At 36.5% G+C, this 115,793-nt stretch overlaps 5 protein-coding genes and 5 long non-coding RNA genes across 16 annotated transcripts; 7 read left to right on the top strand and 3 right to left on the bottom strand.

Moving 5' to 3' along the window:
- The first annotated feature begins 5,567 nt into the window (after positions 1-5,567).
- On the top strand, positions 5,568-15,381 carry LOC110858939. 3 transcript variants are annotated; one of them, XR_002548783.2, is made up of 5 exons: positions 5,568-5,914; positions 7,544-7,618; positions 7,718-7,791; positions 8,119-8,238; positions 10,318-15,381. XR_002548783.2 is itself a non-coding variant. In XM_035859073.1 (4 exons), exons 1-4 carry the CDS (start codon positions 7,419-7,421, stop codon positions 8,237-8,239), a joined length of 327 nt encoding a protein of 108 aa, XP_035714966.1. In that variant the 5' UTR covers positions 7,404-7,418; the 3' UTR covers positions 8,240-9,037. The 3 variants fall into 3 exon arrangements, 1 of the variants encoding a protein (XP_035714966.1); XR_002548782.2 differs by lacking the exon at positions 10,318-15,381 and having other exon boundaries at positions 5,569-5,914; positions 8,119-9,037; XM_035859073.1 differs by lacking the exons at positions 5,568-5,914; positions 10,318-15,381 and adding an exon at positions 7,404-7,475 and having other exon boundaries at positions 8,119-9,037.
- Positions 15,382-16,212: 831 nt separating this feature from the next.
- LOC110858945 lies at positions 16,213-18,158 on the top strand. The gene is made up of 5 exons (XR_002548787.2): positions 16,213-16,378; positions 16,455-16,545; positions 16,882-16,959; positions 17,039-17,109; positions 17,478-18,158. It is a non-coding gene; the product is annotated as an uncharacterized LOC110858945 (long non-coding RNA).
- Positions 18,159-22,896: 4,738 nt separating this feature from the next.
- LOC118438569 lies at positions 22,897-25,928 on the top strand. Of its 2 annotated transcripts, none has more exons than XM_035859051.1 (2): positions 22,897-24,161; positions 24,245-25,928. In XM_035859051.1, the coding sequence occupies exon 2, from the start codon at positions 24,694-24,696 to the stop codon at positions 25,522-25,524; it is 831 nt and encodes a 276-aa protein (XP_035714944.1). In that variant the 5' UTR covers positions 22,897-24,161; positions 24,245-24,693; the 3' UTR covers positions 25,525-25,928. The 2 variants fall into 2 exon arrangements, with proteins under 2 accessions (XP_035714944.1, XP_035714943.1); XM_035859050.1 differs by having other exon boundaries at positions 22,897-24,176.
- Positions 25,929-27,287: 1,359 nt separating this feature from the next.
- On the top strand, positions 27,288-30,937 carry LOC118438594. The gene is made up of 2 exons (XR_004836936.1): positions 27,288-29,694; positions 29,778-30,937. It is a non-coding gene; the product is annotated as an uncharacterized LOC118438594 (long non-coding RNA).
- A 1,132-nt stretch (positions 30,938-32,069) lies between these two features.
- Positions 32,070-36,022, top strand: LOC110858936. Of its 2 annotated transcripts, none has more exons than XR_004836923.1 (5): positions 32,070-32,251; positions 32,320-32,424; positions 32,766-32,825; positions 32,917-32,993; positions 34,039-36,022. It is a non-coding gene; the product is annotated as an uncharacterized LOC110858936 (long non-coding RNA). The 2 variants fall into 2 exon arrangements; XR_002548780.2 differs by having other exon boundaries at positions 32,074-32,251; positions 35,434-36,022.
- Positions 36,023-50,914: 14,892 nt separating this feature from the next.
- Positions 50,915-56,586, top strand: LOC118438640. Its single transcript, XR_004836962.1, has 3 exons — positions 50,915-51,432; positions 51,948-52,022; positions 52,121-56,586. It is a non-coding gene; the product is annotated as an uncharacterized LOC118438640 (long non-coding RNA).
- Positions 56,587-56,833: 247 nt separating this feature from the next.
- LOC118438576 lies at positions 56,834-61,120 on the top strand. Its single transcript, XR_004836921.1, has 4 exons — positions 56,834-57,855; positions 57,975-58,068; positions 58,206-58,274; positions 58,369-61,120. It is a non-coding gene; the product is annotated as an uncharacterized LOC118438576 (long non-coding RNA).
- Positions 61,121-70,480: 9,360 nt separating this feature from the next.
- LOC110858982 lies at positions 70,481-72,231 on the bottom strand. Its single transcript, XM_022107866.2, has 4 exons — positions 72,089-72,231; positions 71,942-72,013; positions 71,421-71,573; positions 70,481-70,984 (listed from the first exon to the last, which is right to left on the bottom strand). The coding sequence occupies exons 1-4, from the start codon at positions 72,120-72,122 to the stop codon at positions 70,551-70,553; spliced, it is 693 nt and encodes a 230-aa protein (XP_021963558.1). The 5' UTR covers positions 72,123-72,231; the 3' UTR covers positions 70,481-70,550.
- Positions 72,232-73,068: 837 nt separating this feature from the next.
- LOC118438643 lies at positions 73,069-78,272 on the bottom strand. The gene is made up of 3 exons (XM_035859185.1): positions 77,885-78,272; positions 76,879-77,806; positions 73,069-76,392 (listed from the first exon to the last, which is right to left on the bottom strand). The coding sequence occupies exons 2-3, from the start codon at positions 77,741-77,743 to the stop codon at positions 73,937-73,939; spliced, it is 3,321 nt and encodes a 1,106-aa protein (XP_035715078.1). The 5' UTR covers positions 77,744-77,806; positions 77,885-78,272; the 3' UTR covers positions 73,069-73,936.
- Positions 78,273-95,200: 16,928 nt separating this feature from the next.
- On the bottom strand, positions 95,201-104,741 carry LOC110858880. 3 transcript variants are annotated; one of them, XM_022107766.2, is made up of 4 exons: positions 104,381-104,734; positions 98,181-103,729; positions 96,407-96,743; positions 95,201-95,976 (listed from the first exon to the last, which is right to left on the bottom strand). In XM_022107766.2, the coding sequence occupies exons 2-4, from the start codon at positions 98,363-98,365 to the stop codon at positions 95,662-95,664; spliced, it is 837 nt and encodes a 278-aa protein (XP_021963458.1). In that variant the 5' UTR covers positions 98,366-103,729; positions 104,381-104,734; the 3' UTR covers positions 95,201-95,661. The 3 variants fall into 3 exon arrangements, with proteins under 3 accessions (XP_021963458.1, XP_035714945.1, XP_035714946.1); XM_035859052.1 differs by lacking the exons at positions 95,201-95,976; positions 96,407-96,743 and having other exon boundaries at positions 102,307-103,729; positions 104,381-104,741; XM_035859053.1 differs by lacking the exons at positions 95,201-95,976; positions 96,407-96,743 and having other exon boundaries at positions 102,307-103,725.
- Between the last annotated feature and the right edge of the window lie 11,052 nt (positions 104,742-115,793).

Below are 115,793 nucleotides of genomic sequence, written 5' to 3'. Positions count from 1 at the left end.
AAACTTGAGTTTCGTAATCAAGATTTGCATGATGCTTCGGCCTCCTCTGTCATGCCTACTGTCGCAACCTAATTGTCGAAGACTGCAACTGCTGGAATCCTCTACCTAGCTTCTTGACAGTCGTCCCATAAATCAATTGATTTTTTATATGCTTCTAAAATTTTAATTTCACTCATTTATACCTTTGTATCGAGTGAGTGCAGTTATGGCTTCTTTAATGACCTGATTACCAGTATCTTAATTAACACCATAGTGGAGCTAGTATTCTGATAAGATATTAAATATTCTTTTAATCAAAATAAATTTTCTCCAGCAGAAAACATTGCATTGATTGTATCTAAAAGTATTATGCTTAAAGTAATTACATTTAAAGGCATGTTCTAAGTGCCATAAGTAGGGTACGACGTGCTCGACTATTAGTGTATCCAAGGTATCCCCTTGTTTTTATATACCTGCATTAGTGCCCTGGCCCAGGAGGGCACAACTGCTAGTCGACGAGAGACACTTGTTCATCCCCCAGAAGTATTTATGGCCAGGATGGTTTTCTTCTCCGCCGGAAAATAGTTGATGCAGTCGATTCAGATTGCCTGTGCCAACCTGCAGTAATTCTGTAATGGATTATTATTAGACTTGACCTAATAATAAGTTAGCTGGTCAAGCACGACAATGGACTCATTGGAATGAATAATTAGGGATTCCAAAGTTCAGAACCACTCAAATAAAAATGCTAACAGTGAGACCGTTTAATATGAAGACGAACAGGAGCACTAATACTTGACACATATTTCATTATACATTCACGCAAAAAAACATCCGCACTATGGAAGCTCCTATATATTATTGTATACATATCTCAGGAGAAAAATATAAAATAGTAGGTATAAGAAATTAAGTACAACGTTCTCAACCCGAAAGGATGGCCATCGTTGACGACCAAAATTGTGACGTATGGAAAACCCTGTGTACGCGGCGTTGTTGCATATCTTTACTCTATCATCAGATTCAAATATTCCCTATCCAGATATTTCCATAATTTTGTCGAATCGGTCGTCCCCGTGTTCCATGTGAGAATCTTGCTTGTTTTCCAGAATCAATACTTCAAAAATAATAGGGATCGTAGTTTTGAACGCAATGAAATCGGAAGTATTAGTAAGCCAAGAGGAAGCACTGGGAACAGCAGTAAGGAGTGATAAGGTTGTAACCCATAATTATGCCTTGATATTTCCAACTGGTTAGACCCACAAATTTTATGTGACCCAGAAATTTACTATCCAAACAAAGCACGCAATCATTTAAATCCGGCTCCGACATAACTTTCCCCACTTCTCTCATATTAGCCCCCCCGCAAATGCCAGGCACCACGATTGGTGTAAGTAGAGGTAGTAAAATGCACTACTAACTACTACTACACTTGTAAAATGCATGGAATCAACTTCAGCGAGGGTTGGGGTCAGAATTTCTATTCGAGTGAATGTTAGATTGCATTTGCGTCGATCCGCATCAGTCAAGATATTTAGTTCTAAGGGGGGTCATTCGCCAAGATGAGGTCCAAGCTCTCCTATTTTCTAACAATTATAGCTTGTGCAATTCCGAACGTAGTCTGGAAGTAATTTAGGAGGTAGTTATTAAAAAGTAGGAAAGTAGCATAAGTAATATCAAATTAGTATATATGTACGTACTCGAAAAACCGTACCAAACAACTCGAACGGTTAAAGAATTTCTCGTCCGACTCCAAAATTATATGTCTTTAAGTAGTGAATTAATATAAGAAATTCATAAATGTAGTAATAACATGTAACACATACTTAAATGCCCTCATGTTAATATATATTACGCAAGGTTAAACTTTCTTCGGTTCATGCAGTTCCAACATTTGGCGATTTCACCCAACCCGAGGGTGGTGTAGCGTCTACATTCTTACGATAAGAAACGGGGATATGAAACAATATTATTAATATTATTGGTGCCAATATTATGTATTAAGTACTTAATATACTGTGGCAATACGACACAGAAACTGACCTCCCAAGAAGAAAAAGTGCGTAAGTTGCACATGAGAAAATTCGAGATCATTGCAAATTAATTGATATTCAACCACGACTTTACTGTGTACCACAGTATTTGCAGGTGGAAGGTCCGACGCATCGGTTACTGGTGGACTTGGTCCAGTACAGTTTCTTCATGCACAAGTAGGCGGGTTATTTGTGTCGCCGCACGTGGTTGGAGTTTGTTATAATCTTAAATAAGTGATGGTATTTACTTGAATTATGATCTTATCGCGTCGGTCGGGTATAGCATCGACATGAAAAATATACGATTTTTGGAAAAGGCATTCAATTGTACAATGCTTCCATAACGAATATTTAGTATGGCGCCGTGGTATGGTCGTCTTTGCTGCAGGGAAGAAGTCCCATTCTTCAACCACGATTGCTTAGGCCATTCGACAATAGGTCTGAAAAATTGTAAAATTTTAGCATTAAAACTTACACCTTCTGCATTGAATCACTAGTCAACTTTTAAAGAGATGAATCTGGGGCTAGTCGACAAAAACGGAAAGATGTCAATTAACTCACTCTAGTAATAGTAGGTTGTAACTTCATAGTCACCCGTGATTCCCTAGGGATGTTGGATATTCTCATTTGCGAAGCCAATGTTAAACTGCTCTGAACCGGTTGGGGACGGAAAAGTGGCTTCTTGAATAATCTGGGAAATCATCTTATTATTTCGGGCGTGTGTAATATCCACATTTACATTATTTACACAGTACAATTATTTATGACATACACATGTACATTTAGATATTCTTCGTAATTTTTTCTTTACGTTTATCTGTTCACACTCTTTTCTATGAGTTCTATGACTGTGTACTTCTAGGCGTCTAGTTTTGAGTATTGCTGGTGCAAAAATGTTTTGTCCCTTCGTTAGACTGATGGTGGATTTTGTATAGATTTGTTGTTGCTGAAATTGGACAAAAAACACGTTTTTGAGTTATCTTTCTCCCCTATAAAATGTGCAAAACAGTTATGATTTTACTTGTAATATTGGACCCATTAATGAATTCGTATTTTCCAAGTATACACTTGTCTCATTGATTGTTGGAATAGGGCAATTTCGAAATATGTAATCTGAAATCTATATTATATGCTGGAAATGTCTGTCGGCAACGGAAGTGTTCCGCAACGGAAGTGAACGTTGTATAACCACCGCGGATAACCGCGGTACCGTGGTGCCATAACGCTACCGTATCGCTACTAACAGTGCCACGACCGCGGGGTCGCGAATACGCGTATTTACTTTTCCGCGATGTCGTATTTGGAGCGTCGCGGTTATGGTTACGCATAACCACTCGTCGGCGTCCGATACTTGAAAGTGAAAGTGTTTCGAATGGCTCAAAGATTCAAATTTAATTTAAAAAAAAAAAAATATAAGTCTGATTATCTGTATATGTAGTGATCTTGGCATGATTGTTTTATGGTGGTTAGCAACTCCCAGATAACCACCATCAAATAAATATTCACAATATTCAGAATCTGGTGAACATCAAAACATAATTGTCTGTACTTTCCTTTCCTCTGCGGAACATTTGCTTCCACTTTCGTTGCTGACACCCTGAAAAACATTTCCAGCCTATAATGTACGCCCGGCGTTAGACGGGCTTATACGCTTGTGATAATATGAAATGCTAATATGAAATTCAAATTAAAGCATTTAATTTTGACTGTATAATTCATTCACCGGAAACAAACGTTTTCCTAGCGTCCAGAAATTTTTTGTGTTCGTAATTTTTTTAAGAAATCGGTTAGCTTATATTAGGATTCGAATCCTTGTATTAGTGTTTCCAAATTTTTTCAAGTTTTTGCATAAAGTTGACGGGAACATACAAAATTTGACATTGTAACTCATACATACATGCCGCACGACTCTTCATTAAATCTATGTAAAATATTTTCCTGGATTTATTTAGTCAGCCTAGATATTACACAAGTCAAAAAATTTGTTTTGATGTATGCATTATTAAGGTAATTCATGCAGTCATTTTCTACCCTTGTAAAATCGGTAAGTTTTGTAAAATAATTTTGCAAATTAAAAGCTACCCTCGATTTAAGTCAATTATTAAAAAAATGTAATATAATTTTCCTCCAAGATATTTGTAAAAGTTTAAAATACAAGTTCACTGATTTTACAAAGTTACCAAGGACTGCGTGAATTGAGTTAAGTATGAATTATTTATGTTACAAATACGCTAATAAATTAAGATGCCAATTTATACGTCAGATATGCTAATTTGTGCCCAGATGTCAATAATCACATGGACTCAAACCTTTATAATAAAGCTACTCAACAAATAAATTTTTTTATGTTGCCAATTATTGCATCGCCAATGACAATTTCCCATTACATGTATTTAAAGCTGTCATACTACTCAAGTCGATTTAGGCCGCAAATATTCAATAATTGATAAGTTATTAATAAATGAAATGAGTTATCAATGAACTCATTTCATTCACATGTAAAGATATTGCATATGTGTACCTCTCAAACTAAATGAAATACAGTACTAGAATATTTTTCAAACGTGTCAGCAATTTAAACCGTACTTATGAAATTGTCACGATTTAAGCTAAAATATTCTTTTCAGCTGAAAGGTTCCCTGATGTCTTATTTAGCGTCGGAATGGAGTTGTCAATCAGATATTTAACTCAACTGACATACATTCCCAAACTCTGCGATCTGAAGCCAGTGAAATAAGCAAATTTACAAATAAAGGTAAGTGACTGGTAATGGAGGTCTCCCAACATACAGACATACATATTCTCGGAGATTTTGGCTAAATTAGCGTCAATCGATCGCAAGTCTAAATTATGTGAAACTAAATTTGCGAAAGACATTTTCTGCCAATGCGCCAGATCGGCAGAGATACTTCTTTCCAAAGAGGAAAAAATCCACGGTAAGTTTGTCGTAGATTTAGCAGTTGTTGTACTAAATACATAGGTACATAGTAAATAGTAATAAGTATTCTAAAACTTGAATTAAATCATTGCTGGCCGGAATATACAAAATACCCTGTAGGGTAATTTATGTAGGGGCCTTCCATCAATTCTGTAACGCAAAATTCGCAATTTTCTAAATCCCCCCCCCCTTTAACATGTTTCACGTAAGCACGATATCATTGAAAATTTAAACCCCTCTCCCCCATCGCGAGTTATATAGTTTATGCACGAACTCCAACCCTCAATAAAAAGAATTTCCGGTAATTAAAAGTTTATCATTCAGCAACAACTCGCTGACCATTAAAGGGAAAAACTGACTATTTTACGCTACAACGACGGTATTAACAAGGCTGGGTGGTCGTGCATAAAACATTTTTGCAGGTTTGTGAGAATCCATACTTTTCTCACAATAATTAAACATGGAAATATGCGTACGCTTTGCTCCATGAAATAAAAAGTGTCGCAAAATTTATAACATCCTTAACACGCATCCCCCGATTGAGTATGATTTTAATCACTTGACGAAATATTCTTGAGTAGACTGTACAGGATTTCCTTAGTACATACGCAATTCACTCATGCACTTACAAAAAATTGCCAACAGGTTGTTGCTTCGCTACTAATACATAATTTCTAATAAGTTTTTAAAATGTGATCCCCATTGTTACTTTCTTTGTGGTAAATACCACCCAATTTAGTTAAATGTGGCGACAGTAATTCTTAATTCCTATAAAATTTTGCATATGAAAAGCGCAACATGGGGCTTTCGCTTTTAACGCGAAATAAATGTTGAATTAGCTAAATACTTCGTTTTCGACGTATACAATTCGTACAACTGAAAATTTGAATCACTAAAGAATGTATTAGAAATTGTACTCAAATGTATTCGTGGTAAATTTACTTAGATCTCTCGAATTTGAAGGGTGAGTAAATTTTGAAAATGTTAAAACATTTACATATACGGTCAAAATTTTGGTTGATTCACGTATGTATCTATGTATATACTCCGTCTTGGTACTGATTTGTTAATTTTTTCCTGCCGGATTAGTGCTAGTTTACTAATATTTTTGAGTAAGTAGTAATTTTTTTTATAATTACAACATTACCGAACCGCAATACGTCTTACTACTAATGCCGGTAAAGTATACATATGTACATAAAGGGTGTTAATAAAGTCCGATCCCATGAATTTTTTGGAGCGCGGTTGTTACAAATTCAGCTGGAACTTTTGAACCAGTGAAGTTATTTATTTCAAATTTTTACCATGGGAGGAACAACTAAACGTGTAAGTCATGAGCATCTTAGAGTTAAGATACAAACATTGCATCAGCAGGGGTTTAAACCTGCAGAAATTGTGCAAAAATTGGGCTGCAGCCGCAGAACTGTTTGGAAATGGAAGAACAAAAATTTTGTCCACGACAAAAAGCGACCCGGGCGACCCAGAAAGGTGTCACCTACCACAAAGAGAATGATTAAAAACAGACTTTACAAGAAAACCGGTAGTTCATTACGTAATTGTGCAAGGGAGTTAAATGACTCAAAACGCTATAAAGAGAAGAAGAAGCAAATTAACTATGTGACCGTGCAAAAATTTGTGAAATCTACGAGGTGGGGTCACACAGCTTACAAACTAACCAAAAAACCTCTCATGCCACAAAAAAATATCGATGACCGTCTGAAATTTGGAGAACTCCTTCAGAAAAGTGCCCATTTGAGTGAAAAAAGACTTGGTGAAGAATTGCGCAGTCACATCCTTTGGACTGACGAATCTATTATTGAGCTATATCCAAAATTGAACCAACAAAATGTTCGTTACAGGACAGAAAACAAATCGGATGTACCATCAAGAGTAGTCCCAAAATTCGGGCTTAAAGTTATGGTAGCGGGTGGATTTTGTGCACGTGGCGTGACTCCTCTACATATCATACCAAAAGGCCAAACAGTCAATGCAAAGTATTATATGGAAAAAATATTACCTATCTATTTCGATAGCATGGGGAACAAGGAAATATTTCCGAATGAAAGAAAAATAGTTTTCATGCAGGATGGTGCTACAGCCCATACAGCAAAAGCGAGTTTGAGTCTCATCAAGACGCAAGTTTCAACGGTCTGGAGCAAGGGGGTGTGGCCCGGAAACAGCCCAGATTTGAATCCCCTGGAGAACCTGTGGTCCATACTTAAGGAAAATGTATACAAAGAACCACAACCCCGGACGAGGGAAGAGCTAGTAAAAAAAGTTCAAGATGTATGGAATTCGATTCCCACAGACACATTGGAAAAATTAGCACAGAGCCTTAAACAAAGAGTTGAGGGCATGGTTAAAGTAAATGGTAACAAGACCAAATACTAAGGTAAATATGTCGAACATTTTTTGTAAGTATGACGGGTAGTTTTTTTTATACTAGCCTTCACTTTTTTATAGGAAAAATGGGATCGGACTTTATTAACACCCTTTACAATAATGGTTTAATATCAGGAGTGTATGTATGTATATACCACGCATAAATAAGTATTAATTTTTGGACTTTTTAATATTTTGCATGTCTTTTAAGGAATACCAGCACCAACATACATACATTAAGCACCTGAGAAGTGTATCTATACCTACAAAAACAAACCAATTAAACGTATGTATTTATAACATAATTCCAAATTTACTCAAAGTTTTCATGCCTTACTAAATTTTTAGACTTGTGTAATTCCATTTTTTGTCTATTTATTTTCAGACCGTTATGACGAATTATTGTCGTCTGCTTTGTACTTCCATTAAAGTTCAACACAACCGGGAAGCTATATTTACGTGAGTTATTTACATACATAGATTATTTACACTCTAAACAAAATTGTATAAAGTTTTCTCTAGTATGATACTCCACAATTGCGAATAAATTATACGCAATTTCGGATAAAATTTATTAAAGCTTGAGTAAAATATTTGACCAACCGTAGTACGTACTAAATTATATGGTGTAATTTAGTATGTATTTAATACGCTTGGTCAACTATTTTACTCAAGCTTTAATTAATTTTATGTACACAATTTTATTTACAGCGTACATATTTCATCGTTGTGCAAAACAAGACTTGATTTTTTTATATAAAAACGTTTTCTAAAATTCATAAACAGATTATCATCTGGGACATGTTCAATATCTATGAAAGTCATCTCACCAAACAAAATGCTCTTTGACTGGAAAACTTGGAAAAAAGGATACGTCGAAAATGGAGATCTTGTTCCGGTTAATTAGTTAAGCTACTTTCCTTCTCTGCAACTTATAGGCAATATACATATTTGTAGAATTATTGTCTGCAATTTAGTAAACCCTACTCAATACATGGTAAATACACTCTTAAAAATAAGCTTATCCCCTCGAAAGCTAAATGCACCATAAATTCTAAATTAACTAAACCCTACTCTGGATTTGGTACAGTTTACTTAAGGTGGATTTACTTTTCAATAGGGTCCATTTATTGTTAAGACTGTGGTGAAAGCTAAAATCAAAATCAAAATAACACAAAAATTGAATTAAATCTACCAATAATGTAAAATTAAGTAGGTAGGTATGTTCCCACAACGTTTTGCATATTCACTGGTTCTAATAATACTATTTACATGATGTTCAAACTTGACCACAAATCCAAATTTCATAATTACGTAGAGAGTGGAACGGAAATTAAAATGACTTAATGTGAATACTCAAAACCTAAAGTTAGAAACCATTTTGCTCATGTCTCTAAGTATCGAAAGCGGCTAAACATAAATCCGTAAATTAATAAGTATTGTGAATAATAATTACCAATTATTCACAAATGTAAGACCCCGTATCTAAAATATGTAAAGAGTGTTTTGGAATTGTGCTCTCACAGTCCGAACGAACCAATTCAAATATATCAAGTCAAATTTGTAGCACTTATTAAGACATACTGAAGCTAATAACATGTATAGGTAGAAAATTCCCCTGAAACAAATTGAACATTGTAGGAATCCGTTATTTATTGCTATCATTTCTTAACTGCTTAAAGTTTAAAACAAGTTTTAAAATGTCGTACTGTGGTGTCTAATGTATATCTGCACATTCATAATTCATACAGCAGGTTGAAACATTTTGCAGCCAGCATACCACTACATACATATAAAAACTTATGCATAAAGTCATACTGCGACCAAGCACGGACAGGTATTTAGAAAATTAATTGAAATGCGATAAACTCAAATGTGCCGATGCGATTCTTTAATTCTAGCTTTGTTAAAAAGTAGTCAAGTTGTAGCAAGGGACAAATGTTGTATGGTTCTGAGCTACATTCCAGATGGTAAAATCTAGCTGGGAACCATACATTTGAAAGGTATAACTGGATGATGGGTTTAATTGTAATACGAACTTGAATAATTAGGGATGTATAACCCACTCTGGATATTTTAACTTATTCAAGTATACCAGCCGGAATAACGTCGCTTAGTTAATTCTAAAAATTCCTTTATAAATGTAGTACTTGCAAAGCCGAGATAAGGTTAATTTACATGACTTCGCCGAAATGTTGGATGAAATGTGCACTTTTGTCCCTTCATAAACCGACAGAGACAAAATTACACTGTTTATGCAAGATTTTTACGTGTAATCCCGCCTGGTTTCTAATGAAATCAGTCAAGATGGCTCTGGCGTTTTTAAGTGTCCCGGGGGTTTCTTATTGTTTCCGTGTTGTGGTCCTAGATTAAATTCCGAACCGACAAATCGTTCGGATGGATAAACTGATCGCTGATTAACAGTCGTGATAAATCCGCAACTCGGCTTAGGGCCACGTACGAGTAATTGCTAAATACCGGTCGAATGATAACAAAAACTTGAACGTGAACTGAATCTTTTGCCTCTCTACCCAAAAAATTCACTACGAATTTATCAACCGTTGATCCTTGAACCCTATTAGACTCAACAGATTTGCTGAATATGTCGGCTAATAAATATTTTAAACCTTACTTCTGAATAGTTAGCGATATAGATTGCCGCAATGGAAAACGATGGATTGTATGCTTGAAGTGAGTGCGTGGACAATGAATCGTCTCTTTCCTAATTTCTATTGGAATTCCGCCACCGAGGAGTTGTTGATGTTTGTAATCGTCAATCTCAATAACGATAAATCTAAGATATTCAAGATAGCCTTCCTCTAATAAAATATTATTGAACTCAAGGCATATTTTACTCACTTTAAGTCGAACAACCCATTGTGGTCAAATTATAATAGAAACAATATAAGACCAAATAATTGTACACTGTGATGGTTATGCTTTTACTACTAATATATGAATTAATTCACGCATTATTACATATAGGTACCTGGCGAAGCTTGGTCCAGCTTAAACGAAACTAGGCTGTCCTGGTCCTGGTCCTGTTCTCGTCCCAATGAGTGTAGATTTGCTGGGTTAGAAATTATACCAACACCAGGAAACAAAACAAAATTACATAAAATGGAAATTTCATAAGATTGCAGTGTTGGTCATTAATTTATTATGATCATAAGAAATGAAAAGCTGCATTTTAATGCATAATAATGTATATATATTTTGAGAAACTGCATTATTGCGATTAATGCAACATCATTCATTAAAAAGAGTTGCAATCATATTGCAAAGTTTACTTTAGGAATACAAGTGCGAATTTTACTCCAAATGCCCCAAAATAATTTTTTTTCATTGCTTCAAACTCATGGCCAGTGTACCCTTGCAGATTCATAAATGCGTCTATATCGAATCCCTTTAAGGTGTGGGGAGAATTTTCTAGTCGTGTGCGAGGTCGCACACCAACACTCGCCAGGGAGGGGGAGGAAAGTTAGGCGATTGCGCAACCTCAATTTGTCCAACCTTTGCTCCTTCATCTGCTGTTTCGAAATTCCTGGTATTTAAAAACTGATTTAGTTGTGCAAATTCCTTCAAAGGGTATTCGCTAATGACGATTGATGCATCAAATTCCCTCTAAATGGCTTCAATCTCGTACTCAATTTCCGCCAGAAGAACAGACGTGTATTGGTCAAGTGGTTTAGGACATTGGCCCCCAGAAGACGGATGAGTGCTTACCCCTACAGAAAACTCTGCCTCGGGGTACTCTGTTGAATCAGTAAGGTAAACTGAGGTAATTGGACAGTCATGTACAGCGTAAGGAGTGGAGGCGCCTAGCTTGAAATTATTATATTGAAATGGACCATATTTTATGGTATTCAGAAATTCGTCTATAAAAACTCAAGTAAAAGTTTCTGTACAATCCGTATAGTTGCCAGTCAAATTAAAATTTGACAAAGCTCTAAACATTTATTTATTACGTACTAATTTTCCACCACATACAAATAACGTCTGGTTATGTTAAACAAAATTCTATCGGCTCCGTTTCCCCGCAAATTTTAAAAATCGGTCGTAATTTTTATGGAAATATTGAATCCATCGATGAAATATATTTTCAAAGTATATAATGTTTTTTCCATAATTAAATTTTACATACCCTAAAACACGCATTTCTTTTCATAATCAGGTATTTTGCACTGACTTTCTCATTGATTGTAGGGATGGGACTGTTTTTAAAAAAGTACTGATCAAATCAAACCATTTAATTTAGATCGAATAATTTATGTTTCGTATTTATTTTTCACGGCGTCCTTGTCTTGAATATTGATGTTTTCATAATTTTGTTAAGCCGTAAATCCGATTATCTTCGTACAATGCTGAGTGCAAACTTACCTATTCTTTCGGTTAGGTTAAATTTACATTTAGATCCTTGCATTAATTTTTTCCAATGTTGTTAAACAAGTTACGCAGAACGTTGATGGGAAGATACATAATTTGCATTGAATCTCGTGAAGTATGAAGCATACATATTAGTTCACCCAGTCACTGAAAATGTAAATACAAATGTTACTAAGCTCTTAAGTGAAACATAAATAGAAATACAAAACAACCAATTAATTATATTTAGCAATAAGAAATTAATCATTTCTGTATCTAAGTATGTGCATGTCCATCGGAATTACATTTAAAAATGTTTCTGTGGAATTTGTCAACTTATGTAACACCTTTATATTTTTTACATACATATTATGTATGTAAATGATGCATAAAAACGAAAAAAGTCACAGATCCATAAAAACTGTTAAGAAATTAGTTAAGTTAAATTAAAAACTATGGGAAATATTCTTCTATAAATTTAATAAACAGAATTATTTAAATAATTTGACACATAATTTTAAAACGTTTAATCAGCGTCTGTAGGTAACATCTGTATACTCCGTTTCGAATTTGGAATGTAAGAAAAATTATATTAAACGTTAAAATTCAAAAATACACATAAAAACACACAACGTTTTTGGCCATTCTTCTAGGGGCCCCCAAAATATAGTTACGCCACTATCTGCAATTGGTCCAAATGATTTTTGAAAACGAATCATGCTGACCAGAAAGCTTCACGGTGGTGTTGTAGTACGGTCCCATGAACAAATAATTTACTGATGCAATGGTTGAGGAATCAGCAGAAGAACTAACGGATTGATTTCGTACCCACATCTCTGTCCGGTTTTTCTATACGGTCGGTACAATATAGAGCTCTGAGGAGCTCCTTTCGGAACCATTAAGGTGTAGCGTATAGAGTAATAGCGGCCACTTGATGTTCCAAACTTACCCGTCAACGTGAACGTGCTAAAAACTATGACATAAATATATATGCACAATGTAAAAGTACGAATATACATATGATTACATATGAACACCTTCTATAATATATTGATAAAAATCGTAACGCAAAAGTGTCCAGTGTTATCGGAAGGCGAGTGACTGTGCCTGAAGGGTGCTTTGAAAGTTGCATAAGTTGCAACACGCATATTCATGTAAGCAAATGCATCATTAGCTTAGTTCACGTTAAACGTATATTATTGCAGTTTCTGCGAGAAGGTACGTCTTTACGACCATTGGCACCGGTCAGAATAATTATGATCACATAATGACAACAGGATTATGACCAAATTTGGTTTTATTACGTGCGATTAAATCCACCCGCTTGCAAAATAATTTATTCATATTCAACAAATAACTTTATCTTAGGGAAACACGCCCTTTCAAAATCTCCTAAGGCATCAGAGATTTTTAAACTCGCTTTGAACTGCAGATAAGCGTAATTTCAAATTAGATATCTACGAATATAGAGATAGGCAAACTAAGTCTACAATTGAATTTTTAATTGGCGAATGTGTGGAGATGATCTCCTCAATTATTGCTTTGTTTAATAGTACGAAGTCTAATAAGACGCTCAAATCCCCTGATGGTTCTTTGTAATTTTTCAACCATTCGACGAGCTTTTCTTGTGTCGCGTAACCATTTTCTTTGCCTTTGTAAGATGGTCACTTGCCATTTCGACCAGATTTCTGGTTCTATTTTTTTTAGTTATTACCAGATTCTCTGCAATCTTTGGTATTATATATGGATCTGATAACCTAGCCAAAATTTATCCATTTGGAGATCTGATTAGCTTCTTTAAATTCATTCACGAGAGGGCAAACCACACAAAAAAGGCTGTCAGAATTTAGAGTTTCATGTTATCGGTGCGCACGTAATGGGTATATCGCTAGTGTCCAGACAAATTTACGGTTGGTTGCCTTATTTTCCGCAAAATGAAACATAGTGTGGCGTCACCATGGTCTCACCATATTCAACTAACAAAAATTACAGAAACCAACCATACATTTGTCTGTACTTCTGGAATTCGTTGCGTACTCACCGAAATGGTGAAATCTAAAATTCCGACAGTCTTGGTTTTAAAACAATTCGACCTATGTAGTAAGGCGTTTCATTTTTGAATCCTATTTGTTAACCGTAGCGAGTTCTCTGGCTGAATACAATGAGCAATGGTGATCTTAGCTAATTAAGGACGGGTGTCTCAACTTAATTCATGAATTTATTGTTTATACGATCTGGTGCAGGTAAACCCCAGTCGATAACGATCTAGTACAAGCTCTTACGTGGATGAAGAATAAAAAGTTGAAAGTTAATTGTTGTTCGTGCCTGTAAATGCACTGCATCATTGATACACTAACATATGATATAGAAATTACAATTTTAGGGATATGTAATAAGTTGCTTTGCAATTATGGAAATATTACGATCAAATATCTCGAAACCATGATACCGGTTACAAACAGTAGAAACTCGAGGGGCATGAAGGATAATTGAGGGGGTCAAGCCAATTATTAGAAAACCAGCATCATGACAGCAGCTAGGAAGAGTAAAAAATCATTCAAACATGTATCATTCACTGCATCTATAATAAGCATAATACTCAATTTAATCTACTACACCACAAATTTTTTTCCATATTTACAACCGACAAAGTATGTATAAGATTGATGGGAACATACAAAATTTACCACGGAATTTCATACATGCAGCACGACTCGTTTATATTTCCTCGTTCACTAACTGAATATGAAAATTCAAGTGTCAAACAAACATACAAACTAAAATCAACCCAAGATTTGACTTGACAAGACTAAATTAAAACTTATGTAAGAGTGAGAATTATTCGATTCAACAACGAAATCCACCACTAATTTTAGAATTTGGTCATGTTACTATGGTCAGTGGCTGATGATTTAACTAAATTTTTGTCGGGGCAACACTGACCATAGTAACATCTTAAAATACTTGATTCCAAATTCTAAAATCAGTGGTGGATTTCGTTTCTGAATCGAATAATTGTTAACTTTTAAGTTAGAACTTAAAACTTATGCAACTAAAATAAAACCCATACAAACTAAAATAAAAATACACAAACATGCCTAAGTTAAGGAATTAATTATATTATAACATATTTACATATAAATTAGGTCAAATATGTTTCCGTGGATTTATATAGTAAGCTAAATAAATTTATTTTCAAATAGGTATAAAATATTGAGGTAATTCATGCAGCCCTTTGCTACCATTGTAAAATCTGAAAGTTTTGTAAAAGGATTTTGCAAAAAAGTCGATCAATTAAAAAAATACAAGCTAATTTTTCTCCGAAATGCCTGTAAAAGTTTGCAAGTTTACTGATTTCGCATAGTTGCCAAGGACTACGTTAATTGACTCGTTATTCATTTTTAAAATACCCAAATAAGTTATTATAAGTCGGAATGAATATGCAAATATGTGCACAGATATAAAAAAAATATATGTATGAATGTACACACTCGTACATACTTTAATAATAATGCTACTAAATAAATACGTACTTTTAGTGTCAATATTGTGTCAGTTTTTCCATCGGTAATTAAAATATGTCATTACCATGTCAGGCTAATCAAGTTGCTATAGGATGCAAGTATTCAATAATTTATAACTTATTTCATTCACATGTAAAAATAAATGAAATATGTACTGAAATATTTTTGGAAACATTTGAACTACGCTTCGCAAAATCGCATCATTTCCTGCATCTGGAACTAAAATATTTTTGCAGCTGAAAACCTGCCTCGTATTTCAGTTGGAGTTTCCAAACAGATATTTAACTTGGGTTAGCCAAACTCTGCATGATTTTGGAAGCAAATAAGTTATACATACATATTTGTACATAAACGTAAGTGGCAAAGGGTATAAAAGATTTTAAAAGGCTGAACAAAAAATTGTTAATCGTCCACTGAATAAGTAAATTTACTATTTTATCCGTAATCATTATTTCAAAAGTTGTGGCCGTATATGTAAAGTTGCCTGAATTTTAATAAATATGATTTTTCATTTTTTAACAGATTTTTAGTGCAAGTATGTATGTATGGGTATATAGCGAGTAAGTATGCATGTAAAAAGGTGTGGCCGTAGAGTTTCATGAATTTTAATGACTATAATTTTTTCATTTCTCATTTTTAACGGATTTTGAGTTCAAGTACGTAAGTATTTATATAACGAGAAGTTTCCTGAATTTTAATCAATATAATTTATTCATTTTTCGTTTTTTAACGGATTTTTTTTACTGCAAGTAGTAAGTATAACGAGTGAGTTATACAAACTTTAACCGAATAAAACCTGCGTTAAGTTGGAAGAGTGAAAATGCATCACTTATACACTGCATCGACTGTATTAATCGCTGTGGGTGGTCGTGCACCATGTGTTTCTGCGGGTCTACTAAAAATGATACTATTGTCATACTATGCTTATCGAGTGGATAAGGTTATATCACATCCTTAATACACGTCTCTTGCTGGAGTATGAGATTATACATTTTACGAAATGTTCTTGAGCAGACATTACTCTCATTGATTATCTGTATATTTCGTTACTACGCACTTCACTACGTGCTTATTTAAATATCAGTTTGTAAAATGTGATCCCATCTTTAATTTCTTTCTGGGCAAGATTTCCAATAAAAGAATACTTTAAACCCATTGTAAGGAGTGAAGCTTATTTACATAATTCCGATTTTTTAAACTGCAACCTGTAACGAAATATAATTATTTATTTAGTTCAATAATTTGATTTGTTCGTACTGGTGGAAATTCCAATCGTTACGAATTTTTAAGTTTTATTAAGAAATTTTCGTGTGGCTGAAATTGGGTATGCAAACTTTTTTGATGTTAAAATGTATGTATATATGTATATACACTGTTAAAAGTCTGGTAGTCACATAGTTACTCTGTGCTGGCCTTGGTTTGGTAATAACTAAATACCGGACTGGCAGTAATTTGTTCCTTGGTGGTAAATGTTTAATTGCCACAACATTGCTGAACGGTAATTCTCGTGCCGATAGATTCACATATTTACTTTATACTCCGGTCGGTAATGATTTAATACCAGTTTTCTAAAAGTGCACATACATACACATTTACCAAACAAAATATGTAAATGTATTCATTGTGGGACTTTTTTTAAACTTATTTCTTCTTATACCAGATGGAATATGTACCAATGAATAATTGAAAAATACGAGAAGGATGTTACCTTGCGCATCAACTTTAATAGCAATCAAAGGTTTGAAATAATTCCAAATTCACATTTGTCGCATCATACATAATTAATTTTTAGGTTTTCCACTCCTATATGGTTCCAGATTTTCAGAAGAATGATGTAATTCATATTTTCACTCGAGTTCAACCCACTCATGGAACCCGTCATGTTTTGGTGAGCTATTTTACTTATGTCCACTCTAAATAAAATTGTGTTCAATTTTGTCAAAGTTAAATAAGCGTGGGAACGTCCATGAATATATTACGTCATAATTTGGGTGGGTCGGTGGTTTAGGTGTTAATATCTTTCCGATGTTAAAATTCCATATCCAATACAATTAAAAAGATAAAATGTATCCAATGTTGCGTCTAAGTTTGTGCAACATTTGGTCAAAGGTTTTAGTCAACCTTTATTAAATTTTCCATAATTCCATTTAGAGCGTATGTACTGCGTTAATATTTTCAAGACGTCTTAATCAATAAAGGTATTTAATTAGTAATTCATATATTATGTAAACTTTGTTTTCTAAAATTCCTATTCAGATCACCTTGGACGTTTTCATCTGATGGAGATTCATCCCACCAGTCACAACGCTGTCGAATGGAAAACTCTAAAAAATGGAAAGCGGAGATCTTGTTCCGGTTAATTAGTTAAGCCAAGCCACCTTCCCATTATTATCCTTTCTTAACTGTATATAACTTATGTAGATTTATCGGGTATATATTTTAATCTAATATACCGTACACAATTATAAATGGCACACACTTAAAAATAATGTTACCCCGTTGAAAAGTAAATGCACTCTGAATTCGTTAAGTACACTGTATTGAATCCAGAATAACGCAAACTTTATAAGGAAAACATATAGCCTGGTCTGGATTTTGCATAGTTTACTTGATATATTCATACACTTTATAACAGAGTAGCATTAGTTTTAAGAGCGTGGCAAAAATTAGTAATAATCGATATTTGACGTAAATGAAAATTCCGCCTCATCAAATGCATATGTACGTCCAAATGCTAAATAATGCCATGACACAAATTTTGTATGTTCCCAAACAAATTTGAAAATTCATTTCTAGTGCAAAGTGCTTAGTAGCGTGATAAAAAAATTCGAAACTAACAATCATTCGGCACGAAAGATTAGGACTAGATTAAAACTGAGATAATATGAGTGCACAAAACTTAAAATTGGAAATTAAAATAATTGCTGTTGCGAAAAATTATTGTTCTTCACTTAAATACATATCTATCTAAACTAAATATATGTAAGCCTGATAATATTTCAGTTAATTACTCAATTGTTATGAGTAGTTGACAATTATTCACATTTTTAAAATAACGTGTAGTATCCAAGATATGTAGGGAATGTTTTACAAGTGCGTTGTCATGGCACACACATGACTGCATAGAATTCTAAGGGAGCGTAACACTAAATTCCTGAAAGCATATTGAATACATCGTTTTGTACTGAAATAATCCAGTGTAATCAATGCATGCCTGAAATTTTGTTTGGTTATACCACAACCTAGACTAAACTCTTTGGAGGAAGTTATCATGTATTTACCAAATCAATCCAAAAATGTTATCATTGATATTGGTTGACTTTTAGAGTTTTACGTTGTAAACATACATCTTCATAAAAAATGGTAATGGTGGAAAGCATGGTTAGTGCTTTGAATTAAGGCACAAATTCCCTTTCATAAATGTTTCTGATGCCCTAGTTGAGGATTGAATTGTAAGATTTTTGTCGGATTCATTCCAGTCGTCAGTAAGAGTAAAGGGCTGCACTGACGTGGGAATTTTGTCAATAATTTTTAATGGGGAGTCGATTTTTATGGGGTCCAAACTTAATTATTGATTGCGAATTTGGGTGCACATTGAAACTTTAGTTTTGTAACGGAGACTCGCATGATGCTTCGGCCATCCTCAGTCATGCATACTGCCGCAATATAATTATCAAACTCTGCAACCGCTGGAATCCCCAGCTACTTGAAAGTCGCTGTAGTCCCCTAAAACAATTTTGATTTTTTAATGCTCTTTTCCTAATTTTAATTTAACTGATTTAGAACTTTGTAACTAGTGAGTGGAGATTTTATTTTGACCCCTGTATCTATCTACCCGATCAACAAAAGCTATCACTTTTACGCAAAAGTCATACAGTTAAATTGCAGCAACTGATGGCCGGCAAAAATCCGTGAAAAGATACTAGATATTTAACGTAAAATAAACTGTCAATATTGCATAGAATTGGCAGTCATATTCATGCAATTTAGCCTCAAGAATATTGCGTAGAAATAACCGTCAAATTAATGCAATTTATAGCATAGAATATTGCGCAAAAGAAACGAATAATTTGATGCAAAACTTGCAGTTAAACTCTATGCAATTACTGCAGTCAAATAACACGAATTATTTATTTTTATCAAAATCATTTATTTCATAACAAAAATTATATTGTAACATTATACAAGGGAATGCAAATGTTTTCATCTATTTTATCCGACGGGAGTAACCAACATTTCTTATCAATATCATTAATACCTATTATGGTTACGCTATTTGATAATTTGCTAACTTTAATTATTCCTAAAATTTTACTTTCACACGGACAAGTGAACAAGTTGTCCGAGTGTTTGAATTTTCTACAATTTATATGTTTTTTTATCTTTACTTATACTACTTATAACAACTACTTTCCCATCCTTTAATATAAAACAATGATCCTTTCCGTTCGATTTTATAATACAGTGTCTATTTAAATTCACAGGGGACTGGTACTTATGATTTTCTCCCTCAGCAGTGCGATTCACAGTTTGCTCAAAAGGTTTATAGTGAGCTCGTAGCGAGCGCTTTATTACTTGCATTAAACATGCTTTAAAGCGTCATCACTAATATATATAAGAGAATGCATATTATATGATAAAAACTCTTCTTCATATAAATTGGGAACATTTTTAACAAACTTCAATAAAAGCTGTCGTGCATAATCGTTCCAATTATTTGCTTGCGCCTTGGTAGTTATAAGAATCGTGACTGCTACGCAAAGATTTAAAAAATGTGTATACTTTTTCGGCGACAATAATCCTTTTAAAGCGACGGGTCCTGTATAAAGAAGAAAAGTTCTAAACTCTGTCGCTTTCCACATATCTAACTCTTTTACTGACCTCTGCTTACGACAAAATTCTTTAGGGCAACTATGCGAAAATAATACTAGTTTACTTGATAAAGTTGAAATATCACGAGAAGATAATTTAAATGGCAATGGACCTTTTACCCAACTTCTTAATAGTTTTCTAACCACACCTAAGCAAATGAGGTGAAGAAATCATCAAAATTTTAAGCTCCGTAAACGGGGAAATGCCTACATGGTGGTGTTTATCTTTTTGAACATAAAAATCTTGATCTGTCCTAAGTGGACTATCGAATGTTCTGAAAATTACACGTCCCTTCCAGAAACCTGGATCTATACATTTCTCGCATCCATTGTATGCATTATGACTTTTACATTGCTTTAAAAAACTCCTGGCTGGCGCATCAGCTATTATTTTTGAAACCTTACAAAATATTTTCAAATTATTGTAACTAATCCCAACTCGCAAACTTTTTAACTCTGCTATCAAATCCATCAAGTATTCGTCAATACTTTCTGGTTTTGTCTTGCCATAAAATAAACCCACGACAAATACGCCGTACGTACTTTCTTCACACTTTGCTTGAATTGGCCAAAACTGGTTACTGTTACTCTTAGAAATGGGCAATCCATCAAAACTAAATATAAGGTTTAATTTAATTTCGCTACCAGAAGCAAGAATACAATTGGAATCTATTTGCCGTTTTATATTTTGAATAACATCAAAGTGTGCATATTGACCCTGACCGATAGTTTTCATAGAGTATTTAATTGAGTTTTTAAGCAATGTCCTACTATCCAATGGAAGAAATCTAAATTCTTGATAAAAGTTAAATATGCGTAGAAGATCGTTTAAAGCTACTCCCGTTATGTTATGTCGAAGCGACCAGTCCCTCAAGTCCCGTGTTAAATCTAAAATATTCCTATTATTTTCTACTACACCATTGTCGCTTAGTGAATCGGAAACTAATGGCTCGTCACTATTATGGATAACATTACTGCTTCTATCATTATTGCTAATATTACTACCTGAATCGCTATCCTCAACTACAGAATCACATATATCTAAATTTACAAGATTATTACTAATAGCAGATATGTTTTTTGCACGAGTGAGATTCTCTCTAACCCGTTTTGCAATTATTCGCCTAATGTTTCTCGGTGATTTTCCATCTCGATCCATGATTATGATGCAATTCCCGAGGGAGCGTCGTCGTTGCACCTACTTTTTGAAGAACGAAACCAATTCATTGCTGCAGTTTGAATTATATCATCGGTGGGAATACGGCCGCTGGGATTTTTGGGATCGGGAACGGACTCAACTGTAAAGACGTTTCGCACGGTTTCTGAAATTTGCAATCCAATTAAACATTAAATAGAGACCAACAATTAGAAAATTTTCTTCATTTTAGAATATATTTTAGCACCTTTTACGACTTCCAATAGTTTTAGGTTTTTCATCGATGTCTTGTTTCCTTTACCCGTAAAATTAATTCGCCTGCCAAATTCATTCGTAAATAATTTTTTAAAGATTTTTCTAGTGCTCGCCTCGATCTGTGTCGCAGTTGAAAATGCCAAATATTCAACCTAGTATCAAATATAAGAAAAAACATTAAGGTTTAATTATGCATGTAAAATATCTCGATTAAATCGTACCAGTAATTCGCGATTTGAATCCACCTCGAGCCAAGATTCAAACTCCGCCAGTGCTACCTCGTTGTCGAGGGGTAATTTTGGAATGGCACTGAAATTGGGAGCCTTCCTACCATCCGGCCTTTGTTTCACATTAATCAGTAAAGCCTTAATGTCTTCAGCCTGCTTTTCCAACAAAGTTAGCACACTTTGCGTTGTCCCTGCAACGTGATTACAAAGCGTTAACATAATACATCAATTTTAATAAAATTATTTTGCTTGTACTAACTTGAAATCAACAGCCGTAAATCATTTAACTCCTGCGAAGAGGTGTCTCCAGTTTCAACTTGATTTCCTACTTGTAGATTGCTTTGCTCTTCAGTTTCGGGAATTATTTCAGGAATGCTCAATGGTTGGTCTAAAAAGCATCACCATAATGATTAGTATAAAATATTTGTGGCAGTATTATAAGCCTACCCAGCTCCAAATTATCCAGAAGTGAGCCAGACGGAGGACTGTTTTTGTTCGCGTCGCTATCCTCCTCATCGGATGAAGACGTTACATCCCCTCGTGTGCTGCTGGGCTGAATATCGGGAATTATCTTCTTGCTCCTTAATCTGCTTTCTGGTTCTGTTTCACTTTCCAAGTTGGAAGTGTCCTCGGCTACTTGAAGTTTTTTTGTCGCAACTTCATAATCATCTAAAATAATGATATTTGTTAGTAAATGTAAAATAATTGGAATGACTTCTCATAATTTGAATTAAATAGCTATTTACCGTAATTCCCAATAATCCTGGCGTAGCTAACTCTTCCCCACTTGACATCAGGAATAGCAGTGCCCTTTTTTATCAAATTTCTAATACTTGGCCCAGAGTTTGGTGGCCAGAGACAAACTTTCTCTGCGGGGATAACCCAGTGACTTGGAACAAGCTCCACACTGAATTGTATTTATGAGGGGGGAATTCAATTATGTAATATTTTTTTGGCGACATTGAGACAACAGATAAATTAACAGGGAATTAAATTAACAGGGAATTTACGAGACTGCGAGGGTGGGAGAGAAAAGGAAATACCACGCTTCTCTTAGATTCAAACTCTCGCGCGTTGCCTGTCTCTTCGCACCCACCATTCATTGCGTATAAATTGCATGATTTTAACGCCTCATGTAATGTGGGTATTAACGAGATATTGGTGCGGTATTTTTACGCAATATCTCAGCACGTTTGGGTGCAATAATTTTTCAACCATAGGTTACAGTTTTTTAATGCAAATTTAGCGTGTCTCACGGTGCACACCAAACTTAGCACAAAATTTATGCAATAATCACGCCTTTTTTTGTTTGTTAAAAATTTTCACCATGGATGCGTTACTTTGACGCAAAAGTAATAATTTTTGTTGATCGGGTAGTGAATTAAGATTTTACTTCAGTGATGACCTGATCAGCAGTATCTTTATTAATATCATCTTGGGAGCAAGTATTTTGCAAGATGTTAAGCATTTTTGTTTAATCAAAACAAATTTTCAATCTTTTAATTTTCAGATTTTTGACTGATAATTGTAACAAAAAATTGCGCCTTTAAATTCGGGTGGAATGTGTTTCTTAAAATGATACATGAACGTGATGGGATGATGTGCGTGATTATTTTACTGCTGACCTCGGACAACTTAGCCATTGGATTAGGGAAGTCTTTTGTTCTGGCAAAACAAGGGTCGATAGTAAGGTCTGCTTATTCGCCAGGATGTGATCCATGCGCTCTCATTTTCCAACAATTATAGCTTGTGTAATTCTGCACGGATTTTGAAAGTAATTATAGAGGTAGTTATTTAAAAATATGACAGTAGCATAGTGCATCCAAAATCGGTTTTTCCGATTTTACAAAACCGGTTAAAAACCGGTTTTCGATTAAACCGAAAACCGGTTTTACTTTTTTCCAAAAAACCGGTTTTGCAAAAAACCGGTTTTAAGATTTTCATAGAAACCGGTTTTGTCGAAACACCGGTTTTATTACACGCGAAAACCGGTTTTAGATTTTTGATGGGGCAAAGTGGTAAATCGTTTTTTATTGGAGCGGGGAGTTTAGTATTGACCGTGCGAGGACTTATAAAAACTAATTTTTCATTTCTAAGTCTTTAAAATGGCAAATTCAGAGCCATCAACACAAATTCCGATTTATGTTAACTATCTTAAGAAAGGGGATGATGAATCTTCCGTTTGGTATTATTTTTTACGGGAAAAAGACGGTCAGTCCGGAAAATGTAAAAATGGTGACTGCCAACAAATTATCAAAACAAGTGGTGGTACAACGTCTAGTCTCAGGTAAAATATTATTAGAGTGACTTAAATTAAATTTAAAAAAATATCTGGATTTTATTGACTGGAATATTTTATAAAGAACCCATTTGAAGTCAAAGCACAAAATTATATTAAAAACTAAGGCGACGGAAGAACCACTTGCTCAAGGTAAACTTACTCAAGGTAAACTTACTCAATTAATGCAATCTAAAATTACATAAAGCAACACTACAAGACCAATTTATTTACAGATGTGCCTGCTAAGATTACGAAGAAAATAGACCAATGTTTTCCACATGTTGAGAAGATTTCGCGATTTCTAACAATTTCACGGATGGTCGCAAAGGACGGTTTGCCATTCTCGGTATTTTGTACTTCTGCCGATCTGAGGAGAGCAATATCGGCACTTCATTTGAAGGACGACCTCCCACGGTCACCATCAACTATTCGAAGCATTGTAATGAAGTTCTCACAATCACTCCGAGCACAACAGTGGAAAAAAATTCAAGAAAATGTGAAAGCTGGGACAAAGTTATGTGCAATATTTGACGAGTGGACCTCAAGAAAGAATAGGCGCTATATGTATATCATTGTTACTGGATCTTAGCAAATTTGGAATTTAGGTCTGGTACGAATACATGGTTCCCTTACAGCAGAAAAGGCTCTATCACTGGTTGAAGAAAAATTGAGACAAAATGGAATGGATTTGGAGACAACCATCGTTAGCATAATCACAGATGGGGCTTCAGTGATGACCAAAATCGGAAAGTTATCACCTACCCATCAGCAGTTATGCATCGCCTATGGCGTTCAGCTGGCAGTAACCGATGTGCTTTATGCAAAAAAGAAAAATGCACAAAATGTGGTTTCTGTTCCCAATCAGGCAGATGAGATTGATGTTATGAACGACAATGATGGCTATGCCGGAGGGAACGAAGAGTGCGACCAGGATGATGATGACGACCAAGACAATGATGGCGCTTTCGTTGTTGATATAAATGGCCCGCCCATGGATATTATGCATGATACCATTGCTCCCCTTATCTGCAAAGTTCGTAAAATCGTCAAATTGTATCGAAAATCGCCTCTCCGAAATGAAAACTTGCAAAAGTATGTGAAAATCGAATTTGAAAAAGAATTGTCACTCCTTTTAGATTCGAAAACTAGATGGAATAGTTTAATGGATATGATGGAAAGATTTTACAACTTACGAAGTTGTATAAGGAAATCCTTAATTGACTTGAAACCTGAAGTTAAAATCTATTTGGACGACGATGATGTCAATCAAATTCATCAACTAATCCAGGCACTCGGGCCGCTGAAGTTAACAGTAGAAGTTCTTTGTCGCCGCGATTCAAATCTTCTATCTGCAGATGCTGCGCTCAACTTCACGTTGTCAAAACCAGATGAATTGGAGACCAGAGTGGCTGAGGACCTTGCGGAAATGCTCAGGAAGCGAATTTTGGAAAGAAGAACTGAATACCCGGGAGTTTTGCAATATTTACACTCCGCCTCACACATGATGAGTTAAAAATACGATAAAGTATTTGAAATTCCATCTAAACATAAGATAACAATGGTCCTAAAAAATTTGCTATCCCCTTTGTGCCCAAGTGCAGAATCATGCCAAAATACACGGAATGAAGGAGATCGGGGGCCAGATGGAATTTTGATCAGCAACAAAAAATTACCACTTCAAGTTGAGTTGAACCAAGCTCTTCAAGAGATTGATACTGTTGAGCATGCCGAAAAACACACGTCGCCACAAACGTTGTTGTCAACTATCAAGAAAGAGATGTCGCTGTTTGAAGCCGGAGGGTCACGCGGTCATCATCTCCAAATTGCATATGAATATTTGAAGACAATTAAACCAACAAGTGATAAAGACCAAGTGTACTGTACAAATCCTTTTCGCGTCGATGTCACCGAATTTAATTTAAAAAATTGTAAATTGAATTCCTGGTGCAAGGATATATATATAACAACGATTTTTGAAATATGTGCATCTAACCCCCCTCCAAAAATGGGGGAATAAAATTTGAAAAAATGAGAAAGTCAATGTATACAGAGTACAGTAAGAATTAGACATCGAATTGTATTTGACATTCTAATTCCCCCTTGAATACGAACATTTTTATGCATCACGAGTTTCAAAATTTGAAAATTCGCGGTTTTTTACGTACATACAAATCCTCAAAAAACTCATGGTTCCCACACTTTGCAGTCTGACAACCTAATGCCCGATTTTTCTCCTTCGAAAGACGAACATTTTAAGCTTTTGTTGTCAGACTGCAAAGTGTGGGAACCATGAGTTTTTTTGGGTCAAGGTTTCTGGGGGAGGGACTTATTTTTGCAAGAGCCGTAACAAACTATTGTCACTCATGAGAAAATGAGACATATAATTGAAGTTATTAAAATTTGTGATGCTGAATTACCAATTCGCCCAAAATTTAAAACTTAAGCTTTTTTGAATTTATATTTCCGGTCAGAAAGTGACACATGAGACAGACCACCATACGGCACTGTCGAATCGACAGTCAGCGGTGGTGGTGGATACCCACCAGAGTCCGAGTCTCACTCTGCTTCTGCTAAATATGGAAAAGAGTTTTGTAGTACGCTTGGTCTGGTTCAGCTCAAGTGTTGAATCAGAGCGTGCATTCTCAGCAGCCGGATATATTTGTAGTAAAGTGCGCTCTAGCTTTAAGGATGAAACCTTAGATGAGTTGTGTTTCCTAAGATCATATTTCAATATGAACGATCATTGATCATAATCTATTTCTTATTTTGTAATACATAAGAAAATTAATTAAATATTGTTTGGAATTACCAGTATTTTTGGTGTCGGATTAATTTACTTTAAATTTAATTGTGCATTTAATTTTTAAGAAAACGGCAGATATAATTTTTCAACCCATTTTTAAAAGCCATTTTGAAACGATTTTAAAAGTGGTAAAAACCGGTTTTAAAACCGGTTTTATCAAGTTAAAAATCGAAAATCGGTTTTGGAAAAAAATCGAAAATCGGAAAAACCGAAAACCGGTTCTATAAAAATACATCAAAATCGGATTAATCGAAAACCGGTTTTAAAAAATATTCCGATTCAGGATGCCCTACAGTAGCATAAATACCTAATATAAAATTAGTGAGGCAATTCACGCCCTCCTTCGTAACTACGTAAACAGCGTAAAATCCGTAAACTTACAAACGTTTACAAACTTTTACAAAAATTGTCAAGGAAAATCAGTTTACAAACTTTTGTAAACTTACGCAGCTCACAGGCGTCTTTTAATTTTGTAAAGTATTTTGTAAACTCAATTTGCGGAAGAAAAAAATTTGTTCGATACAGAAATTTGGCATAGAGGTTGCTAATGGCTCCTAATGAAAGAATATGAAGTGAAATTGGAAAATTTTTCATCTGGAGGTACCCGAAGGGGTGACCTATACCGATTTTTCAAAATCATCCAATCGAGCTGAAATTTGGTATAGAGGCTGCTAAAGGCTCCTAATGGAAGAATATGAAGTGGAATTGGTAAAAAATCACATCCGGGACCCGTTGGGGTGACCCATACCGATTTTCATAACTTGTCTCAAAAAGCTAACTTGTCTCAAAAAGCTGACGGTGATAGCTTCTCATGAACGAATATGAAGTCAAAGATGAACAAAAAATAACCAGATGGGCAATAAGGGAGGGGCACCGATTCCGATTTCTAAGAAGTTATATATTCAGCTAAGATTTAGTGTGATTTAGGATTAGAATTTAGGAGGGTTGAATTTCGAAATTTTTATAGGAACAGCCTTCACTGTTCGTGGTATTTATTATATCAATAAATGCAGCTCCACAAATTTCTTCCATTAATTTCCGTTTTCTGGAAATGATCGGCATTTTGTTTCAATTATCAGATAAATTTTTACGAAAATAATTGCGAAAGTGAATTCACGGGAAGCTGTTTGTAAACGTTTGTAAGTTTACGGATTTTACGCTGTTTACGTAGTTACCAAGGGTGCGTGAATACCCTCAGTGTATATGTATGTACTCGAAAGACCGTATCAACGTCCCAACAACTGACACGGGGATAGAATTGCTGGTCCGAGTCCCAAATTACTGACGCGTTGTCTATAAGTAGTGAATTAAAGTAAAAAATTAATAAATGTAGCAATAACTTGCAACACATGCCTAATTACCCTCATATTTATATATATTACGCAAGATTAAACTTGCCTCGGTCCATGCAGTTGCCACATTTAGCGATTTCACCCAACCCGAGGCTGGTGTAGTGTTGTTCATTAGGGTTTTTAATTGATGAATGTCCTTGTTATCGTTGGTAAAATCGATACTTTGGACGATCACGTTATGAGTATATGTACATATATGCAAAAGCTTGATTAATTCGTGCAAATGCATAATCTTAGAACGTATCGTAGCCCATGGATTAGGTCTTTGGATTTGTTGTATGATCGAGACCTTATACCCTAGGGAACCGCTTTAAGAGGTAAAGCGGAGTATTTGCTTAATTAAGAAATATTGTGCATTCAGCTCCTTTTATGAAGAATAATAAAATCACCAGCAGGTTATAACTTCATAGTCACCCGTGATCCCCTAGGGATGTTGGATATTCTCATTTGCGAAGCCAATGTTAAACTGGTCTGAACCGGTTGGGGACGGAAAAGTGGCTTTTTATATAATTTCGGAAATCATCTTATTATGTCGGTCGTGTATAATATCGACATTTATATAATACAATCTTTTATGATACATATACACATCTACATACATGTAGATATTCTTCATAATTTTTTCTTTATATTAATCTTTTCACGCTATATTCTATGCTCCTTATGACAGTGCACTTCTACGCGTTTAGTTTTGAGTATTGGTACAAACATTTTTTGTCACTTCGTAAGACTGATGGTGGGGTTCGTTTAGATTTGTTGTTACTGAAATGGGACAAAAAAACACGTTCTTGAGTTATCTTTCTTCCCTATAAAATGTAAAAAAAATAAGTTATAATTTTACTTGTAATATTGGATCCACTAACGAACTATACATATTTTCTAAGTACACTCTAAGAAATTGGGTGATCGGTGTTATTACCGCGCGAGTGGAGATAGCGAGCATCACCGTAATGGTGATAAACCTATCACCGAAATTTGTCACCATTGCTGGTGATCGCCACTACCACCGCACCATGGTGGTAGCTTCGCTATACACGTGACTTGCAGAGGGGCAAGTTTGTCCTACTCCACATACCAGAAACAGCAGCGGAGTTGCAATGGTAAAATTACTTCGTATTTCAAAGTTTAAGAGGAAAAAAATAATGCCGTGCCCAAACAGTTATCGTGAATTTATTGACACAGGTAAAAAAAATTAAAAGTTAAAAGTTAGCTAATTTTGGCCAAGTTAATTTTGCTTGATTTCTAGTTGGAGAGAAATTTAACTTGGATGTGGATCTGGAGGACCAGAATGTGCAGAAATTGAAGGATTTTGACGAGGTAATATTTGCATAAAATTTAGTTGCTTATTTGTTGAATCTGTACATAATTAATTAATATATTTTTTTCTCATTGGTCGGCCAACTGTGATCAATCTGGAGTCTATGTACATATAACTCACGAATGTGGTCACTGGTTGCACTTAAAAAAATCTCGATAGTACAACGGAATCTCTGCAAATAAGTAAATATGTGGCAAAGTTGTTTTAACGGTAAGGATAAATCAATAAACTCTGATATTTTGACCAATCTAAATGAAAGTTAATTATGTATTTTAAACTTTAATTAATTTCAGTCAGTGTCCAATGTCGTGAGTCGTGACTGGAAACTATTCACAATTTCATTTGCTGGTGCAGTTCCACAATGGCGAGGGACATACATAGGTTTTACATATATAGATACATACAAAATATTAATTATCTTTTTAGATATTTAAATAAAGCAATAAATTGTGAAAAATGTGACATTTTTGTATGAAATACTGAAATTATTTGTATTTATCTATCACCAGACAGTGAAAAGGCGAGCTAATTATGGTGGTGGCATATCACCGAGCGGTGATAAAAAATGTACATCCTTCTACCACCACCCGGTAGATGTCTACCACCACGATGGTGATGGCACTTTCTATCACCGCGCGGTGGTTGGTGACCACCATTGCGGTAGAGTCACATATAGTCACCGCTCGGTGATAGTCCGGTGGTAAAATTTCTTAGAGTGTATGCACTTATCTCATTGATCGTAGGAATGGGGCAATTTCGAAATATGTAATCAGTACGCAGATTAAAGCATATAATTTTTACGGTATAATTTATTTGCTGCAAATTTTGACATTACTTCACCGTAAAGAAACGTTTTTCCCTATTCCATAAATTTTTTGTGTTCATATTTTTTTAAAGAAATCGGTTAGGTTATGTTAGAATTCCGATCCTTGTTTCCATATTTCTTGAAGAGGTTTTGTATAAAGATGACGGGAACATACAAAATTTGACATTGTATCTCATACATGAAGCACGACTCTATATTAACTCTGTAATACGTGTCCCTGAATTTATTTAGTCAGCCAATTACATAAGTCAACAAATTGGTTTTGATGTATGCAATATTATGGTAATTCACGCAGTCCTTTGCTAACTTTGTAAAATCAGTTAGTTTTGTAAAATAATTTTGCAAATTAAAACCTACCTTCGATTTAAGTAAATTATAAAAAATGTAATCTAATTTTCCTTCAAGATATTTGTAAAAGTTTACAAGTTTACTGATTTTACAAAGTTACCAAGGACTACGTGAATTAACTTAGGTATGTATTATTTATGTTACAAATACACTAATAAGTTTAGATTTCAATTCATACGTTGGACATATGCAAATATGTGCCCAGATGTCAATAATTAGATGTACTCAAACCCTCATAACAAAGCTAGTAAATAAATAAATTTATTCTTTGTGTGTCAATATGTTGCCAATTATTGCATCGCTAATTTAAATTTTCCATTACATCAATTAAATTTTTAATACAACTAAAGTCGATTTAAGCTACAAATATTCAATAATTGATAACTCATTTCATTCATAGGTAAAGATGACACCTCTGAAAATAAATGTAATGTTGAAATATTTTGCAAATATTTATGTGTGAACAATTTGCACACAACTAAAATCTCACGATTCAGGAATTTTAACCTAAAATATTCTTTTCAGCTGAAAACTTTCGTGGTGTCATATTTAGCGTCGGATTGGTTGTTACACCGTATATTTAACTCAATTTATGTACATGTGCAAACTATGTATTTGATCTGAAGCCAGTGAAATATGCAAATTCACACATAAGGGTAAGTGACTGGTACATAATGGAGATCTCCCAACGTACATTAATATGCTCGAAGACGATCGTAAGTTCAAATTACGTGATATTAACTTTGCGAAAGACATCTGCCAATGCGCAGATTCGGATTCAGATTCGGAGAGATATTTCTTCTCAAAGAGGAGAAAATCCACAGTAAGCTACTTGATTTAGCGTTGTTGTACTAAATAAATACATAGCACTAGTAGAGTGTATGTACATACACTCTTCTGAACCTGGAATTAAATCGGAATACACAAACTACCCTGTGGAATAATTTATGTAGGGGCCGTCCATTAATTCTGTGACGCAAAAATTCGCAATTTTCTAGATTCCACCCCTCTAAAACATGTGTGTCACGTAAGCACAATATCGTTAGAACCAGGTAACCCCTCTCCCCCACCCCGCGTTATAAATATATTTTACAGACGAACTCCAACCTGCAATAAAAAGCATTTCCGGTAAAGAAAACTTTATCATTCAGAAACAACTCGCTGACCATGAAGCGTGAAAAATGACTAATCTACGCTACAACGACGGTATTAACAAGGCTGGGTGGTCGTGCATAAAGCATTTCTGTGAAAATGCATAATATTCTCACAATAATTAAGCATGAGATGCATACGATTTTTCCCGTATTATGTGTATAAATTTTGCGAAAATTTATCACATCCTTAACACACAGCCCCCGATTGAGCATGATTTTAATCACTTGACGAAATATTCCTGAGCAGACTGTACAGGATTTCCTTAGTACATACGCAATTTACTCATGCACCTTCAAAAAATTGCCAACAGGTTGTTGCTTCGCTACAAATATGTACATAATTTCTGAAAAGTTTTTAAAATGTGACCCCCATTGTTAATTTCTACGTGGTAAATATTGCCTAGTTTAAATACAGTGTAGCGACTGAGGCTTAATTCGGGTAATATTTGGCGTATGCAAAGTGCACCCTGAGCTTTCACTTTTAATGCGAAATAATTGTTTAATTAGATCAATACTTCGTTTTCGACGTATACAATTCATACTCCTGGAAATTGAAATAATTGAGAATTGAATAGTATTCGTGGTAAATTTAGATCGCTAAAATTTACACGGGTGAGTAAATTTATTAAACTTTAAAACGCATTTACATAAAAGTTTGAAAATTTGGTTGATTCGCGTATGTATATACATACTCCGTCTTGGTATTGATTTGTTAATTTTTTCCTGCCGGATTAGTGTTAGTTTATTTCCAAATAAGTAGTAATTTTTCATAATTACAATATTATCGAACCGCAATAAGTACTTCTTACTACCAATGCCGGTAAAGTATATGTGCATACGAGTACATGCATACATACATACAACCATCAATAATGGTTTAATATCAGAAGCGTATGTACACCGTATAAGTATGAATTTTCGGACTTTTTAATTTTTTTCATATATATTTAAAGGAATACAAGCACTTAAATGTATACGAGGAGTACACCTATACTTACAAAAACAAAACAAACGTATGACATACATAATTTCAAATTTACCTAAAGTTATCATACCTTACTTAATTTTTAGACTTGTGTAATTCCATTTCTTGTCTTTTTTCAGGCCGTTACGACGAATTATCGTCCTCGGAATCGTACTTTAACTAAAGTTTAACTCCTTCAAGAAGGCGTCATATTTACGTGAGTTATTTACATACATATGTAGATGATTTAAACTCTAAACAAAATTGTGTAGCTTGAGTATGACAATTGTGTAAAATTTATTTGAGTACTAAAATTTCCGAAAGGGTGTTTAAGATAAAATGCACCGTTCAGATCGTTATGCTAAACTTCCAATCCGTACAAAGGATATTTATCTGAAATATTGTTACGACCCAAAATGCACCGGATCGTTCGCGGTTGAATTCGGGCCAGTGGGGAAGTGCTGAGGACAATTGCAGCTCCCACTTTTTAGGATCAGATTGATTTAGTACGGGCAGACAAATATCAGGTGCACGCTCCAACTCACGACTGGCCGGGTCATACGACCAACCGGCTCCATTAACGATTTAATGATCTAACTAAAGCTAAATTTACGTACATTCTTCATTATGTAATTGCACGAATCATCAGGTATTGATTGGCGCGAAATGTAATCACACCAATCAGAGAAACTGTAAATGGCAAACAATATGAATGCAACACTCAAATGTTGGACCGCATAAAATTATGTTGCGTCTTACACTGTCACCTCGTTACTTGAATCCACGTCCTTAATTGAAAGCTGCCGTAAATATGTAATCACTACCATTAGCCTTTTATTGACCGATCATGCGGAACCGCTGACTCATCCCTCATGTGTATGCAAATAATGAGGAGATATATAGAAGGAGACATCTCTGTTCTTATCGCTAATTGTAATCTATTGATTTCCTGGTTGTCACTCCTAATTCTCCGTCTGATCAAGCGGAACGAATGGGTGCAATCAATCTTTTTGCATATATACATGGACCGGAACCTGAACTAACGCACAACGGAGCACCTCCTTCTCACATTACACGATTTCTATAAACAACACAACGTAGATAACAATTAGTAATATTCGGCAAAACAAAAAAGTCGATATTTGGCATACCTAGGGTGTTGAGGAGACTGTGAACATCCACCGCTCGCACCAGGATTCGATCCTAGTGCGAGCCGTGGCTTAACAAACTTTGCCTCAATATCCATTGATTTTTGATTCCAGCACCGTTGTTCATATTGAACTTCTATCAGATCTCCTTCCCTGAAAAAGGCGTTCGCCGGCAAAAACCCGACCGCCATCTTTCCTCTTACGATTTTTCCAGACCTTTTGGATGCGCGTGGTTTCGTGGTAAGGGTCAGCACGGTTGCTCGGGTTTCAGGGAACACAACTTCATCGTCCTCCACATCGCATGCACCTGTTGCTGCTTGTATGACAGCTTGGACAGTCGCCGGCGGTGAGGTAGGAGTTGTTGCGCTGGCACGCTGGGCTGGGGTACTCCTGGTAGGGTTCTCGGCAGGTTTTTCAAATAATTCTTTAACAAGCGCGGACCTATTGGCGGCGCTTTGCTCTTTCTTCTTGGGTTTAGCCTTTTTGCGGGGTTCGGGGCTATTCGGTTGTGGAATAATGACAAGTGCATCGTTCACGTGTCGACAGAAATCCCATAAATCCTCACCATACAACAACTTGATGTAAGCTTTAATTTCCATATCTTGTGATTCCCATTTCTATTTATGGATGTTGATCTCCCTGGGGTCAGAGGACACTGTATGTCCAACGAGCGTAGAGGCGGCTTGGTCTTCACTGCTATCGAAAAATATAGCGGGGTCAAGGAATTTATGATTGTAGGTATGATGGGTTTATTCCGGGCATGGTTAAGCCAATTTGTAATTGAAACTCTGGTTCCTGTTTTCGTAATCGACTGGAATTTCGTAATCGACTGGAATTTCGTAATCGACTGGAATTTCGTAATCGAATTTAGTCTGGCCACGTGTAACGCAAATGCACATTCCTGGCGCTTCAATCGGATCCTGCTTTACATAAGCTTGATCAAAAAGTCCTTCGTATTCCCCATTAATGGTTTCATTGATGGTATGAATGAGACTATTTCTTTTCTTTCAAGTTAAAAATTTAATTTGGCTTATAAAATTTATTTGTTACGTACAAATTCTCATACAAAATTCTGTTGGCTTCATTCCCCCGAAAATATTAAAAATTGAGTAATATTTTTTTTGGAGTATTGGCTACGATGATAAACTATGTTTTCGAAGTATATAACGATTTTTTTTTCAAAATTAAATTCATCCTACACCCAAACACGCATTACTTTTCAATACCTTGTATTGTGTACCGGCTGTCTCGTCGTTTGAAAGAGTAGCACTATTTCTAAATAATCTGTCATCAAATTAAGACACGTAGTTTAGACAGGATAATTTATTAATTTTTCTCCGTGCCCAAACTAGCTCCAATGTCTTGAATATTTCAGTGTTAATAATTTTCTTAAGTAATCCATTCGAACCATTTCGTATTATTCTGTGTGCAAATTGACTTAGATATCCATTCGGTTACGTTATATTTGGATTTCAATCCTTATGTTAACCTTTCCATATTTTGAAATAGGTTTTTGCACAAAGTTGATGGGAATATACTAAATTTGCCGTGGTATTTCATTTACGCACGACGCGTAGATACGTATCAGCTCACCCACTCACTAAAAAAATAAACACACGCCTTAAATATGTATACCTCCATGACACATATGTAAGTAGAAATATAAATCTGAAAATTTGTTATGTTTAACATTAAGAAATTTTTATAGATTTACATAAATATACACAGAAATTACATATATGTAAGTTAAATACATATGTTTCTGTGAATTTCGTAAACTTAATGAGTCGAAAAATTGCATTTCATCTTTGCAATATTGTGGTAATTCACATAGTCCTTAATTACTGTAAAATACAAAAATTTTGTGAAATAATTTTGCAAACTTTCAAACGATCTTACTATTAGTAAGGTCACAAAAATGTGTAAGCTAATTTTGTTTTCAATTTTGTGAAAGTGTGCAATTTTACGGATTTTGCAATGTTACCTTGGCCTGTGTTAGTTGCCTGATTACGTTTGATACTACCTAGATTAATTAGTCTATAAACACGGAATATACGTTAATTAATGTATGTAAATAAAAAAAAGTATTAAAGAAATATATGCATATTAAACAAAATTATTATTAGAAATGCATAATAAACAAATTCCATATTCATACATACATACATCAAATATATAAACATTTATTGAGAGGTTGTGACAAAAATTTAAGTAATTACATGTACAGATTCATAATTATGCTACAAACATAAATAAATACTTTCTTTTTGTAACAAATGTGGCTTAGATTATTGTAAAAATACGGTATTCATAATTAAAATCAATGCTCACATTTCATTACGTTTCCTGCATCTTAAGCTAAGATACTCTTTTCAGCTGAATGATTTCTTCTTGAACGGCTCAACAGTTAATTAATCTATCTAACCCAAACTCTGTTTTTTGAAGATATTGATTAAAAGATAAAGGGTGTTAATTTAATTCGACCCGAATATTTTTTAGAATCACACCCAAACCTGCTTAAATTAGCACAAAAGAAAAGTGAAAAGAGTTAAAAGAAAGGTTTCATTAAAATAAATTAGCAATTTGTCTCTTATAAAAAATCTACTTCGAAGTAAACACCGTTTTTGAGGTTCAAGTTTTCATAAATTTAAAGGAGAAATCTGGATGAAACGAAAAGCGTAATTCTGTTCCGGATAAATAGCTAAGCTGCCTTACAATAAAAATTTTTCGCATAGCTGTGTGCCCATGCGTATAGCCTCTAGGGTAAATTAGTGTATATTTATGGAGTATATATTGTAATCTAGCAGATCGTATTCAATGCACGACACACTCTAAAAAATAATGTTACCCTCTGGAAAAGCAAGTGTATTCAGAATTCTATTATTGTTGAGAAAAATATGCTAAATCCAAAGTAACGTTGGCTTAATTAAGCTTAAAATGTACTCTTGAGATGCAAATTGTATATACATACTCCATTAAGCATTCAGAGTGGAATTATTTTTCGAAAGAATAACATTATTTTTAAGAAGGCTGTACAAAATATGCCATCAGCGTTATTTTTCACAAATGAAGATGATGGCCATAATTAAAAATTCTGTATGTTCCCACAACTTTTTGCATAATCCTTAGAACTGTATCGTTTAATTTGACAACAGAATTCATAATCATTTGTCACCAAACGGTACAGAAGTGTATAAGACAAGACTAAAATGTGTTAAAAATCTTGAAATTTAACGTTGAATTTGGAACTTGAAATAATTCAAATTCTAACCGACTCAAGAAATTCGGTTAGGTCTAAAAATTGGAACGAATCCTTAACGAACGAATTAAGTTAAATATCGGTACAAAATAATTTATGCATACTTTCAATTTGTTAAGAGGGGTGTGTCTTATAGCTGAGAATTGGATCCGTCTTAATAATTTACATATTCCTACATTTCCCTAATGCAGGGATCCCCTACTTGTCATAATTAGTGACAATTGATACATTTACGAATCTTCCGATGCGATATTTTCAATGGCAGCGTTATATTAAAGTATTCTTTGGTAGTGCATAACAAATGTATGGCTCTGCACTATATTACGAACTGGAAGTAGATCGGTGTTTTAGTTAGGTAGCCCAAACAATCTCACATGAATTTATACACTCCTTTCTCGGTGTAGAATGCTGGCAGTGCTTGTGTTCTGCGGATATTTTTGAACCATCTACATTAGAACAGAAAAATCTAGATCTCTTGTCAACTATCCTATTCATTTTTATAAGTTCTTAAAAAACAAAATCTTTACTTATCTTTTGCAAAGTCAAAAAATTAAAGTCCTAAGGACCCTTGATCCATCGTCGTGATGGTCAGGTGTGCATTGCAGGTGTTAAATTATTCCCAGTTCTCCAAGTTTGAAGATAAAGAATGAACTCCTTCTTGCTCGTCCGATGAGTCAAGGTAATCAAACTTCTGACCAAAGGTTCTTCAGATTCATGTAGAATGAAGGGGTTATCGTCGAGCCATGTTGAATACTTATGGAAAGCAGTGTGCAGATGTGGAGGAAGTTCTGGGACGCGACTACGATAATTCTTGATGCGGTGTGAGCGTCTTATATACCTATGTTCCAGGAAAAGTTGCAATAACCGGTTAACTATGTTCCAGGAAAAGTTGCAGTAACCGGTTAACGAACTTCGATCTCCGAAAAATCAAAAATTCTCCACATTGCAAACACCGAATCCGAATGGATGGAAACGTCATATAAATGTGTGCACAGGGTGCATAAATTTTTTTTTAATGCACCTTGATGTGCGCATATAAGTGTGTAATAGTGATTAATCCACTTCTTCAAATTCTTAGGCCATATCATATTTCGTGACATGTTGAAGAGAATGTAAATTTTTCCTTGTGAAGCGATTATGATGATCTCGACAGTATTAAAACTAATAATATTGTTGAAAATTGCGAAAATAATTTTATTCACGATAATAACATTAATAATTATCATTTCGTCGAAGATGATGATGATAGTCTCGGTAAGACTACAATTGTCAGTGTTGTTGGAAATTTTGGAAGTAGTACGACTCAAACAACAGCTAAACTAAGTAATTGATGTGAAATGTACAAGTTTCCCATTATGGGCAAGCCATAATGAGATGGGCCATAAACCTCTCGCATCCAACCACTCTACCCGAACACACCCGCCGTCGACTCCAAACCATCTCCAGTACTCCCATCCTCCAGTCCTGTGCCACCTACCAGCCAACCGGAACCCCCCCAAACTTCTCCGCCATGCTCTTCTCCCCTGCAATATCAGTCAGCCGATCCGCCTCAACCATGCAAGCACTTATGGACTCTTCGCGTCGTTCATCGTCATATGTCGCCACGCCATCATATGCCGCTCACATTGGCTTCCAACAAGGACATAAACCACAATACAAAATGAACAGAACAACCTCGAATTTTTTTTTCGATCACATTTTATTCCCTCCACACATTTCCCCACACAATACAAAAACCAACCACAAAGAAATGAAAATTATATCAAATATTCCACCCAGAATTCCTATTCCCTACCTCTGGGATTTCCCCAACAGCCCATCAAATGGCACATTCCATATGCACATTGATAGTCTCCACGACAATTCCGCTGATGATGTCTCAACCTCTCCATCGAACGAAATCTGTGTCCACAGGGACACGTTGCTGGATGTTCACTCCCCTAGAACACAAATACAACATGTAGCTCACACTCAATCTTCACTCAACTACCCACTCATTTTCTGACAGCTACACAATATTAACTCTCCGGTTACCTGGTACGGAATTATCCTCCTACGTCGTCTTCTCTGTACTACGGACCGCACTGGAACAACGGGCACACACTCCAAACCCTCATCTGACGAATTTTCAGTCGCCTCATCGGACGACCCCTATAAATTCACAAACCATCATGATCTTCAAATTTGGTATCATTCCCTTCACCTCGACTCTCAACACGCCCTCCTCCATCCACATTTTTTTGAAAACAAAAAAACAAAAAAAAGAGACACTTATCTTCTTACCGCCATATACTCTCGCGGTCGACTTGGACCCGCCGCTTCCTGCGCCCGGCTAGGCACAACCGCTCGTACACCCATGTCCACGCTCACCTTCTAGACCACAAAAACAACCATTTTGCAAACGTCACATCTCCATTCACCCACCATATCCTCAGGACTTGCTCTCTCTCATTCTCCCACTTCTCACCATTGACATCCTCGCGCGTGCGACAGCCTGAGGTACTACTCTGACCTTCGTCCTGATCGGTCCTACCACACCCCCGGCTGCCTGCGATACAGGGGCATAACCTGCCCCCGACCCCGTTCGCCTCGTCGTCTCTGCGGTGATGCCCCCCTGCAAACCATATGCCCCTTACTTGTCACATCATTCCAACTGTTGTCACACCGTGCCAAACAAATAAGGATGCGTACCACAGCTGGATCACACCCTGTCTCCAAGTCTTCCTCCTCCGTAGTAGAATCCCGCTCCGAATCCACTTCCATCGAACCCCCCTCCCCAATCCCAACGGCCGTGGCGTCATCATCTATCACCACGGATGAACGAACCAAACAATAACTAAATAAGCCTTCACTACAATTTCACAACTTCTCCACAAATACCCAATCTCGCCTTACCTGACGTCAAATCAATGACCTCGCTGGCCGAGGCCACGCCGCCTCCAGCCGCCGCGTCACCATCTGGCCAACAAAATACAAATGAGCATCAACAACGTACTCCCACATACCCCTTCACCAATCCAAAATCACTACTCACCCTCTGACGTCAAATCCACAACCTCGACTTCTGGCTCCAGAACTCTACCCGGTACTCCCTCGGAACAAGGAAGGCGAGCAAGAACGACCCGACACTCCGGAAAATTGGAAGCATGCCCCAACACATACCCATGATCCATGTCTCTGCGATGAGGAAGTGGGCGTAGATTTCTACGCGCTTCTTCAGGGTTCACCTCCATCAAGGAATCAGGAGGCTGGTAGTCCTTGTCCTCGTCGTCATCATCTTCCGAAGAGGTCCTTAGCACCTCCTCTCGCGCAAACTCCTCCAGGATCCCGTTCCACACGGTATCTGGAACCATCCTCGCCGTCACACTATTCAGTAAATCCGTCATGTACGGCATTCCCCCTACCAAGGGGGGGACGCCCGCCTAAACAACAGGAGCAAACTTCACATCAAATTCCCCCCTTCCTTCTTCCCGCCAGCCAACTTACCAGAATCGTTGCCCTATGGTCCATTATGAACTGTAGGGTCACCACGTCCACATATTGCGGCCCGAAAATCCACCCGTATGGATCCTCTCGAACCGCCCTCCTCAGCCGGACGCGAAACTGTAAACATATCAATAAATCCCACGACAACGACCAACAACTCCTAAGCTCTCTCACCCTCTCGGCTTCCTGTCCTCCTCGGTTTTGGAGGCCGATACCCCGATCCACCCATAGGCAGCGGCTTCATGTCAGACCTCCTAAGAGGCAGGATGACATCCCACCTTGGGTATCCTTGCAGCTGGACGACCCCGTGCGAAGCACCCTCATCTATGGGGAGACGCGTGGACAGAAACTCCAGTTTCGTCCACGAAGGGTCTGGTACCAATGGAGCGCAAGACACCCACACCGCCACCAGGGCCTCCCGCTCATTGATTCCCACCGCCCACTTTGGAACGACCAGATGTCCATAGTCCCCCCAGACCAAACGAAGCAGATAGTTGTCAGCCGATACCAACCTTGATTACAACCCAACCTCCATCATTTCAGGAACAAAATCCCGCCCTTACAACAAAGACTGTCTTACCTCCAACCGGCTATCTCTTCTCGTCCTGGCACCCTTCCCAGCCTTTGTTGCGTAAAAAACGACGCCGCGGGAATACGGACCCTTACGCCCCGATAACTTCCCACGGTGGATTCCATCGTATTCACGGCCAGACGCCTCCCATCCTCCACCGGGTCAGAGTCACGCGCAAACTCCCCCAACTCGAATGAAAGTTTCGGAATCCATCGAGTTTGATAGATGCCTTCCCTATCCTGGCGATCCGTCACCAAGAACCTCATATGAGGTCCTACCACAACCCTGTAAAAACAAACAAATGATTCCTCGTACATCCCCGCACCCACCTACTCCAACAGCTTTTCCTAAACCCCCCTCCCCGAACGAATAAAAAAAAAACCTCTCGGCTTACTCAAACTCCGGGTCCCTAGGCGACTGGCCCACCTTCATCTCCTCCGGTAGATACTCCCGGTAAAGATTCAAGTTATCCCGGGGTGGAAACAGGGCTATTTCTCCCGACCAACTAGGATGACGGAGGATGACCCCGCATCCATCCTTCAGACACAGCTCCCCGGGATTATGTTCCTCCGAGGGCCCATATTCCGAAATCCAGCACGCGAACCGGACACCACGAATCCTCTCAGTCAAGAAAAACCGCCGCCCCCTTCCCCACGACACACTACAAAACCATACAACCCTACTTAGGACTACCCCCCATAATTGGCTCTCGTAATAAAAGATACACGAGTACATAAATACATAAACACATCCAAAACGTACATTTTTCCACCGGTGGATCCGCCCCCCACACCTCCAGGCCGACCAGACATGACTCCCCGCCCTTCCGACCCCAAGCACGAATCCTCGACTTCCATCATCATCTTACAGGCTTAAAAAACAATATCTTCTAATTTTACTAATTAAAACTTTTTCCCACGTTGCATTGTTTTTAACAAACATTTAATATATATTTATCCTCCTTTGTTATTTTTAGATTTACCTCGCCTACGCAAATTTTTTAAGTATAAGTTACTGTAGTGTATGTTTAAATGTACGTAATTGTAAGTTTAAAGATAAGCTTAAGTATACGTATTAGTTAGAATCCACATATTTCACTGTGGCATATTCTTTATATAATAGCACACCTAAGTTAAGCTAATTTTTTTGTTACTTTTGATTTTATTTAGAAGTATACCCCACGTAAATTTTATTAATTATTTTCCTAATTTGATCTATTGTTGGTCCAACCTTTGTTAAGTTTTATTTCAAATTCATATTTCCCTCTTTGACGCTATTTTAATTTTTTTCCTCACCTAAGGGCTGGTATTTTTCCAATCATCAATAATTGTTAATTCTATTTTTTTAAGTTTCCCTCACTTCAGTCCGCTGTTTTTATTGTTGTGCATTTGTCATATTATTCTTATACTACCTCACCTAAGTTTAAACTGCCATTAGCTAAGATTATTCTAATTCACCAATCATTGTTAACTCTAAATTTTTCCTCTCAGGACTTTTCCTCGCCTGAGATTAACTTTTCGATAATTATTAATTTTATTTTGACCTCACCTAGGTTCATAGATTTTATCATTGTTGATTTAAATTTTAATTTTCACCGCCCCTAAAATTTAGGCTTTTTTTTCATGCTAATTTTTAATTCGTGCTCACCTACGATAAGCAATAGTTCACGACATTAATAATTATATTCCACCTAAGCATAATTAGGCTTACCAATATTTGTTACTTTTCCCTTTTTATTGTCTTTTTTTTAATTTTTTCTAGCCTAAGATTAGCTATTGTTAAGATTTATTTTCAATTTAATTTTAATTATTTTTTTTTCTAGCCTAAGATTCACTATTTTTATTTTTAAATTTAACTTTAATTTTCCTCACCTAAGTTTCCATGACAGTTTGTAATCTACACTTTTAATAATTTTTCCAACCTAAGCTATCAATTTTTGACAATCGTTAATTTTATCTTTCCGCAATAAGGCCTCACCTAAGTTTGTCGATTTTCCATTTTGATTAATTTCCACCAATTGTTATGTAATTTTGTCATACATACTTTCCAGAATTGTCTAACCATTTTCCAACCCTATGCACTTTGTATATTTTACACATTTTACCATGTCATTTAGTGCCCCTCGGCATGGCACAACTCTGTTTCATGCACTTACACTAATACGTACGGAATTTTCTTACCTTACGTTACGATTGCGGGATCCACCACTGAAAAAAAACTGGACAGTTGGAAACTTGCAGAAACCACGCACAAGCACTGCCACCACTGAAATTTGGACAACTGCAAAATAGACGCACGATCACTCACACCACTGACAATTGGAAACTTGCAGGAACAACGCACAAGCTCTTCCTCCACTGAAAATTGGCAAATTACAGAACCAAGACGCTCGACCACTCTCACACAGGAACGGATGCAGTCGAATCTTTCATTTATATCCCTATTTTTCCCATCGTTTAACTTCCTGGACGAAGGCCCTCGTCCTAGATCGCATGGAGTTGAAAAGCGCAGCTTTTAAGAATGCAACCCATCCCTCCTTCCTCTTATTAATCGTGATTGCCTCAGGACATTGATAGATTAATGTCGCAATCATCATCGCGAATCTTCTCTCTCAAGATACAAGTTCTTAGACACAGGAATGGAAACCCACTTTCCATTCCTGTCTATCTGACCGACGGACCAATGACGATATAGCATATAGGTATACTCATTAGGTACCAGTTTACTATATAAACTGGCAGCAGCCACAGCACAGGGGTCGTCAATTGTAGAACGAGTCCTGACTGCTGCTGGCCTGATCCAACCTCTTTGCTATTGTGTGTGTGCAAGAAATAAAGAGAATAAAAGTTGATCTGCTGAATCTCAACCTGTCTCAAGTCGAGCCATTTATTTCCTCATCTCCTCACCTCATCTCATCTCCAAGTGACCCAGCTTCCTAGCCCCAGCGGGGTCATTGAAAGGGGCTAAATCACATTTAGCACATTTCAGCTCAGAACCTCTTCTCGCGATAAATCTTCCGTGAGCGCGTCCCTCTCGCCCTCTCGGGCACCATCCTAGGAGTCACGCTATTCAACAAGTCCGTAATGTACGGTATTCCACGCAACCAAGGGGAGATACCCGACTACCAACACCCCTAAGCAACAATACCAAGCCACCCCTCCTTCCTATTTTGACGACGGTCACTTACCAAAATCGTTGCCCTATGGTCCATGATGAACTGATGGGTCATATAATCCACATACTCCGGATGGAAAATCCACCCGCTGGGATCCTTTTGGACAGCCTTCCTCAGCCCCACGCGAAACGGAAAAACGAATAAATAAATACCGGGGTGGAGTGGAGTTTATGTATGAAATCGAGTCCCCGTGCAATTATAGTAGGACGAGATAGTGAGACGCAATGCTTCTTCCTCCTGTATGCAACTAGCAGGAATGTATTGCACCAAGTTCTGGAAAGATACTTGCGCCCGCTTCAGAAATATTACTATATGTTCCCCAAAACTAGGCTCGAGGTCATTGAAATGTCGAATAATGACACCAACAATAACCATCTTCATTTTGAACAAATGTCACTAGAATTGTCCTACAAGTTGTAGGACAATTCGTAGGTTGCAGGCTACAGGTTGAAGGCTACAACTATAGGTTGTAGGCTACAACCAGAGACATCCTTGAGAGGTTTCATACAGAATATGAAATGGATTTAATTCCAAGCAGTCCAGGTTTGGAATGGGCTTCCGTCGTTCAAAAGGAACACATTTTTTCCATTCGGGCCCATACTGGTCCACGAATTCTACGGGGATCCATGTTAAGCATCTGCTCTAATATAAAAAAGCACTACGAAAAACAAGGGAAATTAGGAAATGGATTTTTTACCCTAGTAGATATACACGTACCCCAAACTGTTCGTGTTTGAGTCCACTTCGTGAGAACCATAGGGGTCTGCCACCTCCGAAGCCTAAATTTCACGAACCAGTCCACGTAATAATATGGAGGACAATCCTCGCGCTGTTAATCATGAAAAATAATTTAATATTACCGGTCAGAATAATCAGCAAAATTGCCACCGGTCATTTTAAACGCGCTATGTGCTTTAAGTATGGAAGTTTCAACCCAAATGTAATAGGTTTACTTTTTCTGTTCGGCATAACTGGTCTGGCATTGATTATTTGAATATTTTTGTAATGTAAAGCATAGATATAGGAACAATTCCACCATTTTCATAATTACAATATCACATATAGATTTGGTTATGTTTTATAGGTTCGGCATCGCAACGAACGTAATTTTTTCGCAGGTTGAAGTTATTTTGTATAATTTTGTCAAACATTTGATGATGACGTATTAAGTATTGACGATGTTGTATTAATATTAGCATGTAAATTTAGTCCGTCACCTTCACCGGAGAGGCATTTCATTATCTTCTAATGACAAACAATTTCTAAAAGACATTAGACTCGAAACTGTTAACACCAAATGTATGTGTGTATCAGGATAATTTAATTTTTGTTTTTCACATATGGTAATTTGTGGGATTTATGAAATAGCCCGGAGTCTCACATTCCTAGCTTCATCTATTTAGTTTATTAATAAGGAAAGAAAGATGGTTATAGTTGAACCTCGACGGCAAAAGGGTAACTTGTTGAAGAGGTTACATGCCAAGCTGAATCGTCTGTCTAAATGTATCTTGCTCCAGCGGATAGTCGAAGTTTTTGGTAACTAAGGTCCCGTGGTAAATGAAGATTTACCGTGACAAATTAATATTCATCAAACTTACTTTTATTGACAACTGAAAATTTAGCCTTCTCATGACATTTGTCGATAATATCCTGCAAGTACGAAAATAAATCTATAACAATACGATATAACAATGCAAAGGCTTTTTAAAGGCTTACTTGTTTATCTATTTTGAATTTTTCGAGGAGTGGACCTTTCTTTGAGCTTTCATAGTTTCAGCACCGCCTTGCTTGTCGTCTATGGTAGCTGTTCTTTAGATTTGACAAACAGAAATTACTCATGTCGGCCATACCACTAACCCAAAGTCCTGGGCAAACTTAAGAATCCCACATGGAACGTACAGTATAGGCAGAAAGTCATTATACCCTCATACTTTATGTACATAAAGCCTCATATTGTTCGAGAAGCTTAAGAGGATGAACTGCAATTTTTGCACAATTACTTACTATGATGCAAGGTTTCCGGAACCATACTTTGGATAACGGCGTGGCACAAGCAACGACAGGGTGGAATTATATCCAAAATTCCGACAGGAAAAAAATCTTTATACTCCGGTTAAAATTTCATGAAACATACGTTCAAAGTCTTCTGTGCTAAATAACAGTCAAACTAGTCATCTGGGATGTCGACCTCGATCCTTAAGGAAGGCAAGGACACAACTTCGAAACTACCCAAGAAATGATATTGTGAAAAAAGTGTCGAAATTCTCCAATTCAACCTATTTGGCGTCGACCAGTCTTTCAAGTTTGATGGCGTGTGTTGGAAAATTTTTGACTTCGCCGTTGACCAGAAATGCACATTAACATGGTGTCCGATGATTATGGATGTCAATTCAACCATTCAAACTCCTTTGTTGTAAACCAAATCTTCAATAATTTTGATATGTGCTTAGAATTGCCTTACTATATTACTATATGAAAATATTTTGACTTCCTAACGGTTATTTCCTCCCGTTGCCATCAAATTCCAACCCACAACGTCGCACTAGTAGTTGGAGTACATGAATACGTCGCTTGTATTAAAGTTTCGGACCGCCATCAACAACGTAACGCCCAAACAATTCGATTTCCACCCCCATCCTTAATGCTTAGCGTACGGTAGTTGGTCTTATCAGCGTCTCTTTGCTGAATCCATATTCCACTGGTCCCAATTTGAACCAAACAGGTTGATATTGACATCGGCGAACAATATCAGGAGTTTCTAACCTTTAGCCATCCAATTATCATGAGTTTTAGCCCATTTAGAACTGTCTGCAATATAGGCCTCGCGGAGAAGTAGAATTCTCCATGTTGCTCGCTATTCCAATCCATCTTAAGCGATCCTACTCTTTGTAATTCGCACAGAAACTCGAAGATTATATTCTTCCTTCGTTTCTAAGTTGATTTTTGGTGAAGATAACCGTGAAATCTTTGGCTTTTGGAGAAGTTGCCGTGATCCGTGCATGGGCGTGTGCTCCATGCCCATGAAAAAGATGTTAAATTACATACCATCCGGAGTTTTTTGCAGTTCTGGACTATACTGGCAACTGTACCATTCTTAGTGAGTATTTAGTCGGAAATTCTTTGGTGTCGAAGCCTTTCATCATCAAAATCTATGACTTTTTGAAGCAGGACGGGCTTAGGGTGTTTTTGAGTGATTATGAGTTAATAGTAGTAACAGACAACTAGTTCAGCATTAGACAAATGTTATTTTTCAATTAATGATGAATCATTTGGTGCGTGAAGAGCGATTTAAGAGTATGTTTTCAAAAATTACATTAAAAATACCAAAACGTCAAAAGGTATAAAGACTTTTTGCCTGTCGGAATTTTGGATATAATTCCACCCTGTCGTTGCTTGTGCCACGCCGTCATCCAAAGTATGGTTCCGGAAACCTTGCATCATAGTAAGTAACTGTGCAAAATTGCAGTTCATCCTCTCAAGCTTCTCGAACAATGAAGGGCTTTATGTACAAAAAGTATGAGGGTATAATGACTTTTTGCCTATACTGTATGTAATATTTATCAAACGTAATTTAACTTTAAATTAAAGTACGTAATTAAATAATTAACAAATCTTGATACTTGAGCTCCAAGTTTTAGACTACGCTCTCAGCTTTCTTTTGTTTAACGGATCAAACCTGGAGTCATACTTGATGCAAGTCATATCCAAATTTAGTTGAACAAAAGAGATATATTTTCTGAAGGCTGCAACCACCAGAAAATGTTTTCTAGGCAAAAAAATTTCCAGGTTTAATATTTTAATATACATTTTTGTCCACTACCGTGTGCTGTGGGCTGACCGTTTCATTGATTGTAGTAATGGGAATATTTGTATTTAGTGTTTAAATTAGAACATTTAAATTAGACTGTACAGCATCACTTATTAATTATGTACTGAGGGAATTAATGTTCCACCATATACATAAAAACTAGCCTTGAATATTTGTGTGTTTGTCATTATGTTACGACTTGTTTGATGAATATCTGGATCTGGAGTGATTTATTACATCGGTTAGGTTGTATGTTAGGTGTTACGGCTCTAGCATTAATCGTTACGAATTTATCCAAATTATTTAAATTTAAGTAATCAAATTTATCAAAATTTTATTAGTACATATTCTTGTTAATTTACTTAAATTGAAGTTTAAATTTGTGCAAAAAGTTGATAGGAACCTACACAATCTGATCTACTTCCTCATAATGCATTTTTATACATGCGGAAATTTGATATATCCGAACTCATGTATGCATATGTAACTGTTAAACAGTTGAGCAATCTTAAAATTACAAAAATGAAACTCGTAAGGAAATTGAGAAATTATTTAAATTCCAATATATTTACATATAAATTTAGTTATGCATGTTTAAATGCATACATGAATTGATAATGTGGACGAGTGACTGTTAATTTAAACGATACGAAGGCAACTCAAACAGTCCCTGGTAAATTTGTAAAATATGTAAATTCTGTAAAATAATTTTACAAACCTTACAAAATACTTTAAAGACACCTTAGGGCTGCGTACACTTACAGAAATTTGCAAATAAGCTCAGAAATGACGGCAAAAGTTTAAATTTGTGCGTATTCTACGGATTTTACAAAAGTGCTTAATTATTTTGTTAATAATTCCTAATATTTAGGCCGTAAATAATTTAATTTATAATTACGCAAAGCTAATGTGAATATGTAGGTCATTCGTAATTACTCATTACATTAATGTATTTCTTATTAGTCAAATTAATGTAATTAAGTTGTAATTGGACAATACTGCCTTATTCACTCATTCATATGCTACCTCTGACAATAAACGATGTTTGGAAATAAATTTATTTTTGCAAACAGGTTATCAATTTGAACTAAACTTATCAAGGACTCACATTCCTTGTGTCTTACATAAGCACAAATATTCTTCTCAGATTGCATACATTTTTAGATGTAAATTATATCACGGCTCGAGGAGATAAAAGGGTAAACGTTTTACTCCACAGGTTAAAGCGGGGTGTGATCGTGTCAGGGGGAAGGGGGTGGGGTAGACTACGCAAATTTGCATTTTCGCGTCACATATCTAATTACAGACGCCAGAAGCTTTAAGGTGAGGAGGACTAGAATTACATTTTAAGAATGAGGTTCATGCCAGAGGTCGACGCCGACAAATTTTTCGGCGGCGGCGGCGCCAGTTTTTGGTGTTTTTTCGGCGGCGTCGGCGGCACGGCGCGGCGTCGTAATGTTGAAGGAATAGGAAATCAAATTTTTCGGCGGCGGCGGCGCGTAAAATTCTACCGGCGTTCGACGGCGCGGCGGCGTACGATCGGCGGCGTCGACCTCTGGTTCATGCACACTCTTAGAAAACTGGTAATATGTAAATCATAATTAAAGTGCATACATACATATGCACCCACATAACGAGAATCCCCGTTTAGTAATGTTGCGGTACCGAAATATTTAACACTCAGAAAATCACCCACCACCAATCTGGTAGGAAATTGTTACTAAATCAGTACCATTACCAGTAAATGTTTGATGCTACGGGATTTTTTAGTGTGGATGGTAAGTTGCTACGGAACGAGAGTACTATTCCTTAAAGCTTTTACCGAAGGAGACACTGGCTCAGGTTGAAGGGTGAAAATTCCTGGAGTACACACTGCAAGGAGGGTATCGACAAGTGTAAGGTGTCGTGCATAAAGCACGTCTGAGAAAAATCATTTAAATACATATTTCCATGCTTAATTAATTATGTCACACCCTGTGTGATTTAGGGATCAATTGTGCGGTGTAATTTTTTTCAAAAATTGTCCCATCCTTAACACCGGGTCCCTCAATTGCGTAATCTTAGGAGGAGAGCTTCACCACCTGCCCTTCATAGATCTCGATGCCCTTTGGATATGTGGTAGGGTCCTATGAGTGTACTAAAACCCTGAAGTGGTTTGACTCCATGGCCACATTTGCGCCCGCCACACCCACTCAAAGGGATGAAAACCACAAAAGTTACCAACTTCAAAAATCCACCAAAAATCCAATTTTAGTCGGATTTTGATAAAATTTACATTTTTGTTATCCCAGATACTTGTTTGATCATATCCAGTAGCAACCTCAACTTTTTTGAAATTTTTGAAATTTTCGGGCATTTTTGGGCTGATGAATTATTCGAAAAAATTCAAAATTTCAAAAAAGTTGAGATTGCTACTGGATATGATCAAGCAAGTATCTGGGATTACAAAAATGTAAATTTTACCAAAATCCGAGCAAAATTGGATTTTTGGCGAGGGTTTGAACAAGTGAAAACAGGGCTTTTTTCGTGTTTTCGGCGCCTTTGAGTGGGTGTGGCGGGCGTAACTGTGGCCATGGAGTCAAACCACTTCAGGGGTTTAGTACACTCATGGGACCCTACCACATATCCAAAGGGCATCGAGATGTGAGAGGGGCAGGTGGTGAAGCTCCCCTCCTTAGTTACATACGCACTTGGCCAAATATCTTTACGCACAGTGTATCCTCCTCAAGTACCATCTTCCTTGGAAAGGTTGATGTTGTTTTTAAGATCATCATTTACAGAAAGCTTACAAAATGGAGCCCATTTGTAAGTTCCGTCATTTTTTCAGTTTGAGGATAATTTAGTGGCGAGTTAGGCTTAATTCTGATAACACGGGATGTATGTAAAGTGTACCCAGAGTTTTCATTTTTTACATAATTTAATTACTTGCTTAGCTGAATGTTTCGTCTTTGAGTTAAATCGTGCAAGTGGAGATGGATATCCCTAAAAAATATTTTCCTGTCTTTGGCTAACGGGTAGGCAGACTTTTCCATGTTAATATTTACATATGTATTTGTGCAATTTTTCGAATGACGCATGGATACACCAATTTATTTACTATGAAATTTAACGATTTTTTGCATTGATTTTTTACAATTTTATAGACACCGAATTTAAAACCTTGAGAAGGATGGTACCGTACCGTACACCAACCTGAAAACCTATTAAAGGTAAGATTGAATTCATACTTAACATTCGCTACGCTTTCTTAATCTTAATATTTATTGTATGAAATTCAACTGTTACACGGACAAAATTTTGGTAGGTACCCATAAATAAACAGCACTTTCTGGTATCAATTTAATGGCTTCCTACTGAAGTTCAGTAACTGAACTTGTAGTAGTTTTTTGTGAATGATAAATTCTTCACATGACTGCACCATAGCATTACTGGATAAGTCGACTTTTGTCGAAATGTTGACGTGTAACGACCTAATTTTGACCAATGTGACAAATGTATTAAAACTGTGGGCATACTATAGGAAATTTTCCCACAATTATTTATGATACATTCTACCTCTACCTACATACATTATTTAGTAGAAGTAATTAAACACATTATTTTCCATTATATTTTGGGGATGAATTAATCGCATACCTTATTTTAATTGGAGTCAAACTTGCACCCACAACAGTGATGATTTAATGCTTGTCAGTTTTTTAAGAGTGTATGTATCTATTTTCAGGTCCTTACGGAAAAATGTCGTCCCTTTATTGGATTCATGTTATCATTCGAATTCAACCCAACCCCTCGTATTTTCGTGAGTAACTTACTTTTATTGCATCACCATTATATAGAATTCAACTCTATTAAGCCCGGAATAATTAAGAAAGGCTGGTTTGTTTTCTAAAATTCCAGACCACCATCTTGGACAATTTGAGCCAAACTTGTCTTATCCATGCACACACAAGGCTATCGAATGAGATAATGAAAAAATAGATGCATCGAAAGCGGGGATCTTGTGCAGGTTAATCAGATACCTAAGCTACCTATGTATTTATTTATTTATAATGCATAATTCTTCGCTTTACAGCAGCTACATATATACGATTTTAGGGTTATATATTTTAAGGTTTATTGAGTATAAATTTATCTACATACATAAATATTGTAATGTAGTAAACCGTATCCTGTAGACGGTTGACTGTTTAAAGTAATGTTACCATTTTGAAAATTAAATGCACTCAGAATTCTTAATTCAGAATACTAAATCTAGAGTAACGTTAGATCTTTAAAAATCTTAAGGGTAAAGTTTACCCTGGATAGAGTTTACCTTATTTATACTTCAAAGTGCATTTACTTTTCAACAAGGTAACATTATTTTTTAGAGTGTGGTGAAAAATATTTATATGCGTGAGCGATATTTCTCATCAAAATTTCGTTTAACATACATCCAATGGTAATGGATACTTATGAATTATTATGAATAGTTAAGATTAGGACTATTTATGATACATACATACAAGATCCTTTATTGGGTGTTGATTTAATTCGACCCCAATTTCTCCTGTCAATATTTGTAAACTTGTACCTCAAATACGGGAAAAGTTCTACGCTAATTATTTTATTAGGGAGACATTATTGATTGTTTAGTCTCTCGGCAGATTATATTAATCATGCCCTTAACTTTAGTTTAAAAAACCCCGGAATAATAATATTATTCAAGCGAATATGATTCAAATGTGCTGTCCTATCGGAAATCGGTCAGTTTTGCGAAAAATATTCGTCATAAAAGAATTCTGCTTGGCGAAAAACAGATAATTAATCAAATGTTGCAGTGAACTATGAATATAGATAGACTTAAAAAAGAACAAATACTAATGTTTGTGTCATCCTAATTTGCTTTGTGACAGTAAGGAAGAGTTTAGGTACATCAAAACATATATAACTGTATTCATTCGTTCTTGCTTCATAGAAAATATTTTCACTCCGAACTTGGATGTCATGCAGGCCTCCAAAGTGTATAACACTATTTAATATAGACATCCAGACAATTACAAGACTGGTTGGTGCCATGCGTATTTATAACGACAGCAACCAGAAGTGTGATAGATGCAATTTTCAAGGGAAAAATAACGTCCAACTCAGACGATAAATATGTAAGTCACTTGATCTCGCTTTTGGGACTCAGTAAGCTCGTCAAAAGTTACTCTGGAGCACATATATCGACTAGATGGTGGGTGGCGCCTCTTGAGTAGACTAATTGGATTTGGTTATCTAGAAGAAGAACGGCGAGCTAATGAGCTCGACGTAAATTTTTGGGCTGTTTTCGTCGAAAGAAGAAGCAGACGTAAGTGCTGTTCGTTATACATGTAAACCGCTTCATAAATATATAAATACTAGCGAAACTTTTCGAGGCTCCGAAGGTCATTCCGTAGGTCATTAAATTGGGCTTTACACTCGTCCGTAAAGTTGAAAGGAACGCCAGTTTCCAAAAGTGGGAATAATCTATTTGCTCTCATTACAAGTGACGGTATGAAAAGACTCCAATAATTACGGCTTCCCAACAAACTACACAATTCAGTTTTGCTTGTTGGATATTTCATGGATAGGATTACTGAAACGTCCATTCAAGTCCATTCATTAATACGTGTCACTTTGACAAAGTTTTTTTTTAAATCGAATTATCAATAGTCATAGTTTATTTCCCCTGCAAAATCTCTGGCCGCTCCATCGTTGCCTGTATCCGATCTGTCGATTCTTCCGTATTTTTGACTTACTTACTTTCTCCTTTATTGTATGAATGTGACTAATTCTAAGCAGCTATCAACTTAAACTTTTAATTTGGATTGCATGATTGCAAGGCACATTTGCTCATTATGCTTTTTTGGCTTCTCATCTTTCCACCACAAAAGAAATAAAGTGGTTGACATGAATATTTTTGTGTTCGTTGCGTTATTAATACTAACTTGGAGATAATCTGCGTATGAATCGATTTATTAGCAGGTTTTATTAGGGCGACCGTTATAAGTGGTTTCAGTGTGACCTTACAATGGAAATTTTTTTTCAAGACAGAAAATTCGTAAATTGCCCTTGGTTACGAAAACAGTATCCATGAAATTCGACAGTTTAAGAATTTTGTCATTTGGGTTGCACCAGGTTGGTTATTGGCGTTTTTAATTTAAAAAAATCCCAAATCTTGTAACTAATGGACCTTTAAGGGCTTTCCTCATTGAAAAATTTTCTATTGTAGCGTGACTTTTAAACCACCCTGTTACCTGTATATGATTACAGGTTCTTTTGAGGTTTAACACTTACAATGAGGAGGTGTCATGTATGACCGCGTCAATCAACTGAGAGATGCGATTTTGAAAATTTAGGCGAAATGGGTGAAGCAGACTCTCCAATAGCTCGTAAGCCCCTTGAATCTCCGAGTTAATTAATTTATTTCAAAGCATAAGGACCCTTGAAGTAATTAAGGTCACTAGAAACATCAAATATTGCCTAGAAAAATAAACACAGATTTTTAATTTTAAAATATTGACGATCGCCTATCATTTTGCACCACCTATTTTTTAAGTTTTTCCAGCTAAGTAATTTTCCCGATGAAGCTGGTATGTCATACTTATGTTAGAAGTAAGTAATGCCATTATACAGAATTGTGTAAAGTTTGAAGTCATTCGGAAAACTGGTGTGGAAATTAAGTGGAAAATACCATTTCGCCTAACATTTTGCTCCTGACTGTAAATAAGAGATAGGAGCAACTAGTGTAGCGTTACCCCGTAAGACTGGATTTTGTCCATTACCGTGATCCTACTTTTCTTGCCATGTTCGCGTCGGAGAGGATCTAAGACTTCTGCAAAGGTTACGGCGAGTTAAGTTCAGAGATGTAATCTACCATATTTGTTTAGTTATTTAGAATATTTCCATGAGTTGAATGGGTGGGTACTTCCAATCAACTGGGTTTATCGATATCTGTGTATTCACAAGTGTGTTTCGTGAGCTAAGCGTTGGGGGAACTTATTTCGGAAATATGTCGGGAATATTCAAGAAGTGATGAATGGAAACTTTGTGTAAATTTAGACACAGACGTACAGTTTTATTAGCAAGGATTGTATGGTGACTCAACTGACTTAATCAAAGTATGTTCGAAAAAATGTTGAATATAAATTTAGGCATTAAAACAAAGTTTGTAGAAAGAGAGAGAAAGATCAGCAAACAGGGTAATAAACACGCCTTTTAACTACAAAGTTGCAGAATCTGCATCTTGCTCTTTTTGGTGATAAGGATTATTAAATCACGTCACATAAATTTAACAGCTTGCCACTAACTTCATCTAACTAGAAACATCGGTTATGTGTAACTCGGACCTAGCAATGGAAGTATGTGAATTTGATACACTTTTCAATTGTAGTCCGCGAATGTAGGAAAATTTCCGTGTGATAATTACATTTGGTCACGTTGTGACCATTTTGGTGATGCGCGGAGGCCAGCTCTGGTCAGGTGTGCTTTAAGATGTGCAGGGTCTCACACGTAATGCAGGCTGGTTGATTCTGGCAGTAAGAATGATTTGCGCTTGTTTCTTTAGTCTTGTGTAACGTTTGCACAATTTGGTGTCGTTTCGACCTTTTGCTACGCTTCGTTTGCAAAGGTTCATTCGACCTTGAGACCGGGTAGAATCCAGCATATGCAAAAGTGGACACACAGATCGTCTTCGTAGAAAATAGAAAAAGGAGTCCACTTGACCTGATTGACATTATTTCATTTCTTCTATACTCTATGACTGCGCCCCGGTTTTGAAACTTTGGAACTTTGGAACTTGACACCCATTTTTACTTAAAAGCAATTACATATACATATATGCAACTAGGGTTGCCGCGGGTAATGGGTCGGGTACCCGTTACCCACATACCCGCACTATTCTTGCGGTATCTGCGGGTCGGGTAGTGAGAACTACCCGCACGGGTAACGGGTAGTTCAGTTTTTATTTAATTATCAACAATGTTGATAATTTACCACAAAGTTACCCAATTTACCTGTGTTGATGTCGTTACCCACGGCAACGCTAGTATTTTAACTGGTCCGTTCCCTATTCTGAAGAACTACTTGGGTTACATCAATTCTTGACTGAACACGATTTAACAAATCAGCCATAAAATAGGTTTTACTCTTTAAATTTGTTTGTAAAAATTACTGTTAGTGTTTACAATATTACATATTATTAGTAACTAGTATTTAAATAATTTAGTCTAAACTATACGTTGTTATGTATATTTATGCATACATACATATTTAACATACTTTCGTGCTAATAATGTGCATATGCACACCGTCTTTGAAATGATTTGGTGATTTTTAATATTGTCTTTTTGAAATTATTTATGGTGGAATATTACAACCATTTAATTAAACTCATAACTTGAATAAGCAAAACCATTTTTGATAAAGATTTATTGCTTTGTAAATACATACGTTGCATTTTGATACACAATCATACTACATACACAAATTGTTGAGTAAATAGGTAGTAATTACTTGCGAATTACTTTTAAATTTTGTCTCTAAAATGCATAATGTTAAGAATTTTATTATAAGTGTTGTTTTTATAACCCACCAGTTTAGATGATAAAAATTAATAAAAATCTCAAATCCTGGTAACGACATAACAGAGATTTATGGGTTTTTCACCCACCAAAAGTTTCCATTGCTGTAAGACTTATTAGGTAACGTCCACATATTACGTCATCATTTTAGTGGGTGGTTGGTTTAGGGCTTCTTATGTTTCCCATGAAAATTAAAATTCCATACCCCTTAATGTTTACGTTGGGTGGGTGCTAAAATCGGGAATTTTTGATGATGTAATGTATGAATAAGCCTATATTTAACCCAGCTTATTTACATATAACGAGTGTCTTATTCCTTACCAGCTGCAAATAAACGATGTCACAAATGTTCGAGGGTCTTTGAACCTAATCCTAAATTTGTATGTTCACATGTTCTGATTAATACTGGAATACCCCTACCTCCGGTCAAATCAATCACACCATTTTTGCACAGTCCCTTAAAACGTGCACAGAATAAGGAATTCGGTCACCTTGAAGGTGGAAAAATGTATCCATTCCACATTGCACAGACAGTTTGGTTGGTTGTGCGTTAAGCAGGTCTAAAAGCAATCATATTAATTACTCCTCATCCAATATTCATCACAAGTGGCGCATAAATTTTCCTAAAACTAATCACATCCTTAATTTGCGGTCCTGCTTGAATGAACAAGATGATTATGTTTATCATACACCTGACGAAATATCCTTTGGCACACTGTATCTTCATTGAGTACACATTTCACTCAACAGGTTATTGCTTGTAAGAATATATTTTCGCAATCGATAAAAGTCTTCAAAATGTGATCCCGTTATTAATTTCGCTGTGGTAAATTTTACCAATTTAAAGCGAATTTGGAAATTAACCTTGTTTCTAGTCAGGGTAACAAAATTCGGATAAGATTTTGTGCAAAGCAAAGTGCACCCAGTTCTTCCATTTCTAAGGTGATTTAATTGCTTAATTAATTCGCTCAAGTGAAAATTTGCAGTCTTTAAGAGGGTTTAAGTTTTCTTAATTAACTTATGTAAATTACATGGCTGAAATTGCAACAGGTACGCAAAATTTTTATGTCAAAATATACATACTTATGTGTTTATGCTGCATACATATGAATGTATGTATGTATATGTACAGGTTCATTTTTATTTTGGGATTTTTTTAACATTTTTAGTGCTCATTTTCATACTTTAAGGAATATGTATGTACAAAAACCTGATTTAAAAACCTTACCAGGGATGTGACACGTACACACGCCAACATTAAAAGTAAGATCAAATTTCAAATTCATGTACATATTTATTTACTTATCAGTGATGCGCTAAATTATCAAAAGTTTATTACACACTTTGTAATTTCCATATTTATAAAATTATGCTATATATGTATACTTATCCATTTACAGGCCTTCACGGAAACTATTTTCCTCTGATACAATATTTCCATCAGAATTAATTCAGTCCATCAAATTTTCGTAAGCTATTTACATAGATTACTTTATACAAAATCCGACTTTCCCAATACCGCAAAAATTGATACAAACTTTGGCTCTTAAAATTCCTACGCAGATCACCATTTCTGACATTTTTAGTCTGAGGGGCGTCCCAACCATACAAACGTAATGCGTGGCTGCTGTCTAATGGAAAAATGGATACGATGAAATGAGTGATCTTCCGGTTCCAGTTAATTACATAGTTAAGCTGTATTACTTTAAGAATATTTCGTTTTAATTTGTATAACTATAGGTAAATATGTAACGTAACTAACAATGGAGGTCTCTCAGCGTATGTTCACGCGATTTTTTATCCAAACTAATGTCAATCGATCATAAAAATAATTAATACATGTGAAATTTACAAAACCCACAATTTGTAATTGCACCGATTTGGCAAAGATATTTGTTAAACTAAAAAGATGACAAAGTCTGCCCTAAAATTGTAAAAATCTTACACTTTCCAAATTTACTGTTCGCTTTTTCGGACGCAATTACTTATGTATGTATCCCCTCTGTAACCTGCGCATTGGCAGATACCTTTCGACATTTCAAACTAATTAAATTTATAATCCGTTGATACTAGTTTTGCTAAAATCTGTGAGAACACGTTGTGAGACCTTATTTAATTGTGACTAATACGGTAAAATATGTTTGGCCTTATTGATACATAATATATCTATTTTAATCTAGATATAAATCGTCATCTCATCGTTTTGAAAAGTATACATATGTACCCCAAATTTTATATTAGCAAAACTCTACTAAATTTAGATTAACCTGCTAATTTCACTTGGTTAATTAATCTCTCTCAGCCAATGTTGCTGATTGTGCTAGCTAATGGCGTTGTTATATTTCTAGTTATGGTAGAAGCTCCACTCTCAAAAATCTACATATACATAATTGAACAAGCTGAGAATTGTTATTTTACGTACATACAAATTCGAATGGTTACGCTAATTTTCACGCATAAGCCGTAAACCCTTCAGGTATAAAGGGTCCTGCAGGGAGGATTGTGGGCATCGGTTCATGAAATGTAGTTGTTTTTTTTCCTAAAAAAATTCAATAATTTTTCCTTTTATTAAGGTTAGATTATTTTGCCTTTTTTTGTGGAACTTTATGCATGGTGAATAATTATTCTACTCTGAGTCTGATGTATATGAAATGCTCCATTTTCATTCCTGTTTATGATAAATTAACCTGGTCGGTCGTAATGTCGAATAGAAAAATATAGGCCTCATAATTTGTATCCCATTTTAAGATCATCCTGGTGCACTGAATCGTAAAGCAGGGGGAATTTTACGCTAGTCTTTTTAGTTCCGTGTGGAATTTTCAAATAGCTCCAAAATTGTGCCCGGAAGGAAGTTTTGCGAGTCTATGAATTTGACCTTCGTCTCCAGAATGGTCAAGATCAGTCCCATAGTTTTTTTGATTGGCCCGACAATCTTTAATTTTCCAATATTGTCCCCCTCTAGACCAGAACGGACGACTTGGTGATCCCACTTACATAGGTGTTGGCAGAATCAAGTCTTCCATTCACTAAAATTGTGGGTTTAAAGAGGCTTCAAAATCTGACAGAAATCACATCTTTAGGTCATTATGAAGCACATACAAGAGACATTTTCTTTCATTTCTATGCTGCTGTAACATTGTTGTATGATGTTCACAAACATAAAAATAAGAGATAGGAGCAGCTAGTGTTCTGTTCCCCCGTAAGAGTGGATTTTTCAAAGTTTACAGGGAGTTAAGTTCAGAGATATCGTCTACCATATTTGTTTAGCTAGAATATTTCCATGAGTCGAATGGGTGGGTACTTCCAATCAACTGACTTGGCAGAACAAATGCAACAATGTGAGACCAAGCAGGTTTTCCTGGTGAATAGACATCCCTAGTGGCTCGGTAATTGTGTAGATCGTCATGATTTCATCCATTAAATGTTTCATGTACTCCAGGAATTTGTCAACACAATCAGAACCACGGTAAGCCTTTGGCTGTCCATTCAGTTTACTATATTCGTCAATAACTATATATGTATGAAACCCAGTGTTTTTACCAAATACATTTTTTGAATCAACTTTTGCTGTAAATACAGATAATATCGTGTGTGTAATCAGATTACTTCCGGGAATGTTTTCTATATTAAATCTTGTTTTTTTTAAATTGCGATTTTGATGCATGTATAATCAGAATATACAATTATGGACCACAGTTCATGTGAGTGGAATAGTTAGTTAGTACTTTTACATAAAATATACTTCAGTAGTAAATAATTCTAATTAAGCATAATGTTATACTTTTAGTTTCATGCTCATAATAAAACATATACATAAATGCAAATGTATACATTTATGCAGATATTATGTAAAAGGATAACATTATTTTTCAGTGAATGTACTCCTGTCATTTCCGCTATAAACCCTCAACCTCACCACTGCAATTCTGTAAGAAATGAGAGTGATGACGTCGAGGGCTTTATAGTCGAAAAAACAGGAATACATTCACTGAAAAATGATGTTACCCTTTTAAGTAATATTTTAATGCGATGTTAATTTTGTATGAAATAAGCTCTACTAAATCAAAGACAAATTTTCTCTTTATCAAGCCTTGCTCTGGGTTTAGTATGTACTCTTTTCTTAATTTAGAGTTCAGGGAGAATTTACTCTATCAAATGGGCAATGTAGTTGTTCAAAAATTGTGGTTTTATTGGCAATAATTGCATGTACATAGTTACAGCACTTGTATGTAATACGTTCTAAATGTGTCGTAAAATTAGTGAAAATTGATTAAAACATGTGCAAATAAAAATTAATGTACTTTTCGAAAGCGTGTATAGTTGTCTTAAAAAATCACAAGTAAGTCTCAAATTTCATAAAAATCATTTATATGTATACATATTTATTTCACTTCATTTGAGAGAAATTCTTCATTTCCTAATATGTAAAACATAACCATTTCATACAAATCAAAATTATAATCTGGATGACATACTCGACAGCAAGGAATATGTAAGCAAAACCGAATTTTTTGCTAAAATTAAAGTTTAGTTGTTTAATATTTTAACGTTTTACAAGTTTCAAGAACGCGTTGTACCTAAATTGCTAAATTTGATGATCAGTACATATGTAGCAGAAATTAAACTTCTTAACACGAGTGTTTCTTAACACGAGTGTTTAACTCAAGTGTTTTCCGCTAGTGGAGAAAATTATGCTGGCGGGCAAGTGAACATATTTAACCGCAAGGAATAAGCAAAAACGATTTTTTTGCTAAAATTACTAGAATTATTGTCTAGGATAACTTTTGTTTTTGCAAAAGTATGGGCAAGTGTGGATTATTCTGGTTAATCTACCAAAGTTGCAGAATTTTCATAGAAAAATATAAATTGATCGACAACACGCATACTTGTTAAATCATATGATGGAATTAATCAATGCTTAATTCTTAATTAAATTAATTTACTCATTACGCCATTAGTTGTTTACTACGTTTAAGTGTTTTGATTTTTCTAGTAAATTAATTAATTCTTACTTGCAATGACTCTGCAAGACTCTGATTCATTTTTAGTGACTGATTACTAATTTCATGATAGTTGCTAATTAGGAATAACTTTATTCGAAGAATAATCTTAGCTAATCTTATCTTATTATCTTCTTCCCTATTTTAAGCAACACTTTTCGTGACATGCAAAGCTATAGTTAAACATAACGTATATATCTACATTAGTGAATAAATCATAATTTAATTTTCGTTAAAAAAACTTGGCTAATGGAAAATTTCTTTATAATGTACTAAGCGAAACCACTTGAGCTAGATAACATATCTTACCGTAATATATGTTCATATCTATCCATTTTGGTAATAAAAACAAACTTGCTTCCATTGCCAGTACGGCAACAGAGAACAACAAACAAATTCGACAAATGTAAAATGCAGTCGATATCTTAGAATTGACATCAAGTTGTGAAACAGAATTAAATTTAGGGTGTGTCCAATTGCTATAAGTATGGAAGAGTTTTCTAGGTTTCCATAGATAGTACAAAGTTTCCCAATGAGAAAAGATTCCTGACGATATCATAACTTTAAGTCGGCCCAAAGCGTAGTTGTTACGAATGGGAAGCATTGACCAACCTCGGTATTCAGCAAACAATGTATCGTCGTTGCCCTTGAGGAATTTTATACCTTTCCGGTTGTCATTTAGGAACGGGAGTATGGCATCAATATTTCCTTTCATGTCCATGAACACAACTTTCTCACATGATGTGAGAGCTTTTAATGTCACATTGGGTTCTCGATATAATACTGGTTGCACCGGAATGTCTTTGAATTCACTTTTATTATACGGAGACTCTAGACCAAAGGATGATCTATTAAACGTCCCATTTCCATATGTTCTCCCATCTACTCCGAGCCCAAAGTGAGGGCCTATAATATTTAGCAAATGTTTTGACATATTACTATTGACGTCTAATCCGGAGTTGGCTTCTGCTAATCGGTATAATTCGATTAATCGTACTAAAACTGCACGAAAGAAGTAGTAGTGTTGAACTAGATCCGACATTTGACTTGAATCTACCTCCGTTTCTACGAGCAGATTGAATGGAATAAGAATGCGTAGCCCTTCAATGTCCGCTATGCTTTTCCATGAAGATTTGTACGACATTGGTATGATCATCTCCATTGTGAAAAAAGTTTTATATAAATTAGGCAAAATGATGCCTATCATAATGGCCCAAGTCACAATGAGGGTGTCTACCGCGGAAATATATTCACTCGAAATATGCTTCAACGAAAGCTCCGACTTTTCAAGAAACATTGCGATAGCAAAGAAGCTCCCGTTAGAAGCGATGGAAAGTAAAGAGCAAATGAGTATAAAAATTGAAACGCTGATCAAAATGCATGTCCATGTTTCCCAATCGAATGGAGCCATTATTGCAGCGAGAATACCCGAATTTGCCCGTTTTACACCATAGCAAGAAACAGGTGTAAACCGTCGCATCTCGAGGGCAACATAAGTATTGAAATTTCCCCCGGGATATGAAGGTGGCTTCGTAATTGATGGGAATACATGAGACCACACGACATATCCAGGTGAATGGCGGATAACATCTTGCAAAACCCAGTAGCTTACGAAAGTATTAAATGTTACTAGGTCTGCAATTTTTTGGTAGCCATGTCTGCTTTTTGTTTGCACCTTGGCGAAGTCTAATACACTTAGCAATTTATTAATGGTGGTGAACTGGGTGTCAAGTTTGACAAACGTAGTCCAAATGTATTTGTTGCTCATTGATACATTTGTGACCATCGATTCAATTAAGTTATAGCATTCATTTGGTAAACAATCTATTATTAACCAACTTGGGGCTGACTCCACATCAACAATGGCTGCATGCATGTAATACTGGTTTTTGTAGTATATTCGCATATCTGAACCATTAGAGCTTATCAATTCGTTTTTGTGCATCTTAACCGTAATAAGAATAACATCCCTAATCCCATCTTGATACATTTCTGCGTATTTCCATCTTTCGAAACATTTTTGGATGTCATTTTTGATAGTTGTGATCCAAATGAAGTATTGATTTGACCAATACGGACTGATAAAATTAGCCTCAGAAGGGGTATCCAAATATTTCTTGTCCAATATGAAGTTCTCATGCATTTCGGGAAGAATTAGAAACGATGTCCAGCAATGTGGAGATGGGTTACGTCTTGCCACGATTGAAAATTTGTGATCAATTATTTCACCTTGTGTAAAATCCAGCGCGAATAAAATTATTGGAGCGTGTTGCTCTTTTTGCTGGAGAAAACGAGTAGCCTTATTTGGGACGAAAGCAATCACAGTGCAGTTTCCGAAGGGAATGAAGTAGTCCGTTATTTCTAGCTTGTGATGAGTTTGGGAAACTATTGGGCTACAGTCGCCCTCAATTACTACGGCGGACTCCATAATCATCAACATAAGACCTATCATAATCGAGTTATGCTGATTTAATGCCTCCATCTTAATTGGGTTTTTGTTTCCAATTACACATGTTTAGCTTTTTATTCAACAATATTATTTCTTTGTATTACGAATAAATTGACTCACTGTGTTGAACTAATTAGTAGTAAATGTCAATGTGGAGCGACATGTTTTTGAATTTTTGAAGCATTAAAGTTCAAAAGTTTCTGCTTGTTGTCCAAATAATGAAACACATGGATACATATTTTCTATGATAACCAAAATATTATATGTATGTATATAGGTTCCACGTCAATCTGAGTTTAACAAGTGAAATTCTTGCATTATCCCTCCTCCCTGAGTCCAAAATTTCGCAAAATAGGATTAGATCGCCATCCCCAATGTACATATCTACACTAGCTAAACGTACAGATTGTACCCTGTCTTCGTGAATCGTTTCGCGAATGCATACATATATAAAGTTGGTAAACTTGCCCCGGCTATGTATAAATGTGTGTATCCAATATCTTGGCTTAAATAATAAAACTAATAAGAATTCAAACTTTTACAGCTAATGTTACGTTTCAAATATTGTCAAACTAAATTAATGGGACACGTACATACATAAATAACTTTTAGTGTCCAAATTTTACTTAGGGAGACAAAACGCGTAGATCTTGGATATGTGGGTGTACACTCTAAGAAATTTTATTGATTACCACGCGGTAAACATAGATGACTCTAACGTGCTGGTGGATACTACTATTACTGCACGATAATAACCCAATTTTGGCATGAGGCTAAATACTGCCTTGCCGCAGTGGTGGACGAATTGAGCCTCTACTTAACCAGGCTAGTAGCCTTTTCTACCACTTGGTGAAGAAATGGTAATAGGGCGTTAGCATACTACCGTTGATGGTAATATCTAATCTTACCACACAGGTGGTAATACGCACTATTAAGAATTTATTACCGGATTTTTTAGAGTGCACCCGTGGTGAATAGTCAGCGCAAATACGGAATGTTTTCCTGTAACTGACAAATAGCTGATCTTTTTAGCTGAATGTTTATTTTAATTGGAATGAATGCACATCACACATATTCACATATGCTGATCAGTCCTGCACACTTTTCGTTAGCTGTTTCGATTACATGGGCTGAAGAAAATTTGTGTAATACGAAAAGTAGGACAACATTGATTATTGTTTTGGGAAATATAATTTGAACGATTTACTGGGCTGGGGACGAACACATAGCTATATCACATTTAAGGATAATCGACACAAATTGTGGATAATTGCGTCTTTCAAATTGTCACTGTTGCGCGAAGAAATTATACCAATACCCATTGTCAAAGCAAATAAACACAAATTATTTATCCCTGTCGCAAATTTAACGAGAAATGTGCAAATGATACAAATATTTACATTCGAGAAAAATGTATTCCTTTAGCTACGTGGACAATTGTTGGTTCAATGCTTGAGCCCACGTCCCTAAATAAAAGCAAGCAAAACTTATTCAAGATTGAGTAAAAAAAACAGAGGACTTAACTAAACGGTAAAATTTATCCAACACTTGTGCAAAATTTGTTCATCCGTTGGACAAAATTTACACAATGTTGGATAAATTTTACACAGCGGTTTTGGTTGTGTCCATACCTGTTCAAAAAGCTTTTTTTCAATCAAAGTTAATTCATCCCGATTTATGAGTGAAGAGTGTCATTCACACTCATTTCTTATCCTTCAAACTCATTTCATTTCAATTCAATTCATCGGACTGCATTTCTTTGTCAAATGCATTAACAGCACAGGGTAAATAATGAAAGCAGTGCGAAATCGTTTCATTCACAGTCACTCATCTGAAATGACTGAATCTTTCACTCATTTTCATTCAAGTCAGAGGAAATTCATTTTTTTCATTCACTATCAAAATCAGTCACATGAATGAAGATCAACAGGTACATATGGTTGTGTCCTCCTCTCCTTTTTACTTAACCTTGAGTGAATACTCTTTTTTATTCAAAGTGTGCGCTACACGTGTGTCAATTTATGTACATATGTCAAATATTTATGTAAATACTTCCAACATACATATGTAAGTAGTTATCAACTCATCATTTTATCCATCAAAATAACCCAACATAATACATTTAGAGTTTACACATAACCCTGGATCACACGACAAGAGCTATACCTTCCCTTCACCATCACTTCATGATATACATACATATTTACATGAAATAAATCGCCGTCTCTTTTTGCAGTAATCTTCTTGTCATGCTACAAATTGATTTTCTCATCAATTATTTCTTTAAATGTACACGTGGTGGAGATAAAAAGGGGGAAAAGCTTAACAACCCACATATTTAGTTATGGCACACAGGGTATCGACATATTTATTTCTCGTAGGAATAGAGATAATTTCCACTATGTACATACATAAATATGAATGCACATGCGTACTGACGCCATTTCTCATTCAAAGGATGAGCATCGCAGTACATCGTGGGATCGTTGCTTCAATTTTAGGATATCTTCCAGCCGGACGAGAGTTGGATGAAATACATATTTTACGTTTAGGACGATGACAGTGGTAATTTTTTTAAAGAATTCTGACAGGGATATTTATATACAGCGCGGGTCGCTTAGTTTTTTCTTAATTAATTTTTGTAGCATGATAATAATATTCTGCGTATAATATATTTGCATGCACCTCAATTCTCTGCGAATACAATTCTATACCTAATTGAATAAAACATACATACATGAATGTATAATGCTTGGTAAAAAAATGCGCACTGTTGAGATCTGTCTAAAAATGAATTCCTCCGCAACGACCCGTCGCACTTGGTCTCAAGTAGGGCTGAAGTAATTAGTCATGAACAAATTCAACTCGCCAATGAATTACATTTATTCATATTTATTCATTCTCAATCAATTTACAAAATTATGCAAGCCACAAAAATTTTACTGGTTAACATAGTGTGCTCGTATTACCCTAAGGATAAGTACGTAAGGTAGGAGAGAGAAGCCAACATATTTACGGTCGAGTACACAGGGATTGGATGAGGTGTTGCACTCGGTTTGAAAAAAAAACATGTGGAAATTCTCTGAATCGAGTCTGCTCAACCTGCCAGCTGTGCCGGACTGCGTATATCCCTACGGCGAGTTTGTAAACGTCCCCCCATGGGGGGTGTGGTCGGCGAAAAATGAGATTTTTATTGATAGTGAATCTACATATACAAAAGGCGTTAGGACATGGTTTTGACGAATTCGCGGGTGAATATCTCTGGCGGGGAGTTGAATTTTGAACTGATTTTTGGTCAGTTGTAAGATAATACTCTCAAAAAGATATATTTAAAATTTTAGGCCGATAGCTTTATAAATGCCCCCTCCAGTGCCCCCAGAGTTGGAAGGAGCCAAAAAAACACTTTCCAAACTGAATTACTCATATAGCATGATAACCTAAGAGGTCAGAGGTGAATGATTGTTAATATTACAACCCTAGATAATCATTGCATGTAATAATAAAAGAATCTACATGAATTACATAATGTTGGGCCTCCATCATCGCTGATACTTTTTCATGAAAATTGATAAATTGGACCGTGCACAGGAAAATTGACCTGCTGACCTTGAACGCGGACCCACTCGGTCAAATGAAGATTGAGGGCAAAGCTCTAAGTGTCCCAAATAATATTAAACTAAACAGTGAAGATTTTGTGTAAACAGTTTTGGAGAACGACCCTAGCTAATCAGCTGTCGCGGAATCCTAAAAAACTCGTGAACTTATTTGGAAAATTAATGGTCAAATTTTTTAGAAAATAAATTTTACTAATCTTTTTGTGTCCCCCACTGCAGAACTATTTTATCTACAAGGTACAAGTGACAAAATAATAAAATTATTGCGTTTTGGTTAGTTAAATTATTTCTGAAGTTCGACATCCAAAACGACGGGAACTTTTCCAAAAAGTTTATAAGGTCTGATGAAAACTCAGTCCGTGGGGTGTAACCACTTATCAAAATTTTGTCAAAAGTACTTACAGTGCAATATACTATATGTACCTTGGATAAAAACCACGTTATGGATTTTTAGCATCAAAGTCGTAAAATGTGGGGGCCTTAAAAGTGGAAGAGTTGCGTTAAAGAGCGCATTCCATTAAGACAAGTATGAAATTAGACTGCAAAACGGACTTAAAAGATACGCATAAGGCAAACGTGGTTTTATATAGTGAAAAGCATGCTAAGTCCCTTAAAAATAGTCGCAAAGACGATTTTTGCATCAGGACCTAAGAAAAAAATATTTTGTTCAACGCCATTTTATAAGAACACTGGTTTGGAAAACTAAAAAAGGACACCTCTCCAAATTTGACCTTGCCTCATTTCGCAGAGTACACAAAATCGGAAGCCAGATATGCTTACCTATAGTTTGAGACATGGGCTTTCACATAAAACAAGTTAGAAATCTCTACGACTAAAAACCATCCCGCAATTAAAGTATGAATTCGTCAAAACCATGTCCTAACGCCTTTTGTACATGGAAATAAGTGAAATTACGTGTTCCTGCGACGTGTCGCACCCCCTCCCACCCAGTGGGTGTGGTCGGGGCAAAATGAAATTTTTGGTAAAATTGAATCTAAGTATGAAATTAAGTGTTCCCGCGCTATCGTGGGCGTGGCGGGGAAGAAGTAAGATTGCACTTATGTGCATTTGAAAAGGTTTATTTACACTTCATTTATTAATTATAAAAAAACATGACGAGACATTTCTGCGGTTTTGTTGATGACAAGATGATTTAGGGGGATTTTTAAAATAAATCATTGAGTCATTGAAAGTTTGCAATGTTTCAAATAAAATCAAGTATCATCCCCGAAAACCGCGGAAATGTTTCGTCATGATTTTTGTATAATTAATAAATGAAGTATAAATAAACCTTGTCAAATGCACATAAAGAATTAGCTGCAGTCTTACTTCTCCCCCGCCACGCCCACGATAGCGCGGGAACACTTAATTTCATACTTAGATTCAATTTTAGAAAAAATCTCATTTTGCCCCGACCACACCCCCTGGGTGGGAGGGGGTGCGACACATCGCAGGAACACGTAATTTCACTTATTTCCATTTATATGTAGATTCAATATCAATAAAAATTTCATTTTGCCCCGACCACACCCCCCATGGGGGTTACGTTTTCAAACTCACCGTAGGGATATACGCAGTCCGGCACAGTGACAGGTTGACCAGACTCCATTCAGAGAAGTTCCACAAGTTTTTTTTTCAAACCGAGTGCAACACCTCATCCAATCCCCGTGTACTCGACCGTAAATATGTTGGCTTCTCTCTACTAACTTACGTACTTAGGGTAATATGCAAGCAAACTTGTTCTCTTTATACTAACAAGGGAACATATCGAGGTGTCCAACGAGTTAAGGGTCGACACCTATACCAAAATGACCAGAATGCATGACTTATTAAACAAACTGAACGAATTTCCGTGTAAAATTCACTTTTCGTCACGATGTGACGATATTTGTGACGAGCGCATGACCGTCGGGTTACCAGAGAGGGAGAGGTCGGCCGCTGAACGATCAGGTCGAACACATGTTGTCTTACGAGATTTCAAATTTCAATGAAATTTTGAAGAAATTTTGAAATAATTAGAGATGCATAAGTTATTTGAAACTTGAAATCTCGTAAGACAACATGTGTTCGACCTGATCGTTCAGCGGCCGACCTCTCCCTCTCTGGCCATCCGATGTTCATGCGCTCGTCACAAATATCGTCACATCGTGACGAAAAGTGAATTTTACACGGAAATTCCTTCAGTTTGTTTAATAAGTCATGTGTTACGGTCATTTTGGTACAGGTGTCGCCCTTAACTCGTTGGACACCTCGGTATGTTCCCTTGTAAGAGCAAAACGATGTGGATCATTTAAACTAAACAGACGAGTAAAGAATACTTAAATGTTAATGCTTCATAATGGCTTCACGTACACCTGTGCTATTTTACCTATGGGACGGTCCATAAATTAATTCACGGGAGAGGGAGGAGGGAGGGTCCAAGGCTCCAATGATATCGTGCCTATGTGACAAATTTTAAAGGGGGGGTCTAGAAATTCTAGAGTTTTGCGTGACATAATTTATGGAACTGCCCTATGGTGTGAACATTAAAAGGGGGCCTTTTCACATACAATACATACGGTGGAGATGAGTCTCCTCTTAATGTTCACAGCATAGCGTTAACTCGGAGGAAATATTTTATGCATGATTTCTATGTATTTCTAGTTTTTAATAGTTCGTGTTTCCGACAATTACCGTATCCTCCTAAATAACTACATTTCTCCCAATAACCAAAATATATGAATTGATTCCCCTATGTTCCTGTGACAAATGGGTCACCGTTATAGCATCCCCGGGTCCACTTTTAACAATGCACTTCGCCCCGGTGCCATTATTATCGTGCGCCAGAGCAACCAAACCTGTTAATTTGAATCCCTGTGGAACACCGCACGCTAAAGTGACATTAATTACGGGCGGGTCCTTTTGCCACATTCGGCGAATATGAATTTTTTGCAAAACTTTATCCAAGCCCTTGTTTTCCACGCCATCATCAACTTTGCAGATGGGTCTGGCAGGCGTGTCCTTTGCGGTGGACCAGGCCGTCCACGCGTCGCCGGTGATGACATCGTTTTCTTCAAGTTTTTCTAATACAGCGCCGGGATCCGGAGAGCCAACGTCCAGTCCGTCGCGTGACGATTCTAGAGGGTAAGTTGAAACCAATTAATTACACCTCTAAATAGTTTGATTTTGCCCCATAAAACATTTTCTAATCAGTAGACTTTGCTCTCACGCAATTAGTTTCGTCTCCCAATTGAACTGAAAAGTTGGGAAAATTTCTACACACAGGATTTACAAAGAATTAACCAGAGAAGAGAACTGGAAACGTTCCTAAAAATTTTCCAATTTTATGTCAAATAGGTGACATTTACTGACATGTACTGATTTGATTTATGTGTTTTGAAAATAAATATGTTGTGTATAAATAAGTGGCAGCTTAATTTGGGAGTATGTTGTTACATCAGACAAAGTCATATGTATGGTAATCTAAAATTATTTAACGGGTAAAATAAAACCGTTCTTGGGGCTCAGAAAAATTATTTTTACAATTTGTGTCCAAATAAAGACCCGGGTTACCTGCATGGTCCGAAAACTTCTCAAACTCCTCACGACTCGGGTATCGGACACCACAGTCCTTCTGATTCCTTAACGATAGCGAAAATTGGGTCATGCACATGACCCATGCAAAGGCGAGGGTTACACACAACGCAAGGATTAGCCACAGAAACCCTGCAAAGAATTACACTCGATTGATAAATTGTTCATGATAAGTTGAATCGGCAAACAATTTATTAGCGTTACTAAAGAATCTGCACACAAGTACTTCTTAATAATAATATTTGAAGTACATATATGTAATAGGTCCAGAAAAATGGACAAAAATGCAGAAAAATAATTAAGCACAAATAATTCTGTAATCATTACACTATAAAATTGTTTACTGGAACATCTTCGTTTCGTATATTCGCATTATGGCATCTCTTCATTATTTGGATTTTTAATATCAAAAATGAAATCGTATTGCTGAAAAACTGATTTATGTAAATGCAGTCACTTAAGAATTTGTTGAAATATATGGAACTTTGTGATTTACCAACCATATCTCTCAAATATTAATGGTGCCACGACGTCCTCGCCTCCAATTTTGAGTTTCTGGACAGGAATGCTTTCTGATAAAATTCAATTTACATACATCATTAAATTTAAATTAGTAGTGTTAAACGTTAGAAAATATATTTTCTTACCCAGCTTAGAATAAGTTTTCTGCGTTTGCTGCATTTTTAAATATTATTTTCAAACCTTCGTTATTAAAAATAATGCAAAAAATCTCGGCCTTTGCCCCTGCTTCACTTCGCTGTAAGCAGGTCACTCAGGTCAGGCCGGAACTCCAAATCGGTTTTATTACAAATTTGGAGACAATATTTGAACAATGTTTCCATTTCTTCAGATATCATAATTACATATTTGGTTCTCAAACATGACAACCCAGTTTGCATTGTTTACACTAGAGGAGTACATAGATTTGCATGCGGAACAAATATACTTGACACAATAAAAATTAGGTGAACAGAGTCATATCGCCATGGATGTTTTATTAGCAATTTTGGGAATATATTCCAACATAATCGAAAATTCCTGAACAAATCATAACTGCACACTCTACTATTATGTAGAGGTTTCAATTCATACAAAAAATTAATTATGCAGCTGAAACCAATTGTAATACGGACCAGGGGAATTTCAAAATTGTGATTGATATTAGGAATATTTGTTGAAGTTGCCACTAAAAATCCAATGAAACCCTATCAAACCCTATAAAACCCAATAAAACCCATGGGTAGTAATGTTTGCTTGAAACCATCTCTTTTTACGAACCCTGGCTACTCAATGAAATATAACTGCTTCCGCGTTTGCACGATTTTGTTTTGTGTACATTGTTTTCGATAAGGTTTACATATTTGTATGAAAGAAACAAATATAATAATAACCCAAATAAAGTTTATATTTGCATACAATTCCGCAGCGCAATATTGATTTGGTCTTCTTATCAGACAATACATATGTATGTATATTTGTGACACAAATAAATAACCATTGACGCAAACAACAATCACAAAAAATAGACAAATACATAATTTGCGTATGTTTGTGAGATTGTCAATTTATCTAATAAGTTGGTTTGTCCGTTACACGAACTATGAGCTTAACCACCTTTTCCATTTCGCTTCAATTATTTATTTATTACTCATTTGGATTAAGCCTTAAAATTTGTTAACATATGTGTACGAGCTCTTATGCGTTCCATTTATGCACAACAGATTAAATATCTATAAATCTTGTTGACGTGGACTGAAATATGTTGACAATTAGATGATGTTTATCTTACTTTATTTACTTAATCTTATTGTTAGCTTGAACATATGTTGATTATATATGATTATTTATTATATGTACCTACATGCCACTCATCAAATTAAAAATACATTCAAATTAAACATTAATATGACTGACCGAAGAACACAATTTTTCAGTTAAATTTTAGTCAGATTAAAATACTAGATTTTCCTATTTCTAAAATAGGTAATCGAATTGATGACAAGGTTGTCTAACGTATTATAAATTCGAAGACTAATTCATAATGGCAGTGTATATGACGAAAAAATTGGCCGGGCACTGTGAACAGGTCAGAAAAATTCGGAAGCACCGAGTTTGTCCTAAACCATGCTAGTTTTCCTGTACTTCATCACGACGAAAATCGCCATTTGGAAGTCAAACTAACATTAATTTTGATGTATACATCCTGAGCTGGACAAAAATGATGCCTTTCTAAGTTTAAAAAATTGCTGCTTATCAAGATCGAGGATTGTCAGACTGCCTCACAAAATGGTATCCAAGATAACATTAATTACATTATCTAATACATTGATGCACTTTGAATAAAAATATATATGAAAAGCCCTCTAAACTCAGCTGGCAAGACACAGGCCCGAGCAGCTGCCCACTATGTGTCTCAACAACAAATCACGAATAAGTTGTTCAAGTGGGCCTGTATCTAGTCAGCTGACTTTACAGGGCTGTACATGAATGATCCGCTACTTACTCATTTTATTGGATATCCATAGCGAGAATAATATCATCCATTTATACAGCCAAAGTAAGAAAAAGTTGTAAATTAAGAACACCCCACAAATAATAACAAGGACAATGAATACAGAATATTCTTCAAAGAAACTATTATGCCAGAGCCACCGAATATATCTCACTGACATAAATGCTACCACCACAGTTGACAAAAGAAGATGCAATAACTCTGTCAGGCTTTGCAGTACAACGGTGCAAGATAACTTTGCAATACTTATTAATACCCCACTTGTTGAAGCTGTAGATAATTTTTTCTGGTACTGAAAATTTGCCCGAATTATGGAAAGCGATATCCTAACTGAATGAGCGTAGCAGAGAGTAACTGCTCCAATAATGCAGAAAATTATAATCGTTGACATCGTCATATCTTGTTCAATAATACCAATCAGTATTTTGGATACGTGTTGCTCATTACCTTTTATTCGAAACCTATAATATTCTGCAACTTTATAAATTCCAAAAGTAACAAGATATGCTGCAATGGTGGACCATTGAACAAGTCTTCTTATCCAAATATTTGAGTAAATCAACAACGCATGAATTTTTAATAAGGGAACAAACACTGCCAGAACTACTAACATAGCCACGCCAAAAATGTCATACCACCAGAGCTCAAACCAGGATCGATTCGAATACCACCAAAAGGTAAATGGCCCTGCTATCATGCAAGACATTAGAAGGAAGATGCAGATGTTAAAAATGATATATATTTTCCCAGTGTAATGTAAATTGTTAAGTTTAGTTTCAACTTTAAAATCTGCAAATTTTTCCCTTTTCTTGAGAATATCTGTAATTCCTGAGGTATAGTTCATGTAAGAGTAGATGCTCGTGTAAAGGTAACGACTCGCCAAACAGTTAAATTCCTCTCGATCAATGTTACTGTGGTCGAGGTCGATGTTAATAACGCCTTGGGTGACGAATTCTAGGAATTTGAACCTTTTATTGGAATACACTTCAGGGGATTTGTCGTCAAGAAATTTAGGTATAGTTAGGAATTGGTGGGGATTGCATAAATCCTTACAATTGTCCCAAACTGTCGATGCAACATTAATTAGGTCGTCTTTTGACTTGCGTTCGGTAATTATTTCAGGGTTAATTTCATTTTCGTTGATTAACTCTTGAAGCGCTGCTAGCATTCGTAACGAGAATGGTTTATGGAATGGCCTTAAACTTGAGAAAGTCCGTCTTTGGTATATTTGATGAGTGCTTAAAAGGTGGGGACTTCCCTCTGCTAACAGTTTCAAAAACCCGAATTTTTTTAACATTCCTCTCGAGCTCATAATTAGGTTTTCAACTGGATTGGTAGATCTAGTACTTGGACCAGCGGTAGGAGATTGCTTTAATAACTTTTCCATCACCAAGGTGCATATTTCCGCAGAGATATAACGGGGAGGAAAAAATGCCAACATTGCAAGCATAAGGATAGCGACATTGTCCAATTCTTTGTAAATTCTTGACATGGGTACGACTCCTTTCTTATAACGTTGGACCTGTTCGATGCTAATTTTTTCAGTAATTTCGATAATGTTAGCTTCTAAAAATTGAGGTATCGTGCCATAAACTGAGTTTGCTTTGTGAAATACAGCAGCTCGTGATATGAATAGTGGGAATTGTCCTAACCTCGATACAAGGTTTGAAATTTGCTTGGCATCATTAATCACAAACAGTTTTTTAACTAGGAATTCGGCCTCAGGGACGTCGAACTCCTCAAGGGGCAAGTTAAAATGTTCAAATCGTGCAGTGAAGGGATCCTCTTCCTCACAAGATACAACTACTACTAATTTTTTTTGTAACTTTCTCAGTACGTCAGACAAGCTTTCTAAAAATACACGAACCTTAGCTTTATCCTCCTCGTGATCATATTGTGGAATTTCGATTAGTGTATCGCGGCGTATAAGTGGATGAGTATCGCCCTCGGTATCAGTGGAATCTGAATCCAAATCGGTTTCTATGGAATCGTGATTGAACAAAGCAATTCTAACTTTGCGAACCCCGTTATCGTCTAAGGGCGCAAGTTTTGCAGTTGGGATAAAACTTCCAAACAAATTGTCAATATAAATTACAATAAGTTCTGCATCTAGGAAATGTGATGAAATTTGGGAACGTTTTACCGGAACCGTAATGCAATGCTTGGCAAATAAGTTCGTATTCAGGGTGTTCCAGTTGCTGCCATCCACTTCGAAGCAATACGCTGTCGATGTCGTAGTAGCGGTGGTGAGAGCTGCTAAAAACTGTGTGCAAAGGGACGATTTTCCTATTCCAGAAGACCCGGGGACAGCAATGTAAATGTGATTAGTTGCTGACACTTTTTTCACGAGATTGTGTAATTGCTCCAATTGAGCATGTCTTCCTACGAAGTTTTTCTCAGGGAGAATGATTGGTGAAGACGAAGGATCCGGGACACAACCTATATACAAGGGAGTTTGATAGAATAATGATAATGAGCATCACTTCCGCCATATATAGAGTAAAGTATATTAATGTGATTTTACTTTCATTGCGGTTTAATTTCATTATTTTTCACCATGACGTAAATGTATAATTCATTCCTTTCATTTTAGTATCGCTGAAAATTAATGATAGCAGCATTTTCGTTTCCTTGTTTATTAACTTATAGTGCTATTCATGTTGTTCTGCAGTGCCGTTTCGCTTCGTTTGGCATGGGTGTCATATAATAAACTTTTGTTTGGAGTGAACACAATTATTTTTGGAATATTAACAATAAGTTAGTACTTTGTTAGTACTTTGTAATATAAACTGGTGAAAATTAAACAAATTAAATAACACAAAAATAAACTTTCAAGAAAAACACGCAGATAACAGTACTATAAATTGGGGGTTATTTACCTGTGCATATTTATGCATTTAGGATTACATATTAACCTTTCATTACCTTCCGTAATCCATTCACATAGTTCAACTGCCGAAGGTCGTTGATCTGCTGACGAGGAGGTCATCTCTTGCAAAATTTGCAGACTAAATCCACATTTTTCCTCCAGGATTTTCGGAAAATTATGACTTCCACCCAAAATTTCCTGAAAGGCTTGGATCGTAGCGGGGCGCGAAGCGAACAAGTATATAGTTTTATAGAAAACAAGGCCAGTGGAATAAATATCAGTTTTTCCTGTGTAATCGGCCGTGCTCATTTCCGGGCTTCGGTATGTCCGTGTTCCGACATTACTTGAAAGGGAATTTTCTGTAAGTTCAGCCAGTCCGAAATCACAAATTTTAACGTTTCCAATTTCCAAAATTTGTTTCTCTTGAAAACCTTGCAACAAAATATTATCTGGCTTTATGTCCCGATGAATGATATTTTTTTCGTGAATATATTGCAACCCAGTTAAAATTTGTTTTAAAATGTGACGCTGAATAAAAACTTGATTTTCAATTCGATTTTCCTGATTCCAAAAGTCTAGAGAAAAATAAGATTTGTACGTCGTTTCGCAATATTCCATCTTGATAAATAGGAATTTTTCTTCCAGCCAACTGTGATAGTAGCGAATAACATTGGGGTGGGTGAGGCCTAACAGAATTTTAATTTCCTTGCGAAGTTTCGCCACAGAAATGGACGGCATGACCGAGTCATCTGTGTAAGAAGACGTATTTCCTTGGCGGAGCTTCCTTGAAATTGCTTTAATCGCAACGTGACACTTTTCAGAATGACTATAGGCCTTGTAAACAATGCCGAATGATCCTTCCCCTAATTTGCCGTCAGCGCGTAATTCGCTTTTATATGTTCGGTTATTCCAGGGTTGCATTTTCTTTGAGTTTTAAGGGTTGCTGGACCTCGTATGTATGTAGGCAATCAAAAATTCACTCATCTACAAAAAACGCCTTGTATTTAAATTAACTATGGACTTTGCAATTGGAATTTTAATCTAATATTATGAAATACGTACTGCCTTGATAATGTAGTGAAGATATATGTATGTTTTGTCGCATTTTCTTCTTGTGGTCGAAATTTGCATGAACTGAATTGGGCTGTTAGTGATAAATTTGTGATTTATACATTGCCTTATCCATCGAAGCAGACAATCGTAAATGGATTTTGACCCAAGAATGTGTGAATTGACTGATTAAAACTTCAATTGTTCAATGAGGTGATATGCCTCTTGGATCCAACCGATAAGGCGAACAACGGACACGGTTATCAGAAAATTGGATAAACTTTTGCACACTGGTACACATGATCCACTTATTCAAAGTGAAGTTTTCGGTTACATAGGTGGTAACGAATTGCAGCAGTGCTTGGTAAGACGACTTATTCAATTCACGCGACAAGGTTAGTATTAACTTTATTTTCATCACGGCATATTTAACTTTGCACAGCTGAAGAAATTTGGTTAGGTAGTATACAATAAAAATACTTTTCTGCAGAAATTCGTTTTCCATTTTGCATTTTCCATAATAATATTTTCCGAATTCCTTATTCCTTAAGGAATTTGCCATATAAATATATACATAAATATATGCAATTAATATATATATATGCAAATAAATTTCCATTGCCAAGGATTTAATTTCAAGGATTAAGGATTAAATTAAAATACAATATTACGGGTTTTATTCATTTACAATATATTGAAACCCATTAAAACCCGAAAACCCCAACCCAGTTAAACCCTGGTCGGAATACTCTGTTGTGATGTGGACGTTATACAACTCAACTATTTCTGCTATTACTTGTAAGCATGTAAACCTACAAGCTGGTCTTCAAACAACTTCTGTACTTAGGGAGTTGATGTTGATGATTAGTTGATGGGATCCTGACATGTCTGTTGATGCTCCAATCCAATCGTTTGTACCTTTGGAAAAATATTTCCCTGGGATATTTCAACTTTTATTCCAAATCCGTAGGTATTATATTTCGGCAAGTTAAATTAAAAAAACATGATCGCATGTTCGTTTCAATATAAGTAAACGATATAAATTATTTATGTCAACTTTCACCCAAAGTCCGATGACCATATTAGGATGGTGAAGGTTTCGTAAAACCTTAGATACATACTCTATTCCATTCCATCTTAACTTTCCTGCGACTTTAACGTGGTTAAAATATTCACCGGAGTTTCATATTTATTTCCAACTAAACACCCACATAAATGTACAATTTCCACAAGATGACAAACCAACTGTTTTTTTGCGCTATTCTTTTGAAAATCATCTTCATCTCGGCATCCTCACCCTTCACCTTACAACACATCGACAGTTTAGTCCCTTCACGATCGATCTTTCATGTAATAAGCGACTTCACGGTTGAAAAAGAAAAATCTTGGGAAGTCGAACTAAACCAATTTCTTCTAAAAGACCAACACTTTCCCATAGTCTTGCACCATCAACGCGGCAAAACCAACTCATACTATAAATCTTGTGAAAGAAATGAGTGCATCCTTTCCCATTATTTTGGTCACTCGGTTAGCCATATTTCATTTATTTTTCTGCACCAACTGGAGACGGAATCTGAAAGGGAAAGATTCATTCAAACCAGGAAAAGATTAAGTTATTATGGGGAAAATCCAACCTATATTTTTCTCGTTTTAAGCGTGATCAATCCAGAAAGGTTCAAAATGTCTCCAGATGAAGTATCAACATCCATGATATTTATTATCTAAGGTACAGAATTGCTCCAAATTTTTGTTGTCTGCCTCCCATGCAGCCTATTTCCTTTGGTCCAGCTAAACGCAGCAGTAGGTGAATACCCTGAAATCCTGGGTTCCTCTTGGAAAATACCTAACTCCGACCTGCAAGGAATGCGAATAGGCTCAGGTTGGGCCCCCCAGTTTGATACGAGAGTGAAAACATGCAGTGCAATTCAGCGAGGTGGTAAAACATTTTCGGATTATCACACATGTGCTCAACTATCATTAGGAGCCAAACTAAACTTTAGCGACGTATGGATATCCGTGGCTAGTCGAGATTTTCACCATAGCACTCCGTATGATTATAGTTTTAAGATAGAGTACAACGTTGTTGCAAGTGAGTCATTTATTAAGGGGTGAAAGCCCTTTATAAGATCGTTATGTCCGTCCGTCCGTCCGTCTGTCTGTCCGTAGCTCCGATAACTTTTGAACGAAAAGACATAGACACTTGAAATTTTGAACGTAAACTCCTAACGTCAATGGACAGGACGAGTTCGAAGATGGACACTGTGACATCGTCACCTGTGACGATGACGTCGTCACAGTGACGAAAAGTGACGAAAAAGTGTCACTTGTCAGTTTTGACATGTGACACATCATTTTTAACTATTTTTCAATGAGGAATTCGAAAATTCATGTTATTTTGTGTTTGGACGTCACCTGTGACGATGACATCGTCACGGTGACGAAAAGTGACGAAAAAGTGTCACTTGTCAGTTTTGACATGTGACACGTCATTTTTAACTATTTTTCAATGTCAAATTCAATGGTGACCTCCATTTTGACCTCAGAGGTCATGTAAACGTCATAGGACATATCTATTTCAATTTCAACTGAAATTTAACCCCGAATTCAATGGTGATCTCCATTTTGACCTCAGAGGTCATATAAAGGTCACATAAGGGTTATCAACTGTTAAATTTGACACAAATAAGACACAAAAGTCGAAAACACGTCAGAAGTGTCAATCTTAACAAATTTTCCAACAATTTGATATTCACATTGACGTATGACACTCCTTTCACCCCTTGGTTACATGCGTTGTAACGGTTTATTAAATCGTATATTATGTATCCAGCGTCCGCCAAATACTCTTGGCTGCCTCATTGTGGTCGCAGATATGAGTTTAAAATGGCAACAGTGTCTTTTAAAAGTTCAACTGCTGACGGGTTACAAGCTCTGTTCATGCCCCTTGACCGACACACTTGGGCGGGGTCCGGATTATCTTTCACCCTGATAGCCATACTCCTTACAGGATATGGTTTAAAAAATGGAAATAGAACATTAACAAAAGGAATCGAGTACTTTATCCTATCCTGGCAGTGGATTTTATCCTCCCTCTCCGGACAATTCCATGGAACTCCTGCCATCTTGCGACTTGTATCTAACTTTCCAGTATTTGTTATTATTTGCATACTTTTCTACTTTCTCCTGGGAACTGTGTTTTATCAAGGGTCCATGTTCTCCTCACTTGTAGCTTTGATCCCACCCAGGCTGCCGTTAACAATGGAATCGGTTGTTTACTCAAAAATTCCAATCATTACGACAAGCCGAATTTATATTGGGGGCAGCGAAGCAGTGTCTATGTTAAATTATGAAATGCTTGACCAAGTAATTAACTCATATGTCAATTCGGCAAAACTATTTAGAACTTTAACCCACTTGAAGACTTGTCCATACCAGCTCAGAATTTGTCACCGGTCTCAATATTTCTGAAGGATGGAATGTAGAATTTCAGGATAAAGGGTGTCCCGGAAATAGATTAAATTTACTAAAAGGCATGTAATATTAAAAATACTTTGTATAAACTAAAATTCAAAATTTATCCGGAATCCGCAATGTTTCTAGCAGGTCGAAACGGCACCTATGACTTTCTTAATCTGTTTGTATCGGATTGAGCTAATTTTTATGGAAGCATGAGAAATATGCTCATTTCCCACTTTCTCTACCACAGTTTTCAAAATTTTAACCAAATTAGTCTGAAACTTTGCAAATTTTTGGCCTCCTGACCTCGAGGAGAGTGTTGTTGTTTGCAGGCAGACCCAAACTTTCCAATCCCACTAGGTTGAGAAACATTTAGGGACTTGATTTGTTTGGGGGAATTTTCAGCGTTTTTTCTCCCAAATTAGCTAGTCACAATTTTACATATTTGCCCGTTGATAAGTCGGGCTAAAATAAGTTATCAGCTGTTTTATGATGCTTATTGATAAAGGGTAATAATCGGTTTTTTACAAACTCCTGAATGTACACTTTGTGGTCATAAACCCCCCTTATATATGGGGTTCCAAAATACTCCCAAGCTCATCCTTGGCTAGAAAAATTAAAGCGTTTTGGAGAGATTTTAACATTCTCTTCAATTTCTGTTCATGATCCACTCCATCATGATCTGATGCATGGAAAAACTTGGTTCCCGTAGATTTAGATTGGTCAAGTGTGACCAAAGTTCCATCGTTAATGACCAGCAATTTCTCCAAGCATTTTTTGTTCACTTTTCAGAAATCAGTTTTTGTTTATTTTTCTTGGCCATTGGCATAATTTGGGGATTTCTTGTTTGTGTGAGTTTTGAAGCCTAGTTTATGGGCTTCAATTTGGAACACGGTAGAAGTATCCATTTCCAACCATTGAGAAGAATTGTTAACGAATTTGGTAGCATGCCGGGTAAAAGTTGTACAAACCCAACGTACCCTTTTGGGGGAGGATTTCACGAGGGTGTGGCCCAGAATGTACCTAAATTTTACTTCAGCAGTTTCCCTATACCTTGTAACAATGTGGTAGATTGCCAATTCTGATGTCATTTCAGCGGTTAAATTGTCCTGTATTTTTTAGTTATATGGCCTAGGCCCATTTATAGGGTAGTGAAAAATACGCTTTTCGAGTTCTCATTTTCAGAGCTCCGCATTTCATTAATAGAATTGAGGCGTTTTTCAAACTTCGGTCACTTTGGCCATCAGTATTTGTCTTTCGAATTTGATAAATTTAAAATTTTTGGTTTCGCGGTTCTAAAAGTTATCGTCTAATTTATATCATTTAATCTATATCCGGGACACCCTTTAGTGGGCTTAAGCGGGTTATGGATACGTTTGCGGTTATAAATGTGGACCTTCAGTTGGAAGAAATGTTGGCGGGTGTTGGCGCAAAGAGAGACCCGTACATTTTCAGACATACAGAGTCACCAATATTTTTTTTAAACAGACCTATGCTTATGACACGTGACTTTATGACTTCAGTCATATCCAAAAGCTTTGGACAGCTGGCTCAGTCAGGTTTGCATAAATTGTGGCAGGATTTTGAGAATGTTAAAAAACTTGTCGAGTATACTAAAGGCAAAACATCGAAGGATCTATATCGAAAGTTAGTTACTATGGGATTTTTCAAGGAAACGAAAGATATAAAATTTGAAGAGGGCAAAACAGTCTCGGTCTCTGCACTACAAGGTATCTTCGAGCTGTGTGCAGGTTGTCTAAGTCTGGGAATATTAGCATTTATTTGTGAATGGATTAACCGTAAACTTGAATATGGCAGTTTGAGGTGGTGAACTTGTCTTGAATTTTGACAAGCGCAGTCGAAATATATTTGTTTTGCATTGATGCATTTCCGGCGACTAATTCAATTGAGTGAAAGCAGTCTTTTGGTAAGCAATCTATCATGTACCATTGTGTAGAATCTGCACCAACAATTGCTGTATCCATGGAATACTGGTTTTTGTAGTATATTCGCCTGGCTGGACCATTCGAATTTATCAATTCGTTTTTGGAGACTCTGACACTAATAATTGAAACGTCCCTGATCCCATGTTTATACATTTCTGCATATTTCAATCTTTTAAAAGATTTTTGGATATCATTCTTAATGGTTGTGATCAAAATGAAATATTGATTGGGCCAATACGGACTGATAAAACTGGGCTCGGAAGTGGCATCCAAATATTTCTTGTCCAATTTGAAGTTGTCTTGTGTTTCGGGAAGAATTAGAAATGTTGTCCAGCAATGTGGAAATGGGTTGCGCCTTGCCACGATGGAAAATCTGTGGTCGATTATTTCACCTTGCATCAAATTAAGCGAGTATAAAATTATTGGAGGAGCATGTTGGCCTTTCTGCCGGAGAAAATGAGTAGCATTATTTGGGATGAAGGCAATCACAGTGCAGTTTCCAAACGGTATGAAGTAGTCCGTTATTTCTAGCTTGACATGAGCTTGAGAATCCATTGGGCTACTGTCACCCTTAATTAGTACGCCAGACTTCAAAAGCATTAATAGGAGACCCATTATAATCGAGTTACGTTGATTTAAAGCGGTCCCTATCATGATTACCTTTTTATTTTTAGTCTAACTTATTTATTAAAAACCTTGTTTAACCGCGCCTTCCAAGTTTCTTATTTCTCGATCCAGTTTTCTTGTAACCTCCTATGTCCGTTTGATCTGTTGTCTTTGCTCATTTATACTTGGCTCTTTGCTAATTTCAACTAATTTTCAATGTAATAAATACTCTGTTTGACCCCCTTCATCCCTTGGATTAATCGATCTCGAATTAATCGATCGATCTGGAATTTCTTGGGGACAAAGTGACATCTATATCCTTAATCAAATGTATGTAATACCATAATGTTTATAGGTTGTATTTGTAAACTTACTTCGGTGGGAAGATTATGCAATTTATCATGCTTTATTCGAAAACTATTGGGACTGGACGTACAATTATGACCGGTTAATTTTTCCAACTTTATGTAAAATTTGCCCTGCCGTTGGGCAAAATTTGCACAATGTTTAATAAATTGTCCACAACGTTTCAACAAATGTTACCTTTTCTTTGTGCCATCCTCTTTTCTTAACTCATCCTTGAGTAAATTTTACTTGTTTTTATTTTGAGCGTGTGCTACACGTGTGCCTATTTGCATACATGTGAATGTACATATCGTCGGCCTAATTCTAAAAACCCCTAAGTGCAGTCTCATCTTAATTTTAAATAACCCTAAGTGAGACTTCATCCTAAATTTAAAAACCCCTAAGTGCTGTCTCTCGTTAATTTTAAAAACCCCTAAGTGCTGCCACTAGTAAATTTTAAAAAGCCCTATGTGATAAATATAAACGAGTAAAAAGCCCTAACTGTAATTCAAATTTCAAATTTTGCATAATTAATTAGTTCTGATAAACTATTCAGAGTATCATACAGTGATACTATATTATTACAAATTAAATTTTGAAAATAAAGGGTGGCCCAAATGTATCTCCCGAGGAATTTTTTCGCAAAAGTTTAAGATAAAATCGGCTGTAATTTCTGAACCAGCAAATGTTTTATTTTGAAAATTTTAGCATACGTAGTCCAATATGGAAGGTCGATCGTGACTATCATAAAATTCAGACAAAAATTTCGGTTGCGCAGCAATAAAAAATAAATCAAAATGTGGGGAAATTGTGATATGGCGGGAAAATGGTAAGGCTACGCAGCAGCAGAAATTTTGTCAAATACAAAAAGCGGCCTGACCGATGTGGAAAGATGTCACCTACCCGAAAAACAACAATTAAGCTCAAGATTTACCCGAAAACCGAAGTTCGGTACTTAGTTTTTCAAAAGAACGAAGTGACTCAAAATGCTTGAAAATTGTTAACAAGTAAATTTACGATGCTACAATGTAGAAGGTTACAAAATCAACGAATTCTAGTCAGACAACTTATAAACTAAGCCGGAAAACATTACTATCTCCATAGAACATTAATTAAAGTCTTAAATTTGGAGGAATACTTCAAAAAAGTGGCGATTTGGGTGAAAAAATTCAAGGTCAAGAACCATTGCGTCATTTCCTCTGGACTATTGAATCCCGAATTAAGTTGTATGTCAAATTCAACCTACAAAATATAAGATACAAAACCGCAAAAAAATCGGACGTACCACCCATACGTGTGTTACAATTGGTATCGAAAGTTATGGTTGCGGGTGTTTTTTTGCGCGTGGCGTAAAAACCTTTCATATTATACAAGTATGCCACTTTTTAATGTAAAGAATTTTATAGCGAAAATGCAACCTAAACACTTTGATAGCATGGGAAACAAGGAATTTTTTCCAAATGTTAGTCAGTACTTTTCCTCCAGGATAGTGCTGCAAGTCACGCTTCAAAAACCACCATGGCGCTAAATGAAGGGCAGGGTAAAACGGTTTGGGGCAAGGGGGTGTGGTCTACTAAAAATCCGGATGTGGGTGTTTTGGATAACCAATGGGTAATACTTAAGTGAGATGTGTACATGGATCCAGAACCATGCTCGACAGCAGCGATAACGACGAAAGTTCAAGAAAAGTGAAATTTCATGCCAAAAATGACTTTGGAAAGATCATCATAGAGTTTCAACAAAAGCGATGAGGACATTGTTAGGGTGAATTGTTGAAAGACCAAATACTAAGGTATGTGGAAATAAACTTGGGCTCACCAAGTTACATGGTTTTGAAAAATAGGGTCTTATTCTTTTGCAAGAAAAAGTCGGGAGATACATTTGGGCCACCCTTTATTATGCAAAGCATCACTGGGCTATTCACAGTGGGTGTGGCCGTAGGCGCCTTTTCGATTTAAATGAAACCATGTCATGTGATATATCATTTTTCTCAGGACGATGAGGACATTACGCCTGAATACTTAAAATTTACGAACCACACCCCCAGTGGGTGTGGTCATCTGCGACTTTTCAATTTTGACACAACCATGTAATGTGACATATAATTTTTCTCAGCTCGATTAGGGGATTTCGACTGAGTAACTAAAATTTCAAACCACACCCCCTGTTGGTGTGGTCATCTTTTCAATTTTAACGAAACCATGTCGTGACATATCATTTTTCTCAACTTGACTAGAGGATTTAAAAAGAATAATTAACTATTCTTTGAATGCACATGTTTAATAGTTCGATCAGTAAAAAGGCCAAAAATCTGTGTCCAATTTCCAAAAAGTCTGCTAATTTACTATTTATGCCGTTGCTTGACATTATGATATTATAATAAACCCACAGCTACTTGAAAAGATAAGATTTTGAGGCATTTTTTATCTTATTGAAAAATAAAGTCGGAAATACATATGAGCCACCTTTTATGGAGCCCCGCAAGACGAGAAAAAAATCACGAGTCTGGGTGGACTTCCGAAACGGTGCACTAGCAAAAACGAATTTTATTTACTGAATAAATTAAAGCGGCGACCAATTGGAAAATCGTCATTCTCCTCAACATTGAACTGCACTTGAACACACTAAATTATGCGGAGAACGCCTCATCCCCGTGTTAAAAAAGGAATATCACATATAGGTTCATCAAAAATAAAGTCACTAAGGACTACACACACGGGGACGTGGTTCCCAAATTTCCCCTCGTAAAACTAAGAAAAATTATATCACATGATATGGTTTCGCAAATATTGCAAGCTTTCAGAGCACGACACCCAATTAGGGTGTGGTTTCTAAATTGTAATTATTCGGCGGAGATCCCCAAGGCGACCTGAGAAAAATGATATATCACACGACGTAGTCACGTTAAATCTTTCCAGATGTCCTCATCGAGCTGAGAGAGATGACATATCGCATAACATGGTGGTGTAAAAATCGAAAGTCGCCAAGAGTCACGCCAGCTGGGTGTGTGGTTTGTAAATTATAAGTTCTCTGTCGAAATCCCCTCGTCAAGTTGAGAAAAATGATGTCACGACATGGTTTCGTTAAAATTGAAAAGTCGCAGATGACCACACCCACAGGGGATGTGGTTTGAAATTTTAGTTACTCAGTCGAAATCCCCTCATCGTCCTGAGAAAAATGATATATCACATGACATGGTTTCATTTAAATCGAAAAGGCGCCTACGGCCACACCCACTGTGAATAGCCCAGTGATGCTTTGCATAATATTTTCAAAATTTAATTTGTAATAATAGAGTATCACTGTATGATACTCTGATTAGTTTATCAGAACTAATTAATTATGCATAATTTGAAATTTGAATTACAGTTAGGGCTTTTTACTCGTTTTTATTTATCACATAGGGCTTTTTAAAATTAACAAGTGGCAGCACTTAGGGGTTTTTAAAATTAACGAGAGACAGCACTTAGGGGTTTTTAAAATTAGGATGAAGTCTCACTTAGGGTTATTTAAAATTAAGATGAGACTGCACTTAGGGGTTTTTAGAATTAGGCCGACGATATGTATGTACATATTTCCAGCATGTACTAATTTTGGATTAGTGTCACACGATTAGTGAGTAATGCGATTTTGCGGTGTAATTCTTACTCACTCTTTCTGCGTCACAAGTTAGCAGATGCATAAAGGATGTGACAGATTCTCCTAAAATTTGGACACCTGCCCTCAGGTCCCAATTGTCTTGGGAACGATAAGATCCCTTAACCCCTAACCACGGCTTCAATCGACCACATCCATGTGTTCCATGAAGAAGATCATGGGGACGTACAAAAGGATGTTATCGGGTTTCTCATAATTTTGAAGCAGCACCTTCCAGTGTGACCTATTCCCATATAAATATGTCCCTTGCAAAAATTAACCTGGGTTAATTGATAAATAAGACAAAGTTTTCCTGCTTAAATTTTTCTGCTTAATACCCAGCCAATTCTCTGCATAAAACCCAGCCAAACTTATGCCTAAAATACGTTAAATTTTTCACCCGGGATCTGTTACATCCTTTATGTACAGCCCCATTCAAACTGCTCCAGTAAGCCTTATTTACTGAGATATATTTTGCGCAGCGTTGTATCCGACTGCATGAACTCGTATCGCAGTAAAGAAGTGGGGAGGTACATGGAATTGAAGGATTCTACTACATACATGTACAGTCAATGGAAAAAGTATTGGCAACCCCCACGCCAACTAAATAAACTTGGCTATAACATTGGAATGCGTTATACAATTAGCATGAAAATTTGTACGTATTTAACAAATATAATGTAGTTTTCGATTATAGTCATGTTTTATTGATTAAAATTAGATGGACACAGGTTTTAAATAATTTGTTGGAAAATTTGCAAAATTAACCCACAAAAAGTATTGGCACCCTCTAACTTAAAAAATTATAAATCAAAGAAACGACAATTTTATTGCGACAAACTGCTTCTAGTAATACATATCACCTTCCATCGACGCAGTACGAGCAGAAATACGCATTGGAATTGATTCGAAAAGTCTTTTAATAACACTTTTTGATATGGCTGCCTAATCTTCTTTCGAAATTTCGGCCAGCTCTTTTTTCGACGAGTGGTTTTCCACCAGTCTCTCCTTTCTGTACCCGGACAATCAGATTCACATCGGGAGACTGTGCAACCAACGAAAGAAGCTTAACCTTTTCTGTCTCCAAAAATGTGCATCGTTAATTGGGGTAGCTGTTTTGGGTCACAGCATTTTTGGAATATTCAATTCCTGCCAATGTCAGGTTTTTGCCAAATAATTTCAAATTATCGTTTGGAATAATTATTTAGACCTCATTGGTCATGATTTCATCGATAATGACCAGGTAACTACGCCACGACCTAGTCATTTAACCCCAAACCATAATCGATCCTCTTGCGTGATTGACTCCCAGACGGCAGCATTAATTTTTTAGAGCCTCATTTTGCATCCCCCAAACTCTAACCATCCAACCCGCACCTAATAAGTTAAATTTACTTATGTGAGACCTCTAGACCCTTCTTCATCCATTGGAAGTCCATTTAGGGTGATATTTAGCTGATTTGAATATCTTGAGTTGGTTCGTTTTGGGGGGCTTCTCTTCTATCGGGCAACTGGACCCTGAAACCCCATTGTATGATTTTTGATTGATTACAATATTGTATTAAATATTGACTCCATAATTGGTTCTCAAATTCTAATTGGTTTTGGGTGTTGAAATCCTCCGATTTCAAGTAATTTGTTGCTTGATTCATCAGCTACTTTTGAGCGTAGGTGACTTTTTTTCTTTCCCATCATGGAAAAGTAGAAACTAAGATTGTCATTTTATATTTTTTGGCTACATTTCCAACAGTAAATATGGAAAACTATGTTTTCTCTTTGATTTTTAGATATCAAAGTTTTTTTGCGAACAAGAATTGATTATTTCTCGCCGCGCCAAATAGAGCTCGTTTGGTGTCGCCATTTTGGTTCCTGACAACACAATTGCGGACTTAAAATGTAGCTAACGTCATATTTTGTCACCTAATTAACTTACCGTAATGAGTCGCGGTAGGTGGTTACGAAAATTGTTTCGCGTAATTAATTGGGCTACATGTTGCCAATACTTTTTGCGGGTTAATTTTGCAAATTTTCCAACAAATTATTTAAAAACTGTGTTCATCTAATTTTAATCAATAAAACATGACTATAATTGAAAACTACATTATATTTGTTAAATACGTACAAATTTTCATGCTAATTGTATAATGCATTCCAATGTTATAGCCAATTTTATTTAGTTGGCGTGGGGGTTGCCAATACTTTTTCCATTGACTGTATGTAAATATGTAAATACGGATCACTGTAAAAATTCGCATACTTCGCCAAATTGGCATTGAACAAGTCATAAATTTATTTTTCGTCCTTTCCATGTTACACGATGTTACAAAGGTGACATATTCTAGGTCTGCTTAAATGACGACGTTTGCAAATACAATATGGGTTATGGTTCTACGATTAAAAATGCGTAATTTTTTTTTACAAGATTATTTGTCGCATGTTGCAATTCTTATGAATTCTGAGTTTGAGCAGTTCCTGCAATTCTTCACAAATTGTAAAACTAAAAACGTAGTAAAAACTCTGGAGCTCCGAGCTGTGATTAAAAAATCTTATATTCATAAATTCATAGTTTTTTGTATGCTAGTTGAAGCAATTCTTAAATATTGAAAATAAATATATATTATGCAATTTGTAAATATATTCTACCACCACTAGCATATAAGCATTATCTCCGGAGATATATTTTGCGAAGCTTTGTCACCGACTGCAAGAACTCGGAATTGGAGGTTTCTACTACATATGTACATATATATCTCTGTAGAAATTCGCCACAAACTTCGCCAAATTCACATTGAACCAGTAATAAATTTATTTTTCATCCTTTCCATGCTACACGGCTTATTATGTAGACGACATAAGTATTCCAGGTCTGTCTAAATGACGACGTTTGTACATATTTCGTAGTAAGAAAAGCAAATAATTTTAAACCAATGATCTGAAATTATATTTCACTAAATATTTTATGCAATCCTTTGACTTAACGAAGGATCACGAAGGTCCGAAACCTATTAATATGTATGTATGTATGTATGTATATATAATTTATTCACTGAACTTTTTCAGGCGCAATGCCCATAAAGTTACATGACAAAATAAAGTATATAACCATGTGACAAAATTTGGGAATAAATCCCCCTCTGCATATTCTTATAACGTTGTGACGAAATTTGGGAATAAATCCCCCTCTGCATATTCTTATAACATTTTGACAAAATTTGGGAATAAATCCCCCTCTACATATTCTTGTAACATTTTGACAAAATAAAACAAGTTACATATCGTTACGTCAAGTTTCATATCACAATCCTACGTACAGTTACGAGATGTTAAATGTTATAATATTACAACGTAATATATACAACAGCGTAACCGGAGACGTGTGCTTTAATTATAGCTAAAGTCCAATTCTTATTCTCAACGAAGTGACGTGGTGGTGCGAAGTTGCTCATAATGTCGGTACAAATCACATTTTGCTAGAATACATATTCATGTAGGTTAAGTATGTATGTATCTACGTAGGGGTAGGCGCAATTCAGACGGTGTTAGGTTGCACATTCCAGACATGGTGAGTCAGAATCCCAACAATTGAGAATGATCCACCCCCAGCTTCCGACAGGTATGATGCATGCCAGGTTCCATGGGTGCGACCAGGCGTCCCCAGAGACCCGATGGTTCCCAGCGGGTGACCCATTGGGCGTCCCCTCAAGGTCGAGGTGTGGAAGGAAAGGCGTCCCTATCCCCGCCACACCCAAAAATTTATCGCGGTTTGTAGGACGGCAGCCAGGGAAGATTGAAGTGAGGTGACATAGTTGACAACAGTTTTTCACAATACAACAGTTTGATAATAATTTTCGAATACAGTTATATAGATACATAAATATTCAACGTATTAACAGGTTTTAATGGGATACATTTCTCACCAGCTTTTATGAAAATCTAAAATCCAAAATCGATAACACAGTTGGAAATGTACAAACAGTTTCGTAGTATATTATCCACAAGATAACAATTCCAAATTTTCAAACAGTGATTAATTTCTTAATTAATTAAATACGCCCACTTATACAGTCGAGGAGAGTAGAAGATAGAGCAACCTCACACCACCACGTCTCGCACACGTCTCAAACCTATTAATAAATTTTATTTAAAAGCTGTCCTCTCAAATCGTGCAAACTAGGATATTAAATAGAAAATTTGTATATTTATATACAAAGGAATGAGGAATGAACGAAAAATTGTATTATACAATTTGTATATAAATACGCAAACTAAATAATTCTATGTACATAATTGGCCAATCGATTCTTGATGCGTGGACATGACTTCCGGAATAATTTAAACCGTTCTACTTTGAATGTCTTCCTTTTTTCATCATTGTCATTTCATCATTTTTTCATATAAATATACTCTACGTTTCAAACAAAGATTGAGCAACGAAATAAAACAAGAATAATTTCAGCTATATTTGCACTTATAAAAGGGGGAGTGGAAGTTGCAAGCTCGACGTTATACAAAGCAAATTTTTTTGCTATTACTTGGCCATAAACAACCACGCTAGCCTTCATACGTATGACTTATCTTCTTTAGATTTTAATTTTTTTTACAACAATTTTTTTTGCACGCAATGTCTAGCAACAACAATCAGTTGATGGGATCCTAGCATATCTGTACAACTTTGCATAACTCCACTTCCGTTTAGTTGTGTGGAAAAAATATTTACCTGGAACATTTCAATTTGTACACTGGAAACACAGATACATATGTCGAAAAGTTGGATTCCAAAAATAATATGATTGCATGTTCGTTTGAATACTTACGTGTGAAACATACTTATAAATTATTTATATTAACTTTCTTCCTAAGCGTGAGCACTAAAAGAGGATGGTGAGGATTACTTGAAGACTTTTAAATATTCTATTTCATTCCATCTTAACCTGTCTGAGAATTAAGTTATCTGAAAATATTGAACGGATTTTCATATTTCATACCAAACATCTAATTAATTTCTACACTATGACAAACCAACATTATTTTTTAAGTTTACTTCTTATAATTAGCGTCATCTCGATATCCTCCACATTCAAGTTGCAACAAATGGGCAGCTTATTCCCTTCACGATCAATCATTCATGTAATAGGTGATTTCACTGTGGAAACCGAAAAATCTTGGGAAGCCCATCTCGACAAATTTCTCTTACGAAACCAAAACTTGCCCAAAGTATCGCGCCACGTTCGACTGAATCAAAGCATCTACACCAATTCATATTATGGGTCTTGTCGAAAAAATGAATACATCTTTTCCAAATATTTTGGTCACTCGGTTAGTCTCATTTCATTTATTTTTCTGCACCAACTGGAGACAGAATCTGAGCACAAAGATTTCATCCAAACCAGGGAAAGATTAAGTTACTGTGGGGAAAATCCAACCTATAATTTTCTCGTTTTAAGCGTGATAAACCACGAAACGTTCAAAATATCCCCAGATGCAGCATCAACATCTAAATTATTTGTACTTCAAGACAGCACAGAATCGCTCCAAATTTCTGTTGTTTGCTTTGCTTGTGGCATATTTCCTTTGATTGAATTAAAAGAAACAGTTAGGGAAAACTCTGCAGTCCTTGATTCCTCTTGGAGATTACACAATTCCGACATGCAAGGAATGCGAATAGGCTCAGGTGCACTAAAGTTTGATCCGAGAGATCAGACATGCAGCGCAACTCAGCGAGGTGGCAAAACATTTTCGGAGTATCAAACATGTACCCAACTGGCATTGGGGGCCAAGTTTAACTTTAGCGACGTCTGGATAACCGGAGCTCTTCGGGATTTCTACGGTCGTACTCCGTATGATTATAGTTTTAAGATAGATTACAACGTTCTTGCTGATGAATCATTTACTAATTCGAATATTTTATATCCTGCGTCTGCTAAATATTCTTGGCTGCCTCATTGTGGGCGCAGATATCAGTTTAAAATGGCAACAGTGTCTTTTAGAAACCCTACTTTGGACGACTTAAAAGCTATCTTCATGCCCCTCGACAAGTTCACGTGGGCGACATCAGGACAATCTTTCACGCTAATAGCTATGCTCCTGGCAACTTATGGGTTAAAAACTGGAAGTTTGAAAAATGGGAAGTTCAGAAAAGGAATTGAGTACTTTATCCAGTCCTGGCAGTGGATTTTATCCTCCCTCTTTGGGCAGCTCCATGGAACTCCTGCTACTTTGCGGCTTGTATCTAACTTCTCAGTATTTGTTGTTCTTTGCTTATTTTCCTTCTTTCTCTTGGGAACTGTGTTTTATCAAGGTTGCATGTTCTCCTCACTGGTAGCTCTTATCCCACCAAGGATTCCTGTAACAATGGAATCCGTTGTTGAATCGAAAATTAAAATTATTACAACCAGCCGCATTTATCTTGCTGGCAGAGTAGCAGTGTCTATGTTAAAGAATTGGATGCTTGACGAAGTAATTACCTCATCTTACAATTATACAGAGCTATACAGAACTTTGACCGACCTGAAGGCCAAGATAAGTTTTGTTCATAATTAGTCTGAATTTGTCACCGGTCTCAATATTTCTGAAGGATGGGATGTAGACTTTGAAGATAATGGGTTTAAGAAGGTTAAGGATAAATTTGCAGTTATAAATGTGGAGCTCCAGTTGGAAGAAATGTTGGCGGGGATGGGCGTGAAGAGAGACCCATACATTGTCAGACATACAGAGCCACCAATATTTTTCTAAACCGACCTCTACTTATTACTCGTGGCTTTATGAATTCCGTAATATCCCAAAGTTTTGGCCAATTGGCTCAGTCAGGTCTGCATAAATTGTGGCAAGAATTTGAAAATATAAAAAATCTTATCAAATATAGTGAAAGTAAAACGTCGAAGGAGATACACCGAAAGTTAGTTATTATGGGATTTTTCAAGAAAAAGAAGGACATACTGTTTGAAGAGGGGAAACCAGCCTCTGTATCGGCGTTACAAGGCATCATTGGGCTGTGTGCAGGTGGTTTAAGTGTCGCAATAATGGCATTCATTTGTGAATGGATTAAATACAAACTTAAAACATGTCGGTTTGAGGTGGGACAAATTGCATGTCGTGTGGGAGCAATCAAGTGCAAAATTTCAATCTTTATTTGCCATAATATATCTGGGTAAAAAAAATTATTTGCCTCTTAAAATCTTGTAACTGCTAAGACATTTTATTAATACCAAAGTTAAAGTATTTTTATTTAATTATTTTTATTATTTTATTATTATTATTATTTTTTTATTTTTTTAATTAATTATTTTACTAAAAATTTATACACTACTGTTGCTCTATGCACATTACAGTTGTAGCACTAATTGTAATTTTGTCAGATAAAATTCAATAATAAATGATGTGCATAAAAGAACGAATGAAATTATGTATACAATTTATTCTTGAAGTACCAAATAAATTTAAGGCTAGTACTCAGGACGGAGTTTTATATGTATACGTGAAACATTTTAGCAAACCTGGGAAGTAGAAAGTACCATTTTACAATTGATTTCAAGAAACAATCGAGAAAAATTCAAGAAATTACAGCGATATTAAGTCAAATCATCATTTCAGGTTATTCTTTAGTTGTATGATTTAATGCATATTTGTAATTTCCATTATTAATTTTAAGTGAATAATAAGGTTGAAATAGCTAACGAAATAATATAACAAAAATCCAATGAAAAATTTAATACAAAATCTGCCGTCTCGCGTGAAAAATCCGTCCTGAGTACTTGGCTTAAACTAGCAATTTTCTATTTATTAATGCATAATACAGAATGTTCAGACGACGTTAATCTTATGCTCCTGCACGGCTTGACTGTCACCAGCAGAAATTCGTGGAATAATCACTTTAAGCGTGGACTCGGTGCCGTCTTGTCGCTGTCGGTACTCGCAACGCACCCCGTCCCGATCCGCGTTCAGGGGGAGGGCATACTTTCGGGTGAAGGTCGCCTTCACTAAACTTCCGCTCCGGGATCCACCTCCACTTTCGGTCGGAGATATTTCTTCCTCCGCCGAACCTTCTATGATAACAACGTCGTCCACCGTTTTAACGCAAATTTGCTCCGGTTGATAGTTCCCAATTCCAAGGGAGACCTTAAAATGTCAAGATAATTATTTTTTAAAAATTGCAGTTTTCCATAATTGAGGCCATTTTCAGACTGATTTTTACTGAAATTCGAATAAGTATGTTATCTGACAAAGTTTTACAAATAAATACTTTAAAAACTTCACAGTATTTAAGGGATTCACGCAGGCGTTTGTAACTTTGTAAAATTCGTGTATTCTACATTTAGGATTATAAATATTTGTATGTGTGCAAAATTACTTTGCAAGTTTTACTCAAATCAGAGGTGCTTTTGACTTGAAGAACTTTGTAAAACGATGTTGCAAAACTTATGGATTTTACAAACTTACAAAGGAGTTTTCGTAATTGTCCTCAATAAATGTTTCCAAAATTTAAAAAATATATAAATTCAAAAACTTTATGAACCATAATTTACAAATTATTTATTTATCATCTCACCGTGAACTTATCCTTCGTCACAGCAACGCCGGAAGTTTCCTGTCCCACTTGGAACGACTGGGACCAATTCGGCAAATGTAGAAACGATCCGAGCGCATGTGTAACTTTATAAAACTTTCCGTCCTGCTCGTCGCCCTCTGCTTTTTTGGGAGCAAGAGGCACATTTATAACGAGGTAGCCATCGCACCCGATATCGGAGGTAAGGTGATCGACCAGGGCGTCACCCGGAAGTTTAATCCTCCTCTGAAATGACCGCGTGACATCCTCCCCGTCGGAAGAATGATTTCCCTCCACGATCACGTAATCGTCCAACGTCTTCACGCTGATATCACTAGGACTGAAAAAATGAAGAAAAACATGCTTAATTTTTTAGGTTTTGACCGAATTTTGAAAATAATTTCAAATGCAATTACAAGTTTTGTAAGTACGAACATTTCCTTCTTTTGCAAATAATCTATACAATGTGTAAAGTTATAAAGATATGTAAAAATTGGTGATACATATATGTACATATATTCACAAAAAAAGCAGAAATTTAGGCTTCACAATAAAACACAATTTTTATTTAAATTCACGCCGTATTTTGCAAACCTTGAATATTTAACGCCGGTAATTATGGCAATTTTAACTTAAACACTACATATTGGACAAATTTCCATGCAAAAGTGGGTGTAAGTAAGTATTGTATTATGTTTGACATCTTCGTAAGTTTTCAAAGTTAAGAACATGAATTTGCATGAGCAATAATCTATTTATGTATGTGCGTGTGTTACTGTACCTATGTACACTCTTAGGCAATTGGTATTGAATTATTACGAATCATTACTGGACGGAGTACATTCACTAGGGAGCAAAATTGTTCGGACATGTTTCTCATGATCATATCTCATACATTTACTGACAAATCAATTTGAAATTTGGCACAGATATAACCAATCGCATTTGTGGGAAGATATGACTCCAAATTTGAAACAGCTTCGACCAGGTCAAAGGTTATGATTTTTTGACCTAAAACTCCAAAAGTCAGCTACATTAAAGAAATTTTTTCCTTGGTGGTTCATTTTTTGTAAAGTTGGGGCAACTCATCCTGAGCATTTTGATATGTGTTGCACCTCTGTGCGATTTTTTTTACGCCCACAGTGATTTTTTGAAAAGTGCACTTTTGAGATTTTCCCCCATAAGCCCAATGTTATAACTTTTCAAAAGTGCACTTTTCAAAAAATCACTGTGGGCGTAAAAAAAATCGCACAGAGGTGCAACACATATCAAAATGCTCAGGTTGAGTTGCCCCAACTTTACAAAAATAGAACCACCAAGGAAAAAAATTCTTTGATGTAGCTGACTTTTGGAGTTTTAGGTCAAAAAGTCATAACCTTTGACCTGGTCGAAGCTGTTTCAAATTTGGAGTCTTATCTTCCCACAAATGCGATTGGGTATAACTGTGCCAAATTTCAAATTGATTTGTCAGTAAATGTATGAGATATGATCATGAGAAACATGTCCGAACAATTTTGCTCCCTAGTGTGTATGACTCTACCAGCATCGGTAATATCGATCGTTACGGCGTAGAAATGTGGTGGTAATGAAATCGTTATCACTCAGAATCGAACTATAACCACTCAATAATGAATTATTACCAAATCAATACCAGCCCGGAGTACATATGTGACTCTACCGGATGCTTTACAGTGTATATATTTTACGGAAGCGTTTTTTATGATTGATCTTAATTTTATATAGTTACAAAGTTTACGAAGAAGCATGTCTTTCTTACCGAAATAAATGCACATCCAATTTGACATTGAACCTGTCCTTGAATCGCGTAATGTTCGCAATTCCAATCTCCTCCGCTGGTAAAATTCTACTCGCTGGTGGAATCGACCTCCTCGGATACACGGGTTCATAACTCTCCACATTTTGCGGGTAATGAACATGCGAAAGGGAATAATTCCGTGACATTTTGTAAAATATTCTTTCGTGGAAAAAAATCTCCAAACTTTCCTCTCCTTAGATTTCCTCCAACACAAAAAATATACTGATGAATTATGTCCAAAGCACACATACATTTCATACCAACTAAATTTTGTTTGCAGTAGAAATTTGCATGAAACGTGAGACGAATTTAATTACCAGAGTGATAATAAGTGGGTGATGATGCCTCTCATTATCGTACATACGAGGTTTTTGGCACGTAACTAATTTAGAGCTGGTAAGGGCCGTACGTAAAGGATGTGATCGGTTTCCGGAGAACTTTTACCTCCATTGTTCAATTGTTATCTTGAAAATCAGAGGACGCCTTGATCCACACGTTACACCTCCAATCGACCATATGGTGCTTACAGAGTCACGTACTTTAGCATGACAAATATATTGTACATAAGTACATTGATGGATTCACAAATTTAATGAAATTCACTTTTAATTCTCTCTATCTCAAATATTTGTGTCTGATAAGTTGAAAATTTGAGAGAGAAAATATCTGTAATACGATAATTTCGTATTGATTTGTCACAAAAGATGATGGGAGGGGATCCCTATACCGTTCACCCAAAAAATTAACCCGTTTCCTTTAAAATTTTTAAACCTTGCACAAAAATTTAGTTTATTATACCTCGTATTGGTACAAAAAAATCACGCACCATTGATTATAGATGGTATTGATACCGTTGGTATTGATACGTGACTGTACCGCGTGGTTTCTAAGAGTTTCTAAGAGTGCATACATCTTTCAGGAATAGATGGATTCTCGTCTTTATAAATTTATTTCATAAAACATATGTACATATTCCAAACAGAAGTCGTAGACGTAGCTTACATATTTAACAGATTAAGTTTAGCTATCAATAACTTTACACACAAACCTATATAATTGTTTGCAGCACACATTCTAAATAATTTTGTGCCACTGTTATATTTAACGTGTTACTTACGTTTAACAATAGTATTCATTTACGTACCATTTGATTCAAACTGACAGCATTTGCACTTACAATGCGATGGTGTGAAGTGTAGCCCTCCGATTTGGTTCAAATTTTGAAATTAGGTGGTCCATGTAAAGAAAACCATCGTTTCTTCAGGCAGTTTATAAGATGGTCGGAATTTGTCAAGATATTTAAGGGCAAAGTTGAAAAACAGATGATTTCTACTAGGCAGAGGGGCTATTCCATTCTCTTCCCGTAAAAATTGCACATTTTTTTATTTGACCTCAAATGTTTTGACAAATTCCCACCATCGCACAAAGTACCTCAAGAAACGTTGGTTGTATTGACATGGACCACATAATTTCGAAATCTCAAACACATCGGAGGGTTACACTTCACACCAGCGCATTGTAAGAGAGCTACCGAAACTACGTCTTTCCGAAGAACCATGTGTCGCCGTACAAGGTGCAATGCGTGGCTTCAAACAATAAATATGTCACCGTACCGGTTGGGCAATAATTTCACAGGTCTTGACCTTCAAAGTGTTTCGGAACTACTATCAAGTTCGTACGCACACATAATACCACTGCACATATTCACCTTCATAATTATGTCAATTCTAACCATCCCACATTAATATATTATATTTGGTCACAAACCAACTTTTTACCAAATTAAGTAGAATTAGATCTGTATCCCATACATACTTATTAGTATTATTCCTATTACCCAAAGCTACGCTTAAGTTAGACACGCTTCGATAAGTTCTGCCATTCATTGCGGTTATCCACGTGTAGCCACATTCGGCAAATTGCAGCAAATACAACACTATTTGCCATTATAGCGTTCACACAATGATATACGGAGTCATGATATTCCAAGATTTCGACAACTCTTAACAATTTCCAAATTAACCACGCCATACACAAAACTGAAAATAAAACTGAATACTTGAAATATTTCAAATATTCATCTAATAAACTCGTAGCCAGAGTATAACTTTTCTGTATCCATGATAAAAAAAAGAGTCCCAGTATTGTGATAGGGATTATAATCAACACATATAGTAAACCTAATGACTTCATATCATTACCCATCCACGCGTGATAAACATACCCATTTATTAAATTTGGCAAAGACAGACAAACATTCAATAATATCCAGCGAGTGAATGTCGAATGTGGCTTAAATATATAATCATGTGCAAAGTGGTATTTCCATATATACACGTGTTAATAACGTTTAACCATGAGTATGTAAAACGTGTATGTACTTATGTCATGATTTTCATATGCCATGTTTGCTCCCTTCCTTGTACCAATCTGTAATTTGAGAAGACAGAGCTCTCCCTCGAGGAGTCATGATTTAGATTCCGACCAGTCAACAGTATACTCTCAATTGGCTATTCTTTCATATGATCAGAAATAATTCTAATGTATAAACTTAAACCCCATTTGACCAAGTAAACACATCAATTTTAAATTAGTAAACCCAGTTTGTTCCCTGCCTATTTATTTGATAAGTCCACCATATTATTCACACACAAGTTATCATTCCACCCATAAACACCAACACACTTATTATTTCTCATTCTATTTATTGGTCTCGCGAACCGGATCGGCAATTACATCGCCGGCAGTTATCTCTGTGACTTACCGAGTGATAATTGTTACCTAAAAAACTAAGTGAGTGAGTGCTATAAGTTGTTGGTGATAAACTTTGTGACAATGGACAATATTGAGAAGAAGAGAGGTGGCCACAAAGGTCAACTCACCAAAATAAGTGCAACCATCGACAGGCATGAAGCGCCGACGAGGGTCCTCACAATGGATGAAGTCGACGAGCTTATAACCTCCATGGAAAAGCTTGACACGAAGGTTAAGGACCTTAACGAGAAGATGTTTGAGCTCACAACAACAGACGACCAAATGGACAAGGCGGTAGAAGAGGCTGACGAAGTTGACATGCGAATCATCTATGTCAAATGGAATCCATCCTAAATTCCCGTCCTCTCTGTGCAATGTCACCAGATCCAGGAGACTTGCAAGTCTTAACCCCTGGTCATTTCCTCATCGGACGACCACTTAACTCCATCGCAGACCCAGACGTCACTCAAATCAACACCAGCCGATTATCAAGGTGGCAACATATTCAGCACATGACCCAGCATTTCTGGAAGAGATGGCGAAACGAATATCTCCAGACTCTACAACAAAGATTTAAGTGGGCGCAAAAACGAAACAATTTGCAAATAGATGACCTTGTTCTTGTTCATGACGACGATCTTCCCCCAGCCAAGTGGAGACTAGCTCGAGTCACCGATGTCCATCCAGGCGCAGACGGCCTAGTCAGAGTCGTCACCGTAAAGACATCAAAAACCGAATTGAAACGCCCTGTTGTTAAACTAAGTCCAATTTTACCATGCAATGACAATTCATCCTTTTAATTTCATTTAACTGAGTTTCTTATTTTCTAGTTACAAGACGACTCCAACGCCGAACCTGCACGTTTGATTTCGATGTTCCATATTCCGGCGTGGGACTAAACTCCTAGACAGTTCGGTTATGCAAGAACATTCGAATCGGACTGCAATGAGGTTGAGGTGTCAAGCTTGTCACTACGTCATTACTGTATTATTTTTTATACAATTATCATGCAATCAATTTTCAATTTTTGGTCTTTCAACTCTATTTTACGGGTTCATTTTTGTAACGAGATATTACAAGGTGGGCGGTGTTAATAACGTTTAACCATGAGTATGTAAAACGTGTATGTACTTATGTCATGATTTTCATATGCCATGTTTGCTCCCTTCCTTGTACCAATCTGTAATTTGAGAAGACAGAGCTCTCCCTCGAGGAGTCATGATTTAGCTTCCGACCAGTCAACAGTATTCTCTCAATTGGCTATTCTTTCATATGACCAGAAATAATTCTAATGTATAAACTTAAACCCCATTTGACCAAGTAAACACATCAATTTTAAATTAGTAAACCCAGTTTGTTCCCTGCCTATTTATTTGATAAGTCCACCATATTATTCACACACAAAAAAAGGTCGTCTTTATTGATTCCCAATTTTAGCCATTACATTTGAATTACAAGTGAACCAAACCTATAAACACCAACACACTTATTATTTCTCATTCTATTTAACACGAATATAGCAAAAGTTGCTTGATTCCTTGGTGACAATTTGCTGAAGTTATTTCCCAAAAGTTGAAATACCTGACGTGGAACGTGGAAGAGGAGATGATCCTCTTCCACGTGCCAGCCAAAGTGATGCAGCACGACATGGAAGATAACGTCATGCATGACTAAGTTCGTTTCGTCGGAATCACTTACGAAAAGGGAGTAATTTTCTAGAGTAGCTAATGCCTTGTCAAATTCAATTTCCGGATCTACTACGCCTTCAGCAACGGCAAGAAAAAAATTCTGAAGATCTTCACGTCTCATAACTTTCGTGGGTCTTAAGCAAATCAAAAATGACAAAATTGTTTTAACATGCATGCCACTATCCTGCTTCGTTATAAGATCAAGCGTATGAGCAATAACGGCGTAAATATTGCCATCGTACGAGGTGGAATCTACCTGTGATGTTCTGTAATACGCGATTCTTTTGTCCATATCAGATTTAAATGTTTTGTTGAATAGGACCAAGGATCCGCACCTCTCCATTTTAAAACAAGCTAAAACTGTGGAGATAGCGAGTGGAATGTTATCAACTATATTGCACAGGGCTACAATATCAGCCTTATTTTTTCTCGGAAGAAGAAAATGTGCGTATTCCCAGCCATTCTCATCAGAAAATGTATTCAAAGCGATGGATTTACCAGGGAAGCTAAAATTACTCCCACGACTGTTGACAACCACGAACATATCAAAATTCTGGCAATTTATGATGTCTCTTAAAAGGTCTGAAACATGAGTACAATCAGGGCTAGCATTTTCTAAAACTAGGATAATTGAGGGTCCCATTTTGTTTAAAATTTTGTTCGCAACGTCCACCACGCTTTTGTCGCCCGGCTCTATTTCTATACCGCTTTCCTTCAGTTCGCTAACAAAATCTGATCTATGACGAATTAAACGCTCATGAATAGATTCCACGTCGAGAAAGACGCAGTTGGTACGGGGGAATTTCTTTATAATATTGTAACAGAATTTTACTGCGAGGGAGGTCTTTCCAATGCCTCCTATTCCATGGATGTACACGATCGTGGGGTGATACCCATCGTCGCGGTGACGGTCATATTCGTCGTGGAGTTGGCGCAATTCATCCTCCCGTCCGATAAAGTTTGGAATTTTTGGAATGTTTTTTGGCCAGATTCTAGTACGTCGATGAGCTTCTTCTACACCATGAGCAGAGACGGAGAGATGGTTTGCGTCTATTTCTTGAATCCTTCCTATGAAAAGTAAATTGTTATGTATTTTTTGTAATTTTTGGTAATTTCAATACTTAGCGTCATAAATACAGGTGGTTAGTATTCTCAGTATACATACTTACTAAATAATAAACGGCATTTGAAAGTTGTAATTTGGTCTTAAAGTTTAGAAGATATAAAAATGTATCAGAAAAAATATAGCATTTAGTCATTTCTAATGTAAAATTTCAACAAGACCTGATAAATACACACGTGACAACATGAATGGGGAATAAAGTTTACCAAAAATGTATAAATTTTGTACTTCTTTATATTCTTATCACTCTGAAAATTTTTATTGATTTGTTATAGAATTTGAATCAATAAGGTGAAAACATCAAAAAATTATAGCAAATTTCACGCGTGTTCTGGGATCTGTGGTAGAGCCATTTTTGAAACATTTTTTTTTCATACCTGGTCATGCGCAAAATGACCAGCTATGAAAAAATTGGGACTAAAACTCCAAGTATTCTGGAGCGATTATTAATTTCCACCGTTCAATCTTGAGCAATACCTTATCGGTAATCATTCACACAAGTCATACATACATACATATATACGTGGATAAGTAATCTTAATCTGTTGCAGAAACTTTTGGGACACACCGTATAATCATGATTATTTCCTACATACCTGCACTACACATGAAGTACGCGTTTTTTAAAATTTGGATTAACTTGAGAAACGTGGCGTCAGCATTTTTAGATATCCAAATTTCCAAAATTTTCGTTAGACAGTCACCTCCACTCAAGACCCCCATGTCGTATCGCTTCGTCATTGTTATTTTCTCAGCAGGGGGCACGCCAAATACAGTCATGACTGTATCAATTCGGTTGAAGATTTCTGGGTCCTCCTCTAAAATTTTCACCAAGGGTCTAATATCACCATTCACGAGGGTACGATCCATTTCAACGGTTAATTTGTATACTATTTCGCTTTGCTTGCTTTGGACGTCGTCCTGTTTAGTATAACAAACTGCGCAGTATTACAAAATACACTTATGTATGCAGCATATATATATGTATCTCCTCATTGTGAAGATATGCAAATGACGAGAGTTGTGTGCCTATCTTACTCTGCTCAGTTCTAATCATTGTTATCACTATTACGTTATCTAATATCTCCTCACCCAGTGGATAGATATATGCATGATCATATAGCCTGTTTGCTGGTTAAATTTGGGTTTTTATGCATGTATCTATGTACGTAGAGATACGTTTTAATCGTACGTTTCACGAGTCGGAGATCATTGTTCTGCTACGTGTACACCGCGTGCGATAAATTGAGATAGATATCAAGAGACAAAAAAACGATAAGGATTTAGCTTGGTCTCTAATGACTTCAAACATCTATTTAGCAAGAGATTGAGTCTGACTTTGAACAGGGTGACAAAGTAACAATTTTAACATGCATACAAGTGACAAAGTGGAGTACATAATTGCCTAGTGGGCTTAATGATTTAATAATTACACCCAGCAAAGCATTCCAACCATGTCCAACAATTTAATATATAGTACAAAATCAAGTTAAATACTATTTTACAATGTAACATTTTACATGTTGGTTAGTTTACATGGTGCAATGCATAATTTAAAACAATCTGTCACAAAAGCGGGTCAACAATCAGTGCAAATTTAAAATTATAGGCGATTAGTAGTTTTGAGTTTTGTTTACTTACTTAATTTTCGATGAGATATTTACCAATTACTAAATACTGATACATACATATTTTGTGTATTTGTCATTTAATTCATTATGTGGTTTAGTTGTTTTACAGTATCCTTAAATCTATATATGTGTACATACATATTACCAAAAACATTGTTTTAATTAAATAAATGCGTCGAAAAAAATTACTTATTTTTTAAGCGTTGATATAGAATGTCTTCATTGCGAGCTTTTAAATTTACATTAGTAAATTGTGGGGGATGCACATTTCTTGTGTCAAACTAGTGCTTAGGGATATTAAAGCTATTTGGTTGCAAATACCTGTTTAAATTTCAGACTTATGTATCTGTTCTTTCGAAATTTGAACAGTATCATTATTTTTCCCATTCAACCATATGGATCACTAAAACCAACTATATTCACCTTCACTGAATAATTTAAATATATAGATTAATAAAAACGTTGCGTGACTGTGACTTGTGGGCTTACATGTTTTCTAAAATATTCCATGATACGAAATTCAGAACATGTTTGCCTCGTTTAAAAATTGATGTGTACTTACACGTGACATCCGAACAGTATCCAAGCTTTATATGTTGTACCACTTTCAACAAATTAGATTTTAAGTGTATGCAAACACTTACATGAGAAGCTCAAATATATGAATAAGACCTCATCTTTTCCAACAAGTTTAGGTAGTCCACCATTTATATCAGGGGTACAATACAGAATCCCGATAAGGTTGGGACGCATGATTTGTAACTTATTCGGAGTATGTTATTCATAACCGCTGTACCTAAATCCGTTTTCAGAATTATAACCGCTTGATCATATATTTCCAGTACAAATATAATTTCTATCATATTTCATTTTTCTAAGGGAATCTGTAAGGGTAAAATTTCTAGAAATATATGAAGGACAGACACTAGTGCATTTTCTAAACCTGACTGTATATGTATAAATAAAATCGTTAATTATAGAGCAAAAATATAATTCAGAAATGTTGCAATTACGGTTTCTTGCTCTATTTCTAATTACTACAAGAATAAAAACATCTATGACCGAATGTTTTCAAGACATATCAACACCAATGAAAACTAACGCTGAAAATAGTCAGAAACTTGTAATACGCATTCTTATAAAATCACCGTCAATATTGTGGACTGCAGGTGGAAAAGCAGCTACTGAAACGTATAATGTTGCTGACGTGTATAAACTTAACCGCAAAAGGTAAGCTAAATTGAGCAACCAAACCAATGGACACTTTTTTTCTAATGTAATACCAGGATTTTTTGACCTAAATATTGTTTCTTAGATCTTTGACTTTTAGAAACCCTTGCAATTTTCATTATTACATCAATATGGACTGGAATTCAACATACGAGCAGGTTCAAGTTTCCAGCGACGCACTCAACCAAAGGAGCTACGTTTTTGTCTTTCTGTACACGAAGGCCGACCTCTGGGACGAGATAAAGTTCAAACTACGCACAAAATTTGTACATGAACCTGGAAACCTACGAATCACGGTACCCTTGATAATTGGCACACTCTTTGAATTAGATGACAATAAGAAAATGAGAACGAGTTCGAATCCTGCTGGACATAGCTATAAAACAGAATTTCCATCATCCTGGTACATCTACAGTGTTCTATTACAACAACCTCTACAACAATTAAATGACACCTTCGCGGTACCATTTTCCTATTACTATTTCCACCTGTTTCAGATTCTCTTCAAATCAGCCAACCTGAAAAAAGAAAGAGATCCAGCCAAGAACAAGTTATTTTACGATGATATATTTAACATGGCATCTCTTAACCGTCCCTGTCTTACAGGGGTGAAGTAGAGAAACAGGTAAACCACTGCCGCCTCGTATCCGTACTCGCCGTTATTGCCAAGCGTCACCTCAATTTGAGCGAAATCGTAGTCCTGCCAGCGATGGCATACGATGAGCAATCCGAATCCAACTTGTTATATCCGCAGGCAAGATACCACTTAATCCATGCCATTCGTGAGGAAGACATCGACTCCATTTTTCAACTACATAGTGGGGTCATAAGTTCCCGTGAATGCATTTCCGGTGATAAATATCAAAGTATTAAAGCTATCGGTTCGAAATTTTTATGGATTAACAAGGTATTAATATTGTTTAGAAATCATAACTTCTTTGTCAAGATTTCGTCCAAGGGCTTTTAGATAAGACATAACTTGTGACGGCCACTGCTCGATCGTGGTACGCGCCAATTTTCGTGCCAAAAGTATTTCAGACTTTTCAGCGTTGGCGAAAAATTTAATAGAAGAAATGGCCAGATATTTGTTCTACGGAAGTCTGACATCCGTTTAAGTATGCGGAAGTCAATACGAAGTCATCACCGTGGTGTCCATGGGAGCAAGTTGGCTGGAGAAAGGAAATCTCTGTTTTTTACCGCAAAGGGTAAAAGTTGGAGCCAAGAATTATTTTCAGAGTGTCCTAGAGCCAAACGTTAATAATCTGTACCCTGGACCCTCCGAAAATCAACATTGGACCTTTCAATAAGACTAAGCTCCTGCGCAAGGTCCAAAATTGTCCAAAACTTGCTTCAGACGAATTTTCATGACTTTTTTTATCCGTAGAACGGTGCTCAGCATCTGCAGACCTTCATGCGCTAAATTATGACTGGTGATCAAAATAATAGATACAGATATGCTCTAAATCTCACCCAAGTGTGCAAGGCCTGAGGTCACACTTACTTAAGATCTGGGCGCTTTTCCCACGAAATCCGCGCGTGCCGCTATCGAGCAGTTTCCGCCACGGCTTATGCGTTGTGTACATGCCCGAGGAGGAAATTGTGAAAAAGAAGTTATGATTTATAAACAATATTAATACCTTGTTCATCCACAAAAATTTCTATCAGATAGCTTTAGTACTTTGCGATCTATCACCGGAAATGCATTCACGAGAACTTATGGTTGGACTGTGTACATGCCGAGTTGTCCTACTACCCGCATAATATACCCGCATTTTATTACTGTGTAGCCAGAGTGTGGGGCTTTGAGGCAAGATGGAGCATATTTTTGGACCCGTTCAATCCCGGAATTTGGTACACTATCCTGTTTACATGTTGCATGGTGGCTATCCTAAATTATTACCGAGGTGGTAAAACGACCCTGGTTACTATTTTGGACACGATTGCATTCCTCCTACAATTCACTGGTTACCTATCTTCCTGCCTGAAAAAGAACGAAAAGCTGGTAACCATTACCGCACTAAACTTAGCTTTTATAACCAACCTGTACTTGGGTATCGTAACAAGCGACTTTTTAACGAGCCCTTCAGGCCAGCGGTTTTTTAGTGAAGAGAGCCTTTTTGATAACGGTTTCAGAATGTTGGTCAGCATTCAGCATCCTCAATGGATTGACATACATTCTCGCTTCTTTCAGAAATACTTTGAAAAAATTGGAAGAAATTTTACATCTCCGTACAAAACGGATGAAACGGGAAACTCTTACACTATCCTGGGGAATTTTATTTACAATTCGGTTTCCCACTATGAGGTAATGACCAAGTTGAAAGCATTCGATATCTTTGACATATAAGAAAGTCTCCTGCATTTGAAGAGAGGGGGAAAATTTTTCGACACGATGCATGATACTACGGGATGTTTTTTTAATTGAGAAAGGAGATAAAGATAAATTTCAAAATTTTGAATTACACTTTGTATCCCACCATTTTTTGTCAAGGGAGTTACAAAATGTCGGGAAATGTATGCAAGAGTGTGGAATTTATGAGTTTTGGACACGTGTCGATAATTATCAGAGGATATTGTATGAATTCTTGAAAGGTAATGATGGCGCGGTGTCATTTGGACATAAGGAATACCAACCTTTGCCATTGGGTTCGCATATTCAGTTGATATTCTTCATATTGTTGTGGGGACATTTGATAGCCATGAGAGTTATCTTGAGTGAACTTCTTATTTTTGAAGATAACGTTGATAGGGTTTTCTTGCTTTGGGTGAGTATGAAAGGAAGAATAGCACGAATAGTAACGCGCTAGGTTAGTTAGATATGTAACTTTCTTGGGTGCTTATGTATATGCCTACGTTTGGTGTGTCGCCAATGGGATACTGTTGTTTTCCCCGTCGATTAAGTCGAAATTTCTTATAAATAAATAAGAGGTACAACATGTATATGCATACATGGTTTATTTATTTTTTCACAAAATAACTGACGATTTAAAGTTGAAGTTCAAATCTGTATGCTGTTATAAATAGCCTGAAATTAATTAGAAATAATTTTCACTGATAAACTAGCAAGCTTATATATGTAATTATTTCATACTTCTCTGGTATGTGGTTCAGGTTCGGATTGAGCGCATCGGATTCGGGTTCGGATTCGGACCGCTCTCCAAACGAATCGGATTATCGTGTTCGGGTATATACCGGATACAGGTAGAAGGTATCGGGTTCGGATGAATAATTTTTAACCCGTGGCGTTGAGAAATGTTAAAATATGCATGTTAACAAAGTTTTCCATATTTATCAATTTTTAAGTTTGTCGACTTTTATGAGGGCTGAGCATTTTCCAACCTTTTTCCCAGGACAAGGGATTAAAAGGGTCGTTTTGTTTTTTATGCGTCATTAGAAGGGACACTTCGTTTGAGCATAACTCTGCGTAGTTTGTATGGTCACTTCTGACCACATATTATTACATATGTATGAATGTCTCCTATGTACTGTCAAAACCTTAAAACCAAGTTGTTTAATAAAAATCACCATCAGTCTAAAAATATCTTTCAGCGAGATCATTTTTACTTTCATGGTAGCAAAGCCGTTAGTTTGTATGATTCATATTGTTGGTCTCAACCTGCCTCATTGAGTGTCTCAAAAGTGCCACAGTCTCAGAGTCTGTTGAAGTCTCACAACGAGAAGAACTGTTTCCTGTTCAACACTTGATAAACTGAAGTATATCAGTGTTATTCTTGTGAAGTGAAAAGGTCAATTCATCAGTTAATAATAGCAGTAAGTCTCCACTGCCCAGTGCCAGTCTGGACGGAGTAAGCCTGTAAAAGTGTGCCGTGAATTGGACCATTGTTTGGACAAAAGACATCAACCCTTTGACTCTACCCGAAGCTGAACCTTCCGCCCGAGGACGAGTTTTATTGAGGACGACCACTCTACCCAAATCCTGAGTTCCCGTCTACCAAATCTCGACCTTTTTCGATTCTACTGCTCTTTATTAGGCAAAGAGAAGGTAACAAGTCTATTTCTGTTTTTCGCTTCTGCTTTCCCTACTCCACAACGACAAGATGACATCAACAATCAAAAGAATAGATGTTACGCACATTGTCAAGCTAGACGACACCAATTACGCGAGGTGGAGACTTCAGATAACTTTACCTCTCAAGTCACATGACCTGTGGGAAGTGGTCAACGGCACTACCCAACGACCTGCAGATGAAGCACAACAGCCAGCATGGGATAAGAAGGATATACAAGCACAATCCATCATTGTCCCCACTCTCAGTGCCACTCAAACAAATCATATTTATGACTGCGCTACATCAAAAGCAATGTTTGACAAGCTGAAAAGCATCAATTCAGATTCAAGCTCGCTTAACAAGCAACATACCATGGCTAGATTCTTCAATTACAAAATTGGCAAGAGTCAGTCATTGATTGAAGCATTTGCAGAGGTGGAAGAGCTGGGCAGAAGACTAAATGAAATGGGAGTCGTCATGCCTGAAGCATCCATTGTCACAAAGATTGTCTCAAGTCTCCCCGACGAGGAGTATAATGCCTTCAAAAAGGCATGGGACAGCGTTCCGGATAAGGACCAGAGCATGATAATGCTACTTGCCCGTCTGAAGAAGGAGGAGTTGGAGAGGAAGGAATCCAAACCAGCAGCAACCAATCAAGATGCAGCAAAGGCATTCTTGACCCATGACCAGAAGAAAGGCAAGAAGAAACAGAGCATTGAAGAGTTGAAAAAGGCAACAACCTGCCATGGGTGTGGGAAAAAGGGCCACTGGAAAAGGGAATGCAGGAGTAATCCACAAAATCAGAGCAATAAACCTTCAGATAATCCCGCACAAGCCAATAGAAGCCCTGGGAAAGCGTTCATGCTAAATGCAATACAAACCCCCATGCAAGCACCCGTGGCTGAACAAGTGTGGCTAAGCGATTATGGAGCTAACCAGCATGTCTGTGGAGATAAGGCATGGTTTACAAGATATGAAGAGTTTGACACTCCCAAGTCAGTCTTCCTAACGGACAAAAGGGCTACACAAGCACTAGGAAAAGGGACAGTGACACTTGACGCTTACATCAACGGCATATGGGAGGAATGTACCATAGATAACGTGTTGTACATACAAGGGGCTGTCAACCTTTTTTCTGAGGGATCAATGGCTAAGAAAGGGTACTCCATCGTCCGTGACAAGAATGGAGCAACATCTTATCAGGATGGACGGTTTAAGGGGCCAATTGCCGAGTTCAAGAATGATATGTATGTCATGAAGTTTCGTCCCACTTCACAAATTATTGCTGCATACATGCATCCCGTGGCTAATGCTAAACTATGGCATCAACGCTTGACACACATTAATATGAACTATGTGGTGGACTCCATCAAGAAAGACGCAGTTCGTGGAATTGACCTGGAGGCCGTGTCACATAAAATTATGTGTGAAGACTGTGAGATTGGGAAGCAATCTCGAAAGCCATTTCCAGCCGCAACAAGAAATGCAACGATAAAACCAGGAGAAATGGTCCATATGGACTTAGCCGGAAAAATGCCTGTTGCATCCCTGGGAGGAGCTCAATATTTCTTACTCTTGAAAGACGATGCTACTGGCTTCCGCACTGTATATTTTCTCAAGAGCAAAGACGAAGCCAAGGATCGTATCAAATGCTACATTGAATTTATGGAAAATCAAACAGGAAGAAAGGTCTATGCCGTTCAGACAATGGTGGAGAATTCTGTAATTCTACTTTGGCATCATACTTCAGAGACCGGGGAATAATTCATGAAACAACCGTCAGCTACAATCCAGAAATGAATGGGAGGTCCGAACGTGAAATAAGAACTTTAAAACACTGTGCTCGAACTATTCTGCTGGCAGCTAAATTACCCGAATCTTTATGGGCTATGAAGCCGTTGCCACCACCGTCTACGTCCACAACCGAATACTGGACAAGCAAAGTCCAAATATAACCGCATTTGAAGCAATATTTGGCAAGAAACCTTCACTCCGTCATTTGAGAGTCTTTGGTAGCGTAGCATTTGCACATATACCAGCCCAGAAAAGGACGGTCTGGGGAGCAAAGGGAGAGCGACTTATCCTGTGTGGGTACGCATCAGAGAGCAAGAAATATCGTCTTTACGACCCTGAGTCCGGACAAGTGGTTGAGGCAAGAAATGTATCTTTCCACGAAGAAGCTTTTGAACCGACAGTAATGATACATGGCAAAGAAGAAAGATGAATCCAAATCTGAAAAAGATGATGCAAAAGATGATGCACAAGATGATGCAGAATGGACGGACGAGGAGAAATACGATCCCGAGGACCCACAGCCTGATCAAGTTGACCCACAGCCAGTACAACCTGACAACGAGAAAATGGGTGACGAATTAGAAGTCCAAGTTAAAACTGAAAAAGGAGACTACACGGCTCGCATTCCATCGCAAGGGACGACACGTGTTGTCTTGCCTGAAACAAGTAAAAAATCAGGAACCACTCGCAATTTAAGAGACAGAGCTAAAATTAAGAAACCAGATAGATATCAAGCTCATGCCATTTATGCAGACAAAGAACCTTCAACTTATAAAGAAGCCGTTGAGTCTAAAGAGAAGGAAGAATGGATAAAGGCAATGCAAGATGAGATTGAAAGTCATAAGAAAAATGGGACTTGGAAATACGTGAAGAGGCCAGCCAATGCAAGATTGCTTGACAGTAAATGGGTATACAAGCTTAAACGTAAAATGGATGGAACAATTGATCGATTTAAAGCCCGGCTTGTCATACGAGGGCATAGACAGAAAGAAGGCGTCGACTATTTTGAGACATTCTCCGCCGTATCTCGGTACGAGTCCATAAGACTTCTACTAAGTATAGCTGCAGCAAAGAAAATGCATATCGCACAGCTGGATGTCCAGACAGCCTATCTCTACGGGATTCTAAAGGAGACCATATACATGTCACAACCTGAGGGTTTCCACAATGGAGATGACTCCATCGTGTGCCTCCTGATCAAGGCTTTATATGGATTGAAACAGGCTGGAAGAACCTGGAATGAAACATTCACCGAATTTCTCGAGAAATTCGACTTGCACCCATGTTACTGCGATCCCTGTATATTTGTTGGAGATGTTGATGCAATAATCACTTATCTCAGCTTATGGGTGGATGATTCACTGGTCATTGGAAAAGATAAAAATGCCGTGCAGAAGATCATCAATGCAATCAAATCCTACTTTGAAATAACGATAATGGAGCCCACAGCCTATGTTGGGATGCAAATAATCAGAGATGGAAATGATGGTTTACTTTTGTCACAACCTTTTTACATCCGTAACCTGCTTGAAAAGTACAATATGCTGGAGTGCAACCCGACGAATGTGCCGATGCAACCTCATGCAGGAGAACTCGTCTCAGCCGCAACAATAAACGAGACCCTTCCGTATCGACAGCTCGTTGGATCATTAATTTACCTAGCCAAGTGCACACGCCCTGACATCTCATATGCAGTGTCCCGCCTGTCTCAGTTTATGCACGCATACGACGAAACTCACTGGAAAGCTGCAAAGCAAGTCCTCCGCTATTTAAAAGGCACCGAGGAACTCGGAATCAAATACAAACCGTGTGAGGATATGATTCTCAGGGGATATACAGATGCAGATTATGCTTCCCACAAGATGGATAGAAAATCTACAACGGGTTTTGTCTTCATGCTAAATGACAGCGTTATTTCATGGTCAAGCCAAAAGCAACCCATTGTCTCAATGTCATCAATGGAAAGTGAATATATATCTCTCGCTTCTGGAGCGCGTGAAGCCGTTTGGTTACGACGATTTCTAGAAGAAGTAGGATTCCCACAAGAGTCCCCAACAATAATTCATGTTGACAACCAGAGTGCAATAAAATTGGTCAAAAATCCAGAGATGCACTCAAGATCCAAGCACATCGATGTCCGGTACCACTACACAAGAGAGCTAGTTAGTACAGGACAGTTGGCAATTGAATATGTACATACCAGTGAACAAATTGCAGATGGATTAACTAAGCCACTACTGAAGACCCAGCATTTCAAGATGAGACACGATCTCAGTATGGAAAGAAATGAGACAAAGGAGAGCAAGGACAACCCAACTAAAGTAAAGAGAGGTCCCCTCCAAGCCAACTTCTCACTGATGAGCCTTCTCACCATCCTTCTTATGTTTATTACGCAAGCTTGTGGGGTGACACATCAGAATGCGATCCCTTTACTATGGAAAAAGAGTCCAATCCCAGTTACAACGGGATATAACCAAGTCCACTTGCTCGTCAAATTCATGAACCCGTGCGAAATTTTAACACAGGATCTACTCCATAAGGATTTAAGTGCCTATGCAACCGAGAAATGTAACAAAATATACGACGAAATGTTCCTGGATGAGCTAGAAAAAATGTGCCCTAAAAGAAAATTCTCCGATCATATTAATTCGCGACATACCAGAGAGATTAGACGAAGAGTGAAGAGAGTCCTCCCATTACTTGCAGTTGGAGTAATAATTGGTGTGACTGTCCTTGTAGCCGGCTTATCAGTTGGTGGAGCAATCAATTCGTTTGTTCAAACTGGAAGAATCTCTGCTTTGCAAGGAACAGTAGCGGAACAAAGAGAGATGCTGGATGAATTGGAACGTCGCGTGGAAATATCGGAAAGAGAGATTGAGAAGCTTAAGGTTAGCCTAAATGCTACACTAGAACAGCTTCAGCTACATCAGCTTGATCACGACGAACTCAAGGGAAAATCCATTGACACCAATTTCGCAATTGCCTACCTTACCAGTCGCCTCATGATAGGTAGAGAAATAATTAGAGAAGCAACAAGACAGTGGCGGCGAGGAAAAGTTTACGCACCACTAATGGATTTCTTTAATTTCACGTTACCCTGTGGTGATGCTTGCCCAGTCAGCTTCGCACAATCTCAAAAGTGCGAAATATCAGATGACAGAACCAAGCTGTATGTGGACTTCACAGCAACTGAAATTAACAAAGATTTGCAACTCATCGAGGCAGACTCCTTCGATCTCAAAGTTGAAAGGAAGAATGAAACCTGCGTTCTAAAGTACAAGGGACCCCATAATGCCATCCTTTCTACGAAAGATGACTGCGCATACTCCATCAATGTTAAGGAG

This window comes from Folsomia candida, unplaced genomic scaffold, assembly GCF_002217175.1.
Source record: "Folsomia candida strain VU population unplaced genomic scaffold, ASM221717v1 Fcan01_Sc023, whole genome shotgun sequence".
Lineage (NCBI taxonomy): Eukaryota > Metazoa > Arthropoda > Collembola > Entomobryomorpha > Isotomidae > Folsomia > Folsomia candida.
The sequence above is the reverse complement of the archived record's forward strand: the minus strand, read 5'-3'. Positions and strand labels throughout refer to the sequence as shown.

What these genes read in the sequence shown, in the direction of transcription:
- LOC110858880 (XM_035859052.1), bottom strand. Translation starts at nt 104,654, where the DNA reads ATGGATCGTACCCTCGTGAATGGTGATATTAGACCCTTGGTGAAAATT. An exon ending in GTACTTCATGTGTAGTGCAG is followed by an intron (nt 103,730 to 104,380) that starts GTATGTAGGAAA and finishes TACTTTTCATAG; the next exon opens with GAAGGATTCAAGAAATAGAC.
- LOC110858939 (XM_035859073.1), top strand. Translation starts at nt 7,419, where the DNA reads ATGGGATCGGACTTTATTAACACCCTTTACAATAATGGTTTAATATCA. An exon ending in GTTTAATATCAGGAGTGTAT is followed by an intron (nt 7,476 to 7,543) that starts GTATGTATATAC and finishes ATGTCTTTTAAG; the next exon opens with GAATACCAGCACCAACATAC. An exon ending in CAAAAACAAACCAATTAAAC is followed by an intron (nt 7,619 to 7,717) that starts GTATGTATTTAT and finishes ATTTATTTTCAG; the next exon opens with ACCGTTATGACGAATTATTG.
- LOC118438643 (XM_035859185.1), bottom strand. Translation starts at nt 77,743, where the DNA reads ATGCAACCCTGGAATAACCGAACATATAAAAGCGAATTACGCGCTGAC. An exon ending in ATGTGAATGGATTACGGAAG is followed by an intron (nt 76,393 to 76,878) that starts GTAATGAAAGGT and finishes CCTTGTATATAG; the next exon opens with GTTGTGTCCCGGATCCTTCG.
- LOC110858982 (XM_022107866.2), bottom strand. Translation starts at nt 72,122, where the DNA reads ATGCAGCAAACGCAGAAAACTTATTCTAAGCTGG. An exon ending in GAAAACTTATTCTAAGCTGG is followed by an intron (nt 72,014 to 72,088) that starts GTAAGAAAATAT and finishes GAATTTTATCAG; the next exon opens with AAAGCATTCCTGTCCAGAAA. An exon ending in GAAGTTTTCGGACCATGCAG is followed by an intron (nt 70,985 to 71,420) that starts GTAACCCGGGTC and finishes CTTACCCTCTAG; the next exon opens with AATCGTCACGCGACGGACTG.
- LOC118438569 (XM_035859051.1), top strand. Translation starts at nt 24,694, where the DNA reads ATGGATTTGGAGACAACCATCGTTAGCATAATCACAGATGGGGCTTCA.